The 128,741-nt window shown below is 48.6% G+C and overlaps 1 protein-coding gene across 1 annotated transcript; it reads left to right on the top strand.

Annotated features, from left to right (window-relative positions):
* The first annotated feature begins 25,225 nt into the window (after positions 1-25,225).
* Positions 25,226-126,453, top strand: CLCN1 (chloride voltage-gated channel 1). Its single transcript, XM_044989779.1, has 24 exons — positions 25,226-25,318; positions 44,285-44,404; positions 79,343-79,496; positions 81,032-81,163; positions 82,791-82,919; positions 83,030-83,163; positions 85,274-85,351; positions 90,301-90,379; positions 90,697-90,822; positions 95,033-95,117; positions 100,589-100,690; positions 105,676-105,760; positions 106,258-106,407; positions 108,875-108,944; positions 110,445-110,555; positions 110,651-110,864; positions 111,266-111,399; positions 111,663-111,889; positions 112,293-112,398; positions 115,053-115,138; positions 123,399-123,644; positions 124,149-124,253; positions 125,421-125,507; positions 126,061-126,453. Exons 1-24 carry the CDS (start codon positions 25,226-25,228, stop codon positions 126,451-126,453), a joined length of 3,246 nt encoding a protein of 1,081 aa, XP_044845714.1.
* The last annotated feature ends 2,288 nt before the right edge of the window (positions 126,454-128,741 follow it).

The raw sequence follows: 128,741 nt of genomic DNA, 5'->3' as shown, positions 1-128,741 counted from the left end.
TTATCACCCAGTCTTCAGTCTTCCTTTCCTGAAGACAGCTTTGGTGACAGCTGGAGTCTCCTCATACTTTTTGACCATGGTTGCAGGCTGTGTGCTGGTTTCAGTGGTAAATGATCTCCTAGGAGTGAAGAACAAATGTCCATGGTGAAATGTTTAAATTCAAAGATTTTAAGGTCAGAAGGTCTAGGCTGATCATCTAGTCTGACCTCTTGCATAATACAGGTCATATAATTTCTTCCAGTAGTTCCTGCATCAAGCCCATAATTTCATAGAATCATAGATTATTAGGGTTGGAAGAGACCTCAGGAGGTCATCTAGTCCAACCTGCTGCTCAAAACAGGACCAATCCCCAAATGGCCCCCTCAAGGATTGAGTTTACAACCCTGAGTTTAGCAGGCCAATGCTCAAACACCTGAGCTATCCCTCTGCTTCTGGAAAATGTTGCAGTTTGGCTTCACAGAGATGATCTTGGGAGCCCACCCTCCCTCTTTGTTATCGGTGGCTGAATGGCTGAGCATAATTAGAAAGCGGCCACGAAGAACTAAGGAGGACTTTCTGCATGAGGTTATGATGACACTCCACGGCCGAAAAACAGGAATTGAAGGAGTGGCAGGACAGCAAGAAGAGGGACCAAAAGGAAAATGCTGCGCACCAGAATGAAGCCATAGAGTAGCTCTTAAATATTATGAAGCGCCAAGCAGACATGCTCCAGGCGATACTAACACTGCAAACCGAGCAGCTCCGTGCCCGCCCTCCCCTGCAGCCACTGTTGCAAAACTCTTTCCCATGCGTCCCCCCAGACACCACCAACACACTCTTATCAACCTTCTGGCTCCAGTCTATACCCGCGGCATTCCACTCCTCCCTCCTCACAGTCCAGCACTGTGGACTCCCAGTACCCACTGCACTCAACACCCATCCCTCTGCAGTTTAGCCCTGTTGAAGTACAGTACCCTCTGCACTGTACTCCAAAGGAGAAGGTTAGATATGATCCCTGGATATACACAAATCTTTAACCATCCCAGGACCCCACCTCCCCCTCACTGCTGATGTGTTTTTTTGTTTGTCTCTCTCCTCCAGTTGTTGGTTTGAAAGCAATCTTTATTCTATTAATTGAAAGCAAACAGAGCCCTGCAAAGCAACAGTTATCTTAAACCTTCATATTGCTTCGTCTGCACCAATCACAGTCATCTCCTAGCATTACAAACACTGCACTCCTGAGCATGGCAAGAAATATTATAGAATCATAGAAGATTAGGGTTGGAAGAGACCTCAGGAGGTCATCTAGTCCCACCCCCTGCTCAAAGCAGGACCAACCCCAACTAAATCATCCCAGCCAGGGCTTTGTCAAGTCAGGCCTTAAAAACCTCTAAGGATGGAGATTCCACCACCTCCCTAGGTAACCTATTCCAGTACTTCACCACCCTCCTAGTGAAATAGTGTTTCCTAATATCCAACCTAGACCTCCCCCAAAGTCACAGTCTTTTGGAATAGGATGTGATTAATAGCCCTGCACACTTCCATCAACACGAATCCAACTTTCCCATTCTGAACTGGTTAGTGCCTGATCAGTAGCAGTCTGGAGTAGCCAGCTTCCACAGTGCAATCACCACGTGCTTCTCCAGTGGCAGGGCAGCTCTCATTCTCATGTCCTTGTGCCGTAGGACTGGGACATGCTCATCACACAGTCCCGTGAATGTGGTTTTCCTTATCCGAAAGTTCTGCAGCCACTGCTCTTCATCCCAGACATGGATGACGATGTGATCCCACCACTCAGTCCTTGTTTCCCGAGACCAAAAGCAGCATTCTACTGTGGTCAGCACTTCCGTGAAAGCCACAAGCAATCTCGTGTTGTAGCTATTATGCGTGGAGAGATCTATGTCATACTCCTCTTGTCTTTGTAGTTTAAGGAATAACTCCACTGCCACTCGTGACATGTTAGTCAGAGTGAGCAGCAAACTAGTCAACAGTTCAGGATCCATTCCTGAGGACCGAAGAGGCAGGGCGCACAGTACACAAACCGTTGAAAGATGGCACCATATGCAGACAGAAGCACAGGGGTTGCTGGGATGTGAAGAAATGCATCATGGGGCATTGGGACAGGACCCAGGATGCCCCATGACGTCCTCCGCCTTCCCACAACTCTTAGTGGCAGAAGAGGAAGAGCTGCTCTTTGGGATAGCTGCCCAGAGTGCACCACTCTGAATACCACTGCAAGTGCCGCAAGTGTGAACACACTATTGCGCAGGCAGCTGACAGCGTGAACACACAACAGCGGTTTCCCTTTAGCGCTCTCTGAGCGGCGCTGTAATTACCGGCGCTGTAACTCTGCCAGTGTAGACATACTCTTAGACATTTTTGAAATCGCCATTAGGCACTTATCTGTGCCTAAGGACTTGAAAATCTGGCCCTAAGGCTATGTCTACACAGTGCACCTTACATCGGCCCAGTTATGCCACTACAGCCATGCCATTGTATGGTACGCAGTGTAGCCCCTCTTTGTCGGCAGGAGAGAGCTCTCCCACTGACAAAATAAAACCCAACTAGGGGTGGTAGCTTTGTCGGCGGGAGATTGTCTCCCACCGATGTAGCGCTCTCCACAGCGCTGCTTTTTGTTGGTAAAACTTTTGTCGGTCAGGGTTTTTTTTTTGACACCCCCACCTGACAAAAATTTTACCAATGAAAGTGAAGTGTAGACAAAGTGTTAATCACTTAGCTGTAAGTTCAAGTCTTTTATCCTGAGAGGGAGATGTGATTGCATGTGCTAAGCAGTGTTTCTCCTGCACATTGCAGACACAAATGCAAATAGCTGTTGTAGCCCATGGCCATGATGGATACATGTTGATTCCAAACTTTGCTGCTGAAGTATCCTCTGGTGAAGTCCCAGAGAATGTTAACCATTCAGATTGGGCTTCAGTAGTCAACAAATATTACACCATTTCTTGGGAAGCGAATACTGTACTGAGCAAACCAGTTTCAGTTCTAACTTCATTTTCAGTTGCATTTCACCAGCTGAAAATTTTTCCTTGTTGCTAAAATTTATCATCAGCTGAAAAGCAGATTTAGAAAAAAATTAAGGAAATCTTATTGTTAATGATTTGCATGAGACTGAAAAACAACTCAAACCTGTGTCCGACCCTCCCTCATGCCTTCTCTGCTCCAAAACTTTCCCTTCCCAGCTCTCCCAGTTCTCCTCCCTCACCACATCCTTCTCTCCCCTTTCCTCAGTGGGTCCTACTCTCTCTCTTCCTTTTTCCAAGTGCCGCTGTTACATTCCTCTGCTTCCTCATTCTCTATCTCCAGCATAATGGTAACACAGAGTTTTCCAGTTATGACTTTAACATGGCAGGTTATGTCCAGGCAGGAGCAATCACAGTGGGATTTCCCCCAAAAGACCAATTAGGAAAATGATCTAAAGGAGCATGTGACTCTGAAAGAAGAGGAGGAATTCCCCTTCCTACCTCTTTCTGAGTACTCTCAAAGAGAGTGATTCACCCCCCTGCCTCCAAGAGAAACTTGGTAAGAGCAAATATTTTGCCTTTGGGATGCACCAGGTGGGATGGCTTTTTTAAAACAATGTCACGGGGGAGGGGACAGAAAGAGACACCTAAAGGGGCTTTATCTCTGCAGAGGAAGGGTAGCATGTGTAGCTTCTCACCAGCTGCCTGTGCCAGGGATAAGCTAAGTGGGAAGAGCCCTGATGAGCCAACTGGCCTTTTCCTGTCCTGCAATTCCTTCGGCCCTTAAAGAGACAGTTTCTGATTATGTACGGAATACACAACACAGTCAGTTCAGTTCAACCTCTCTCTCCTCCCCACTTATTCTCTCTCTCCTTTTCAGCTCTTTCTTTCCCCCTGTCCTATCACGTTTTCTTTCCTCAGTCTCTCTCTTTCCCTGACCCTTCACTTTCTTCCCACCACCTCTCTCTCTCTTTCTGCCGCCTCAGTTTCTCACCCCACCTCCTCCTCCTGTCCCTCTCTCAATGGCTCCTGCCCTCAGCGGAGAGGAGGCCAGGCATTAGGTTTCACAGCTGTGGTTCTCTCTGCCCTTCCCTACGTCACTGCCATAGAATTCTGTTCTATAAATATCCCACATGACTTTGCCCCTGAGCTGTCCCAAAGAGGTGCAGGGGGGTCTGTGGGAAGCTACTTGATCTCTGCTCCTGCCATCCCAGGACCTGTAAACCCCAAAGAGTAACATCAGAGGGAAGGCGAGAGACCCAAGGGAAGCAAGATCATGGGTGAGAGCCCTGGCAGGGGATTCCATAGCTAATTCCAGGGCTGGAGAGGACAGAACAGCCGGATGGACCTAGGGCCAACATTTCATAAAGGGAAACAAACAAAGGGTCAGGTGGGCTGTTGGCACTGCTGGGGGAAGGGGAGAGGGAGAGGGACCTGCTAGTGCCTCTTCCTGGTGAGATTTGAAAGGGACTCAGGCTTTCTCATAAAAAATGCAGGAGTTAATCCCTCTTGAATGCCAGAGCATCCCCTGCTGATATGAGGGAGACATTTGCAGTTCCTCACACTCAGTCCTGGGGTCTCCTCTTTGGGGCACTGCCCATACTCTCTCACCTGGGGAGAGCATCCCCTGCAGATGCTAAGGAAAAATATCCCCACCCCTACCCCCCATGCACACACTGTCCAATGGTCCCCTCTCTCTCTGCATTGTCAGCATGTCCCAGGCTACAGTCTCATCATTACTGGGATCCATGAGCTGATAGCAGCCCTCACCCTGGGACAAAGGAAACAAGAAGGGCCAGATCCTCAAAGGAGTGGAATTTGGGTACCTAAATAACTTTGAGGATCTGGCTTTCTTTCCCTGCAGACTCAGCCCTGGGGTTTCTTCTCTGAGGCACTGTGCACTACAAGTGCTCTGTATTGCTGGGGCCAGGGAGACGTTACCCTCACTTTCTAACACAGTCCTGGGATCTCCTCTCCCCTGAGCTGTTAATCCCAGCTCCCTGACCAGTGAGAATGCCTGCCCTGCGCTGAGCGCCTCTGGCTCCTCCCAGCCTGGGGGACTCTGTCACAGGATCACGGAGGGAATAGTATGTTTTGTCACTTTCAAACCCCTTCTGGGAGCAGAATGTGTTTGGTGCTACTGAGTGCTCCCAGAGGAGGGTAGGAAAGTGGAGAAGGGGGTACAGGTGACTGGAGTTAGTAGCAACTGACTCTCCTCTTTCCCTCCACCTCCCAAAATGGATTTCAATTTGATTAATTTTAGGCTAAGACAGGAAGTGCTTGACATTGCCTGGCTCCAAACTGAGGGCAGGTCAGAAGGTGGCCTGGGTATTGAGTTCCTGCTCTGGGCAGCACCAAGCCAGGGAGGGAGACCCGGTGGAGTCACTTTTGGTTGCTAAGAGGGTGGCTGACAGCAACCGGAACAACAGAATTGCAATGCTTAAAATGATCTTGGGTCTATCCCAAACTGCAAGCAGCAACTTTAGTAAAACAGTGCTTAAAGTGTATGCCTTAGCACCCCAGCTCATGTATGTATTTATTGTCAGGTCTGAAACTCTTTGCAACCCTCCTTTTCCCCCCACTCCCCAGTTTAAACACTACCAAGTCACATATGAGCCCCTGGCTGTTCCACAAGAGCCTCCCCTCAATCTTTTAGGGACTGCTGCGGGTCCCAGAGCCACGTCTCACTCCATCTATCTGTGTCTGTACCTCTTGCCTTAAGCCCCATAACAGTTCTCACCTGCCACTAGAGGTCCCTCGATAGTCTCAGTTTACCTTTTCAGGGGATTGTGGTCATCCATGAGTGAGAAATGCCAGAAATGAGGCATTCCTGCTTCACCGGCAGGACTGTATCCATGATAGCAGAACTTCAAGTCCATATTTTCCTTCCCTGAGATAGAGGCTCTGGGAGCTCATAGCTCACCCTTGTCCCTGAGAAGGGCATCAAAGACCCATTTGCACATTTACAGGCCATAAACATTTACAAATGGGTTCTGAGCCCAAAAAAGTTGAGAACCACTTCTCTAAACTGTCCCCAGCTGGGGTCTCTGTACCACATGCTGCAGGTGTAAACATTCACCAGCAGAGGGAGTTATTCCCATGTGGATGGTTTGCCTGCAAGTGTGGATTGCCTTGCTTTATGGAATTGTTCAGGCTTCAAGGTATCATGCCCAGCGCTCCTCCTGGGTCCAAGCCACAGAGAAACATGCCATATTGACCTCTGCCATTACTCCAGAAAGGGGGATACTTACACTGCTCTCCACCTTCCTGTCTCTGAGAAGGCTAAACGGGGACAAGCTAGAGGGGTTGCCATGACCTGAGTTAGCTGCAATCCCTCAGTGATTCCCCCCTCTCTCTAAGAGGTTGTTAAATAGGGGTGACCCCCATCTGAACTGCTCTGAGCCCATATGTGGTTCCCTTGTCTGCATCATTCAGCCCCCTTCCCTCCCTCTTTCTTGGAAGAGCCCCGTCTGAGCTGCCACAAACATCATCATGTCCCCTAAGGATTCCCTGCTCTCTTGTTCTGTCAGTGACCTGAAGGGGGTTATATGGGAAAGTAAAAACCATCAGGCCGGGACCCAGTGCGTGAGCCTCAGATCCACAAAGAGAACTAGACATTGCAATACCTATTAGGTATCTAGGAAATCACAGGAACAAAAATGGGATCCCCAAAGCCTGAATAAGGTGCCTAGGTTCCTTAGCCAGTGAATGGGGAGAGATAGGCCCATAAATATGGGATAAAAAAAAGCCAGCATGTTTGGTGGAGAGGTGTCTAAAATAGCCAGTGGGAAATGCCAATGACGGGTGTGCCTAGACTCACCCCTTCCTGGAATTAGGCACCTAAACCCAGGCTATAGATTGGGTTAGACCAAGGGTCATCTAGTCTAACCTCCTGCGAAGATGCAGGATTTATTGTGTCTAGACCATCCAAGACAGGTGGCTATCCAGTCTCCTTTTGAAAACCTCCAGTGAAGGAGCTTCCACGACCTCCCTAGGCAGCCTGTTCCATTGTCCTACTGTTCCTACAGTTAGGAAGTCTTTCCTGGGATTTAATCCAAATCTGCTATGCTGTAGTTTGAACCTATTGCCTCTTGTCCTGTTCTCTTTGGCAACTTTTCTCCATCTTTTTTGTGGCAGCCTTTCAAGTATTTGAAGACCACTATCATGTCCCCCCATTAATCTCCTCTTTTCGAAACTAAACATACCCAGTTCCTTCAGTCTTTGCTCGTATGGTTTGCATTCCATCCCTTTGATCATCTTTGTCGCTCACCTCTGGATCCTTTCCAGGTTCTCTGCATCCTTTCTATACATTGGTGACCATAACTGGACACAGTCAGGGCTGTCCCTAGCTATTTTGGGGGCCAACACAGCCCCCTCATGGGGGGGCTGTGTGGAGCCCCAGGCCTCTGCAGGGGGGAGCGGGGGAGCTGGCCCCAGGCCTCTGCGGGGGGGCTGGCCACTTCCTGCCGGAAGTGGAGTGATGCGGCCCCAGCTTCTGGAGCGGCCTGACAGCTTCTGGAGTCCTCAGGGGAGTGGGTGCGGGGCTGGGGCGAGAGCGGGAAGAGGCGGGGCTGGGGCAGAGCAGGGGCGCGAGCCCTGGGGAAGAGCTGGAGCAGGGGCTGGTGCCCTATGCAGCTGCATACTTTGCATATGCGGCCCTGGACACAGTACTCCGTCTGAGGCCTAACCAGTGCTGAGTAGAGTGGTACGATCACCTCCCATGACTTGCATACTATGCCCCTGTTAATGCAACGTAAAACTGCATTTGCTTTATTTGCAACAGCATCACATTGCTGACTCATGTTGAGGTTGTGATCCATCACAACTCCCAGATCCTTCTCAGCAGTGCTGCTGCCAAGCCAGTTTTCCCCCATTCTGTATTTGTCCATTGATTTCAGTGGAAATCAGGAGGCTAAATACCTTTTGTGTGTGTGTGTGTGTGTGTGTATGACAGTGACAGTGACAGGCCACAGCATTTCTGTACCTGAGCCAACCTCTTGGGCCTTCTTTGTCAATTAGCAAGTGGCAGTAGTTATGCTGTATGAAAGAGTGTTTGCCCCTAAACCACTCCCTTCTCTGAGGCCCTAGAATTTCATGTCCTTGCTTCCCTATCTCCATCAAATGGGTATAATCCCTGGATTAAAATAAGAGGAAATTTGTCTTCCTTTCCCTTTCCCAGGTGATAGCAGCTGCCAGTCCTCTCTCTTCATACTCTCGAGCCCCTCAATCTCACTCCCTCTGTTGTGAAATTAGATTGGGATTTTCTCTTGTGTCTGGTCATCCACCATTAAGGTTGACAGGTGTCCAGTTTTCAACCAGAACGCCCAGCCGAAAAGGGACCCTGGCAGCTCCGGTCAGCACCACTGCCCCATTAAAAATCTGGTCAGCAGTGCAGCAGGGCTAATGCAGGCTCCCTGCCTGCCATGGCTCCGTGCGGCTCTCAGAAGCAGTGGCATGTCCCTCCTCCGGCTCCTAGGTAGAGGGACAGCCAAGGGACTCCACCTACTGCCGCCACCCCAAGCACTGGTTCTGCAAATCCCATTGGCTGGGAATAGCAGCCAGTGGGAGCTGCAGGGGCAGCACCTGTGGATAGGGCTGTACGGAAAGCCGCCTGGCCGCACCTCCATGTAGGAGCCGGAGTGGGGGACATGCCACTGCTTCTGGGAGCTCCTTGAGGTAAGTGTAAGCCTGCATCCTTGACCCCCTCCCAAGCCCCAACCCCCTGCCCCAGCCCTGATCCCCCCCATGCCCTCCAAACCCCTCGATCCCAGCCTGGAGCACCCTCCTGCACCCCAAACCCCTCATCACCAGCCCCACCCTAGAGCCCACACCCCCAGCCTGATCCCTCACCCCCACCCATACTGTACCCCAATCCCCTGCCATAGCCTGGAACCCCCTCCTGCACCCCTAACCCCTCATCCCTGGCCCCAACCCAGAGCCCACACCCCCAGCTGGAGCCGTCACCCCCTCCCACACCCCAACCCCCTGAGCCAGTCTGGTGAAAATAAGCGAGTGAGTGAAGGTGGGGAGAGCGAGCGATGGGGGTGTGGAGTGAGTGGGGGCAGGGCCTCAGAGGAGGGGTGGGGCAAGGGTTTTCGGTTTTGTGTGAGTAGAAAGTTGGCAACCCTCTCTGCTACGGTTTGCAGTCTCTGCCTGCTACTCTGAGCTTGTCTGCACAGGGAAAAGTGACCAGAATAATTATTCCACCATAATAGTGGCGGTATAATGCCCCATGTGGACTTCAAATTCTGGAATAAAAGTGACTTTATTCTGCAATAATTACTGCACTGGATTTAGATGGGAAGGTTAGTGGTTACAGCAGGGGTATGAGAATCAGGAATCCTGGATTCAAACTGCTGGTTCTTTCATTGACTTGCTATTAAGGCCCTGATTTGTAAACTGATCCACATGAGTATATCTCTGCATGGTGAGTCCCAGAGATTTTAAGGGTGTGTGGGTGAAACCCTTATGTTTGTGCACCGACTCACTGAAATCAGTGGAGCTCTATGTAGGCGCACAATTCTACCCACATGTATTAGCTTGGAGGATTGAGATGTAAACTAATTCCCATGGGCATTGTATGAGGCTTAATTAGCCAATGTTTGCAAAGTGCTTTGAGATTCTCAGGTGAAAGGCTCTAGATACATGAATGTTATCAATCATTTCTCTTGAATCTGCTCACTAGATAAGCCAAAACTGTAACCTTTGGTGGTTATCAGCCGAGAAGATAAGAGGTCTGTGTGACAGCTGACTGATTTGTAGTATTATGCAGTGTTGTAGCCAGGTGGGTCCCAGGATATTAGAGAGACAAGGTGGGTGAAGTAATATATTTTAGTGGCCTCTGCTGGTAAAAGAGACAAGTTTTCAAGCAACATAGAGCTCTCCTTCAGGTCTGGGAAAGGTACTAAGACTATGGTCTTGTCTACACTACTGAGTTTTGTCAACAAAAGTCACATCAACGATAAAAAAGCACTATAATAGCATCTCTATTGCATGTTCACACTACACTCCCTTTGTCGTCAGAGCACGTCCACAGTTGGTGCTCTAGCATCAACAGTAAGAGCAGTGCACTGTGGGTAACTATCCCACAGTGCTACTCGCCACCTTCTTCTGCTAGGACTTGTGGGAAGGTTGAGTGGATCACAGCGCTTCATGGGTGTGAGTTCAGTGTCCCATGATGCATTATTTTCTGTCCCAGCATTCTATGGGCTTCTGACTGCGTTTTGCAGCATTTTTCAACATCCCCTGTTTAATTGTGCACCTGCCATCTCTGTGAGAGGATGGATCCTGCACTGCTCTCTACTGTTGTGGTGACTGTCATTAACACGTCACAGTTGGTAACACAGTTAATCATGAGGTACCTCTGTGAACAGGAATCAGAGTTTCCTGACCAGCTGTGTGCCATGGAAGGAAGCAACACCAGATTGCTTTTGGCATTCATGGAGCAGCTGCACACAGTGGCCCATCGCTTTTAGGCTCGGGAAACAAGCATTGACTGGTGGGATCGCATCATTATGCAGGTCTGGTATGATGAGCAGGGGCTGCAGAACTTTTGAATGTGGAAAGCCACCTGCCTGGAACTGTGTGTGGAGCTTCCTCCAGCCCTGTGGTGCAAGGACACCAAAATGAGAGCTGCCATCTCTGTGGAGAAGCACGTGGCAATTGCAATGTGGAAGCTGGTGACTACAGACTGCTACACATAGGCGACACATAGGGGAGCATGCGGAATCAAATGCCCCCCCCCCCTTCCCCAGATTGCTGCTTGGCCTGCCAGGGGGAGGGGAGGGGAGGGAGGAAGAGCCACTCTGTCCTCCTGTTGTGCCTGCTCCTCCTGGCACACTCAGCCTCAGACCGTGGGAGCTAGGCCTAGGAAGGGAGTGTAAGGTGCCGGACCAGCCACTTCTCACACTGTCCACTTGAAGTCACTACTCTGTGCAGTGCCACAGCTGCCTGAGAAAGCCTAATTGGGGAGGTGGTGGTGGGCTGCCCCCTGCCTGGGCCCGACTGCTGGGGACAGGGGCTGAACAAGCTGGATTCCCCCCCCACACACACACCCCACCTGCATGTTTCCGGCTCACTCGGCCCTTATCTCCGGCAGCCAGGCCTGGGTGGGGGCCCAACACTGTAGAATTTAATTTCAGAAAGTGGAACTATACAAAAATGAGAAGGTTAGTGAAACAGAAATTAAAAGATACAGTACCAAAAGTAAAATCCCTGCAAGCTGCATGGAAACTTTTTAAAGACACCGTAATAGAGGCTTAACTTAAATGTATACCCCAAATTAGAAAACATAGTAAGAAAACCAAAAAAGAGCCACCGTGGTTAAACAACAAAGTAAAAAAAGCAGTGAAAGGCAAAAAGGCATCCTTTAAAAAGTGGAAGATAAATCCTAATGAGGAAAATAGAAAAAAGTATAAACTCTGGCAAATGAAGTGTAAAAATATAATTAGAAAGCCCCAAAAAAGAATGTGAAGAACAGCTATCCAAAGACTCCAAAAATAATAGCAATTTTTTTTTAAATACATCAGAAGCAGAAAGCCTGCTAAACAACCAATGGGGCCACTGCACGTTCGAGATGCTAAAGGAGCACTCAAAGATGATAAGGCCATTGCGGAGAAACTAAATGAATTCTTTGCATTGGTCTTCACTGTTGAGAATGTGAGGGAGATTCACATCTGAGCCATTCTTTTTAGGTGACAGATCTGAAGAACTGTCCCAAATTGAGGTGTCATTAGAGGAGGTTTTAGAACAAATTGATAAACTAAACAGTAATAAGTCTCCAGGACCTGATGATATTCACCCAAGAGTTCTGAAGGAACTCAAATGTGAAATTGCAGGACTACTAACTGTCATCTGTAACCTATCATTTAAATCAGCTTCTGTACCAAATGACTGGAGGATAGCTAATGTGACGCCAGTTTTTAAAGACAGCTCCAGAGGTGACCCTGGCAATTACAGACCCAATAAGCCTCACTTCAGCACCGGGTAAATTGGTTGAAACTATCGTAAAGAACAAAATTGCCAGACACATAGATGAACATAATTTGTTGGGAAATAGTCAACATGGTTTTTGTAAAGGGAAATCATGGCACAGCAATCTACTGGAATTCTTTGAGGGGGTCAACAAGCATGTGGACAAAGGAGATCCGATGGATATAGTGTATTTAGATTTTCAGAAAGCTTTTGATAAGGTCCCTCACCAAAGGCTCTTAAGCAAAGTAAGCTGTCATGGGATAAGAGGGAAGGTTCTCTCATGGATTAGTAACTGGTTAAAAGATAAGAAACAAAGGGTAGGAATAAATGGTCAGTTTTCAGAATGGAAAGAGGTAAATAGTGGTGTCCCCCAGGGATCTGTACTGGGCCCAGTCCTTTTTAACATATTCATAAACCATAAAAAGGGGTAAACTGTGAGGTGGCAAAATTTGCAGATGATACAAAACTACTCAAGATAGTTAGTCCCAGGCAGACTGTGAAGAGCTACAAAAGGATCTCACAAAACTGGGTGACTGGGCAACAAAATGGCAGATGAAAATTAACGTTGATAAATGCAAAGTAATGCACATTGGAAAACATAATCCTAACTATACATATAAAATGATAGGGTCTAAATTAGCTGTTACCACTCAAGAAAGAGATTTTGGAGTCATTGTGGATAGTTCTCTGAAATCATCCACTCAATGTGCAGCGGCAGTCAAAAAAGCAAACAGAATTTTGGGAATCATCAAGAAAGGTATAGATAATAAGATAGAAAATATCATATTGCCTCCGTATAAATCCACGGTATGCCCACACCTTGAATACTGCGTGCAGATGTGGTCCCCCCATCTCAAAAAAAGATATATTGGAATTGTAAAAGGTTCAGAAAAGTGCAACAAAAATTATTAGGGGTATAGAACGGCTTCCATATGAGGAGAGAGTAATAAGACTGGGACTTTTCTGCTTGGAAAAGAGGCGACTAAGGGGGGATATGATAGAGGTCTATAAAATCATGAGTGGTGTAGAGAAAGTAAATAAGGAAGTGTTATTTACTCCTTCTCATAATACAAGAACAAGGAGCCACCTAATGAAATTAATAGGTAGCAGATTTTAAACAAACACAAGAAAGTATTTTTTTCATGCAACGCACTGTCAACCTCTGGAACTCCTTGCTAGGGGGTGTTGTGAAGGCCAATACTATAATGGGGTTCAAAAGGGAGCTAGATGGATTCATGGAAGATAGGTCCATCAATGGCTATTAGCCAGGATGGGCAGGAATGATGTCCCTAGCCTCTGTTTGCCAGAAGCTGGGATTGGGTGACAGGGGTTGGATCACTTGATGACAACCTGTCTGTTCATTCCCTTTGGGGCACCTGCCATTGGCCACTGTCAGAGGACAGGATACTGGGCTTGATGCACCTTTGGTCTGACCCAGTATGGCCATTCTTATGTTCTCTCTCAGGAAGGTGCTGCACTGCACAGAGCAACGACCCAGAGTGGCCTGCTTCAGCCATGTGAGAAGGGCAATCGGTGGCATGCATATTCCAATTTTGGCACCAGACAATCTTGCAACAGAGTACATCAGTAGAAAGAGGTACTTCTCTGGACTGCTCCCTGCCCAGGCCCGGCTGCCAAGGACAGGGGCCAGACATGCCAGGGGGCAGATTCAGTGGGAGTGGGACAGAGTCCTCCCCTCCTGTAGGTAACATGGGGCAGGGAGAGTGTGGTGGCCTTGGCTGGGGGCAGGTAGGGAGGTCACTGGGCAGAAGAGACACGTGGGGTAAACAGCGATGATGATGATGATTCAAGGATAGCAGTATAGGCGACTAGGGACAAAACTGTAAATTCTGATACCATTTTCCACAAGCAGGGTCATTGAAGTAGATGCCTCACTGCTGAGGGTAAGCAAGGATGCAAGGGTGCATTTACTGCATGCATCTGGCTTCAGACCCAGTCCCTATGCTGCTTGCCTGTGTGCTGCTTTGGTCCCTGCACAATTGATTGCCAAGTGGCATGGAAAAGCAGCTCTGCCAAGAAAGCTTCGGCAGAGAATTGCTAAGTGTAACGGGTTGGATCACAGAAACCCCTTTGGGGCTGCCAACTGATGTGCCAAGACTACTTCTGCCCCTGCTTTCCCTGCCAGCTTGGGACTCCAGCACTCTGTCTTGTTGAGCCAGACACGCCCATCTGCTCCAACCCAGGGTCTGAACCACATGCCCCAAAGCTGCAGACTTAAGAAGTGTTCCTGTCTTTAACACTCAGATGCCCAACTCCCAATGGGATCCAAACCCCAAATAAATCCATTTTACCCGGTATAAAGCTTATATAGGGTAAACTCATCAATTGTTCGCTCTCTATAACCCTGATAGAGAGATATGCACATCTGTTTGCCTCTCCTCCCAGGTATTAATACATACTCTGAGTTAATTAATAAGTAAAAAATGATTTTATTAAATACAGAAAGTAGGATTTGAATGGTTCCAAGTAATAGCAGACAGAACAAAGTGAATTACCAAATAAAATAAAACATGCAAGTCTGAGTCTAATACAGTAAGAAAACTGAATACAGAAAAAACCTTACCAGTTTCAGTAAGCTTCTTTTACAGACTAGTCTCCTTCTCCCCTGCGTCCAGCAATCACTCACACCCCCTGTAGTTACTGTCCTTTGTTCCAGTTTCTTTCAGGTATCCTTGCGGGTGGAGAGGCTATCTCTTTAGCCAGCTGAAGACAAAATGGAGGGGTCTCCCAGGGGTTTAAATAGACTTTCTCTTGTGGGTCGAGTCCCCCTCCTCTCTCCTATGCAAAGTCCAGCTCCAAGATGGAGTTTTGGAGTCACCTGGGCAAGTCACATGTCCATGCATGACTCAGTTTTTACAGGCAACAGCCATTGCTCACCTGCTACCTTGAACATCCTTATGTAGACTTCTTATGTGGATTGGAGCCTTCCAAGATCCATTGTCCCTTAATTGCTTCTTGATTGGGCACTTAATTTGCACATTCCTTTCTCAAGAAGCTGACCAAATGCTTTTACTAAGGCTACTTAAAAATCAAGCAAGTACACAGCTAATATTCATAACTTCTAATACAAAAATGATACATGCATACAAATAGGATTAATAGATTCAGTAGATCATAACCATTACAGAGATATGTTACATGGCATGTGTAGCATAAAACATATTCTAGTTATGTCATATATACATTCATAAGCATATTTTCATAAAGCCTTATGGGGAACACAGTCACACTAAGTACCTCCAGGAAAGTTTCCTAGAGATCTCTCTGGAGGATTCTGTGAAATCTTGGTGTGCGTCAACAAACTGTTCCGCCGCACTGCTCAACTGCATGGGGGAATTTGTAGCACAATGAAACATAGCCAGTCAGGTAAACTTCTTGCCCTGCAGCCACTTTCACATTACACAAAACAAAGGAAAGTTAAACGTCATAAAACTGAGCAGCATCAACTCAAAAAGATAACTTACCAGGGTCTCCTCTCTGGCTTCTTGCTCACCGGAGACGTACTGCTGGGACTGGCTAGACACCTCCAAAGTGGAGAAAAGTTCCTGACTAGCCGCCCCACCAGGCAACCCTGTCATGGGCTCCACATCATCCTCCAACTCCACCCCCTCATCCACGACTTCGTCCTCTGGGTTAGGCCAACTTTCTGCCACCTGTAGCCAAAGTATGTACAGGGCGCTTGGTGGGGGTCACTGCCAAGGATAGCGTCCAGCTCCTTATAGAAGTGGCAAATCTTTGGTGCAGCTTCGGAGTGATGGTTTGCCTACCATACCTTCTGGTATGCCTGCCTCAGCTCCTTTATCTTTGCTCTGCCCTTCACCATCTCATTCGTAGCCCTTTTCACACAAGACACATGAAATCTGCCTGAAGGTATCGAAATTCCTATGGCTGGAGCGCAGCTGGGACTGCACAGCCTCCTCTCCCCATATACTCACAGATCCAATAGCTCCGCAGAGGTCCAAGTGGGAGAATGTCTGTTGCATGGTGCCGCCATGGTCAGCTGGGAAGATCCGATGTGAGCTCTCCACGCCGAGCAAACGGGAAGTGGAATTTCAAAAATTCCTGGGCCTTTAAAGGGGGAGGGGCAGATGCTTGTTTACCTGGCTGCAGGGCAGCGGAGTTCGAACAGCTGACCAGAGCAGTCATATGGACAATGTGGGACACCTCCTGGAGACCATTTACAGTGACAAAACCAAGAGTGGTATCTACACTGACACTTTGTCAATAAAGCTTTGCTGAAAAAAAGCCCTATGTCTCTTGTCGAGGTGGTTTTATTTTGTTGCCAAAACAGGAGAGTTTTGTCGCCAAAAGTTGCATTGTAGTTTGTACATCTCCACTGTTTTGTTGGAAAAAACCCTGCCTTTTGCTGGCAAAACTGTGTAGTGTAGACACACGCTATACTAGAAACCTTACAGCAGCACAACTGTACTGATGCAGCGGCTCCACAGTATGCTGATGGGAGAGAGCCCCACGTCCCTGAGCAATGTAGTTATACTGACATGAGTTTGTAATGTAGACCAGGGCTCAGGCTCCAATCTTCTTTCTCCCATTACACTTTAATTATCTATAAACAGTGGAACAGATTCAACAGGAGAGACTGACATCAGAATATCTGATAGTTCAGTGTTAGACCATTCTCCTGAGAAGTAGGAGACCCCTCTACTTTCCTCAGGCAGAGGGGGAGATTGAAGCCAGTGCTCTAATCACTGGGCTCAAAGTTACAGTAACTCCTCACTTAATGGAGTCCCGGTTAACATTGTTTCGTTGTTACATTGCTGATCAATTAGGGAACATGCTCGTTTAAAGTTGTGCAATGCTCCCTTCTAACGTCGTTTGGCAGCTGCCTGCTTTGTCCACTGCTTGCAGGAAGAGCAGCCCGTTGCAGCTAGCTGGTGGGGGCTTGGAACCAGGGTGGACTGGCAGGCCCCCATCAGCTTCCCACTCCTCTAAGTTCCCTGTGCTGCAGCGGCCCAGCAGGCTATCGAGGCAGTTCAGCTGTCCCTCCTCCCACTGCCATGTGCTGCTCCTGCCCTCTGCCTTGGAGCTGCTCCCAGAGACTCCTGCTTGCTGTGCAGGGTGGGTAAGGGGAGGGCTAATGACAGGGTGTCCCCCTTCCTCCTACTCCTGCACCCCTCTTACCCCTTCTCCATATAGAGCAGGGAGGGGACACGGAGGGAGAGTGACAGAGAGAGCTTGGGGCAGCAGCTGCTGTCTCAACTTCCTGATCCACTGAAAAAGACAATGTACTTAAGAGTGGGTCAGCTGACTTAAAGGGGCCGTGTGCATCTCTCTCTTTCCCACACACAAGGTGCGTGTCTGTCTCTGTCTGCTATGCTGTCTCCCCTTTCTTGTGTTCATGCTGCCTTGTGTAAGAGGCTACATTAACAACAATGTATTAACCCTTGAGGGCTCAGCCAAGTGCTAGTTCATCATTTAGCAGCAAGGCATTCCCTGGGAAATTCCTCTTCCATCCTCCAACTTCACCACCTCAACCAAGCTTCACAATCATCATAGCTGTGAACAGTCTTGTTTAAAATGTATACTGTGTGTATATCTATATAATATACACTTTTTTGTCTGGTGAAAAAAATTTCCCTGGAACTTAACCCCCGCCCTCCTTTTACATTAATTCTTATGGGGAAATTGGATTCGCTTAACATCGTTTCACTTAAAGTCGCATTTTTCAGGAACATAACTACAACATTAAGTGAGGAGTTACTGTATAAAGTAGGCACCCCCACCATTTTGTACGGTGCCTCACTCATTCTTACAAGATATGCCTTAGGTACCTAAGCTGCCTGACTTCAGCAGAGGGGTTCCCAGTTATGGATCATAAGCAGGGGGTATAGCTTAGTGGTTTGAGCATTGGCCTGCTAAACCCAGGGTTGTGAGCTCAATCCTTGAGGGGGCCATTTAGGGATCCAGGTCAAAAATCTGTCTGGGGATTGGTCCTGCTTTGAGCAGTGAGTTGGACTAGATGACCTCCTGAGGTCCCTTCTGTCATAACTATAAAGGGAAAGGAACAGCCCTCTTGTGTACAATACTATAAAATCCCTCCTGGCCAGAGACACCAAAATCCTTTTACCTGTAAAGGGTTAAGAAGCTCAGGTAACCTGGCTGACACCTGACCCAAAGGACCAATAAGGGGCCAAGATATTTTCAAATCTTGGTCGGGAGAAGGCTTTTGTTTGTGTGCTCTTTGTTTTGGGGTTGTTCGCTCTTGGGACTAAGAGGGATCAGACATCAATCCAGGCTCTCCAAATCTTTCTGAACTAGTCTCTCATATTTCAAACTTGTAAGTAACAGCCAGGCAAAGCGTGTTAGTTTTATCTTTGTTTTCTCAACTTGTAAATGTTCCTTTTTGCTAAGAGGATTTACCTCTGTTTGCTGTAACTTTGAACCTAAGGCTAGAGGGGGTTCCTCTGGGCTCTATGAATCTGATTACCCTGTAAAGTTATTTTCCATCCTGATTTTATAGAGATGATTTTTACCTTTCTTTCTTTAATTAAAAGCCTTATTTTTAAGACCCTGATTGATTTTTCCTTGTTTTAAGATCCAAGGGGGTTGGATCTGCACTCACCAGGAATTGGTGCGGGGGGTGGGTGGGAAGTAGGGGGAATGGTTAATTTCTCCTTGTTTTAAGATCCAGGGGTTTGGATCTGTGTTCACCAAGAACTTGGTGGAGAAGTCTCTCAAGGCTACTGGGAGGGAGATAGTCTGGGGGGAAGGTAGACAGAGTTTCCCAAACAACTCTTAAAGGATTTGGGTGGTGGCAGTAAAACCCGATCTAAGCTGGTAATTAAGCTTAGAGGTTCTTATGCAGGTCCCTACATCTGTACCCTAGAGTTCAGAGTGGGGAAGGAACCTTGACACTTTCCAACCCTGATATTCTATGATAGGCATCTTCCTACAGCCTGGACTTAGGCACCTATCTCCAAGAAAGGGGTGGTGCTTAGGACACTTTCATTGCCATTTCCTATTGGCTAACCTAGGCAGGAAGTCATCTAGAGTGCTGGCTTTTGCACATTCTAAGCCGCCTTTCGCTCCCCATTCATTGTACAGGGACTCTAACTCAGGCTTTGTGGAACACAGTGGCATTCCAGTGATTTTCTAGGTGCTTAGGACGCTGAGCATTGCAACGCCTAAGTCCCTTTGTGAATCTGGGCCAAAATGATTGGGCTGTGAGCCAAATAAAGGACTTTTCAGTCATACTATAGCATTCCATACATGCAGCCCAGTCAGGGGCGGCTCTAGGCACCCGCAAAGCAAGCACCTGTTTGGGGCGGCATGGGAGCTGAGAACCAACAGGGGGCTCTGGGAGCTGTAGTTTCTTGGTCAGCTCCCTGCCTATAAAGCCAGCCCTGGAACAGGGAAAGAACTACATTTCCCAGCATTCCCTTGGCCACTACCAATTGGAAAGGAAGGAGGGGGACCTCATGCGGCAGCGTGTGCTGTGAGTGGAGAGTGGTAGAGAGACCATATTTTAACATTAAAAAACCAGGACACTCCAGGGGGAGGGAAGCCCCCCTCTGCCACCATCCACTCCCTCCGACTGCCCCCCACAGAAACCCCAACCCATCCAACCCCCCCTGCTCCCTGTCCCCTGATCACCCCCTCCCGGGACCCCTGCCCCTAACTGCCCCTTGGGACTCCACCCCCTATCTAAGCCTCCCTTCTCCTTGTCCCCAACTGCCCCCTCCTGAGACCCCGCCCCCTACCTGTCCCCTAACAAACCCCTGGGACTCCCATGCCTATCCAACTGCTGCCTGTCCCCTGACTGCCTCCCCCGAACCTCTGCCCCATCCAACCCCCCTTCTCCCTGTCCCTTCACTGTCCCTCCGGAACCCCCTACCCCTTATCCAGCCCCCCAGCCCCCTTACCGTGCCACTCAGACCAGCGTGTCTGGCTCCGCGCAGCACCAGACACGCTGCTGCATACATGCTGCTGTGCTCCCCCGCGGAGCCCACAGCCCCCCCCCCCCACACACCCAGCACCTGCCTTCCAGATTTGAATACCTCAAAATTCAGGAGTGCTCAAGCTCAGTTTGGGCAGCTGTTAGTCCATTTCTCCCAAATCAAATATACTGATCCACTGTAACTTGCTGTAGAAAAGGTAGGATAAAATTGAGCAAGAAATGCTTCCCAGTGGTCATTAGGACTGGAATTACTATTTTCAACAGCCATTGCCTTTTTGTTTGTTTGTTTGTTTAAAAGGAAGACAGTGAAATTGCATTGGCAAATTCCCCATAGAAAGAAAGAGTGCAACAATAGAATAATAAAGGCACCTCAACTTTTCCTCATTTATGGAGGACAGCCTTATAATATGCATCCAGATAGCCTCCAATCACACAAGCTGAAAATTGTTCCACTTTACTGCAGCTCTGTAACCTTATGGGAACCAATCCTGTCTGTGTTTTGTGCACATCCAAAATTCCTGCTGAATGACCGGCCCTGGGAGCGAGTTACCGGTGACCCAGGGCTGCGGCGGAAGGAGGGTGCAGGTGGGGGTGGGGGGAGCCCAGGGCTGGGGTGGCAGCGGGGTGCGGGGAGGGCACTGGTGGGGGGGAAAGAGGGAAGCCCAGGGCTGGGGCAGCAGGGAGGGGGGCAGGGGGGAGCCCAGGGCTGGGGCAGCAGGGGGGTTGCGGGGGGGAGCCCAGGGCTGGGACGGGGGCAGCCAACATTTTTTTTGCTTGGGGCAGCAAAAAACCTAGAGCCGGCCCTGATCCCAGTTCTGCCTAGAGTGCAGTGCAGTGCCTAGAGAAGTCAGTGTGAGCTGCAGAAGCTCAGCATCTCAGAAAATGAAGTTACTCATTTAGGTGCTTAAATGTGGATATAAATTTTAAGAACCTATGGCCTAGTCTATACTACAGAATTAGGTCAACATAAGGCAGCTTACTTTAACCGAACTCTGTGTCTACACTAAAATGTTGCTCTCACCGATGTAACTCACCCAGTCCACTGACTTAAAAACTTCACCTCCACGAATGTCCTAAAAGTTAGTGTTGAAGTAGTTAGGTCTGTGCAGGGGTCCCCTTTGCCAAGCCCCAACCTTCTCTGACGTTAGGCTGATCGACTGTCGCTGCCTTTCAGATGCCATCCCTCAATGTCCCCCACTGACAGTTAAATCAGTGCAAGCACTCCTGGTGAGGACATGCATCACTGACACAAGAAGCATAGTGTGGACATGCAAAAATGATTTAATTATTGCAATGGCTGTATGTCGTCGTAACTTAGGTTAACATAATTTTGTAGTGTAGACATACCCTAATTGAACTAACCTCATTATCTGTAGACTGATTCTTGCCTACATATTTATACCTGCCCCAGGAAATTTCCACCACATGCGTCTAACGAAGTGGGTGTTCACCCACAAAAGCTTATGCTCCAATACATCTGTTAGTCTATAAGGTGCCACAGGACTCATTCTCGCTTTTTACATACCCTAAATTGAAAATGGTGGCCTTGTTGTTAAGTGTATTGCATATCTAGTGAAATTCTCAGCCATATCAAGCTGAGGCATATTTAGATTCAACTTCCTTCCTTTCCTTTGATGATTCCCTCTTTTATAAACTTGGCTTTATTTGAGATCCCAGAATTGGGCTGAATGACTGTACCAGGGACAAACACTGGTGGGCGCTGTAGAGAAAAGAACCTGATAATTTTATCTCAAGGAAGCAAAAGTAAGCAGACTAATGATTTGGTAAAAGGCAAGATCACCTTGCTCCCCACCTTGCTTCCCACCCCAGAAAATACTGTGAAGAAGATGATTACAGCACAGGGAAGGCTGTAAGAGCTAAGGAGCTCCAAGCCTGGTTACCATACAGCATTTAGCAGTAAGCCTGTGTTGAGGTGTCTGGGTCTGACTCTGAATGTTCCCAGATTTAAGGGGATGATGTTGATGTTCTAATTTGATGTTCACTTGCTACAATTATTATAACATTCGCGGGTGTGACAAGTCAGATGCAGCATTTCACAAGGCTCATTTGTTGCCCTCATCTCACAGCTGGGAGCGAGAGGGAGAGAAGTGCCTAAGGGCTTGTCTACACTACAGGTTGTATCAGTATAACTTATGTGGCTCAGGGCTGAGAATAAGCCACCCCCCTGAGCAAGGTAAGTTCTTTGAGTGATTGTTAATGTTCTCTCTCTCTCGCTTGTGAGTGATCCCTTAGCCTTTCAGTCTTCTAGTTAGAGTTGTTCTTAGATAGTTATCAGATAGTTAAATACCATTGTATTCAGGTGTCTGGAAGCTAATTCCAGCACCAGCCATGGGCTGCAGGGCATGCCGCAAGCCCAGGGTTTCAAAGCCTGTGCCACGTGCCACAAGTCTATGCCTAACAGTGACCCCCACGACTCCTGTCTCCAGTGTCTGGGAGAGGCTCATCAGGCAGAGCTTTGCAAAATCTGCAAGGCCTTCAAGCCGTGCACTAAGAAAGAAAGAAACTTTTGCCTTAAGCAGTTGCTCATGGACGACGCATTACAACCACCGGCCTCAGACTGACTGGCACCGGCTTCCTCGGTGCAAAGTGCCTCATCATCCGTGTATGATCCGGCACTGCCCAGGCACAGTAAATCGCTGGCACTGAGACTGGACGACCAACCTCGGTACTGGTCGACCTCTCTGGCACCGACTAAGCGGCCCAAGAAATGGGAAAGAGGGTGCTCTCCCCAAAGAGCTGCTAAGCAGCTCAAAGAAGCTCCCAGCATGCAAAGACAGATTGCAGGCCCGAGCCAAGAACTGGCACCATCAACTCCGGAGCCACATGCCCCATTGAGTCCGGTACTCAGCGAATTCAATGCCAACGAATGTCTGGAGGAGGTCCTGGAACACCCCTTCATGACCGACACTTTCGAGGCAGTGAAAGACCTCATTGAGCTGTTGGTGCCAAACCCCCTCCCATGCAGGGAGAAGCCTCCGGCACTGCCCAAGAGGGTGCCATCCAGAGGGAAGCCGGCAATGGTGCGCCGCTCAAGGTGACTGTTCTGGCACTGCTTATGGCACTGTTCTCATTTGAGCTCGGTGTCCCGCTACTCCCTGGCACCCGTGGCCCAGCACGAGGTTATGGCACCAGAGGTGACTACACACCGGTTCACGATGCCATTGGTCATCTGGCACCAGAACATGGCACCGACAACCTCACTGGCACCAAGTGAGAGGCAATGGTCCCGGTCCCGAGACTCCTGGTACAGTTCGCAGACCTGGTCAGCCAGGGACTGCTCCCTGGCCCACACCTCATGGCACCCTATGGACGCTCAATGTTTGGCACCACCCCGGTCCTCTCCGTCGGCATCCTCCGTTTCTGAGGCCGACTCCCGTCGCTCCAGCTATAGCAGGCATTGGACAGTGGCCAGCAGAGAATCCCACTCAGCATGGCAGCCATAGTGGCCTCCTCTGAGTCACTGGCCTTTCTGGACCCCATGGGCCTACCATCAACAGCAGGGCACCAACTCCAGAGTCTCCAGGTCCGGGCACTCCATGCAACACCATTCCAGGTCGCCACACAGACACGCATCAATGACAAGGGAGGCGGCTCTCTCCAGGCCACCCCGGATCCCCTAGAGCAACTGGCAATGCCAGGCCTGAGACGGTGCCAAGCACTGTGACACCACGAGAGGTGTCAGCCCAGTCGGGCCCTGAAGTAACCCAGGCCTATGGGGACACACAGGAGGGTCTAGATGAGGGCAGTCAGCAGCAACTCACTTCCTCCTCTTCCCCAGACGAGGCGGTGGCGGGTACATCAGTCTCAGTACCATCACCAATTGACCAAAGGGCTCACCAGGAGCTGCTCCGCAGGATCACCCTCAACATGGGCCTCCAGGCGGAAGAAAGAGTCGAGAAATGGTGGACATCCTGGCTCCCAAGGATCCCTCCAAAGTTGCGCTTCCTCTCATAAAGACCATACAGACAAATTACAACACTATATGGCAAACCCCAGCCTTCATCATGCCAATGGCCGGTGGGTAGAAAGGAAATACTTCACCCCTTCCAAGGGCTATGAGTTCCTGTTCTGCCATCTGACTGCCTGTTCCCTAGTCGGTTCAGTAGTCAATGAGAAGGAACAAGCCTCGGCCCCAAAGACCAAGGAGGCCAAGCATCTGGACCTCTTCAGTAGGAAGGTCTAATCCTCTGGGGGCCTCCAGCTATGCATAGCCAACCAGCAGGTGATCCTTAATAGACATAATTCAACTCTTGACGGCCATGTCTAAGTTTAAGGATCGCCTGCCCCAGGACACGCACTCTAAGTTTGCTGTGTTAATCAAGGAAGGAAAGGCGGTGGCTAAGACTTCACAACAAGCTTCCCTCAATTCAGCTGACTCTGAGGCCAGAACCACTGCTTCGGGGGTAGTCATATGACAGTCAGCATGGCTCCAGGTATTGGGCTTCCCTCCAGAGGTCCAGAACAGCCTCCAAGACCTCCCCTTCGAGGGCTTGGGCCTTTTCTCGGAGCAAACAGACTCCAGGCTGCATGGCCTTAAGGATTCTAGGGCCACCCTGAAGTTGCTAGGGATGCAACCCAGAGAAAGCCCTTCAGGCCTCAGCCTCCACAGCAGAGGCAGTATCAACCCCACCCCAGACAGAAGCTGTATCGCAGGAGGGGCAGAAATAACAGGCGTAGACAGCAGAATAACGTGCCTAACTAAGGCCAGAATAAAGCCCAGTCCAGAAGCAAGCAAGGGTTTTGAAGGTGCACTTGAGGACAGTGTGCCAACCCAGTACCCAGATCCATCCCCTCAGTTTTTAAACCAGATATCCCACTTCTACCGTGCATGGTCCCATATAACATCGGACTGCTGGGTCCTATGCACAGTACAGGTGGGATACTCCCTCCAGTTTTCCTCCTTCCTTCCTTCCCTCCCACCCACCTTTCCTGTCCTTCTTCAGGGACCCCCTCTCGTGAGCAACTCCTTATGCAGGAGGTTTGTTCATTCCTCGAGATGGGGCGGTGGAGGAGGTTCCACAGGAGCTAAGGAGAAAGGGGTTTTACTCCCGTTATTTCCTAATCCCCAAGGCAAAGGGGGGTTTTCAACCCATTTTAGACCATCAACAAATTTATGGTCAAACTCCAGTTCTGCATGGTCTCCCTAAGCACGGTCATTCCATCGCTGGATCCGGGAGATTGATATGCTGCCCTCGACATGAAAGATGCCTACTTCCATATTGCCATTCATCCGGTGCACCGACACTTCCTCCGGTTTGTCATAAACCAACACCACTACCAGTTCATGGTTCTCCCGTTCGGCTTGTCCATAGCCCCCTGAGTGTTCACGAAATGCATGGTTGTGGTGGTGGCCTTCCTGCGGAAAAGGCAAATTCAAGTGTACCCATACCTCAATGACTGGCTACTGACAGGTCGTTCCAAGGACAAGGTCTGGTCCCACATGACAATGGTCATGAACACCTTTCACAGACTGGGACTCCTCCTCAATGTTCCCAAATCGTCACTCATACCTACCCAAACGATAGAGTTTATAGGAGCAGTCCTAGACTCGGTATAGGCAAAAGTGAGCCTTCCAGAGCCCAGGTTCCAAGCCATAGAGCAGATTGTGATAACAATGCTTCAATATCCCACCACGACAGTTAGGTGTTTCCTGCAGCTAATAGGGCATATGGCAGCATGCACGTATGTGGTCAAGCATGCCCGACTGAGACTCAGGCCCATACAAGCATGACTCGCAGCGTCTGTACCGAGACCCCTGGATCTTGTGGTGATGATCCTGGGACAGGTACTAGAATTCCTGCATTGGTGGCTGGACTGACCAATGGTCTGTGCAGGGGTCCCCTTTGCCAAGCCCCAACCTTCTCTGACGTTAGTAACAGACACATCAGATCTGGGCTGGAGCGTGCACTTAGGGGATCTGAAGATATAAGGCTTGTGGTGGAGGGACGATTTACCTCTCCATATCAACCTGAAGGAGTTCAGGGCAGTTCATTTGGCCTGCCAAACCTTTCACCCACTTTGCAAGGTCACAGCATGACAATCCTGACGGACAACACCACCGCCATGATCTACATAAACAGGGAGGAGCCCGCTCCTCACCCCTCTGCTGCAAGGCTCTTTTCCTCTGGGACTTCTGTATAGCCCGATCCATTCAGCTGGAAGCATCCTACCTTCCAGAGATACGGAATGAACTGGCGGATCGCCTCAGCAGGTCATACCACATGCATGAGTGGTCAGTCTGATCGGACATCATACAGTCAGTCTTCCAAAAGTGGGGTTATCCCCAAGTAGACCTCTTTGCTACCAAGAGCAACAGGCAGTGCCCTCAGTTCTGCTCATTCCAAAACCACAGTCCGGGCTCCATTGCCAACACGTTCCTAATACCATGGGGTAAGGGGCTGAAGTATGCCTTCCCTCCTATCCTGCTGGTCCACCGGGTCTGCCTCAAAATTCACAGGGACAGGGTGATGGTAATCATGATTGCCCCATCTTGGCTGCAGCGGCATTGGTACACGACCCTCCTAGAGCTGTCCGTAGATGCCCCAATAGCCCTGCCCCTCTTCTGGGATCTGATCACGTAGGACCACGGGTGCCTCCTCCACCCAAACATGCAGCCTCTACATTTCATGGCTTGGAAACTCCATGGCAAAGCAGCCATCTGGTCTTCAGTGCACACGTTTACAGCCCACTATGCTGTCAACCAACAGGCCAGAGATGATGCGGTGGTCAGCAGAGCTGTTCTTCAATCAATCATTCCATGACTCCTACCCTCCTGCAATGGTAAGCTTGGAAGTCACCTAATTGGAATGGACATGAACAATCACTCGAAGAAAGGACAGTTACTTACCTCTCGTAACTGTTGTTCTTCGAGATGTGTTGTTCACGTCCATTACAATACCCACCCCCCTTCCCCTCTGTCCGAGTCAACGGCAAGAAGGAACTGAAGGGGGATTGGGCCGGCAGGGTACTATATATACCGCCATAAGGGTACCACTCTAAGGGGCTCCCCTGCCATCCCGGTGGGAGCTGCCAAGGGAAAAAGTTTCCAATGTCCACGCACGCGGTGTGCGCACACCTAATTAGAATGGACGTCAACAACACATCTCAAAGAACAACCGTTACGAGAGGTAAGTAACCATCTTTTACGAGAGGTAAGTAACCATCTTTTACACTGACCCAAGCACTGGTGTGCACAGCACTATGTCTGCGGGAAAGCTTCTCCCACAGACACAGCTACCACTTCTCATGAAGGTGCACTGCTGTAGTGCTTCTTGTGTAGACTAGCATAACTCCTCTCTGCTACAGAAAGAGGGAGGCAGGCCAGCAGTAGCCTCCCAAGTGGTATTTTTGTCTTCCTTGGTGGCAGCATGGCTGATTTCAGTCCCCTGCCATGGGAGTCGCTGCTTGAAGCTTCATGGAGTGGGTGGTGGAGACACTCAACACACACAGTTATTGCAGGGCAATCATGGCACATGTACTTTGGATCCTGAATATCTAAAAATAAAACCTTTTCTAAAAAGGTTGTTTAACAATAATAAATGAAAAAAAAAATTTAAACAGTCTGATAGTTCTCCAACTGTCCACCAGAGAGAGGGCAGGCAAGGCTTAAATTCCTTTTAAAGAAAATAATCGCTTTTAACTCTGCTGGGCTCAGCAAACCTGAACATAGCATTGCCAGGCAGGTGAGAGGAACAGATCAAACCTGCAGTTACAGGTGACCAGCAAAAAAACCCCAACCTATTGGTCTGTGACTTTTTTTACTAGGCATTGATGTTTGGAGGAGAGCTGAGCAAATAATGGATTTTCTGGTTCAAGGACCAAACCAGCACTTAAAAGAGAAATTCGATTCAACCTAAAATGATTTTTTTTTATTTTGTTGAATCAAAATACTCAAAAAATAAAAATTATTTCAAATCAGCTGAAGAGTTTTGGGTTGATTTGAAATGAAAGGGTTTGTTTTTTCAGTTTGTTTTGTTTCAATTTGTGGACCAAAATGTTTCAGTTGTCTTGAAACAATTTTTTCTGAAAAAGCTGCAAAGAGTCCTGTGGCACTTTATAGACAGATATATTGGAGCATGAGCTTTCATGGGTGAATACCCACTTCATCAGATGCATGTAGTGGAATTTTTTTTGAGTTTTTCAATTCACTTGTTTTCAGGTGTTTTCTCTCCTTTTTTTTTTTTTTTTTCCAAAATCTGAATTTCAAACACTGTTTTGGAAAGCAAAGTCAAAGCAAAATGTTTTCTTATTTTTAAAATGAAACATTTTGAAACAAAAAAGTTAAAATGAAATGTTTTGACTTAAAAAAAAACAGTTTTTCAGGTTTTTTCCTGGCTGAAACTATTAATCAAATTCCACCAGAATTCACAAATAGTTTCAGAGCACCAAAACCCACATTTTTTTATTAAAAATATTTATTAAAAAAGAATTGCCCAGCTCTAGTTCAGAGAAGGCCTGAAAGTCTGTCCTACCCTGCCCCCCTCCCCCTCCCAGGTTTTTTTTACATTAGAAGAAATTAAGGTTCTAAAAATCCATTTTTTCCTGAAAGACTCTAACGAGAACTATATCGCATTCTAGAACCAGAGACACCAAGCAGGGTAAAACACAACTGAGTGAGAGAGGAAGGGATTTGCATTCAGATAACATTTAAAACTCCTTGGGCCTAATTCTGCACACATTTATTCAGGCACAACCCTTTTCAATGCATTTTGCACTCCCATAACTGTGAGCAGAATTTGCCCCTTTGTATTTTTTGATGCCTGAATTGTGGTGTCATTCTTACATAAGAAAGGAGCAAAAAAGGGCACAACCTCTTTTTTCCCTTTGCATTAATGGTCTTAATTGATTTTACTTTAAGTCTTCGCAAACATAAACCAGCCTTGCTACCCTCAACCCACAGCTATGGCCTGTTTCATGCACCACATGCTGGGTAATAACACAAGAGGACTCCATGTTTTTAAACCTAAGCTGGCTCTTTATAAAGATAACTACTTACACAGAGGGAATCCCACATATATCAAACATGCAAAAAATATAACATTAAGATTTCAAAGTCAAGCACTTAGCAATAGATTTTCAAAGGTATTTAGGTATCTGGACACCCAAGTCAGATTTTCAGATGCATCTTGGCACCTAACTCAATGGGATCTAGGCACCTAGGATCTTGAAAATCCCTCCAGGCACCTATCTACAGCTTTAGGTGCCTCAATACCTTTGAAAATCCAACACTTAACATTTAGGAAATTCCAGAATTAATACTACCCATGTAACCTTAATTCGGTCCTCTTGTGCATATGCATTATGATATAATATTTAATTACATGATCACATACTGTGTTTTCCCACATGGATCATCACCAGCATTTCTATTGTCAAATCCACAGCACCAACATTTATTACTTGAACTGAAGAAGTGACTGGTAGCAGAAGTAAGCTATTACCTTCTTTGTGGGATAGCTACTAGTAGGTGGTGTGATACACACTTTGCCAGTAGTTAGATAAGTATTTGCTCGGTTGCAGTAGAATGCAGTAGAATCAGAATTCCTGGCTCTGGGAGGCAAATGTAGTCTAGTGGTTAGAGCAGTGGTTACAGGCAGAACAGCCAAGCACACAGGTCTATCATATTCTTTCTGAAATGCAGTATGGCTGAGTGGAAGGGACTTGGATCTGCCATGTGAGGATCCTGGATTCCATTCTAAACTCTGTCTGACATGAGCTTATCTGAAAAATAGGGAGAATGATAGCTGGCAGCTAAGAGAGGGATATGAGGCTTTGCTTAGTAATCAGGTTTGTGAAGTGCGCAGAAATATTAACTGAGACTTGAACTCATAGTCTCTGTCCCAGCTTAGAGCACATTTGCCAGAGGGTATTTTGTTGGGGGAGGGAGAAGATCGCTCTCTCTTTCTCTCAGCAGTCAGGATCTAGGCTGACTTAGGAAGGTGGGATGGCATCCTGAATTTAGGACTGTCCTGCAAAATTCAGGATAGGAGGCAAATCTAGCCCAGCCCTTGCAGATGCTAAACAGGAAATGCACAGATTGCTTCTCTTCTGTTCCTGTGACCATGTCCGCACCAGTGCAGGGATGAAGTTTTCTATGTATGTTCACAAGTCCTGCCACACAGAGTCTCAAATAACTCCGCCATACTTCAGTCCCTCTGCCTAGGGTAGTTGTATGGTTGATCTCCATATAGGGGGCATTTCTCCTTTCCCCCTTCTAATGAGAGTTATTTTCCTTTCTTACTCTCAGATCTTTTTCTGGAGTTCAGTCAGACAAATAACAGATGTTCCATGGGCAGACTTTGCCTGCCCCACTCCCAACCTTGGCCGTAGAGATCATCTATAAAGTTCAATGACCCTATTAAGGGATCATATAAAAGAATGGACCCTTTTAAAATTCGCACATCACCCTGTCCAAACCAAATGAGGCTAGTAACTTGCTAAAAAAATTTGCTGTTCATATTGTCAGACCTACACAATCCCACAAAGACTGTTAAGATGTTGAAATAAGCATATATTTATAGGGGCACAGAACAAAGAGCAGGGGTATTCAGTGATAAATTAGCTTTGGGCACACAACAAACACCCACCGGAAAGTAAAATTTAAGAAATTTTTCCCCAACCCAAATCGTGTGTACCCCTTCTGCCAGGTGGTGTCAGCAGCAACAAGGACTCCTCTTAACAGCACTAAACAGAACTGGCTTTAGGCCCCATCCAGAAATCTGGAAAAACTAACCACCACCCCTGAGCACCTCCAAGGTAATACTTCCCTCTTGCAAGCACTGAGCCTGTGTACAACAAAATAAAACTTCTATTAAACCCAGCATTAATTTGTGAAACCACCACAATCACAATTCAAAAGCATGTAATCCTCAGCAAACACCCACCTCACAGTACATTGGACAGTGTACCTTGCTTCAGTTTCCCACCATGCGGTGTGAAAGTCCAAGGAATGGATATCCCTTTTGTGACGTTGCACCCCATAATGCTTTATAGAAATATGCTTATGAATGTAAATATGACATAACTGGAATATGTTTTATGCTACATATGCCATGTAACATATCTCTGCAAAGGTTATGATCGACTGAATATATTCATCCTATTTGTATGCATGTATCATTTTTGTATTTGAAGTTATGAATATTGGCTGTTTACTTATTGATGTTAAGTAGCCTTAGTAAGGCATTTGGTCAGCTTCTTAAGAAAGGAATTTGCAAGTTAAGTGGCCAATCAAGAAACGCTTAATGGAAAATGGACCTTGGAAGACTCCAATCCACATAAGAAGTCTACTTGGGGGTGTTCAAGGTAGCACGTGAGCAATGGCTGCTGCCTGTAAAGTTCTGAGTCATGCATGGACATGTGACTTGCCCATGTGACTCCAAAACTCCATTCTACACAGGGAAAGGGAGGGGGTCTACCCATGAGAGAGAAACTATATAAAGTTCTGAGTCATGCATGTGACTTGCCCATGTGACTCCAAAACTCCATTCTATACAAGGGGAGGGAGGGGGTCTACCCATGAGAGAGAAACTATATAAAGTCCTAGGAGATCCCTTCATTTTGTCTTCAGCTGGCTCAAGAGATAGCCTATCCATCCCCAAAGGATACCTGAAAGAAACTGGAACAAAGGACAGTAACCACAGGGGTGTGAGTGATTGCTGGACCCAGACTAGAAGGAGGCCAGTCTGTAAAAGAAGCTTTCTGGAACATCTCTGAGGGTGAGATTTCATCTGTAATCACATTCTTACTGTATTAGGCTTAGATTTGCATGTTTTTATTTTATTTTGCTTGGTAATTCACTTTGTTCTGTCTGCTATTACTTGGAACCACTTAAATCCTACTTTTTGTATTTAATAAAATCACTTTTTACTTATTAATTAACCCAGAGCATGTATTAATACCTGGGACGGGGGAGGGGGGCTGTAAACAGCTGTGCATATCTCTCTTTCAGTGTTATAGAGGGTGAACAATTTATGAGTTTAATCTGTATAAGCTTTATCCAGGGTAAAACAGATTTATTTGGGGTTTGAATCCCACTGGGAGCTGGCATCTGAGTGTTGGAGACAGGAACACTTCTCAAGCTGTTTTCAGTTAAGCCTGCAACTTTTGGGGGACGTTGTTCAGACCTGGATCTGTGTTTGTAGCAGGCTAGCGTGTCTGGCTCAAACGAGGCAGGGCACTGAAGTCCCAAGCTGCCAGGGAAAATGGGCTCAGAGGTAGTCTTGGCACCTCAGGTTGCAGTCCCAAAGGGGATTTCTGTGATTCAACCCGTCACACCTTTAACATATTGTGACGGGTTGGATCACAGAACCCCCCTTGGGAGCTGCCACCCAATGTGCCAAGACTACCTCTACCCCTGCTTTCCCTGCCAGCTCGGGACCCCAGCACCCTGTCTTGCTGAGCCAGACACTCCCGTCTGCTCCAACAAAGACCCAGGGTCTTAATTACTTGCCCCAAAGCTGCAGGTTTACCCAAAAACAGCTCACAGAAGTGTTCCTGTCTTTAACACTCAGATGCCCAAGTCTCAATGGGGTCTAAACCCAACTAAACCCGTTTTACCCTGTATAAAGCTTATACAGGGTAAACTCGTAAATTGTTCACTCTCTATAACACTGATAGAAAGATATGCACAGCTGTTTACCCTCCCCAGATATTAATACATACTCTGAGTTAATTAATAAGTAAAAATGATTTTATTAAATACAGACATTGAACCATTGATCACTACCCGTTGACTGAGACAATCTAGCCAACTTTTTATCCACCTTATAGTGCATTCATCCAATCCGTACTTTTTAACTTGCTGACAAGAATACTTTGGGACACCGTATCAAAGTTAGTGGCTTTCAGCTTCAAATTGCTGCCTCAAGGTCCTTATGGCCTCGCTCTGTGCCCTCTAATAGCCCTGATCTGTGGCTGTTCAAATTAAGCCTCCAGGCACTGAGCCTCAGCAGTCCAGCCCTGAGTGAAGCTTTCACCCTTCCCTTCACAAATATTATGCAGCATACAGCATGTGTCTGTAAGAATAGGAATATTGTCATTGGTCAGGTCCAGCTTCCCATATAGGCAGCACCAGTGGGTCTTTAAATGGCCAAAAGCACATTCAACAGTCATTCTGCACTTGCTCAGCCTGTTGTTGAATCGCTCCTTGCAGCTGTCAAAGTGCCCCATGTACGGCTTCATAAGCCATGGCATTAAGGGATAGGCGGGGTCTCGCAGGATCACAATGGGCATTTCTACTTCCCCTATGGTGATCTTCTGGTCTGGGAAAAAAGTCCCTGCTTGCAGCTTCCTGAACAGCCCAGTGTTCCGAAAGATGTGTGCGTCATGCACCTTTCCAGATCGGCCTGTGTTCATATCTGTGAAACTCCCAAGGTGATCCACAAGTACCTGGAGAACAATTGAGAAATACCTCTTGTGATTAATGTACTTGGTGGCTAGGTGGTCTGGTGCCAGAATTGGAATATGGGTGCCATCTATCACCCCTCCACAGTTAGGGAAGCCCATATGTGCAAAGCCATCTACAATGTCATGCACGTTGCTAGAGTCACAGTCTTTCAGAGCAGGATGTGATTAATGGCCCTGCAGACTTCCGTCAACATGAGTCCAAGGGTAGACTTTCCCACTCTGAACTGGTTAGCGACCGATCGGTAGCAGTCTGGAGGGCAGGAGGGGAGGACAAGGCCACACTGCACTTCAAAACTTATTTATTGAATGCCAGCTTTCTGTTGCTTGGGCAGTCCTCTGGGGTGGAGTGGTTGGGTGCCCGGAGGCCCCCCCCACCGTGTTCTTGGGCGTCTGGGTTAGGAGGCTATGGAACTTGGGGAGGAGGGCGGTTGGTTACACAGGAGCTGCAGTGGCATTCTGTGCTCCTGCTGCCTGTCCTGCACCTCAGCAATACGCCGGAGAATATTAGTTTGATCTTCCAGTAGCCTGAGCAAGGCTTCCTGCCTCCTTTCATCACGCTGACGCCACCTATCATCTTGATCCCACCACCTTTCCTCTTGCTCCCACCACCTGTCCTCGGGTTCATTTTGTGCTTTCCTGCACTCTGACAGTGTCAGCCTCCAGGCATTCTGCTCAGCTCTTTCAGTGTGGGAGGACTGCATGAGATCAGAGAACATTTCATCGTGAATGCATTTTTTTTTGCCTTCTAATTTTCATTAGCCTCTGGGACGGAGATGACAGGGGGAGCATTGAAACATTTGCAGCTGCGGGAGGAAAAAAAGGGAGAGTAGTATTTAAAAAGACACATTTTAGAGAACAATGAGTAGACTCTTTCACAGTGAACCAAGCTGTTAATATTACATAGCACATGTGCTTTCGGTACAAGGTTGCATTTTGCCTCTTATATTGAGGGCCTGCCAGTTTGGTGAGAGAGATCACACACGCAGGGCTGGCCGGCAACAGAATTCGGCTTGCAGGCAGACATGGTAAGCCATAATCTTTTGGCTTCTTTAACCTTCATAACATGTGGGAATGGTTTCAAGTGGCAGTGCCCGCATGTCCCATACCAAGCACCCATTGGGTTGGCCATTTAAAAGGAGGGGCTGCAGTTTTTGGGTAACATGCAGCACAAACCCAACTAAACCCCTCCACCCCACCCTATTCTCTGAGATGATCGCGTCACCCCTCCCCGCACCATATGACACACGGAGGAGATTTCTGTTCAGCCACAGGCAAACAGCCCAGCAGGAACAGTCACCTCTGAATGTACCCTTAATAACATTCCCCTATTTCAATCAGGTGACCATGAATGATATCACTCTCCTGAGGATAACACAGAGAGATAAAGAACGGATGTTGCTTGAATGCCAGCAAACAGTGGGACCATATGCTGCCATGCTTTGTTACGCAATGATTCCAGACTACGTGCGACTGGCCTGGTGTGGTAATGGAGGATCGAATAAGGCTGCCCTCCCCAGAAACCTTTTGCAAAGGCTTTGGGAGTACATCCAGGAGAGCTTCATTGAGCTGTCCCTGGAAGATTTACACTCCATATGTTAACAGACTTTTCCAGTAGCTGTACTGGCTGCGAGTGCATCCCAAGTCTTCAGGGCAAATTAATCATTAAACACTCTTGCTTTTAAACCATGTACAATATTTACAAAGGTACACTCATCAGAGGTCCCTTCTCCACCGTCAAGGTCCGGGAGCCCACCTTGGGTGGATTGGGAGGGTACTAGATCCAGGGTGAAAAACAATTCCTGGCTGTCAGGGAAAACAGTTTCTCCGCTTGCTTGCTGTGCGCTATCTTCAACCTCCTTCTCATCTTCCTCATCCCCAAAATCTGCATCCTTGTTGTGTGATAATTCATTGACGGAGTCCATGCACAGGGGTGGGGTAGTTGTAGGGGCACCCCCTAGAATGGCATGCAGCTCATCATAGAAGCGGCATGTCTGGGACTCTGACCTGGAGTAGCCGTTTGCCTCTCTGGTTCTTTGGTAGGCTTGCCTCAGCTCCTTAAGTTTCACGCGGCACTGCTATGGATCCCTTATAGCCTCTTCACGCCCTTGGAGATTTTTTCAAATGTTTTGGCATTTTGTCTTTCGGATAGCACGGATTTGTCTCCCCATACAGTGATCAGATCCAGTACCTCCCGTTCAGTCCATGCTGGAGCTCTTTTGCGATTCTGGGACTCCAGGGTCACCTGTGCTGATGAGCTCTGCATGGTCACCTGTGCTGATCAGCTTGCCACAGTGGCCAAACAGGAAATGAAATTCAAAAGTTCGCGGGGCTTTGCCTGTCTACCTGGCCAGTGCATCTGAGTTGAAAGCGCTGTCCAGAGTTGTCACAATGGAGCACTCTGGGATAGCTCCTGGAGGCCAATACCGTCAAATTGCATCCACACTACCCCAAATTTGACCTAGCAGGGTCGATTTCAGCGCTAAACCCCTCATCGGGGAGGAGTACAGAAATCGATTTTAAGAGCCCTTTAAGTCAACAAAAATGGCTTCTTTGTGTGGACAGGTGCAGGGTTAAATTGATCTAATGCTGCTAAATTCGACCTAAACTCGTAATGTAGACCAGGGCCAAGTCTCTGTTATTGCCACAAACAATCTTGTGTCATAGCTACTACGCATGGCAAGATCAGTGTCGCACTCGTCTGCATTTGTAGTTTAAGGAATGACTCCACTGTCACTCGTGACGTGTTGGTCAGAGCAAGCAGCATACTGATCAACAGTTCGGGATCCATTCCTGCAGCCTGAAAAGACAGGGCACACAGTACACAAACCTTTTGAAGAAGGTGCCAAATGTGGATGGAAGCACAGGGATTGCTGGGATGTGAAGCAATGCATCATGGGGCATTGGGACAGGACCAAGGATGCCCCATGACCCCCTCCGCCTTCTCACAACTCTTAGCAACAGAAAGAGAAAGACGTGCTCTTTGGGATAGCTGCCCAGAGTGCACCTCTCCGAAATACCACTGCAAGTGTCGCAAGTGTGAACATGCTATTGCACAGGCAGCTGACAGTGTGAACACACAACAGCGGTTTCCCTTCAACGTTCTCTGAGCAATGCTGCAATCCCGGCACTGTAACTCTGCCAGTGTAAACATGCCCACATTCTCTGAATCTTGAGAAGTGAGAAAGCAAGGTGCCCATCCCAACCTGTAGGCTTCTATTCATCAGCTGTCCTTGAATATATGGTGTATGAGTCACACTAAAATGGTGATTAAACACCCCCTTACCTCAGCCCCTCATTTGTATCAGATATCAGCTCTTCTGCCAGCTACAGCCCTTGCCCAGAAGTTTTTATCTAGCCTTATCAAGCCCTTTGATAACTGTGGATTAGTTCCAAGGTTACAGCTCACTCCACACTTCCAGAACATTATGGTTTTGCTTCCCCTTCTTTAACAAAAAAAGAAGGATTTATGCTTTTATTTGTCTGTTTTCCCTCACTAGGGGGAAGGTTACACAAAAGAGAGACGTGGGGGGTTGCTCACTATGGTAATGACTCAGAGGGAAAACTTCCTGCTTAGAATATGAATTAAAATCTATTCTTCATGCACAGAAGGGTATGAACCCCTGGACTGAAAGAACATAAAGATCCTTCTAGAGTAAGATTGGGAACCCATTAGAAGATTGGGGAGCAGTGGGTGGAAGAGGTCTAAACTGTCTCTGCTGCCCCATCCTTTTTCTCTTTGTTCTCTCCCACCCACCACACACATACTTGTTTCTTTATTTTCCCTGCATCTTCTCAAAGGATTGGCTCCCTCAGGGATACTATTGGTGGATTTGAGAGAATTTCTTCAGGAGCATGTCTGCTCTAATCCTTTTCTGACTGGTTCTTGTTGAAATGTGCCACAGACTGACGGCGTGGTGACTGCCCCTGGCATATGTCCCTGATGTAGATGGGAAGACGCTGAATTGAAGCCAGGACCACATGGCTGGCTCCCAAACACCAGGTTAAAAGCACCCTGACTGATTTTGCTGACCTCTCAGGCCAAGTTGATGTGTGAGCTATAAGCAATGTCACTTGAGGTAAACACTCAAACAGGATTTCTAAATTCAGTCTGTTCTCATGTCCGAACTGAGTTTAATAAGTCCAAGCTCTCAATTGCCAAGATAAATGAGACTGAGACAGTTTCCAGCACTGTTATTTGCTCTCTGCATTTCCATTTCTGTAGTCCATCCCTGTTCCTCCACCCCTGCCCACACACAGCTCTGCCAATGCCCCTCAATCCTGACGCCGTGTTATTCCAGTGCTAGCCCTCAAAGCTCTACCAATGCAGCTCAATCTAGACCTGACAGAAGGCTGTCCACATTATCCAGCAGGTGGCTCTCCATCTTGAGTCTGAGATATTCTCAACATCCTCCTCCCCTTTGCAGCAGCCGCAGTCTCTCAGCTCATGCTAGTTAATCTTTTGCAGCTTCAGTTTTATGAGCTCTGCAGAGAAAGCTTTTTTTACAGCCTTAGCTGGTAATGTGGTGACAAAGCTTCATCCAATGCTGCAGCCTCAGTTCTGTCTGTCTGCCCACATACTTCCCCTTCCCCTGCCCTGCCCCAACTCCTCTGAGATTCCCACTCCTCCCTGAAAGCCCAAAACCTGAGAGAGGGTCCCACCAACGTCATGCTCGGTCTCACAGTCCTCCCCTTATCTGTGGCCAGTGACAGCTCTTGCAGGAGAAAAGGTTATCACCAGGAGAGAATTGCTTTGGCCTCACCCATAATGGATTTATTACACTGGCTGCTTGGTCTTCTCTCTTACCCTTGTTTCTCATTTCCTGTCACATCACCACTGTGGATCATATTGTGGGAAGCAGGAGAGAGACTCCAGCCCCCTAAGTCTGTGATACATTTGCTGCACTGAGATGTGTATCTGTGTGCATGAGGCCGGGTCAGCACTTGTAAAAAGTTTTACTGACATAAGTGTGGTAAGGGGTGTGATTTTTTTAACCAACGTAACTAGACCAGCAAAGCCCTAGTGTAGATGCAGTTATTCCAGTATAGTTTATTTCATCCTGCTGAACTGGAATAAGCATTTTTATACCAGTATAAATGTGTCCACAGGTGGGAGGGTAATATCTTATATTGGACCAACAGAAGCTTTTGAGTTTACAAGATAGAACAAGAAGCAATGGTCTCAAGTTGCAGTGGGGGAGGTCTAGGTTAGATATTAAGAAACGCTATTTCACTAGGAGGGTGGTGAAGCACTGGAATCGGTTGGTGGTGGAATCTCCTTCCTTAGAGGTTTTTAAGGCCCGTCTTGACAAAGCCCTGGCTGGGATGATTTAATTGGTGTTGGTCTTGCTTTGAGCAGGGGATTGGACTAGATGACCTCCTGAGGTCTCTTCCAATCCTCATATTCTATGATTCTATGATTCTGTGACAGGGCTTACCTTGTCTCTCTAATAGGGGTATGAAAAAACCACATCCCCTGCCCAACATAGCTATGATTGCAAAAACCCTCAGTGTAGATGCAGCTATGTCAACAAAGTGCTTCTGCCAGCATTCCTACCATCATTCAGGGAGGTGGTGTGACTATGTGTTGACATATGCTGTGTCTACGCTCTGCCAATAGCTGTATCTGCAAAGCTTGTGTAGTTTACACTAGCTCTAAATGCATGTAAGAAAGAGTGAGAGATAGAGCAGGGGTGGGCAAACTTTTTGGCCTGAGGGCCACATCAGGGAATAGAAACTGTATGGCGGGCCATGAATGGTCACAAAATTGATATTGGGGTGTGGAAAGGGGTGCGGGCTGTGGGGTGGGGCTGGGGATGAGGAGTTTGGAGTGTAGGAGGGTGCTCTGGGCTGGGACCGAGGGGTTCAGAGGGTGGGAGGAGGATCAAGGCTGTGGCAGGGGTGTGGGTTCTAGCTGGGGGTGCCGGCTCTGGGGTTGGGCTGGGGATGAGTGGTTTGGGGTGCAGAAGGGTGCTCCAGGCTGGGATTGAGGGGTTTGGAGAGGGGGAGAGGGCTCAGGGCTGGGGCAGGAGGTTGGGGCATGGGGAGAGGCTCAGGGAGTGCAGGCTCTGAACAGTGCTTACCTCAAGCAGCTCCCAGAAGCAGTGGCATGTTCCTTTTCCAGCTCCTACGCAGAGGTGTGGCCAGGCGGCTCTGCACGCTGCCCCATCCGCAGGCACCGCCCCTGCAGCTCCCAATGGAGCGTGTAGGAGCTGGAGTGGTGGTACCTTTTTGGATGTTTCCTCTCATCCTTTCATCACTTTTGGTTTCAGTCCTCAGATCCCCTTTTTTTCTCCCTTAACATACTCTCTCCTGCTGACCCCATCTGCTCCCATAGTGCTTATCTAGCTACATAGCTACCATCTCTGCTCCACTACCCTCTCTTTTGCTCTGTTCAGTCTGGTGTCCTCTCCGACCTTTCCTCCTGGACACCTCGCTGCCATCCCAGGCTGTCCATAACAGAATGCCTTATCTTTCCACCTCCTGCCTTGTCTCCCATCTCTGATAACTCCACTGTCTTTTCAGCCTCATCTTTGACTCATCCTTCATCTCTCCACCCCCAGTCTCTCTCACTATGTCCAGTCATCCCTCTTTAATACCATTTCATATGTATGTAATATCTCACAGCCTTTCCTTGCTATGCCCTGCTGAAACCCTTGTCTATACTCTGACCATGCCTTTCTTTCATTACGGTAACTCTCTTCTCACTTCCTCTGCTCGACTCTGTCCAAAGCGGTACTAACATTGTCTGATCCAAAGCTCTGATCTCATCACCCACCTCCTTGAACCCTTCCTTGACTTCCTGTCTCATAATGCATCAAATTCAAGCACCTCATCCTCACCTACAAGACCCTACATAATCTTACATCCACCAGTGTCTATTGCCTACATCTCCCTTGCTTTCTGTGTTTATATCTATCTCTCTTCCTGTAGTACAGTCCACTTTAATTTCTTCATATTCTTCCTCTTGCTTCCTCCACTTCTTCCAGTCCTCTCTCCTTATTTGACTCTGCCTATTCTCAGCTTTGTGCCTTCTGTCATGTTGCTTGTAATTGTGGGATAGTCTCCCCTTTGTTGTCTACCAGTCTTTCTCTCTCCTTCAAATCCCACCTCTTCCTTACCTCTCACTGATAATCTCCTGACAGGGGTGGCTCCAGGCACCAGCACGCCAAGCGCGTGCCTGGGGCGGCAAGCCACGGGGGGCGCTGTGCCGGTCGCTGCGAGGGCGGCAGGCAGGTTGCCTTCGGTGGCATGCCTGCGGAGGGTCTGCTGGTCCGCGGCTTCGGCGGACCTCCCGCAGGCTGCCGCCGAATCCGCGGGACCGGGGACCTCCTGCAGGCAAACCGCCGAAGGCAGCCTGCCTGCCATGCTTGGGGCGGCAAAATACCTAGAGCTGCCCCTGTCTCCTGATAATCTCTTTCTTCACATATCTTGTCTTTATATTGCCTGTTTTAGGATCTGAATGGAGCAAGGAAAGTTCCTTGCTCTCTCTGTGTGTAAAGCTCTGTCTACCTTGCTGGCACTCTGTACAAGTTGTTTTGCATAATAGTAACTCTGCCTCCTCAAAATCTTTCCTCATCTCCCTGAAGTTTTAACTCAATATAGGATTCTTCTTCACCCTTTGCTCTAAGCTGTTGTGTAGCACTGCTGAATGACTCACTAAACAGCTGCCATGTTTCATCTAGGAGGTGGCTGCATTCTGATGGAGGGTCCTGAGATTCTTATACACAGAGATTGTAAAGTGTTCTAGGGTCTTTTAGAATGAAAGTGCTAGAGAAATGTATGAGGTTGTTATTCCTCTAATGCCTGGTTTGAACAGAAGGCTCAGAATCCGTATGGGCAGGGCACAGTGGGTAGTATTAGTCCTGCCCCTGGTGATTGATAGCACTGGGATTTGAGGTAATAAATCTCCTCCAGGACAGGGCTGTGAGAGAAGTGCTAGCACCCAAGGTCGGTCTAGATATTGTCCCCTCCTCTCACTCCCCTTGAGTGAGAACCTGGGAGGGGAAGTCTCACTGTTTTCATCATAAAGGTGGCAGGTGTGGAGGTTTTGGGTGGGTGAGTGGGTGGGAGACTAGGAACTATATTACAGCGGGTCTAAACAGGTGACTTCAGCATCCTGAGAGACAGAAGAAGGGAGTGTTGGACTGGAGTGAGAGACTGGGGATCAGGCAAGAACGTGGGGCTTGAGAGAGAGGTGGTGAGGGAAGGAGAGAGAGAGATGGCTGACAGGAGGAGATTCCCATCTCACGTGAGTGTTCCTTCCATTTCTCTTCCTTTCTGTTTCATGCTGTTTTCAATAAAAGTAGAGTACAAGGCCGTGCTGAGATGGGGGTTTGCAACCCGAGGGGAGTGCCATGAGCACTTTGGAGGAATCCAGAGCTTCCCTCCTACTGCTGCCAGGCATGCAGAGGGGCCATGCCTGTGAGGGGTTGAGGCATATTAGAACAGGGTGACATTTTTTCAGAGAGTAGAAATTTCACCAAAAATGCATTTGGGGGAGGGGAGGCTCTGAAACATTTCATGAATTGGATCAAACTGGACAAACCCCCTGATCTTTTCAAAAAATTCAAAATGTTTCTTTTCAACCATTTTGAGACATTTCATGTTGATTTTTTTTCATTTCAAAATGGCATTTTGTTTTCAGATTTGGCCAATTAAAAAAAAACACAAAAGAGGGTGAAGAACCCAAAATGGCCCAATCACAATGAAAATCTAAAGAAAAAAATAATGTCAAATGAACTGAAATATTTTGGTTGATTCAAAACCAATTTTTTCCTAGTTTTTCAATTCGATGGAAAACATTGAAAAACATTATTTCAGTTCAAATCAAACTGGATTTTTCCCTAGATTTTTTAGTTTGGCCCCTGAACCCTAAGATCCATTATTTGCTCAGTTCTACAGCATAAACCCTCCAGCACAGTCAGCTATCTTGGGTAGATTCTGGAGCAGTAATGAGGAGCCACCCCTGAGTTTGTGCTGATAATGAAGGCTCCTTGCCTGCTTTGCACACTTACCCAAAATGAGAAATATTTACTGGTCCTGAGGTGGGGTCACATGGGCCACTTGCCAAGCAGCACCAGTACAATGCTGCGGTGTCCTGAGGGAAGGGGAGTGATATGCCAAGCAATGACTAAACCAGTTAGCAAGGAGGACTGGGGGGCTGAGGGCAGTAAGAGAGATGGGGGAGGGCGAGAGACAGAGGGAAACCACTTCAGGGGATACATGGAGGATGAACTGGGGTGATTCACAGCAGAGGTGAGAGGTTGATGGCAAGAGACACAGACAGGGGATGCACACAGGAGTCTGGGCAGTTCCGAGCCGGGTGACCATCTATAAGAGTCACATAGGGAGAGAGGGGCTGAGAGATGCAGAGCAGGAATCTCTTCTAGGGGATCTTCACCAGGGGATTTTGGGCAGCTCTGAGTAGAACAGAATGAGAGAGGGAAGGGTTGGAAAGCTGCAGCAGTGGGGGGTCTCAAGATGTGGCTGTGGAATGGAACATTTGGGGATGCGGAACTGTTGTGTTGAGCCATGAAAGGGCTGTCTTCCCCGAAAAGTGGTCCCCAGAGTGAAAAGCTGGGTAATCCCTGTTCTTGGGGAGATTGTGTGGGGACTGGGGCAGCCCCTTTATCATGGAGAGAGCGATAAAACCCCAGGAGATACACACAAGGGACTGGGGCCATTCAGAGAGGTTGACCCTCTTTAGCTTCCACAGGAGGAAGGAGGGGGCTGATAATAGGCATGTGATTTCCTCTTTCCCTGCATGCGATTCCTGCCAAAGAAATATTCCTGGGTTCCTCACCTCATTAATTAATAGCCCATTAAAAGTCATAAAGTCATTGACGGGCCAATAACAGTGTGAAGACCTGCCGCTGGGCCATGTGGAGGAACATGCTCCCTATTCTTATCACTGGCTGGCAGGCTCAGAGGCCCAGTTCCCCAGCCTGACTGCAAGCAGAGCTGTCAAATGGGAGGCAGAGAGAGGGGGTGAAGGTCCTAGCTGCTCCTGTCCATGGGGACCTTAGCACCAGGACAAATACATTTCTGAAGAGAGCCAAGGCTGAGCATCCACAAAACTCAGTTCAGTTACATTCTTACAGAGAGTTAATCCTCGGGGCAGTCAGCAGGGATGTGGTTAAAGACTAGTTATAAGTACCTTCAGGAGGTGCTCCAGGACCCCTCTTCCATGTGCTGCTACTCTCACAGCCACTAGGGCCTTGCACACTTATGGGGCTTTGTGCACATTCCCAGTTTGTCCTAGCTGCATGATTCCACACTGGGACCCATGGTCCCCTTTACCTTTTCATTTTGGTGCCCCAGGCTCTCTTGGGAGCTGGAGAAACGTAGGAGAGAGACAACCTACTAACGGGATACTGTAAATGTGGCACACTCACGACAGGAGAGATGAGCAGGGACAGGGGAGCCATTGGACGGGCACTCCTTCCTTCTCACACTTCCTCCTTCTGTCTCTCTGTACCTCTGGGTCTTTTTCTCACTGTGTAGCTCTCTTTCTCCCTCAGTGCCTTCTTCTCCTCCCCCCCCTCCCCCCGTCCCGCTCCTTCAGGATTCCCCCCTCCCACACACCTGATACTCAATCCTGGCAGAGTTAATGCCTCTCGCTCAGATCAGATGTGGCACTGGGGGGTCATGTGACAGAGGAAGGTTGCTATAAATATAGTTAAACCCTGCAATCACTGCCCCAGACGCCTTTGGGCAGGAAGAGGAGAATGTAAGAGAGACACAAGGAGGAGGGTGAGGGGGAAAGAGAGAGAGAGAGAGAGAGAGAAGGAGTAGGAGTGCAAGACAGGCAGAGACCATACTCTGGGCCAGCCGGCTAGGTGGTTCAGGGTTGGGCCTAGACCAGCACCATCGACACAGCTGAGAGTGTGTGTTTGGGGGAGGGGGGGAGAGCAGTGTCATGGAGAGTTCTGAACATAAGATGGAGGAGCCCAGATTGGACTCAACCCTGTGGGGTGGTGCTCCCCAGTACGTCTATGTCCACTTTGAGAAGTGCACCAGTTACGGGATCCCGTCGGAGGCAGGGCGCGAGGCCAGGGGGACGGGGGATGACCTGCACTACCTGGAGAACTCCCTCAGCCATCCGCAGGTAGGGCTGGGCAATAGGGACATTGGGGCAACATAGATCTCCGTGGGGTGACATGGGTGTATGAGGCTGAAATGGTTCTGGGGAGTCCTGCTGGAGGTGATGCGGAGCATGCAGCCCTATCAGAGTGCCCTTCCAAACCTCTCCCTCCCCTTGCTCCTTGGCCTGCAGAGCCGGAATTGGCCCTTCCACCAGGCTTCTGTGGTGGCACTTACATTCAGGAATGCTGAATAGTGCTGTCCAGTGTCACTCCCACCTTCAGGGGACACTGAATACTTAGTGGAGATGGGGAAAGTGGGGTGGGGAAAAGAAAACTGCCCCCATAACACACATACAGTGTGATAAGAGAAATTTAGTCTACCACAATAGCATGGCACTGAGACACCACCGTGATAATATTTAGAGAGATCTGGAGAGAGAGAAAAAGAGAAAGAGACACACACACCAATGCCAAGATTTATCCGTACACTAGTGCTGATCGCAGCACAGGGACCAACAAGAAACAACTTTCAGCACCTCCCCTCCCTGATCTTGGGGCTTCTGGGGCCTGGTTTGAGTCCTCGTGCAGATTAAGGTTTATTCAACGCCTAACCCTGCTCTGATTTGCACCCTAGCTGCTGTAGCCATGATGCATATAGTGGCAACAGGAGATAGCCAAGGCATAGATGTGTCCTGGCCATGCCAACCTCCCTCCACTGGCCATGCTCATGACTTGCCTCTAGCATGTCCCCTGCACCAGAGACTCCAGTGGGGGCAGATGAGGAGCTGGTTATTCTAGCTCTGTACATGACAGAAAGGCCTTCTCCACTTGTATTCCCTGGGGAGGCCCTTATATCTGCTTTGCAGCCACTTTGCTCAGGTTTCACTGGCGGCAAAGGGGCTTTACAATGACAGTGAATTTAGCCCAGTGATTATAGACAGAAAGAGTGAGAGAGTGGAAGACCGAGTGAGAGAGTGCACAGCTGGAAAGTATTTGCAGAAATTTGTTTGAATAAAATGCTGCTGGTTTGTTTGGATGTTTTTTCTGGCCTCTGTGACGTTGCACTCCATATGTTTTATGGAAATATGCTTATGAGTGTAAATATGATGTAACTGGAATATGCTTTATGCAAAAGGTCTCTTGTAAGGTATCATTGCAAAGCTTATAATCTACTAAGTGTGTTCATCCTATTTGTATGTATGTATCATTCTTGTATCTGAAGCCAGAAATATGAAGTATAACTCTGAGGTCCTATTGTAATTATGCAAAGTGTGGGCCATTGATGGTGGTTTGGAAGTTTGATGGCTCCCATTGACTAGTGTTGCCGGCTCAAAGAGCCCGAGGCGGAGCAACAGCAGGGTTCGTTGCCCGGTGTGCGTCGCACTAATTATCACACCAGGGTGGAGAAGCAAAACCAGGTTTATTTGTGCACAAAGAAAGGTGCCAGGGAGAAAAGCCTTCTCAAATCCTGCACGCCCGCTCACAGGCGGCGTCCCAACATTTATACCCCCCTTGTTTGTGTAAGCCTTTTGTTCGGTTTTCCCCCTCACCCCTCCCTTCCCAGCAGCAGCTACATTAGGCATTACATTTCAGTGTGTTAGAAAAGGTTCTCATCCACAAGCTTATCTGTTGGCCTTCACAGAACAAACGCATACAGATTTTCCTTCCCCCTCTCCCCCTCCTCCCCGCCGCTTCTGCTGTTTCAAACTCCTACATTTGCAAGCGGAGATTGCTGACAGTTACACATTTTGCTTACAGTCTGTTAGCATCTTAGGCTGGTTAAAGTTCACAGCATGTAAGAACTTTGGTTCACTTCAGGCCCAAAGTCACAACTTTGGTTTACTCAGGCCTAGTGGCACCAACAATTCCCCCCTTTGAGAATACTCAACAAACTTTTGGCGAGTTTTCTCAAACTTTAAAAACAAAAAAACAATAAAGCTTTACAGATATATGTACAACTGCTCTTTTGAGCTTAGTTATCCCCAACCCAGGAATGAATGCATGGACAAAAGAGTGGAATGTTCATTTAACAACTAAGGGATTGGGACACTGACTATAAATCAGGTAGGTATACCAAGTGGTTTAATTTCCCAGATGTCTCGGTGAATAATTGAGTCCCATATGCATGCTCCCCATGGACCCAGCAGGATTCGGTATGTGGGAACCACACCCACCCTAACCGGTCCATATGCTTGGAAGGAGCACTGTGAATGTCCCCACTTCCATCCAGAAAGTGTCCAAGTATGTCTTCATGACCACAGATCAGATGGTACTCCTGATGCATCTGTAAGGGCAGTGGGCCAAGTCTGGTCTAGATCCCACTGCAATACCTTTCCAGCCTCAGTGATATGTAATACCATCTTTGTCAGTAACTTCTGGGTCATAGAACTAAGGGCTGAAATGACATGTAACTCACCAACTCCAGCCTGTACTTAAAATAGCTGAGTTTCAAGAATAAGGCTAGTAGCCTTTTCTAGTTGGCCCAATTTCTTATCATGTTCTTGTCTTTTAAGAGATTGGCCCTAGCCCACAGGGATCTGCTCAATTCTCTTTCTTTACAGAGGAAATAACCCAGGCCCTCTGTTGTGCTAATTTAATGGCATCCCTTTGTGAGCAATCTGGGTATGTAGAAGTGATTTGAAAACTGGATAAGGGCAATGTCATTTAAAATCCAATTAGGAGGGCAATACATACTGAAGGATTTATCCAAAACACAGGGCACAGCCTGTAGATTAAACCCCAAAAGTCAATTAATACCACATTCCCAATCATGGGTCCCATACATTTCTTCCTGCCAGTGTACAATTCTTTGTTTCTTCACCAGGGTCAGTTCTCAATGTCCTTTTAGTCAGGAATTCCTGGACTTTGGCAATGTCAGTGGAGTGAGTGTTTCTTCTTCTTTCCCAAAACAATTGTGGTTTAGCATCCTACAGGGGAGAGGTTTCCAGCACATATCACCCTGTAATGGCTTTGCTTTTTCTAGAAAAGTCTAAAGGCACAGTTGGTCTGTCAGTGGACAAGGGAGAGGTTGTCCAGAAGCTGTCCAGAAGCACAGTAGAACTAGAAGAAAGAATAGGCTAATCATCAATAGGAAAATTCTTCTGATGTGGAGGGGTCTTTGTGCAGTGAGAATCCTGGGTCCAAGCAGTCAGTCTTTGGCACTTCACAGCAGTGTTGGTAGACAGGAGGACTTGGAAAGGGCCTTTCCAGCGTGGAGCCAAGGCAGTCTTTTGTTGATGGATCTTTATGTAGACCCAGTCTTCTGGTTCCAAGGAGTGGGCAGGGCTGCTAGGATCTTTGGGTTGTTTCTTCTTTACCTGTGAGAAAAAAACCTAACACATTGCATTAGTGTCTTTGCAGATTTTACAAATTTTATAGTTGCATGGGCAAATTTAAGTCCCCCCTTTTTCTGGTTTTTAGCCAAGTAATGGTTCTTATACTTATTAGTGCCAAAGGGCACTGGCCACTTTAAGTTTGTCTCAGCACAAATCTTGGCCAGTTCATTTTTAGCATGTTAACTATTCTTTTTTTTTTTTCTCAGTTAATTTATTCTTTTTCCTTTTCCCATTTTTTTTCTTTAACCTATAAAGGAAACTTTTACTTATACACGTTTTGTTAACAATAAACACATACACAGTACATTAGTCTTATTTAATGTATGCCACATATACCCTTTTACTAAAATAACCTTATTACAGAGCTTTAGAACAACAGGCCAGGACAAGCACACCCACTTTGATGAGTTCACTCAATACAACCTCTAGTCCAATAGCTTTCCACCATCCCCAGCCCTCTGGCTAGAAGTCTGAGGTAGCCAGAAGGATCCCATGTCCAATATGGGGAGTGGGTTAACTTTCCATGTCCTTGCTTTCAAAGACTGTTAGTATGCAAATTTTAATAACAATTCTCAATTAAAAGATTTGGCTAATAAAGTTTCTTTCTCTTACTTAAGAAAATGTATTAGACTTTAGTATATCACATTTTTCTGATATATCCAAACACTTTGTATTCTAAATTGAACAAAACAAGTATCTGCATTTCAATTTAACATTGCCACTTGATTTTAAATTAGACCATCCCATAAAAATATTAAACACAACAATTCTGGCCACTTGAGACAACCACCACAAGACAGAACATAGAACACAAAACATAATTGTTACTCTGTCAGTAAATGCATGATATGTTGAATGCTGTTCAGCTGGCATTAGTTTTCTTTGATTATCTGAAAGACAAAACAGAAGTCTACCCCTTCTGGGCAGTCAATTATTACTTAAAATATATGAATACTCTTGTTAATTCAGGAGAATTACCCCATATTTTCTTTGCCTGAATTTATTTACAAACATTTCAAAGACACCAAAAACTTTTCTCTTTAGCATTTTTACAAAGTTCAACTGCTGTTCCCTCCAGCAACTAAAGAGTTAACTTTTCACTTTCCCTTAAAAATCACATGCTCTTCCCTTAAATCACTTGCTTTTTCCTTCAGCAGCCACTTACCAATTCAAATCACCATTTCAAATATCCTCCTGAGTATTTGAAATTTCCATGCTTATACTCACTTACTCCTTTTCACTACACCCTCAAAAGTTTCCAACCTGTTTTCCCATCTCTCTGTTGCCTGCCTGCCTGGGCCCGATCCTGCTTTTCTCGCTGAACTGTTCCTATCCTGGACACAAACTTATTCCATTACCAGTTTAGCTAGGAGGGTGGGCTTCACAACTAGCCCCCACCCTTCTGGTCTTTTCCCTAAAACATTTTACTCCCAAAACTACTCAAGTCCTCCCTAGTAAGGCTTGCCACCTGGCAAAAATACACGGCCATTGGGTAAAGGCCATCTACTTAACACACAATCCAAACTCCTAAAGGGGGTCTACCCAGAGACCCACCCATTTGTCTGCTGACACTTAAACAGAAAAGAAAATTACACAGAGAGCAGAGAAAATTACAGTCTAAGCCAGATTTGTCCACTTCTAGTACATTGTCCGTCACAGGGGGGGCGGGACAGAATTATCTCAATACAACCTCAGAGCTTCATCGCACACATGGCTTCCACCCTGAGGAATTACGAACGAGAAGTTCAGTTCCGCCCACACACCCAACGCCCAAATAAACAGAGCAGAAAAACCAACAGTAACTGGTTAAACAGAACAGAGCTAAAACTAGATAGTGCACCAAAACCAGATAGTGTCTCCTTATTCTATTAGGGCTCATTTTTAACCATACAATCCTTATCATATAATACCAAACAATACCAAACAAAGCAAACATAAAATAACAAGGGTAAAACAGATAAATGGTGTAAATTCTACAGGGCTCCCCAATTCTCTATTGCTCACCAAACTGTGACAAATTTCTGTTACCAATTATCCCTTATGTCAGGTGATCAAACTGACATTGCAGGACTGGGGGGGGGGGCGGTAGAGAAATCACACCATATAACTAAATTTTAAAGCTTCATTAAAAATAATAAAACAACAATGGAGAGTATTGGGAACACTCCCACATCACTCAGGAAAAATATGAATGCCCCAAGCCTTAAGCCACTTTAATACTTACACATATCCAGACTGGCATGTCTGTGTATAATGTTCAGAGAAGGGAAATAGGTGGACGGGAGATTATCCTGTATACAGCTTGTCCAGAATTTCCAACATGCTTCCACTCTTGGGATGGCTGTTCCTTTACACCCTGGAATCTCCTGTGGCGTCTCTTTCAGAGATTCCAGTTCAGGTCAGCTGCCTGTGGCTTTTCCAGTGTCACCGAGCCATACCAGCTACAGGGTTGCAGAAGCACACTGTTGGATCTCACTGGAGAATTAAGCTTTGCAAATGCAATCTCAGTTCTGTAATTTGTACTGCCCTTGGTTTGCCTCTGTTTATTTTCCACAACCAGCTGGGGCTGAAAGAAATTTTACTTAGCATAGTCTGTGTGCTGGCTCTTGACCTTGTATGCAGAGCAGCTCTCTCTCTCTTTATCTCTGGGGTTAGCCGAGTTTCAAATTAACCCGTTCCTAGACAAATTGCTCACACTGTGTCAGGGGCTTTTCTTTGTGATTAAAAGCTCCTCTGAGATATATGATCTTATCTAGATTGAAGATACCTTCTAATGGGCACTGTTTAGATGGATTTTCACACATGTGAAGATTCCAATTCTCTGAATACCTGCAGGTTTTAGGACCATAATGTACGTACATGTACTATGCTGGGGTACCCTTAGGGGGTGAGGTAGAATTTTTAGACTGTCTCTTACCCATTTTCCACTTACACACACAGAGAGGGTACCCTGTCTGCGCTAGCGGCTCATAAACTAAGAATCTCTCCCTACAGAACAGTCACACAGGGGAGACTAACAAGGATGACTGACTCTCCTACATCCCCTTTCAGCAAAGAGCGTCGGCTAGTCTCTGGGAGACACAGCGCCGTATACTCTAATTGCATCCAATGAGATGATCAGACTGTCAGTAGCCCACACGGAAAGGAAGGTGGGGGGAGGGAAGATGGGTTCACACATTCCTAGACCCAGGCAGCTTCCTCGCCGGACGATGCCAGGCTGAGTCAGCCCACCGTGGGTCGGATCTCCTAAAGATCCACTAGTTACTGGGCTTGCGTTAGACTACTCCTGATCATTAGCAATCGCTTCACAGGGCAATCTGGGCGTCTTCCAGTAACGAACACTCACACAGGTATACACACACACACACACACACACCAAGGCCATTGTTTCCTATTGCCATGATGCATCTTATCTTGCTGCACAGTCAATAAATTCAAATGGCATGAGCCCAGCAGAGACAGACATTCCCACGGACAGTTCTCCTCCCAGTGCAGCTCTGGGGCATATGATGAGGGATTTTTACAAGAGCTCTACATACAAACAGCTTCAGAAGCTACCCATTCGCTGACAAAACAGAAGTAATTGAAGGATCATGTTGTAATTAAGTGATCCTTCTGGTGGCCACCTTTCCTGGCTCTCTAACTGATACTGAGGCCAGTCTACTGTATAAAATCTTTTCAGTTTACTCTTAGTCATTGGATCCAAACCAAATACCTTCCAATTTGCTAGAATGCATTCTAGGGGCGTACACCTTGCCCTACTAACCTTACCCTGTCCTTGCCCCATACCATGGGCTTGCCCTTGACCCACTATAGGACGCTCTCTCGTCTAGTGGGAATTACAACGACTGGGCGTCCCCAGCCTCAGGCAAAAGTCCACACCACTGGACTGTTCCTACCTTATCCACAGGACCGGTTCCTCACCGTCGCCCGCAGCTGCTTCTCCACTATCTGAGTGCGTTGCACCGTTGTGTCCTCCAAGGTCAGCCTGACGCGTCTCTGCCGAGGCCCCCGGTAAAGACACCGGTGCGCGCTGGGCATCGGCTGTGACCTTCGTCCACTGGCCATTGGAGGAGTCCGGGCAAGGCACAATTTTGCCTCGAGCCCACCCAGGGACGCCAAAACTGTTGCCGGCTCAAAGAGCCCGAGGCGGAGCAACAGCAGGGTTCGTTGCCCGGTGTGCGTCGCACTAATTATCACACCAGGGTGGAGAAGCAAAACCAGGTTTATTTGTGCACAAAGAAAGGTGCCAGGGAGAAAAGCATTCTCAAATCCTGCACGCCCGCTCACAGGCGGCGTCCCAACATTTATACCCCCCTTGTTTGTGTAAGCCTTTTGTTCGGTTTTCCCCCTCACCCCTCCCTTCCCAGCAGCAGCTACATTAGGCATTACATTTCAGCGTGTTAGAAAAGGTTCTCATCCACAAGCTTATCTGTTGGCCTTCACAGAACAAACGCATACAGATTTTCCTTCCCCCTCTCCCCCTCCTCCCCGCCGCTTCTGCTGTTTCAAACTCCTACATTTGCAAGCGGAGATTGCTGACAGTTACACATTTTGCTTACAGTCTGTTGGCATCTTAGGCTGGTTAAAGTTCACAGCATGTAAGAACTTTGGTTCACTTCAGGCCCAAAGTCACAACTTTGGTTTACTCAGGCCTAGTGGCACCAACACTAGGACAATTGGTTATAAATGGCTCTGTTTACTTGAAAACCTCCCTGGGTACATGCAGGCCAGCCCTGGAAGAATGAAGTCTCACAGGACATGTGACCATATCACATGATGCTGAAATCCATCTTAAATCTACTGCTTTTCCATTTAGAAGGAGAGGTGGGGATCCAGAGAGACAAAGGGTTCCTGCCTTGGGCCAAAGCTATAAAAGAGGATGGAACAGAGCAAAGTGGGCTACCAATCATGAGAAATCCCCTAGTTACCACCTGAGCTGGAACTAACAAGGACTGTACCAGGGGAAAGGATTGGGCCCACACTAGGAAGGAGTCTAGTCTGTGAAAGAAGCTTATTGGAACATCTCTGGGGGTGAGATTTACCTGTAAACAATTTCTTAATGTATTAGGCTTAGACTTGCATGTTTATTTTATTTTGCTTGGTAACTTACTTTGTTCTGTCTGTTATTATTTGAAACCACTTAAATCCTACTTCTTATACTTAATAAAATCACTTTTGTTTATTAATTAACCTAGAGCAGGGGTCTCAAACTCAAATGACCCCGAGGGCCGCATGAGGACTAGTGCATTGGCCCGAGGGCCGCATCACTGACACGCCCCCTTGCTGCCCCTGGCCCCACCCCCAATCCACCCCTTCCATGAGGCCCCGCCCCTGCCCTGTCTCTTCTCCACCTCCTCCCCTAAGCGTGCGCAGTTTTAATAAATATATACACTCAGTAATGCACCTCACTCAAAGGACAAAACACGCACTTAGATTTACTGCCTAAGGCTCTGGGAGGGAGTTTGGGTGGGGGAGGGGGTCTGGATGCAGGCTCTGTGCTCGATGCAGGCTCCAGGCTGCGGCAGGGGGTGGGGGTGCAGGCTTTGGGACGGAGTTTGGGGATAGGAGGGAGTGCAGGGGTGAGGGCTGTGGGGCTGAGGGCGAGGGGTACATGATGCAGGAGGGGGCTCAGGGCTAGGGAAGAGGGTTGGGCTGTGGGGTGAGGGATGTGGATGAGGGGTTCATGATGCGAGGGGGCTCAGGGCTAGGGAAGAGGGTTGGGCTGTGGGGTGAGGGCTGTGGATGAGGGGTTCATGATGCGAGGGGGCTCAGGGCTAGGGAAGAGGGTTGGGCTGTGGGGTGAGGGCTGTGGATGAGGGGTTCATGATGCGAGGGGGCTCAGGGCTAGGGAAGAGGTTTGGAGTGTGGGGTGAGGGCTGTGGATGAGGGGTTCATGATGTGGGGGCGCTCAGGGCTGGGGCAGAGGATTAGGGTGCGGGGGGATGAGGGGTTCATGATGTGGGGGCGCTCAGGGCTGGGGCTGAGGATTAGGGTGCGGGGGAATGAGGGCTCTGGCTGGGGCTGAGGGTTTGGGGTTGGAGAGGCTCAGGGTAAGGGAAGCCTGCCTTGCCAGTACTGGCGGAGGGCAGGCACTAGGACCCTGCACCCTAATCCTCAGCCCCAGCCAGAGCCCTCCTCCCCCCACACCCTAATCCTCTGCCCCAGCCCTGAGCGCCCCCACATCATGAACCCCTCATCCCCCCGCACCCTAATCCTTTGCCCCAGCCCTGAGCGCCCCCACATCATGAACCCCTCATCCCCCCGCACCCTAATCCTCTGCCCCAGCCCTGAGCGCTTCCCTTCCCCCCCCCCAGCCCGGCCCCGGCGGGTCCCGCTTTCCCCCCCCCCCTTACCCGAGCGCGTCTCCGGCGGTCCCGCTCAGAGCCGCGTGGTGAGGGGGCGGGGCTGGGAGCTCCACGCCGAGCGCAGCGCTCAGCCCAGAGCTCCCAGCCCCGCCCCCTCCCCACGTGGCTCGGATCGGGGCGGGGCTCAGGCGCTCGGACGGAGACTCGGCGCTCTATGCGCCGAGGCTCCAGGAGAGGGGCGGAGGCGGGAGCCTCCGCTTTTCTCTTGGGGGCCCCTGCGGAGCTCCCCTGGGGAGCTCCGCGGGCCGCAGGGAAGAGCTCCGCGGGCCGCATGTGGCCCGCGGGCCGCATGTTTGAGACCCCTGACCTAGAGTAAGTGATTAATACCTGGGGGAGCATACAGCTATGCATATCTCTCGATCAGTGTTATAGAGGGCGGACAATTTATGAGTTTACCCTATATAAGCTTTATACAGAGTAAAACAGATTTATTTGGGGTTTGGATCCCATTGGGAACTGGGTGTCTGGGTGCTGGAGATAGGTGACCAGCTGAGCAGTTTTTGGTTAAAGTCTGCAGCTTTGGGGGAGTGGACCAGACCTGGGTCTGTGTTGCAGCAGACTAGTGTGTCTGGCTCAACAAGGCAGGGTTCTGGAGTCCCAAGCTGGCAGGGAAAATGGGCCCAGAGTGAGTTCCAGCACGTCAGGGGACAGTCCCAAGAGAGTCTTTGTGACCAAACCTGCCACAGCTTCTTTCTAGTTGTATTTCATAAATATTCGGATGAGTGATTTTTGTTGGTAGCAGAAAGAGACAATCTGGTGAATATTCATGCATAGCTTCCCATCTTGAGAATGCTTTGATTTCCTTCCTGGATAGAAAGATGTCAGCCATCCAATCAGGGAACAAGATGCCAGATCATGTGGCTTAGGTGACCAATCACATGGACAAAAATAACAAACTTTCATCAGCAATAGCAGCCACAGCAAAGAGTTACAAGTGGCCCCTAGCCTGAAATATATTCACAAGAACTATTTGCTGAATAATTTGGAAGAACCAACCAATATGGAAAAATTGGAAGGTGTCTGCAAACAGAAACGTGGTCTAAATTTGTGATATATAAATTGTTCTCTTCTAAAGATTGCCCAGCTATAATAAACACACAGAATGAGAGACAGATGGATAAACACATACACACACATATACCCAGATGCTATATAATATATGCATGCTCCATCATGAAAGCACATCCATACAAACACAGGTGCACTAACACACACAACCTCACGCACAAGCAGAGCTACTTAGACACACACAAAGCCACATGCTACCCCCATGCCCACCCACTCTCACACACAAACAAGCACACAGGGTCACAGACACCACAAACAATGACACCACACACCCTACACGCATGCCCTGGTTCCCAGACACTGCATGGAGTTATAAGCAGACACATAACTCAAGTAGTCAAACACACATGTTTTTCCCTCAATGTCCTCTACCTGAGTGCACATGCATAAACACACTTTCATGCAAAAAACAGTATGAAGTCACATGTGTGCATGCACATACACATACATACCCCCCACATATATATGTGTACATGGTTTCACACATTCTCCTTCAACATCCATACACATGCAGCCGCACAGATGTTTGCACACTCACTGAACACATGCACACACTCAGACACATAGCATTATATACATAGGTCTCAAACATACAAACATATGCACATGCACACACAGCTTCACAAGAAGATACATTCATGCACAAACATGCCTTGCACACACATATATTCCATGTGCACATCCCCCCAGCATAAATACATAGGTATGTATTCATAGGTATAAATACATAGGTATGTACTCACAGCCTCACACACATACCTTGCACAGACACACGTGCATGCACATAACCTCTTGTGCATATATGTGCATGCACACAGCCTCCCACCCTCCCACTCACAGAGTCTCTCTCTCTCTCTTGCTCTCTGCCACATACACACACACCGACCCTCATGCACACACACTGTCTGATACATGCCCACAAAGAATCATCTATACCTGAACACTGCTGCACAGTTGAGTTTTGGATAATTCTCTCTCTACATCTGAAATAAGACGCTTTCCCAAGGAAGTTCCAGGTGCTGCAGGGAGTGCAACGAGCAGGTCATCCACTCTGGGTCCCCCACTCGCAGCAGGGAGTTCTCTGAGCAGTGGTGGGCAAGCATAAGGGGAATTGGGAGGCACAATGATTACCAGGAGATTGCTGTGGGAGATATGGTGGATGAGGCAATGACTTTATGTCCCACCTGTTAAGTCTAGAGACTTATCTTGACATTTAAAATTACACATTAAATGAATATAGTGAGGTCTCAAACATCAAGCCCAAGAGGAACTGTGGCCACATCACACTGCTAGTTGAAGTAGGACTGCAAGAAGGGCAGGACTGAGGGGCATTGGGAGGACTGTGCAAGGAGCCCAGCAGAGGAATAGCAGGAGGCTGCAGGGCAGGACTGAGGGGCAATGGCAGAGCTGTGTGGGGAGCCCAGCACTGGAATAGCAGGGGGCAGAAGGGCAGGACTGAGGGGCATTGGCAGAGCTGTGTGGGGAGCCCAGGGCTGGAATAGCAGGGGGCAGAAGGGCAGGACTGAGGGGCATTGGCAGAGCTGTGTGGGGAGCCCAGGGCTGGAATAGCAGGGGGCAGAAGGGCAGGACTGAGGGGCATTGGCAGAGCTGTGTGGGGAGCCCAGGGCTGGAATAGCAGGGGATGAGGAGGCTGCTGTTAAGCCTGAGGTGAATGGGAATCAGTTCGTGTTTTGGACTGAGTTTTATACTGGCAACTGCGTGCAGTTGACCAGGACAAGAATAGCAAATCAATAAGTCTTGTGAGATCATCACTATGTACATACATTTCCCTGGTGCTCTCTCTAGCCTCCCTTAGAATAACTCAAGCCATGAGGCTTCCTCTATTTCCTTTGGGAATCTCTTCTATGCTCTACTAGATTACAAGATTTCAGCATTAAAAAATGTTTTCCTATATCCAGCTTGAAATTTACCATCGCCCAATTTCATTCCATTTACTCTTAGCTTCTTCTCCCTCCTCGGTGTTTACACCCTTCAGATATTTGCAGACTGTTATCATGTTCCCTCCTAGTCATCATTTAGCCGAGCTAGACAAACTTAGCCCTTTTAATCTTTCCTTTCAGGTCCATCCCTCCTGCTGCTTCTCAGGATCCTCTGCAATTTTCCTGGGGTTTTCTGGTACTGAGGTTGCTCCCTGTGCTGAAAAAGTGCAGTCACTGAACTAGTCCCATCCAGAGAGGGACTGTCTCTCTCTCACACACCCCACCCCCAGTCAATGGCAGGAGACCTGTTGTGCTATTTTTTTACTTATACATCTCTTCTCCCCTGACAGAATGGGGAGTTCCTGGCACATCCCAGTTTTCTAAGTACTAGGAATGCCAGACGCTCTAATTTTCAGGGCTCTGTCCTACTCTTTACCCCTACCCCTTCCTCCTTATGATCTCAGACAATTCCAGAGGTCTGTAGAAGCATCTACAAGCCTGGATATTTGATCTGCAGTCAGGAGTGGACATTCAGGGGTGGCATGTTTGTAGAAATTTTGGTAATGCCCAGAACCCGCCCCTGCCCAAACTCCATCCCCCCAGCCCTGCCCAAGGCTCTGGGAGGGAGTTTGGGTGAGGGAGGTGGTCTGGGATGCAGGTCCTAGGCTGGGGCACAGGATTGGGGTGCAGGGTGCAGGCTCTGGGAGGGAGTTTGGGGATGGGAGGGGTGCAGAGGGATGGGGTGCAGGGGTGAGGGCTGTGGCTGCAGATGAGGGGTTTGGAGTGTGGGAGGGTCTCAGGGTGAGAGTAGGGGTGTAGGGGGTGAGGTCTCTGTCTGGGGCTGGTATTGGGGGGTTGGGGTGTGGGAAGGGCTCAGGGCAAGAGTAGGAGTGTGGTGGGTGAGGGCTCTGACTGGGACTGGGGATAAGGTGTTTGGGGTGCTGGAGGGGCCCAGGGCTAGGGTAGAGGGTTGAGGGTGTGGTGGGGGCTCTGACTTGGGGTGTGGGCTCTGGGGTGGGGCAGGGCTGGGGATGAGTTTGGGGTGCAGGCAGGCTGCTCCGGGACAGGGGCCAGAGAGGACTCCCCCCAGCCCTTTCCCTGCTGGCAGCAGCAAGCTCTGGGGGAGGAGCCCCCCTTTCCTGCCCCCCCAGCAGCACACTCACCCCCACCACTGTCACTGCATGTGCTCCTAGGGCCCCTCTCAGGTCCAGAAATCACCCTTGCCTCCCCCGTGGCAAGTGCCGGGGGCGCTGCATGCGCCTCCGCCCCTGCTGTTGCCCCTGACTGTAGCCTCACTGGGGGTGAGGGATGGGGCTGCCTCCTTGCCCAGCGTGGGGCAGGAGTGGTGACTGTGGGCAGGGGGGCCTGTGCTGCTGGAGGGTCCCACTGGAAAATGAAAGGGTCTGAGGGGGAAGGGCAGGCTCAGAGTCAGTCGGCCCTGGCAATGGAGAGGGGGGCACTAGGACCCTGCAGCAGCAGTTGCTGCAGGGAAGCCGCATGGAGGAGACAAAGACAGAGGCGATCTGCTCCGGGGCCCAGGAAAGGGCAGCAAGTTGGGGCCATGGGACACTCAGGGGGGCCGGGCGCAGGTGGGGCTGGGGGGGGGGGAAGCACCCCGGCCTCAAATTTTGGTGGAGCTGGGCCCCTGGGTCTGAATATTGCTGGTGCCCAAGCACCACGTGGGTATGGAACTCGCTGCCTATGTGGACATTTATTGTGATTTTTGGTATCTCCTGCTTCCAATTGGGCAGGAACTGCTGTATGAATGGCCTTTCACTTGGGCTATTGCAACCTTTCCGGAGCATCCAGTCTAACAAGCCTGAATCAACTAATTTTTCTAGCCACTCCAGATAGGCTTTTTCACCTGGCCTCTTCTAGTTCAGATTCCTCCTTCTTGCAAGACTCTTCCCCAACAAACACACACACACACAAGCTCCAGACAGACTTTAACCCATCCTCACTGGACAGACCTTTCTTCTGAGTCCTTTCCCTGCCCCCTGGGACTAACTCATTTCCCTCCAAGTCCTGACTCTTTTATCCTTCTGTCAAATGAGGCTGCCCGGGCAAGTGCAGCAGGAGGCTGACTGGCTGGCAGCAGCACTCAGCTGGGTGGTCCCCTGGGGCTTCTGCTTTCAGGTCTCTTTAGACCCAAGAATCCTGGCTGGACCCTGGTGGAAAGGTACTTGTAAGTGAACTCTAAGCAGTCTGGTTTGAGCATCATACATGGGTCAGATTCCAGTTCATAGCTTGGATGCTGTTTATTTGACCTGAACCAATGACAGTCCATCCCTGGTCCGTATGTGATAATGGAGCCAACATTAGGTGAGGTGATCCAGATACACTCAAATCCAGTGGCCGGGTGAAAATCCACATCATGAATGAAAGAAGGTGCATGGTCTGGTGGCCAGAGAAGATAACTGGGAGTCAGAACTCCTGGGTTTGTATTTGCGATGCTGATACTTATTTGCCATGTGAGCAAATCCCTTTTCTACAGGATGCCTCCATTTCTCTCTCCCTAACATGGGCTTAATAATATTGAGCTACCTTGCCTCAGGAGGCTATAAGGTATAATATCTTCAGGCTTCTACAGTGCTTTGAGATCCTTGGATGGAAATGTCTGACCAGGGAAGCAGTTAGTAACTAAATGAAACTGACCCTCTCTTTCCCAGAGATGCCTGCAGTGTGCTCTGAGCTCCTCTGCCCAGCACATTTATGTTTCATGGTATGGGCAGTTGTTCTTGTGACAACCAGCTGGGGTCTGAAAGAAGAAAAAGGAGGAAGACATCTTCTGTAACTCAGGGTACATCTACACTATGAAATTAGGTCAATTTTATAGAAGTCGATTTTTTAGAAATCGATTTGATACAGTCGATTGTGTGTGCCCCACTAACCGCATTAAGTTGGCAAAGTGCATCCACAGTACCAAGGCTAGCGTCGACTTTCAGAGTGTTGCACTGTGGGTAGCTATCCCACAGTTCCCGCAGTCTCGGCTGCCCATTAGAATTCTGGGTTGAGTTCCCAATGCCTGATGGGGCAAAAACATTGTTGCGGGTGGTTCTGAGTACATGTCATCAGCCCCCCTCCCCCCCCCGTCCCTCCCTTCCTCTGTGAAAACAATGGCAAACAATCGTTTCTCACCTTTTTTCCTGGGTTACCCGTGCAGACGGCATACCAAGGCAACCATGGAGCCCGCTCAGCTCACTGTCACTGAATGTCGCCTGGGTGCTGTTGACAGACGCAGTACTGTAGTGCTACACAGCAGCATCTCCTTGCCTTGCCTTGCCTTGCATTGGCAGACAGTGCAATACGACTATTAACCGTCGTCTTGTGGGCGCTCCTGGCCGACCTCAGTGAGGTCGGTCGGGGGTGCCTGGACAAAAATGGGAATGACTCCGGATCATTCTCTTTTCTTTAAGTTTTGTCTAATGGAAATTCAGTCCTGCCTGGAATATCATGCCAGCTGGAGGCTTCTGCCTCAGGCTGCTCTCCCAGCCAGCAGCACTGTGCGGTCGCACCTACCCAGCCTACCCCTTGCTCCCATGGCTCATGAAGCCTGGACAGTAGTAAGGAGCAGTTCAACTATAGGCTGAGCAAGTGCAGAATGGTGGTAGAATGTGCCTTTGGATGTTTAAAAGCCCGCTGGTGCTGTTTGCTGATTAGGCTGTTTGCGATTAGATTATTAGAGCACAGCAAGGCGCGCAGCGCATCACATAGGCTTTGAAAACCAGTTTCATGACTGGCCAGGCTTCGGTGTGACAGCTGTGTGTATTTCTCCTTGATGAAAATCCTCCCCCTTTGTTTATTTTAATTCCCTGTAAGCCATGTCATCAGTCACCGCTCCCTCCGTGAGAGCAACGGCAGACAATCGTTTTTTGCCTTTTTTCCTGCGCAGATGCCATACCACGGCAAGCATGGAGCCTGCTCAGATCATTGTGGCAGTTATGGGCATTGTAACCACCATGCACATTATGCTGCAGTATATGCAGCACTGGAAACTTCAACAGCAGGCAAGGAGGCGACCGCAGCACGGTAACAAGAGTGATGAGGACATGGACACAGAATTCTCTCAAAGCACTGGCCCTGGCAATTTGGACATCATGGTGCTAATGGGGCAGATTCATGCTGTGGAACGCCAATTCTGGGCCTGGGAAACAAGCACAGACTGGTGGGATTGCATAGCGTTGCGAGTTTGGGATGATTCCCAGTGGCTGCGAAACTTTCGCATGTGTAAGGACACTTTCATGGAACTTTGTGACTTGCTTTCCCCTGCCCTGAAGCACAAGAAAACCAAGATGAGAGCAGCCCTCACAGTTGAGAAGCGAGTGGCAGCTACCGGTCAGTCGGGAATCAATTTGGAGTGGGCAGATCTACTGTGGGGGCTGCTGTGATCCAAGTAGCCAATGCAATCACTGAGCTGCTGCTATCAAGGGTAGTGACTCTAGGAAATGTGCAGGTCATAGTGGATGGCTTTGCTGCAATGGGATTCCCTAACTGTGGTGGGGCGATAGACGGAACCCATATCCCTTTCTTGGCACTGGAGCACCAAGGCAGCCAGTACATAAACCGCAAGAGGTACTTTTCAATGGTGCTGCAAGCACTGGTGGATCACAAGGGACGTTTCACCAACATCAACATGGGTTGGCCGGGAAAGGTACATGACGCTCGCATCTTCAGGAACTCTGGTCTGTCTGAATAGCTGCAGCAAAGGACTTACTTTCCAGACCAGAAAATAACCGTTGGGGATGTTGAAATGCCTATAGTGATCCTTGGGGACCCAGCCTACCCCTTGATGCCATGGCTCATGAAGCCATACACAGGCACCCTGGACAGTAGTCAGAAGCTGTTCAACTGTGGGCTGAGCAAGTGCAGAATGGTGGTAGAATGTGCATTTGAACATTTAAAAGCGCGCTGGCGCAGTTTACCGACTCGGTTAGACCTCAGCAAAACCAATATTCTAATTGTTATTGCCGCTTGCTGTGTGCTCCACAATATCTGTGAGAGTAAGGGGGAGACGTTTATGGCAGGGTGGGAAGTTGAGGCAAATTGCCTGGCTGCTGATTATGCGCAGCCAGACCCCAGGCGGTTAGAAGAGCACAGCAGGGTGCGCTGCGCATCAGAGAAGCTTTGAAAAACAGTTTTATGACTGGCCAGGCTACGGTGTGAAAGTTCTGTTTGTTTCTCCTTGATGAAAACCTGCCCCCTTGGTTCACGCTACTTCCCTGTAAGCCAAATGCCCTCCCCTCCCCCCTTTGATCTCCGCTTGCAGAGGCAATAAAGTCATTGCTGTTTCAAATTCACGGATTCTTTATTAATTCGTCACACAAATGGGGGGAGCCTGGGGGGTGTGGGGGAGAAGGGGAGCACCGGGTAGGGTGGCGGAAGAGGGCAGGAGGGAAGGACAAGGCCACACTGCACTTCACAACTTATTGAATGCCAGCCTTCTGTTGCTTGGGCAATCCTCTAGAGCAGGGGTCCCCAACCTTTTCAGGACCAGGGACCGGTCATGCCTGCGGAGGGAGCGCTCGTCCCGCGGCTCGGGTAGACCTCCCGCAGGCGTGCCTGCGGGAGGTCCACCGGCTCTGGTTGAGCTGCCGCAGGCATGACTGCGGACGGTTCGCTGGTCGCGCGGCTCAGCTGGACCGCCCGCAGGCATGCCTGCGGCAGCTCAACCGGAGCCGGTGGACCTCCCGCAGGCGTGCCTGCGGGCGGTCCAGCTGAGCCGCGCGACCAGCGAACCGTCTGCAGTCATGCCTGCGGGAGGGCCACCGGAGCCCCGGGAGCAGCGGACCTCCCGCAGGCATGACTGCGGAGGGAGCGCTTGTCCCGCGGCTCGGGTAGACCTCCCGCAGGCACGCCTGCGGGAGGTCCACTGGGTCGGTTCGCGGCCCGGTTTGTAAGAGGCCGCGGACCGGGGGTTGGGGACCCCTGCTCTAGAGTGGAGTGGCTGGGTGGCTGGAGGCACCCCCACTATGTTCTTGGGTGTCTGGGTGAGGAGGCTATGGAACTTGGGGAGGAGGGCAGTTGCTTACACAGGGGTTTCAGTGGCGGTCTGTGCTCCAGCTGCCTTTCCTGCACCTCAACCATACGCCGGAGAATATCAGTTTGATCCTCCAGTAGCCTAAGCATTACTTCCTGCCTCCTCTCATTTCAGTGACGCCACGGATCATCTTGATACCGCCATCTCTCCTCTTGATCCTGCCATCTCTCCTCTTGATCCTGCCTCATGTTCATTTTGTGCTTTCCTGCACTCTGACAGTGTCAGCCTCCAGGCATTCTGCTGGGCTCTTTCAGTGTGGGAGGACTGCATGAACTCAGAGAATATTTCGTCGCGAGTGCATTTTTTTTTGCCTTCTAATCTTTGCTAGCCTCTGGGATGAAGATGATACGGGGAGCATTGAAACATTTGCAGCTGCAGGAGGAAAAAAGGGGAGAGTAGTATTTAAAAAGACACATTTTAGAGAACAATGGCAAGACTCTTTCACGGTGAACCAAGCTGTTAACGTTACATAGCACGTGTGCTTTTTTACAAGGTCGCATTTTACCTCTTATATTGAGGGCCTGCCGGTTTGATGTGAGAGATCACACATGCAGGGCCAGTGGGCAACAGAATTCGGCTTGCAGGCAGACATGGTAAGCCACAGTCTTTTGGCTTCTTTAACCTTCATAACATGTGGGTATGGTTTCAATGAGCAGCGCCCTCATTTCCCATACCAAGCACCCGTTGGGTTGGCCATTTAAAATGGGCTGGCCATTTAAAAGCAGGGGCTGTGGTTTTCGGGTTAATGTGCAGCACAAATCCAACTAACCCCCCACCCAATTCTCTGGGATGATCGCTTCACCTCTCTCCCCACCGCGTGGCTAACAGTGGGGATGATTTCAGTTCAGCCACAGGCAAACAGCCCAGCAGGAACGGCCACCTCGGAATGTCCCCTTAATAAAATTCTCCTATTTCAACCAGGTGACCCTGGGAGTACATCCAGGAGAGCGTCACTGAGATGTCCCTGGAGGATTTCCGCTCCATCCTCATACATGTTAACAGACTTTTCCAGTAGCTGTACTGGCCGCCAATGCATCCCAAGTCTTCAGGGCAAATTAATCATTAAATATGCTTGCTTTTAAACCATGTATTATATTTACAAAGGTAGACTCACCAGAGGTCCCTTTTCCGCTTTCAAGGTCCAGGAGCCCAACTTGGGTGGGTTGGGAGGGTAGTAGATCCAGAGTGAAAAACAGTTCCTGGCTGTCAGGGAAAACGGTTTCTCCGGTTGCTTGCTGTGCGCTATCTTCAACCTCCTCCTTCTCCTCCTCATCCCCAAAATCTGCATCCCTGTTGCATGACAATCCATTGACAGAGTTCACGCACAGGAGTGGGTTAGTTGTAGGTGCACCCCCTAGAATGGCATGCAGCTCATCATAGAAGCGGCATGTCTGGGGCTCTGACTTGGCTTGCCTGAGCTCCTTAAGTTTCACATGGCACTGCTGCGGGTCCCTGTTATAGCCTCTGTCCTTCATGCCCTTGGAGATTTTTTCAAATATTCCGGCATTTCATCTTTTGGAACGGAGTTCAGATAGCACGGATTCGTCTTCCCATACAGCGATCAGATCCAGTACCTCCCGTTCGGTCCATGCTGGAGCTCTTTTGCGATTCTGGGACTCCAGGGTCATCTGTGCTGATGAGCTCTGCGTGGTCACCTGTGCTGATCAGCTTACCATGCTGGCCAAACAGGAAATGAAATTCAAAAGTTCGCGGGGCTTTTCCTGTCTACCTGGCCAGTGCATCTGAGTTGAGAGTGCTGTCCAGAGCGGTCACAATGGAGCACTCTGGGATAGCTCCTGGAGGCCAATACCATCGAATTGCATCCACACTACCCCAAATTTGACCCAGTAGGGTTGATTTCAGCACTAATCCCCTCATTGGGGTCCTGGGGAGGAATACAGAAATCAATTTTAGGAGCCTTTTAAGTCAACAAAAATGGCTTCGTCGTGCAGACAGGTGCAGGGTTAAATCAATCTAACGCTGCTAAATTTGACCTAAACTCATAGTGTAGACCAAGGCTTAGTGTGGGTAATTCCTGCTCGCGTTAAGGGCTGGGGAGATGGATTTATCCTAAAAGACTGGCAGTAAGAAAGAAATTTCTTGTTCTAACTCCTTGTCCCTTTCTTCCCTTGTCCAGAGACTTGGCTCTATCTCAGCATACAGACTGCCTCTGCCTCCCAAAAGTGCCCAACCTGGCCCCACTGCAGGTTTCCTTCCCTCAGTTCCCAATCCCCTTCCCACAATGCTGAATCCTCCAGTTACACAACATCCCCACTACAGAACTGATCTAACACCCTCCAAGTACTCAAGATACATACTAACCCCTCCTCCCCACTCCTTAGCCCTTCCAGCTTCTACTCCTCACCCACTAGTTCCCTCCTTGTCCCTGAATGGCCTGCTGTGGCGTTGCAGCAGGCAAGGTGCATTTCTGGGGTGGAGGAGGGATGAGGAGCATTTCCAACAGCAGGGTAGTTAGCTGAGGAGCATGCCCAGCAGGTGGTATGGGACCATACAATGTGCAGGGGGAACTGGGCAGTCTCTGACAGCCAGGAAAACACCTTGGAAAAGCAGTGACTGAGTGAGGGGAGCGTAATAACTGCTTACAAGTGTCTCCAGAGTGTAAACACCAAAGACTCTAGAGAGGGATTGTTCAGGCTGGTATAAGTGGAGATGGCTGAACTTCAGCAAATGGGGGACATTTCGGGCTGGTGAGCAGGGACGGTGCAAGGATGTTGCGTGCCCTAGGCGAAACGTCCACCTTGCATCCTCTCCCACCCCGCGCCCCTGCCTTGAGGTGACCCCCCCCCCCCCCGCGGCAGCTCTGCCCTGAGGCGCCGCCCCTTGCAGCAGCTCCCCACCCCCCACCCTCAGGCACCCCCCCCGCCCCAGCACACCCCTGGCCCGCCTCCTCCCTGAGCACGCCGTGGCCGCTTCATTTCTCCCACCTCCCAGGCTTGCGGTGCCTAAGCTGATTGGCGCCGCAAGCCTGGGAGGCGGGAGAAGTGAAGCAGCCACGGCGTGCTCGGGGAGGAGGCGGGGCAGGGGTGAGCTGGGGTGGGGAGTTCCCCTGCGTGCCGCCCCCGCCCTTTACTTGGTACAGGCGGCCCTCCCCACGCTCCCCTGCCCAGCTCCCTCTGCCTAAATGCCGGCGGCGACCAGGGCAGCCGAAGATCCGGCTGCCGCGGTCGCTGCCGAAGAAAATGGTGCCCCCCAAATGTCAGCGCCCTAGGCGACTGCCTAGGTCGCTAAATGGTTGCACTGGCCCTGCTGGTGAGAGTCCCCAAGGGACGTGATGGAAGCCCCATCTCCTGGGGCACTTACAAATGAGGCTGGACAAACTGTCATGTATGGGGCTCAGGGTAACTCATGATGCTTTATGTCTCTCTCTTTTATATCCTGTGATTCTCCTGCTGAAGTGTCTGGTTCTGGTGTTCCAAGCAGGGCCCCATTCCCTTCCTGGCACTCAGAAAATCTTAAAGGACTCTTGTGTGTGTGTGGGCTGGAGAGGGGGAGGAGGGCTACATTCTGGGAGGTGTGAAGTGCCAAGACCTCAGAACATGCCACCAGCTGGGGAACATGAGCTCCAATGAGCCCTCAGGCCAAAATCAGGTCATTGAAGGTCATGTGATGAGGAGCTTCCTATTCTCAGCTTCTCAAACAAATCGCTCCCCACGCTACTTGCTGAGCCCAGAAGGAGGGAGGGCAGCTACTCCCTCTGGAGCCCGATACCCTACAAGAGAGCACAGCCAGGATCTCTGGAGTTTCCATGTAACCCCTGACCTTCTAAGAGTACCTGGTCTCTGAGGACATTAAAGGGTGGGGAAGTCATGCTGTTCTGAGCTGGTCCATCTCCCTCAGCTCAGGTGTGTCCCTGCCTAGAGCTCTCTCCATCTCCCTCCTGCTCTTGCTCTTTCTCTCTGTGAGGTGGCATGGCTGCCAAGTTTGGTGCAGCTCCATGTGGGACATTTTATATAAATAATTTAATTTGCATATTTGTAATTAATTTTCACATAGCCTTATAGTTTCAAGCAGTGATGGGGCTAGGGTGCGGAGCCACACAGAAGTAGGCATCTCTGGTGGAGGAGGTGTGGAGGTGTGTGGGTGCTGCGTAGTGGTCTGGGTGCTGGAGAGTGGTAGGTTGGGTGGGTGCTCAGTTTCTGAGGCCTGGGGTAGCTATGTGCTCAGATAGGGCTGTTTGAGGGAGTGGCTGAGGCCAGCACTAGGTCTGCCTCACATGTCTCTGCTGATTCTGCCCGTTGTACCCCTCCCCACTGGAATCTAGCAGGGGTAGCAGTGAGAGGGGAGGCAGAGTGGCTGCCATGCTGCCTGCAGGGCAGTCCCACAGCCACCCACCCTGGCAGGAAGAGCAGTTGGAGGCAATACTTGCAGCCATCTGGATGTGTGAGATCTCAACTGGCTGCAGGAGGTGTGACGGGGCTGCCTAATGCATGAGGCAGCCCTCAGGGCACCACCTTGCTGTGAGCTGCACCAGCCCCCTGTATGTATTCCCTAGAGATTCCCCAAATGGTATCTCTCAGCACATCTTTTTCTTCAGCTGAAGAGAACTGGAGACACTTGTGGTTGCATCTGGTACCCAAATGGGGTCTCAGAGGAGACTGAGGGCTGGCTGGCAGGCAGTGGAAAAAAGACTGAAATACTGAGCAAACTCCTATCCCCTGCCACCTTCAGACAAATTTTAAAAAACGCCATTTAAAAAATGCGCATTCAGGCAGGCAGAGTTGGCTTTAGGCACCTGCAATGTCTACACCGAAGGGTGGAGCTTTCATCTATCCCCAAATTCCCAGGACACCCACAGGGTTTATGAGTCCCCTGTGGGATAACTAAAGTCGTAAGATAATTTCAAGAATCCCATGCACACCCACAGCTGCTGCAGCCTCCACTCCCTGGGGAGGATGCTGTGTCCTCATGGCATCACAATGCAACAGCGAGTGAAATCCTCAGTGCAACTCATGGGATTTCATGTCAATACCTGAGGGCATCTGTGTAAGCGGGGGAATAGTCCTGCTATTGTGGGGAACTTTCCTGACTTATCCACTACCCTGGTGAAGTGTGTTAGCTAAAGGATCTGAGTTCTCGCTCCCACTTCCTTTACCCAGAGGCCTGCCTGACCTCAAGGGCTCCCCTTCCACTCTCCTGTGTGGCAGAGTCCTTGTAACCCCAACAAGGCTGGGCCCAGGATTCCTGGGGGGCTCGACCTCTAACCTTGTTGTGGTCACTTAGAGCAGGGGCTGGGGTGTCCCCACTCCAGAGTGCTCTCTCTGCACTGGGTGCTTCCCTGACCCACTGATCATTTCTTACGGTTCAAAGCAAATACAATTTATTAAACCACAATCAATTAAAAAAAATAAGGAAAAAATGGGAAAGGTTAAAGGAAAACATTACCCTGCTCTGTGGCATGGGAACATCACAACCAGAGTCTCTGGAATGTAAGGGAAGTTCACAGTTTGTTCCTTACAAGTCCCAGGCCTCCTTCTCAGGCCCTGGCTGTGCTGCAGGGATGCTGCAGGTCAGACACTTGCTCTGATGGCAGCCACACACTCTCAGGCTCTAGGTGGCAGGACCCTTCTTCCCGCATCGCCCCCGCTCTGTCAGGGTTACGACCCCCTCCAAGACTGGCCTGCAGAGCCTCTTGGCTGAGGTGCCTCCCCGTGCTGGGCCCACTGCCCAGGGTCCCCCTCGCTCTCCCCAGTTGCTCACCGCACCTGACTCCAGACTGCTTCAGCCCCAGCTCCAGCTCCACCACTCTGCCCCAGCCCCAGCCCCAGCTCCATCACTCTGTCTCAGCATGGCTGCTGCTGCTCTGCCTCCAGCTCCCTGGGCTGCTTCTCTGGCCACTCTGGCTCTGGTTGCTACAGCTCTGCTCCCAGGACAGGTCTGCTCTGTGGGCTGCTTCTGTCACTCTGCTCCCAGCACTGACCTGCTTCCTGGGCTGCTTTTCTGGCTCCTCTGGATCTGACACAGCTCTGCTCCCCAGCTCAGCTTGGGCCCCTGCTTTCTCCTTAGCTCGGTCCCACTGTCTGACCCAGGCAATTCCAGCTCACACAGAGGATGGTGCCCCTCTGGCCTCCTGACTCCCTGATTAGCCTGCCTGCCCTGTCAATCAGGCTGACCTGGAGCACTGGCCTCTCCCCATTGTTCCTGGGGACTGTCAGTCTCAGGGTCCTGATTTCGCATCAATCCTTCTCCTTTCTTTTGGTACTGGGAGCTAGCCAACCAAACCCCCCCCCCCCCCCACTGTGCTTTAGTAAGGGGAAAACAGTCCCCTTACATCTGCACCAGTTCCAGGGAGTGTTTGTAATCAGAAGAAATTTCACATTTGATTATACCATACTGTACATCTCTATATATCCTCTGGCTTATTTGAGTTACTCACACCACTCTATGCAGCACCTGGCCTTTTCAGAAGGTCCCTCCTCCAACTATTACCACGCATAGCCCAGTTTAGCTTATAGGATTTGCAGAAGTAATAGCACCTGAAAGGGGTATTAAAATACAGAGGGCTAAATTCAGTCCTGGTGTAAGTGTGTGCTCCTTCATTGAAACCAACTGCTTTGCACGAGATCTGAATTTGGCCCACCTCTTCTAATAGAGGAAGCAGGGTCACACTAGTCAGCCCATGAGGTGAAATGGATCCACAGCTGGGACATAGTGTTGCCGGCACAGAGGCCCGAAGACAGCAACAGTGGTTCGTTGCCCGGTGTGCTTCGCTCCAATAAACACACCAAGGTGGAGAAGCAGACAAAGTTTATTTGAGCCCAAATAAGGTGCAAGGGAGACATAGCAATCTCAAATCCTGCACACAGATACGAGCTGTTTTTCCCTTCTTATACATGATTTCAGCTAAGCATTCCCATTACCCCCACACTCCTCCCCCTTACCCCCCCTTCTTCCCCCTCCCGTCTATTTTTCTATAGCAAATACATCATGCAAGTAGCAATTACATTAAGCAGTTAAGTCATACTTGGCAACAACCACTTTAGCTCGTTAGTAACTCTTCTGTGAACAGTTATCTTGTTTTATTTCTTTGATCTGTTATTTTGCCCCTTAACCAGGAGCAAGCAGGCCTCATTATAGCAGGCCTCATTATTACCTTCTGGTACAGGTGTTGTAACTGATAACCATTCTTTGTTGCCGGCCTGTTAGGTCGATTAAAGTTCAAACATAAACATGGAAGCGCTTTGGTCAGACATGGAGTGACTTTAGTTCATTTAGGCCTACTACAGGAAGGCTTTATTGACACTTATGGTTTTCCACCCTCCTGAGTTACCTAGAGTCATGCTTAGTGACACCAACAATAGGGACAAGGAGCGTGATGTGAGCAGGGGTGAGAACACTAAAGACTTTTGATGTGGGAGTCAGGCCGCCCTGGGGAGGGATCTGAGGATGTATACACCTTTACACTGTATTATTACTATTCTTAAGCTCACAACAATACCCCCATGGGCTTTACAGAATGAGACAATGCTCTCCCGGTACCTGGTGCCCCGTCTTGCTGAGACAACACATAGGTGGGGGGACATGCAGGGTCACATACCCACCGCCACCCCTCAAGATTTCTGCCAGGGTTCACACCACAATGTGGCCAGCAGCAACCTTTTGGCATTGTACAGGAGGGAAGGGACAGCAGCTGCTTCCAGCTGCAGTGGGGGAGGAGGGGAGGAAGGGATGACCTGGCCATGTCTTTGCAGAGCTCATCTCTTCTTCTTCTCCCCGCCAGCCCCCAGCTAGAAGCAGCTTGTCCCTTCCTGCCTGTACGGTGCTGAAAGGCAGCTAATTCCTCCAGGCTGCTGCTGGGCACCGACATAACCCAGCTGCCTCCTGTTCCCCAGCTCCAGCACGGGCAGGAAGGGGTTAAGCCCTAAGGACATATTGTGCACCAGGGCTAGGGTGACCAGATGTAATTGGGACTGTCCCGATATTTAGGCATTTGTCCCATGTCCTGACCCAAATTTTGTCCCGATATTTCTCACTCCGCTTTTTAAATTTTTTTTTTGCTCCGCCGGCGTCCTGATATTCTCTTCCTCTCATCTGGTCACCGTACCAGGGCCCAGGGAACCTGACTGCAGGGTCTTCAAGGAACCAGCCAGACAGGTGGCTCAGCAGGGGAGGGTACCTAGGGGTCAGAGCAGCCCTGTACTCCAGGGGGCCAGGACCCAGAGTGGGGGGAGGCAGGTGAAGAGGTTGCTAAGCCCCTGCCCCAGGAGGTGCTGTGGAGTCTGCAGGTTCAGGGCAGGAACAGGCTGGATATCGCTTCCCCCAACACTGCAACTCCAGAGCTTAGCTGAAGGGCAGAGAGGCTTCCCCATGCTAGTGCTATGGCAGTGGAGCCAGTGGCACAGAGCAGGCTGGGGCCGGGTCGCTCCACTTACCGCTGCTGGTGAGTGCAGGCCCAACCCCTGCTGCAGTCCTCAGGGGAGTGGGAGTGGGAGTGGGGCAGAGCAGGGGTGGGAGGAGGCGGGGCTGGGGCAGAGCAGGGGCAGGGGCCATGGGGAAGAGGTGGAGCAGGGGTTGAAGCAGCATGCAGCTGCGCAGGGCACCAGAAAATATGGTGCCCCAAATTTCTCGGTCCCCTATGCAGCTGCGTACTTTGCGATATGGGTAGGGATGGCCCTGGGCAGTGGGAGAAGGAAGGAGCCTGACGGCCAGGCTGTGGTGAGCTGAGCGCTCTGACCAGGGGCTGGTTCTCCACACAGCGCTGGGAACAGACATGCCTCGCCGGGAGCTTAGGGGGCAAAGGGGCAAAGCAGGGAGAGGACAGTGAGAGTGGGAGCACATAATAAGAACATAAGAAAGGCCGTACCGGGTCAGACCAAAGGTCCATCTAGCCCAGTATCTGTCTACCGACAGTGGCCAATGCCAGGTGCCCCAGAGGGAGTGAACCTAACAGGCAATGATCAAGTGATCTCTCTCCTGCCATCCATCTCCATCCTCTGACGAACAGAGGCTAGGGACACCATTCTTACCCATCCTGGCTAATAGCCATTTATGGACTTAGCCACCATGAATTTATCCAGTCCCCTTTTAAACATTGTTATAGTCCTAGCCTTCACAACCTCCTCAGGTAAGGAGTTCCACAAGTTGACTGTGTGAAGAAGAGCTTCCTTTTATTTGTTTTAAACCTGCTGCCTATTAATTTCATTTGGTGACCCCTAGTTCTTGTATTATGGGAATAAGTAAATAGCTTTTCCTTATCCACTTTCTCAACATCACTCATGATTTTATAGAATCATAGATTATTAGGGTTGGAAGAGACCTCAGGAGATCATCTAGTCCAACCCCCTGCTCAAAGCAGGACCAATCCCCAGATGGCCCTCTCAAGGATTGAACTCACAACCCTGGGTTTAGCAGGCCAATGCTCAAACCACTGAGCTATCCCTCCCTCCTATATACCTCTATCATATCCCCCCTTAGTCTTCTCTTTTCCAAGCTGAAGAGTCCTAGCCTCTTTAATCTTTCCTCGTATGGGACCCTCTCCAACCCCTAATCATTTTAGTTGCCCTTTTCTGAACCTTTTCTAGTGCTAGAATATCATAATAGGCCAATGGGTGGGCAACAGAGGCGACACGTAACCAGCCGCCGCCTGGTGCTTGCGAGCACTCACCAACCACCGCAGCTCACAAATGCGCAGCCAGTGCTGGCCAGAAATGGGATGCAGGGTGGGCCCTGCTGGCTGAAAGCTGGCACGCAGCAGGGGCTGCGCTGATGGATCAGCAGGGGGAGCAACTGGCCCCGCATGCTGCATCTTTGCTCTGTCACCAGCCTTGAACACCTATCCACATTGTCAGCCAGTGGACCCACTCACTGCTGGTGGGCTGGTGGCTGGTGAGCAGGGATCCGGCCAGCAGCAGGACCCGCCAGTACTGTTGGGGGCGGAGGGAGACAGAAAATATGGGACAATTTGCCCATTTTAAAGAAAAAGTCAGGACACCTGCAGTATGGCTTACATATGGGACATCTGGTCACCCTAGTGATTCCCAGCTTGAGTAGACATTCCTGCAATAGCTCTGATTGAGCTAGTGCGCTGAGAATAGAAGTATCCAGGGTGGTGCAAACGGCAAGCTGCCACAAGTATGATCCCATCCAAAATGCAAGGCACATACTCTGGGCAGCTAGCCCCTCCCACCACTGCATCTGCACTTCTATTTTTAGCACCCTAGCTCAGTCAGAGCTAGTGCAGGTATGTCTACTTAAGCTGCTAATTACACCTTCCAGCTCAAAGTGTAAACATATCCTTAATATTTACCATCTCAATGATTCCAGATCAACTGTACTCCGTTTACAAGTAAAACAGTTTTCTTTTTAAAAGCAGCATCACAAAATCCCTCTGAGATGTGAGGGTCAAGCTGGGGGTCTTTCCATGCTGCATAAGAACATAAGAATGACCATACTGGGTCAGACCAAAGGTCCATCCAGCCCTGTATCCTGTCTACCAACAGTGGCCAATGCCAGGTGCCCCAGAGGGAGTGAAACTAACAGGTAAAGATCAAGTGATCTCTCTCCTGTCATCCATCTCCACCCTCTGACAAACGGAGGCTAGGGACACCATTCCTTACCCATTCTGGCTAATAGCCATTAATGGACTTAATCTCCATGAATTTATCTAGTTCTCTTTTAAACCCTGTTATAGTCCTAGCCTTCACAACCTCCTCAGGCAAGGAGTTCCACAGGTTAACTGTGTGCTGTGTGAAGAAGAACTTCCTATTATTTGTTTTAAACCTGCTGCCCATTAATTTCATTTGGTGGCCCCTAGTTCTTACGTTATGGGAACAAGTAAATAACTTTTCCTTATTCACTTTCTCACCACCACTCATGATTTTATATACCTCTATCATATTCCCCCTTAGTCTCCTCTTTTCCAAGCTGAAAAGTCCTAGCCTCTTTAATCTCTCCTCATATGGGACCCGTTCCAAATGCCTAATCATTTTATTTGCCCTTTTCTGAACTTTTTCTAATGCCAGTATATTTTTTTTGAGATGAGGAGACCACATCTGTATGCAGTATTCAAGATATGGGCGTACCATGGATTTATATAAAGGCAATAAGATAGTCTCTGTCTTATTCTCTATCCCTTTTTTAATGATTCGTAACATCCTGTTTGCTTTTTTGACTGCCGCTGCACATAGCGTGGACGTCTTCAGAGAACTATCCACCATGACTCCAAGATCTCTTTCCTGATTAGTTGTAGCTAAATTAGCCCCCATCATGTTGTATGTATAGTTGGGGTTATTTTTTCCAATGTGCATTACTTTACATTTATCCACATTAAATTTCATTTGCCATTTTGTTGCCCAATCACTTAGTTTTGTGAGATCTTTTTTAAGTTCTTCACAGTCTGCTTTGGTCTTAACTATCTTGAGCAGTTTAGTATCATCTGCATACTTTGCCACCTCACTGTTTACCCCTTTCTCCCGATCATTTATGAATAAGTTGAATAGGATTGGTCCTAGGACTGACCCCTGGGGAAAGGAGTCGAGGAAAGCTGGCTGTATTTTAAAGAATCCTTATTGAGGTTGCAGGAACAAACCATCCCGATGTGTAGGAAGAAAAGTAAATATGGCAGGCGACCAGCTTGGCTTAACAGTGAAATCCTTGCTCGTCTTAAACACAAAAAAAACAGCTTACAAGAAGTGGAAGATTGGACGAATAACCAGGGAGGAGTATAAAAGTATTGCTCAGGCATGCAGGAGTGAAATTAGGAAGGCCAAATCACACTTGGAGTTGCAGCTAGCCAGAGATGTTAGGAGTAACAAGAAGGGTTTCTTCAGGTATGTTAGCAACAAGAAGAAAGTCAAGGAAAGTGTGGGCCCCTTGCTGAATGAGGGAGGGAACCTAGTGACAGAGGATGTGGAGAAAGCTAGTGTACTCAATGCTTTTTTTGCCTCTGTCTTCACAGACAAGGTCAGCTCCCAAACAGCTGCACTCTGCAGCACGGTCTGGGGAGGAGGTGACCAGCTCTCTGTGGAGAAAGAAATAGTTCGGGACTATTTAGAAAAGCTGGACGAGCACAAGTCCATGGGGCCGGATGCGCTGCATCCGAGGGTGCTAAAGAAGTTGGCCGATGAGATTGCAGAGCCATTGGCCATTATCTTTGAAAAATCATGGCGATCGGGGGAGGTCCCGGATGACTGGAAAAAAGCTAATGTAGTGCCCATCTTTAAAAAAGGGAAGAAGGAAGATCCAGGGAACTACAGGCCAGTCAGTCTCACCTCAGTCCCTGGAAAAATCATGGAACAGGTCCTCAAGGAATCAATTCTGAACCACTTAAAGGAGGGGAAAGTGATCAGGAACAGTCAGCATGGATTCACCAAGGGCAAGTCATGCCTGACTAACCTAATTGCCTTCTATGATGAGGTAACCGGCTCTGTGGATGAGGGGAAAGCAGTGGATGTGCTATTTCTGGACTTTAGCAAAGCTTTTGATACAGTCTCCCACAGTATTCTTGCCAGCAAGTTAAAGAAGTCTGGGCTGGATGAATGGACGGTAAGGTGGATAGAAAACTGGCTAGATGGTCGGGCTCAACGGGTAGCGATCAATGGTTCCATGTCTAGTTGGCAGCTGGTATCAAGTGGAGTGCCCCAAGGGTCGGTGCTGGGGCCGGTTTTGTTCAATATCTTCATTAACGATCTGGAGGATGGTGTGGACTGCACCCTTAGCAAGTTTGCAGATGACACTAAACTGGGAGGAGTGGTTGATACGCTGGAGGGTAGGGATAGGATACAGAGGGACCTAGACAAATTAGAGGATTGGGCCAAAAGAAATATGATGAGGTTCAACAAGGACAAGTGCAGAGTCCTGCACTTAGGACGGAAGAATCCCATGCACTGCTACAGACTAGGGACCGAATGGCTGGGCAGCAGTTCTGCAGAAAGGGACCTAGGGGTTACAGTGGACGAAAAGCTGGATATGAGTCAACAGTGTGCCCTTGTTGCCAAGAAGGCTAATGGCATTTTGGGTTGTATAAGTAGGGGCATTTCCAGCAGATCGAGGGATGTGATCATTCCCCTCTATTCAGCACTGGTGAGGCCTCATTTGGAGTACTGTGTCCAGTTTTGGGCCCCACACTACAAGAAGGATGTGGATAAATTGGAGAGAGTCCAGCGGAGGGCAACAAAAATGATTAGGGGGCTGGAGCACATGACTTACGAGGAGAGGCTGAGGGAACTGAGATTGTTTAGCCTGCAGAAGAGAAGAATGAGGGGGGATTTGATAGCTGCTTTCAACTACCTGAAAGGGGATTCCAAAGAGGATGGATCTAGACTGTTCTCAGTGGTAGAAGATGACAGAACAAGGAGTAATGGTCTCAAGTTGCAGAGGGGGAGGTTTAGGTTGGACATTAGGAAAAACTTTTTCACTAGTAGGGTGGTGAAGCACTGGAATGGGTTACCTAGGGAGGTGGTGGAATCTCCTTCCTTAGAGGTTTTTAAGGTCAGGCTTGACAAAGCCCTGGCTGGGATGATTTAGTTGGGTTTGGTCCTGCTTTGAGCAGGGGGTTGGACTAGATGACCTCCTGAGGTCCCTTCCAACCCTGAGATTCTATGATTCTATGATAACACCACTAGTTACCTTACCCCTCTCCATTCTGAAAATTTACCATTTATTCCCACCCTTGTTCCCTGTCTTTTAACCAGTTCTATGAAAGGATCTTTCCTCTTATCCCATGACAACTTAATTTACACACGAGGCTTTGGTGAGAGACCTTGTCAAAGGCTTTCTGGAAATCTAAGTACACTATGTCCACTGGATCCCCCTTGTCCACATGTTTGTTTGACCCCTTCAAAGAACTCTAATAGATTAGTAAGACACGATTTCCCTTTACAGAAACCATGTTGACTTTTGCCCAACAAGTTATGTTCTTCTATGTGTCTGACAATTTTAGTCTTTACTATTGTTTCAACTAATTTGCCCGGTACTGACGTTAGACTTACCGTTCTGTAATTGCCGGGATCACCTCTAGAGCCCTTTTTAAATATTGGCATTACATTAGCTATCTTCCACTCACTGAGTACAGAAGCCGATTTAAAGGACAGGTTACAAACCCTAGTTAATAATTCTGCAATTACACATTTGAGTTCTTTCAGAACTCTTGGGTGAATGCCATCTGGTCCCGGTGACTTGTTAATGTTAAGTTTATCAATTAATTCCAAAACCTCCTCTAGTGACACTTCCAATCTGTGACAATTCCTCAGATTTGTCACCTACAAAGGACAGCTCAGGGTTGGGAATCTCCCTAACATCCTCAGCCATGAAGACTCCAGCAAAGAATTCATTTAGTTTCTCCGCAATGACTTTATTGTGTTTAAATGCTCCTTTTGTATCTCGATCACCCCACTGGTTGTTTAGCAGGCTTCCTGCTTCTGATGTACTTAAAAACCATTTTGTTATTACCTTTGAGTTTTTGGCTAGCTGTTCTTCAAACTCCTTTTTGGCATTTCTTGTTACATTTTTACACTTAATTTGGCAGTTTATGCTCCTTTCTATTTACCTCACTAGGATTAGACTTCCACTTTTTAAAAGATGCCTTTTTATCTCTCACTGCTTCTTTTACATGGTTGTTAAGTCATGGTGGCTCTTTTTTAGTTCTTTTACTGTGTTTTTTAATTTGGGGTATACATTTAAGTTGGGCCTCTATTATGGTGTCTTTGAAAAGTGTCCATGCAGCTTGCAGGGATTTCACTCTAGTCACCATACCTTTTAATTCTTGTTTAACTAACCTCCTCATTTTTGCACAGTTCCCCTTTCTGAAATTAAATGCCACAGTGTTGGGCTGTTGAGGTGTTCTTCCCACCACAGGAATGTTATATGTTATTATACTATGGTCACTATTTCCAAGCGGTCCTGTTATAGTTACCTCTTGGACCAGCTCCTGCGCTCCACTCAGGACGAAATTGAGAATTGCCTCTTTCCTTGTGGGTTCCTGTACCAGCTGCTCCAAGAAGCAGTCATTTCAAATATCAAGAAATGTTGTCTCTGCATTTCGTCCTGAGGTGACATGTACCCAGTCAATATGGGGATAATTGAAATCCCCCACTATTATTGAGTTCTTTATTTTGATAGCCTCTCTAATCTCCCTTAGCATTTCATCGTCACTATCACTGTCCTGGTCAGGTGGTTGATAATAGATCCCTACTGTTATATTCTTATTAGAGCATAGAATTGCTATCCATAGAGATTCTATGCACAACATCAACATAATAACAGTCAAATTTGGGGAGGCAGTTTACAGGCACAAATAAGACTACACTTTGAAGACAATGCGGTTGCACAGGTGTCAGTGAGGACATAATTTGTGTAGCAGAACTTTTATTATGGTTTATGAAGAGGGAAGGAGCCCAGCTTGACTCTCAAATACCAGGCTGAATGTGCAAAGTTGGCAGCAGGTGAAAATGGTTTTTTACTAGTAAACTGCATACGTTTGATCTGAGAAATGATAAACACGTAGCCCTCTCATGGCATTTATATGGAGATGCTTTTTAAAGCAAGGCCACATTTTAAACCACAGTAGGGAAAATGCAGCTTTAATACTACAGTTAAGTCCAGGCAATGGAGAAAGATGGTTTTGTCACCATTGAGAGATTCAAGCTGAGCTTGAACTATCACTGGTGGTTTAACTATCACAAAATCAATTCTGGCACAATTTGGAGGGAGGATGGGACAGTCAGCAAAAGCCCCATTCTGCTCTAAATGAGCCTGTTGGTCCTTGCTAGGAACGGAAGTTGTTGGGAGTCTGTAGCCCCGGAGTAGGCTCTGGATGGTGGCCTGGCCCCAGCAATATGGTGACAGGAGACAGACATGTTTGAGGGAAGATCAGTCACATGGAGTATGTGGTATTCATGCCACCCGCAATCCCAGACCACGCTTGGTGTGGAGGGGAGCTGCTCCCAGAGATCACGCCCAGTTGTCAGTGGCTGGAGATGATGGGGAGAGGTTGTAGGCAGGGAACAATGGGATCAGTTACTGTGGGTGTGAACTCGTTTCCCCCCAGTAGGTAGGGACCAGCAGAGAAGGACAGTGAGACAAAGTCTGTCTGTCTGGGTCTTCCTGTGTTTCTGTCTTCTCCGTTTGGGTTTGCTTGGGTCTGTGCATCTGACTGTCTGTGGAACTCTCTGTGGAGCTGTCTCTTTGTCTCTGTCCGTGAATTGGGAGATTAACCCTGCTTTTCCCCTCTCATCTTTCCCTCTGCCGGCTCCTCTAGCTCTATGGGCAGTACACAGACCAGCTCTCTGACTTCGCACAGAAGGAAGCGGCAAAACTACTGAGTGAGAAAGAGACCCAAGGGAACAGCCAGAGCCCCCAGAAACGGGACAGCCAGCCAGAGGTCAAAGAGGAGCGGTACTCCAAACGCCAAGGTAGGACCACTCAGCCTCACTGGACAGACAGGCTCACTTTATTACCAAAAGATGGACAGACTGCCACTGTTCAAGCTGGAGGTGCATAGGGATGGAATTCAAGTGGGGCAAAAGGGGGACAAGTGAGCCTTGTTCCAGAAGAAGGAGGAAGAAGTTCCATTGGGTGGAAGAGGAGAAGCTAGCAGAGGCTAAATTTCCTTTCCCACCTGGCCCCCAGGAATATGTGTGACAACAAGGGATAGTTTTTCTCAGAGCAGTCTCTCATTCCATCACACAGTAGGTTACATATCTCCTGTCCAGGATGGAGAGGCCTTTCTGACACTTGTGGGATCATTTGAGGAGATCTCTCCTTCCAGTGCACAAGAGGTTAAACTCCCCATCCTTCCCATACTGCAGAGGACTTTGCAGTACTGTATAGCACAGAGATAGGTGCCAAGTCCTCCAGCACTCAAACATGATGTTTCCACAGGAGCTGCTTTTGATGGGATCCCCGGGGTGCAGCCTGGGACTGTGGGACCGCTGTGCCCCCTGAACTCTCTCCAGCCTGGGCTGTCTCTCACAATGCCTTGCTAGCAACCAACAGCAAGTCCCTCCAGGCGCTGTGATCACTCAACACAACAGCATGTGGAGCCCCACACCCAGCTATATTGCAAGAATGCTCCCAGAGCCACTCATGAATCACACAGACAGAGGCACCAGAGCCAAATCCCCCCAGCTCCCAGCACTGTACCCCAGGAATATACTGTCTTGCACTGCTCAAGACGAGCAATACCGAATTATTAATTGGTTCACCACTTCATCAGTGGAAAGTGGATATACACCAGCCTTTGCCAAACCTGAGCAGATTTGCCACACACGTCATTCAAACTCACTGGTAAAGATAAACAGTTAAACAAATGTATTGACTACAAAAGATAGATTTTAAGTGCTATTAAGTGATAGGCAGAAAGTCCGAGTTAGTTACTAAAAGAAATAAAATATAACCATGCAGGCTAAGCTCTCAACCCTATTAGACTGGGCAACATCTAGATTAAGCAGTTTTCTCACCCCACTGGATATTGCAGTCCCTAAAATGCAGGTGTGTCATTGCATTGTAGCTCCCTTGCTGGTCAATGGCTGTTGATGGGTTGTTTGACACCCCGCCAGGGCGTTGGTTACTTTCCTTGCTGTTGCCTCTGGGGAGCTAATATCTGGCTGATTCCCCCAACTTACAGCATGTTTTAGTGACAACACATACAACACAATCTCACAACTTCATAGGCATTAATGATATACATATATGGATAGAAAAAAGGACTTTCAGCAGATTATAACCTTTCCCCTGATACCTCACATGGCTTGCTTTATATGCAAGATTACAATTATATATAAATGAGGAATATGGGGTTACAGGGTGCTCCCCCAAGGTATAGAATGTCACACTGCTAACTTGCCATTCTCAATAAGGGAAAGAAGAGACAGACAGGGGGCTTCCTCCATATTTCTTGACCCTCCCTGGCTTAACATCTTGCCTCAAGACTCTTTCTCGTCCACAGACTGTGCTAGACACATTCAGAAATATGTTACCAAGAAGCTTGGAGAAGACTGGATATTCCTGGTTCTGTTGGGTCTGGTCATGGCGCTGGTGAGCTGGGGAATGGATTATGCCAGCGCCAAGAGCCTGCAGGGTGGGTCCCATCCAGGTGCTATGAAACTGCCTCATAAATCACATGAACAATTCACTTCTATGCCTAATATCCCATGTTCCTCATCCTTCAGCACTAACTCCCTGCAGCACATTGCCCCATAGTGCCATGCTGGGACATTGGGGTCAGTACTAACTCCCAGGGCAGAATATCCCCTATTTTGTCACCCACACCACTCCCTGAGCACAGCTCTTCTTGCTGGGGCACTGGGATCAGTACTGACCCAGAGGGGAGAGTATCCTCTAGAGCAATGGTCCCCAACGCGGTGCCCGCGGGCGCCATGGCGCCCGCCTGGGCATTTATGTGCACCCGACTAGTGCCCAGCAGGGGAGAGAAGCCGCAGCCCCGCACCTGCCGGGGACAGAGAACTCCGGGGCCTACAGGCTGCGGGCACCGGTGTTCTCTGTCCCTGGCAGGCGTGGGGCTGCGGCTTCTCTCCGGCTTCTCCGAGGCTGCAGGCTGCGGGCACCAGTGTTCTCTGTCCCCAGCCAGGGCGGGGCAGCAGCTTCTCTCCGGGAGAGAAGCCGGGGCCCCGCGCCTGCCGGGGATAGAGAATTCCGGGGCTGCAGGCTGCGGGCGCCGGCGTTCTCTGTCCCTGGCAGGTGTGGGGCCCTGGCTTCTCTCCGGCTTTTCCAGGGCTGCAGGCTGCGGGCACCCGTGTTCTCTGTCCGCGGCAGGTGCGGGGCTGCGGCTTAAGCTGGAGAGAAACCGTGGCCCTGCGCGTGCCGGGGACAGAGAACTCCGGGGCTGTAGGCTTCATTCTATATTAAAGTAAGAATAAATAAATATATTTAGACCAGCAGTTCAACATTTTACTTTTTTTAAATAAATAAGATGAAAACTGTTTATGATATTTATTTTGTAAAAACGCCTTAATTTTTCTTACTGGTAGATAAAAAAGAGCAAATTCACACAGTAAGGTGAAAGAGTCATTGCTGAATAATTTAATTAATACCTTTTACATGTAAAATTACCCTTTTTATCTTAAGGATTCATATATTATGTAATATTAAATATGATGTTTTTCATATTATTTAATGTACAAATACAAAATAAGCCTTGAAAAATTGTTGGCGCCCGCCACACTCTTCTGAAACCATGAATGTGCTACTGGCCACAAAAAGGTTGGGGACCACTGCTCTAGAGTCACACAGTAGTTGCAGAACATTTATTTTATTTGGAAGTTTCGCCTCAAAACATAGGCCAGACATCCCCTGCTTAGCTTAGGATATTTAACAGTTATAGGCCAAGGTAGAACAGTAAGGCTTGACCATAAAGTCCTGTTAATTTAATATTATATTTCTCCCCTCAAGATACATACATACACACAGCCCCCACAGCCTATTTTGGGAGACCCTCTTTCTACTGGGGTGAATTCAGTTTTCAGGTTCATTCAGCCTTGTGTTTCACATCCCCCTAATACACACTGCTCCCTGTGACACCTGCCCTCTGCTGGCAGGACCCCTTTCTGCTGAGGGGTTCAGTCCTGGACGTGGTTCGATTGTTCTCGGTTGGGCCAACTTGTACTTTTGAGTTGGGTTTGTTTGATGCCCATGAACCCCTTTGGGGAGGTGCTGCTCTCGCTGACTCCTGTTCTGTCTGTCCACAGCTTACAAGTGGATGTACAAGGAGCTGCACCCGAGTGTCCCTATGCAGTACCTGGCCTGGGTCACCTACCCCCTCATCCTCATCCTCTTTGCCGCTGTCTTTTGCCACCTCGTCTCCCCACAGGCTGTTGGTGAGAGCAGAGGGCAAGGGAAGATCTGCTTTTGTCTGTCTCTTTTTCTGTATGGCATGTTCCTTGTTTCTATGGCTTATTTATTCATTGTCTGTTCTGGTTTTTTTCAGGGTCTGGGATTCCTGAGCTGAAGACAATCATGCGGGGAGTGGTCCTCAAGGAATACCTCACACTCAAAGCTTTTGTGGCCAAAGTTGTAGGCCTGACAGCTGGGCTGGGGAGTGGCATGCCTATAGGGAAAGAGGTGAGTGTTGCTATTTTGTGTGTGTGTGTGCAGTGATGGCCAGGGAGGGGGAGGCAGGTATAGGTGTCTCTTTGGGCACTGTGAAGCCCTGGGGAGGAAGGGGCTATAACTATCTTATCTTTTTGGACAAGGGGCCATTTCACCCCACCACCACTGCTCTGCTTTTGTTTCTGAATTTCCCTACAGCATTGACCTCCCATTGGTCAGTTTCCTGACTCTGTAAAAGGTTCTATAGAGAAAGGATTAAAGGAAGTGTGAAGCTGCACTTCATAATGTTTAATGGAAATATGTTTATGAGTGTAAATATGATGTAACTGGAATATGCTTTATGCAAAAGGTCTCTTGTAAGGTATCATTACAAATCTACTGAGTGTGTTCATCCTATTTGTATGTATGTATCATTCTTGTAACTGAAGCTAGAAATATAAAGTATAACTCTGAGGTCCTATTGTAATTATGCAAAGTGTGGACTATTGATGATGGTTTAGAATCTTGATGGCTCCCATTGGCTAGGACAATTGGTTGTAAATGGCTCTGTTTACTTGCAAGCCTTCCTGTGTTCATGTAAGCCAGCCCAGGAAGAACGGTGGAATCCATCTTAAACCTGGTGCTTTTCCATTTAGAAGGAGGGGTAGGGATCCAGAGAGACAAAAGAGTCCTGCCTTGTGCCAAAGCTATAAAAGGGGGTGGAAGAGAACAAAGAAGGCTGCAGTCATGAGAAAACCATGGAGGGGATGGTATGATGGGATAGCCTGATTTTGTCAATTAATTAATCTTTGACTATTAGCGGTAAATATGCCCAATGGCCTGTGATGGGACACTAGATAACTTTCCTGGGTGTCTGTCTGGTGAGTCTTGCCCACATGCTCAGGGTTTAGCTGATTGCCGTATTTGGGGTCAGGAAGGAATTTTCCTCCAGGGCAGATTGGCAGAGGCCCTGGGTTTTTTTTTTTTTTTCCCCTTCCTCTGCAGCATGGGGCATGGGTCACTTGCTGGAGGATTCTCTGCACCTTGAAGTTTTTAAACCACAAGTTGAGGACTTCAATAGCTCAGACATAGGTCAGGGATTTGTTACAGGAATGGGTGGGTGAGATTCTGTGGCCTGCATTGTGCAGGAGGTCAGACTAGAAGATCATAATAGTCCCTTCTGACCTTAAAGTCTATGAGTAAACCCTCGTTACCACCTGAGCTGGAACTAACAAGGACTGTACCGGGGAAAGGATTGGGCCCAGACTAGGAAGGAGTCTAGTCTTTGAAAGAAGCTCATTGGAACATCTCTGAGGGTGAGATACTATCTGTAATCAGTTTCTTAATGTATTAGGCTTAGACTTGTGTGTTTTTGCTTTAGTTTACTTGGTAACTTACTTTGTTCTGTCTGTTATTATTTGAATCCACTTAAATCCTACTTTTTATACTTAATAAAATCACGTTTGTTTATTAATTAACCTAGAGTAAGTGATTAAAACCAGGGGGAGCAAACAGCTGCATATCTCTCTATAGGTGTTATGGGGGCGGACAATTTATGAGTTTACCCTGTATAAGCTTTATGCAGAGTAAAACAGATTTATTTGGGGTTTGGATCCCATTGGGAACTGGGCATCTGGGTGCTGGAGACAGGAGTACTTGCCGAGCAGTTTTTGGTTAAAATCTGCACCTTTGGGGGCGAGGACCAGACCTAGGTCTGTGTTGCAGTAGGCTAGCATGTCTGGCTCAACAAGGCAGGGTTCTGGAGTCCCACGTTGGCAGGGAAAATGGGCTCAGAGGTAATCTCAGCACATCAGGTGACAGTCCCAAAAGAGTCTCTGTGACTGAACCTGTCACAGCCTCTTTCTAGTTGTTTTTCATAAATATTTGGATGAGTGATTCACAAGGGGGTCTCTGTGACTGAACGTGTCACAGGAAGATGCTAAGTTACCTTCAAATCACTGATTTCCTACCTGAGAGAAAGAGGGGAGAGATGGGGGGAGAGAGGCAGAGATGACGAGAGAGAGAGAGAGAGAGAGAGAGAGAGAGAGCGTGCACCAACATCTGTGTTTATTAAATCCATGTCAGTGGCACAATGTCACTGACCCTCTTTCCTCATCATCTTTCCTCTTCTCTTCTCTGACAGGGTCCCTTCGTGCACATTGCCAGCATCTGCGCTGCTGTGCTCAGCAAGTTCATGTCAATCTTCTGTGGTGTGTATGAGGTAAGGCACAGGTTCCCACGTGCACTTATCCTGAAGCTCTCCATCTCCTGGGAGAGGCAACATGATTTCTTCTCCAGAGGAGGGCATAGCAGGGGAGGGGGCAGGATATTGGTACAGGGAATGCAATGAGTTCACCAAGGTGTTACAGACCAGTACATTACATGTACTGACCAGGATTATGGAGAGTGGCCAGATATACAGTCCAGTAAGCTATAAGGACTGGCCAGGTATGTGGCCTACTAAGTTACAGAACAGACTGGCTAGGAATATGGTCTGGCAAGTCTAGTTTCTGATAGTGCAGAAGCCATAAGCTGCCTCATTGTAGCCACCCTCCAGGCATAAAGACTTGCCAAGTAGCTTTGCATAAAGACCAGTTTGTCTTAGAATGTGCATGCACAGAGCACTGCTAATCATAGGAGCAGACTATATGTCTGCTGTAGAAACAGCCTTTGCAGTAAAAAGATCATTGTAGTGATGAGCTGTTTATTAAGACTGGCAGTGTCCCTAGAGGCTATATGCTGTATAAAGAGACTGACTCACTGTAATAGAAACAGCTTGTGCAGACTGGCTCCCTGCAGAGACTGGCTGTGTAATATAAGATAACTACAGCAGTTGTCTATATATACCAGATCTGTATAGAGACTGGCACACAGGAGTAGATTGGTGGCATGCGGGCACCACATCACTGTAGTACAGTTGACCTTGGCTGTACTTACTGACCAGATCTCCATATTAGAGACAAGCTTACTGTACTAAAGACTGGCCGTGTGTAGAGCCCGGCTCACCATAGCAGAGACGGCTGCATTTGCTGCTGGCTGTTGCTTCACTTCAGAGGATGTGGGGACTAACTCTGTGGCTGTGCTGCCTCTAACCCTGGCATGCCCTTCTCTGGCTGGGCTCTCTGTTCCAGAATGTGTACAGGCAGCTCGAACTCATGGTGGCGGCTTGCGCGGTTGGAGTTGGATGTTGCTTCGGGGCTCCTCTTGGAGGCAAGTGTATTCTTATATATGACATTTTGTATACATCACCTTAACTCTCTCACTGTGAATCTCCTGCATGAAAACAAGTTCTGCACAGACTTACCTTCTTTCCAGCTCTGTAGTGAAACGTTATTTCTTTTTTCATGTAATCATGGAGGATGAAAGGCAAGGGAGGGGGGAATGGTGAGGTGGATTATGGGAAAAATGCCACAGAGGAAGTGACATTTGGGCAGGAAGTGTCATCACTAATGGCTGAGCCTATTTAATCCCCATGTATCAAGCCGAACATCCAAAGGTGGGTCTGCTTACACAATCAGTAAAGACCACCTTCTACAATAGAGAGGAAGGACCAAAAAACATAGTGGTGTGGAGTGACATCACTCATGGACAGCAAGTGATATTACTTATGAACAGGAAGTTATATTTTTAGTGCGCAAAATAAACTCTTTATCAGTAAGCTAGAGAATAATATGGCGGTGGAGAAAAATGTGAATGTTAATCACTCACATCTTTGCTTCTGAATCAGAGCCACTGTCTTAAATAACACACATGACAGAACTGTATTTATCCTTTGGCTAGATGGGCAAGTCCCAAGGCAAAAGTACACAAGGTGCAACAGCCTCCAGTCAAGAGGGAGAAAACTAGGGTGACCAGATGAGAGGGAGAAAATATTGGGACACATGGGAGGGGGAGGGGCGTCCGCCGGCAGAGGGGAGAAAAAAAGTGCTGGCGGCAGAGCAGCTAGAAGGAGGGGAAAAAAAAAAAAAGCGAGTGCTGCTGGCAGAGCGAAATATCGGGACAAATTGCGTCCCGACCAAAGATCGTTCGGGACGTGGGACAAACACCTAAATATCAGGATGGTCCCGATTTTATCGGGACGTCTGGCGACCCTAGAGAAAACTGATACATAGATCATTTGTCACAGAATGTTTCCCTTTTGATTAGTCCTGAGGGTGTGTCTGAGTGTGCCCACCCCGCCTCAAGGCCCTACTCCGATCACTTGGACACTGTGCCCAGGGTAATTTTGAGGGTATTCAAAGTTTGATGGTTGTTCAAATACTGTGTTATTTTCTTGAAGCAAATACTTCACTTCCTGTCTTTAGATGGAGTGAGTAAGGGGAGTAATAAACTGTAGCCCAGTCTTGGCTCAGGCCAGCCAAAAGAGATCATTTCATTACTGTTTGCCATAAACAAAAACCAGCCAGTTTAGTATTTAGCCAATAGAGGGCTCCTGGATGTTAGCAGACTGGTAACAGACTAGACATCCAGAGGGCAGGGGATCCTTCTCAGGGAGAGAGACAGAGGTAGGTGTGTGAGACTGGAGCAGCAGGCCGGAGGCAGCTTGAAGTTGGCTTCAGAGGGAAGGCTAGATAGCAGGCAGCCTGAGAGCTGCAACCAGGAGACTGGATGAGAGCTAGGTGTCTAGCGGAGAAGCAGGCTGTGACTGGCTGAGGGCCAGCAGCACCACACAGGAGGAGCCCTGTACAAACAGGAGGCGTGAGACTCTCACTATCTGGACGACAAGAGGACAGTGCAAAGGGGCTCCCACCAGACGATGGGCCAGTGGGATCTGCAGGACAACACTTAATCACCTCCAAAAGAGGGATGGACTAGAGGAGCAACTAGGGGTTAAAGGAAATTAAAACAGCGGAGGGCTCTCTTACAGCACCAACCAAGGAGCAGGGTGAGCTATGGAGGGGCACTGCTTACCCAAGCCAGGGGGAAGAGGGGGAGCTCCCTCTGCATTTAGCAGAGGAAGGGGAGAAATGCCCCCACCCCACTATATTTTAACCCCTGCGGGCAGCCCATTACCTCTCTACTGGACTATGACATCAGTTAATATACATGTTTAAGCCTTGCACCTAGTGTACATGCACCCTTTCTTGTCTCCAAACCCTAGTAAAGAATCCTCCATTGCTCATGCACAATGTGAGCAAGGTGTGTGGAGCACCTCTAGTGCTGGCCACTGAGCATGCTGTCCAATATCTAGAAGGGGCTGGGGTACCACAACCCCCCAGTGACAATACCTGTGCGAGGATCCAGTGCTTCCCATAGGAATATTTTTGTGGGGAAGTGGTAAAAGAAAGCAAAACAGAAACAAATGGAAGTGGCCTCTCCATGGGACAGTCCAATGTGTGTCTGTCCTTTGCAACAGGCTGCAGAAACTCCGCCTTACAAAAATGGCAGCCACCCTAGCAAATAGCAGATTCCTGGACATGCAGAAGTGCAAGCACAGAGGAAACAGGAGTTGCACGTAGCAATTACAAAGATAGATACACCACAGGAGAATCCCTTCCCATGGTCTCCTTGCCCTCCAAACTACATATGTGGAGCTGATAGACTCACAGAAGGAGCAAAAGGCATTTCATTTGGCTTTTGCCAACCTCATTGAGTCTTCTCTGATTGTGGGACTCTCACTGCTTATCAGAGATGTGCATGCACAATGCAAACACTGCTGGAATGAGCTGGGGGTGCTAACAGCAGTGAAAGAAACCTCCTTCCAGACTCACAAACTGATTGGGCCCACCAGCCTTGAAGGTGGGGCAAATAAATGCAGAGATATCCAGATGCCATGTTTTCATAATGGCTTTTTTGTCCATAACCATGATTTAGCTTCCTGTTTCTGCCACGGTAGCAAGTAGAGGTCATTTCTTGTCCTAGCTAGCTCCTTTTGACGTAATTTCCTGTTTAGATATATGTTTAATGTTATTTCCTGTTTGGATGGATTTGTTCTGAGGTAATTTTCTTTTTGATATATATTTTCACAAGGAATGGTGTGTTCCTCTCTCCTCATTTTTAAGCAGTGGATTTCAGGGGTTCACACCGGGCAAGATTAAATCAAGATGGGTCCCTAGGCACTTCCCCACTTGGGTGTACCCTGGGCCTTGCTCCTGCACTATAGCTATGTCCTCTACCCTCCTTGACCCACCAGCGCTCCTCTTTGGGCAAACTGGGGCCTCCCCTGTCTCTAGTACGTCCCTCGGCCTGCGCCGCTTCCTGCAGCCCCCATTGGCCCGGAGCAGCCATCTGTGGCCAATGGGAGCCGCGATCGGACGGACCTGCAGATGGGGCAGATAAACAAACCGGCCCAGCCCGCCAGGGGCTTTCCCTACACAAGCAGCGACCCCTGTTTGAGAAACCCTGCTCTAGACCATCACCCCCTCTCTTCAGGCAGGCAATAGACAACTGGTGCCTCCCCATACTGGAGAGGCACAAGGTTAATGTGAGGACATGTGACCGCCCCACATGTCTCCCCTGCCCAGTGACCCCTTCCACCCTGAGCCCAGCCTAGGGCCACAGCACTCTCCCCACTCCACATTACCTGTGAGGGGGTGAGCTCTCTGCACCTCCCCCCTGCATGTTCTGCTGCTCTCCCTGGTAGCTGCAGCTCCGTCCCACTCCCCGCGTGGCTGCTAGGGAGAGAGGCCGAACATGCCAGGTGGGGTGGGGGGTAAGGCACAGGGAGAGGAGGATAGAGCCCCTCTCCCTCCCTGCCCTGCGTTTGACCCCCCCCCATGCTCCCCCACGCGTTGCCTCTGCACTGGAGGAGGAAGGACTTAGCTCTCACTAGTCTGCATATGGGGCCTCTGCTGACACCATACCAGCAGTCATGATGAAGTGGTTGCCGTGAGAGTCCCCACAACACAGAATTCCTGGCTGGGGCATTTTTTCACAACCACAAGGGCTAGAAATACATGTACTTCAATGAAAGCTCAGACTGTGCCTTCATCACTTGACTAGTGCCTATGCCTTATTCCAGACCCAATTTTACTTCAGTCCCTTTGGATATTTTGGAGGTGTCCAGGAGGGAGGAATGAGAGAGCGATTATGGACATACACCCCACAAGCATTAGTGATAGCGGGTTGGTGACAAGCTGTGACACTTGGTCTAATGTTGTGACTCACTCTCCCTTTTCTTTCCTATTGTCTTCTGTCTGTCTGTCTCTCCTCTGTCTCTTCCACCAGTAGCAGCCGTATTATTACACTGATGTCCTGACTGTGGGCTGTGCTGTGGGGGTTGGCTGCTGCTTCGGGACACCACTTGGAGGCAAGTGGCTGCTCCCCTTCCTCTGCCTTTCCTCAGGATACCTTCATCCCCAACCCCCAATTCAATGACCATTCCCTATAGTTTCAGCCTCACCCTCACTCATTCCCTGGTATGTCCTACCCACTGAGAGACAACCTCCAGCAGCAAGAGACTCTGCCCTCTCACTTTTGCCATCTCTTTAACTCTTCCTCCTTTGCAAAACCTTTTTGACCCAAACTTGATGGGAGCAGTGGGCAATGATGGCTGGACGGGATACTAGAAGTTTGGGGGAGATTTCCAGGTATATGTCCAGGTGATAACATCTCTGTTTTCTCTAGGGGTGCTCTTCAGCATTGAGGTCACTTCCACCTACTTTGCCGTGCGCAATTACTGGCGTGGTTTCTTTGCAGCCACGTTCAGTGCTTTCATCTTCCGAGTGCTCGCCGTGTGGAACAAGGATGCAGGTAAGGCTAGAACCATGACCACTGTGTCTGGTGCCCAGGCCTCTATTATCTACTTCATCTCCAATTTCTCCCCAAATCCAGAAATACAGTGGGGATGTGACATTTCCTCCACCGTCTTCCTTGCATACATGACAGGCAGGGAGAGGGAAAGAAGGGGGAGAGTGGCAAACTTATGTAAAAAATTAGCTAAGTCCCCGATTCCTCCCAGTTCTAGGTGTGTCTGGAGTTGCCCAAAAAATTCACCATGGGGATACATGAATCCCCAAGAACTGGGAGGATTCTTGAGGTGAGAATTCACAGTTGGTCAATGTAATGTAGGGCTGCATACACAGAGACATGCCATCCCAGAGCAGGGAGGTGGCAGTATTTACAGCCTCACACTGGGCTGTCAAGCAGAAAGGTAACAAATTGGAGGGAATTCAGACAAGTGCAATAACCAACTGATTAGGAAGCTGGAAGGACTGATTTATGAGGAAAAATTGAAAGAGCAAAATATACTGGCTAATGATGATGAAAAAAGGACAAAATAACTCTACAGGTAGCAGAAGAGGGTAAGTGCATTTTCATGCAGACATTAACACCACAGAGGGTGAGGCTTGTTCAGGATGGTGCAGGGAGGTAAAGGGGAATGTTTCAGATACTGCAGTAATGGAGACAGAGAGATTAAGTGGCTGGATATGAGGAAAATATCTCCTAATGTTGAGGGGCTGTTAAACTGTGCATGGTCCATCTAGTCCAGTGTCCCATCTCTGACAGTAGCCAGGACCAGCTGCTTCAGCGGAAGGTATAAGAGCACTGCACTATGAAGATATGCCCCCCACATTAGGCCTCATCCTAGTCTCTAGTAGTTAGAGACTAAATTATGGCCTGAAACATGGAGTTTAATATCCCTTCCAATACTTACTGACATTAATTATGAAACCCCTGGATATTCTTGTTAATCTTGTCCAGTCTCTTTCTGAATCTTGCTAAGTGCTTGGCCACAACTACTTCCTGGGGCAGCGATTTCCACAGTATAATCCCAAGTTGGGCGGGAAAGCATTTCCTCTTGTAGTTCTGAATTTCCCACCTTTCAGTGTCATTGAATGTCGCCTTGTTGTTGTGTTAAGTGGCAAGGAGCATAGAAGTTCTTGCTCTACCGTCTCTAGACTAGTCATTATTGCATAGACTTTTATCCTCTCCCCTGTTATTTTTCTCCTTTCTAAGATAACAGTCCCAATCTTTTCAATCTCTCTTCATACAAGAATTTTTCCAGGTCCTTGATCATTCTCATTGCTCTTCTCTGAGCTCTCTCTAGCTCTTCAATATCCTTTGGAGATGAGGTGACCAGTGCTGCACACACAATCCAGATGAAGTTGTACCATGTTTTATATCAAGGTATTATAATGTTCTCCATATCATTCTCCATCCCATTCCTTATGCATTTTAGCATCTTGTTTGCTTTTTTGATTGCAGCTGCACATTGAGAAAAGCTCGCCACTGCTGTTTGAAACCTGGGTCCCCTTCCTGAGTTGATACAGTTAATTTAGAACCCTACACGGTGTATAAGTTTAATTTTTTCCCCTCCATTGTGTGTTACTTTGCATTAATCAACACTGAATTTCATTTGCCACCATGTTGTTCATTCCCCTAGTGTGTTTAAGTCTCTCTGAAGTTCCTCCCAATCCTCTTTGCTCCTGACTAACTCAAATAATTCTGCCATCTTCAGATTCTGCTACTTCATTACTCACCCTCTTTTCCAGATCATTAATATATTAAACTGCACAGAACCTATTACAGAACCTTGTGGCCCCCACTGTTAACCTTTAGCCATGATGAAAATTGACCATTTACTCCCACTCTTTGCTATCAGTCCTGTAGACAGTTTTTGCTCCATGAGAACACTTCGCCTCTTACCATCTTGTGCGGGACCTTGTCAAGGGCCTTCTGAAAATCTACATAAATGTCAACCGGCCCCTACTTTACTGACATGTTCAAAGAAGTCTAAGAGATCAATGAGACATGACTTGCCTTTGTAGAATCCATGCAGGTTACAACCTGTCAGATCAGAAACTTTGTTATTGTTTTTAATTATTATTTCAACCAGTTTATCAGGCATGGAGCTAAGGCTAATTCCCCAGAGCACCCCTAGGGCTTTTTTAAATTATAGGTACATTTGCTACCCTCCAGTCTTTGGAAGCAGTGGCTGTTGTTAATGAGAGAGAGTGTGTTATTTATTTACAACTCATCCACTTCATCTTTAAACTATTTCAGAACTCTTGCATGTAATCATCTAAGCCTGGTGACTTATTGCCTTTGAAGTTGTCATTTTGTTCCGGCACCTCTTCTCTGACACCTCAATCTCTGAGACCTCATCTCTAATACTAGGAAAGAGCAGGTCAGGGTCAAAATCTCCCCAACATTCTCAGTAGCAAAGACAGATGCATCTTATCTTCTCAGCCAAGTCTTCCTTAATTTCTCCCTTTAACTCCTGGGGGTTAGCCAAGGGACCCACCAATTCTTTCTCCAGTTTCCCATATACTGGTTTTCAGTTATTCGCTCTTCAAACTCCACTTTGGCCCTTCTAATTTCTCTCCCACTTAATGCCTGCTATAGTTTGTTTTCCTGTTTACTGGCTTCACTAGGGTCAGAGTTTCACATTTTGAAGGATTTTTGTTTGGCTTGAATAGGCTCTCAAGCCTTGCCTGAAGCTATATTTGTTTACTCCTTGCCTTCCTGGTTGTCTTTTTGTTCAGTGGTGCACATGTCTTCTGAGAGTACTATTGTTTCTTTAAATTGCATCCATTCCACCTGGAGGGCTTTTACCTCCTTTACTTTCAACTTTAGGGCCTTTTGACTAACCATCTCATTTATTGAAGTCTCCCTTTTTAAAGTTTAGTGTCACTTTTTGGTACCTTACTTGCCCCTGGGATGTTGAGCCTTATTATACTGTGGTCACTGTTACTTAGTGACTCAGCTACTGTCACTTCTTGAATTAGCAACTCTGTTTCATAAGAGTAAGCTGAGAATAACCTCTCTTCACTTGTGGTCTAGAACTAACTGTTCCAAGAAGCAATCACCCCAGAGTCAAGAAATTGTTTCTCTAAATTTGGTCATGTTGTGCTGTTTGACCAGTTTATATGTAGGTAGCTAAAGTCCCCCCATTATCACCGTTTATTAGGTTCTCCTGCCTCTGATCTCTCTCCACATTGTGCACTCAATTTCCTTTCCTCGATCCGGAGGCCAGTAGTACATTCTTACATTTTGGGATTTGTATCCTTAGAGATTTAGCTGTGTGGTTTTGTCCACTCTACATTTGTATCTCACCAGATTCTATGGAAACCTTTAGACACAAAGCCACTCCCCCACCTCTTCAGCCTAGTTTGCCTTTCCTGTATAGTTTATAATCAGATATTGCAGTATCACATGAATGTTTGTCATTCCAACATGTTTCCATAAAGCCTATTGTATCAAAATCTTCATCTGCTGCAAGACCTTCTTAGTTCACTGATTCTAGCTTTTGAACGTCTTGCGTTAGTACCGGCATATAGATATCTATAGTTTTAACTCTTGGGTAGGTGGCTTAAGGGAAGAGGTGGAAACCCATCACCTGAGTCATTTAAAACTAAGGTGGAACACAGTGAGGGTGGGGGAGCAGAAGGGTAGGAAGGGGCTGGTGGATACGATGAGACCTAATTGGTCTCTTCCCTCTCTGATTTCTATGACTCTGATAATTCCTTCTGTACCTCTTATGAGAACTTGGTAAATGCAGTTCCCAGAGAGGAGCCCAGCTTTGTCCCCATGAGGTGATCTTGTCAGTTTGTGATAGGGATGATCTTATCAGGGGCTGACTGAGATACAGTGAATAGAAAGAAAAATTCCCATTTATCTTCTGAGGATAAGAAACTATTCCCAAGCAGAAAACTTTGACAAACTGAAGTTAGATTGAAAATACATCACTTCCATCAACCCTCTACCCTCCCTCTCCACACAAATTAAAAGAACATTAAGGGTACAAACTGAAGCACTCAAAATGCAGGAAATGCCCAAGTTAAAGCTGTCTGCACACACTTAATTTGGCACGTGCATTGCCATGAAGACTTTAGTTACCCAAGCCCATGCTGCTATTTCCCCACAGATCCTATCTCATATTCTCATTCAGTAATGCAGACTGGACTTTCTCACTCTTTTTTCCCCCTTCCCATCTCTTGCTCTCTCTTCTCTCACACAGTCACCATCACGGCCCTGTTCAGAACTAACTTTCGACTGGATTTCCCCTTTGATCTGCAGGAGCTGCCAGCCTTTGCTGTGATAGGGTAAGTCCAAAGGGACTCAACAAATTGCAGTGCTAAACTGATATCAAGCGGACTCCATTGGGAAATCTTCACATAAAATGGAGTGACAGTCTGTTTAGACCATAGAACTCTTTCTGGAGGCTTGCCCTTAGAGATATTGCAACACAACCACTTTTGAGCGAGCATGGAAACCCAGTCCCAGTTCTTTGACTGCTCACAGGGTCTGAACCCAGAGCCCATTTGAAGAGCGCAGAAATCCAGTTCAGGTTCTTCACCTTCTTTTGGGAGGCTGCACCCAAATCCATTCTAGGGGGATACAGAACTGCAGTGGGATTTTCAAAAGCACCTAATGTCTGCACTTCAAGCTGAAGGTGTACCTTCCAGTGTGAGGAGATAGATCCATGCTGGTGTAAGGGACTGTTTTATTAACATTCAGTGGGGGTGTTTTTGTTGGTTAGCTCCCAGTACCAAAAGGGGAAGGTCAATGGGAAATCAGGACCCTGAGACTGACAGTCCCCAGGGGCAATGGGGAGAGGCTAGTGCTCCAGGTCAGCCTGATTGACAGGGCAGGCAGGCTAATCAGGGAGTCAGGAGGCCAGGGGGGTCCTGTCCTCTGTGTGAGCTGGAATTGCCTGGGTCAGACAGAGTGGGGCCGAGCTAAGGAAAGAGCAGACCCTATGCTGGTAGCAGGGCTGCAGCCACAGAGCCAAAGGGGCCAGAGAAGCAGCCCAGGGGGTGGAAGGCAGAGAAGCAGCATCAGTGCTGAGGCAGAGTGGAGCCAGAGCTAGAACAGTGTAACTGGGGCTGGAGCTGGAGCAGTCTGAAGCCCGGTGCGGTGAGCAACTGGGGCCAGCCAAGGGGGGACCCTGGGCAAAGGCCCCAGTGCAGAAAGACACCCCCAACCAAGGGTCCTTGCAGGCCAGACTGGTAGGGGGATCTTAACCCGACGGGAGGCTGACACTGGGAAGAAGGGTCCCACCACCCAAAGCCCGAAGGTGTTTGGCCACCACCAAAGCAAGTGTCCAACCCACAGCATCCCTGCAGCACAGCCAGGGCCTGAGAAGGACGCCTGGGACCTGCAAGAAACAGACTGTGAACTGACAGTCCAGAGACACTGTTTGTAATGTTCCCTGCCACAGAGAGGGGTAATGTGTTTTCCTTTAACCTTTCCCATTTTTCCTTATTCTTTTTTTAATTAATTGCTGATTAAATTAATTGTATTTGCTTTAAATTGTATGTAATGATCAGTGGGTCAGGGAAATGTCCAGTGCAAAAAAGAGTACCCAGAATGGGGACACCTTCGCCCCTGTCCTAGGTGTCCACAGAAAGGTTGGGGGCTGAGCCCCCCAGGAATCCTGGGCCCAGCCTTGTTGAGGTTACAAGGACTCTGCCAGACAGGAGAGTGGAAGGGGAGCCCTCAAGGGCAGGGAGGCCTCTAGGTAAAGGAAGTGGGAGCAAGGACTCAGATCCTTCCGCTAGCCCATTTCGCCGGGGTAGTGGATAAGCCAGGAAAGTTCCCCACAATAGGGGAACCATTCCCCCACTTACACAAGCTCTGACTGAGCTAGCGCACTAAAAATAGAGTGTAGCTGCAGGCACAAGCTATGGAAGGGGCTAGCTGCTTGAGTACGTATGTACCCATCTGAGATACTAGGCACATACTGGGGGCAGCTAGCCTCTCCTACTGCTCATGCCCATCCATGCTGGAACTAGGGGTGCTGAAGTGGTTTCCATCATATACAGGGTTTACAGTTGGGTTCAATGGCTCTCAGCACCTCCACTATACAAATTGTTCCAGCACCTCTGGCTGTGCCACACTCTATTTGTAGTGCACTAGCTCTGATATGTCTACCCAAGCTCGAATTTACACCTCCAGCTCACAGTGCGGACATACCCATAGTGAGCTAGGAACACAAGTCCCACTGAAAGTCACTTTTGAAAATCCCACTCATCCAGTTTGTTCTCCTGCTTCTAAGGCTGCTTTCAAAGGTTCACTCACTCACTGACTGTAGGTGAGACCATTTGTTTGGGTGGGCAAGGGGAAATTGGCTCTTTAACTTTGAAACTATAGGACTGTGACAGCTCCTGCAGCTGCCTTTTGAACTGCTTCAGACTGTAGTTCTGTTCTTCTCCAACACCACCCCGCTACTGGGAAAGGGGTGTACTGATGGGACATGAAAAAAAAACCTTCTGAGGCTGAAAAGGAGTGTCAGAAATCACAGCGATGGGTGTGATATAAAGGGAGACAACAATCTCCTCTGGGGGAAGCCAGGTGCCACCTTGGAACTCACAAGCACTCACAAAGCTCATTGCATCTTAGCTTTAATCCCCCACCCCTTTAGAAATGCATTCTCCCCACACTAGCAAATTCCCGCCTCCCCCCCTCTCTTCCTTTCCAGCCAGCATCTTTCCTCACTTTCAGGCAGCACAAAAAAGACACAATTCCAGGCAACATGGGTGAACAGATTTTGTTTTCCTGGGCTTGTAAATGTACAAGACTGTTCTAAGAGGAGCAACACTTCCCCTCAGTGCCAGGGTGGTGGGGAGGAGAGCACAGAAATCCACTTCAGATTAGAGAGAGCACCACCTGAGTCCACCACAGGGAATTTTTTTTCTGTTAAAACCAGAAACTAAACAAACTACATACATAGTGTAGACAACACATGTGATTTTATTTTGTCTCATGCTGTTTGGCACATTTGTTAAAACACCAGGTCCTGGAGTTACATAATTTCACAATAATTTCTGCTTTTATTAAAATAAAGTAAGTTTCTAGCCATTGTGATTTCAAAGAAAAGCTTGAAAAGGCACCTGAGTGAACTTCAAAGGCTCCAAAACTGAAAGCCCAAGAAATACAGCTCCCCTGTTTATTGCTTTAAAATCTCATGATTTTTAAGCCAATCTCAAGATTTTTGGGGCCTGACTCATGAGTTTTGAGTGCTTGGGACTGGCAGTAAGATTACATTTTCCTTGTGGCTATACCCAGAAAATATTTTAGAGCTTGGTTAAAGGTCTGGTTGTAAAAATATTTCTCTCTTGAGTAAAGGCAGCTGGTCAACATTTTCAGAACAAAACACTTTTTAATTGAAAAATGGTCTTATTTTAAAAATGAACATTTTAGTGAAAGTTTCCTGATTAGGGTTTTTCTTCTTTTGAAAAATATGGAGAGACGCTGTATGTGAAACACTCAGTTGCTGGTGTTTTTGTCTTTATTTTGTGTAGGGCTGTTGGTGTTTGTGGGTGGCAGGTGTGGCCCGTGCAGCTTGGTCAGAGGTTCTTTGTGGGTGTGCAGCCAGTGAGGCCCAGTGGTTGGTTGTGGGTGGTTTTTGTTCCCATTGCCAGTTTTGATTGGTGGGGCCAGTCACATAGCTGGAATTTTTCAAAATGACATGTCTCTTTTTGTCAGTTTTCAGTTTTGAAATAAAAAATAATATTTGGAATGACTGAGTTGGAAATTAAAAAGGCAAAAAATTCTATAGAAAATTTCATAAAATGAAAAATTCATCAATTTTGAAAATGCATGCAATGAAAAGTGAGTCCTTGACAATATCTTGTGGCAATGAATTCCCCAGCTTAATTATGTGCTGTGAAAACAGAATTTCCTTTTACCAGTTTCCAGTGTGTTGCCTTTTAACTTCATTGGGTGAATGAGATGCAACCCTGTCTATCAGGTTACATTCCCTGGTCCTGATTACAGCAGGAAGTACAGAGGCCAATGCTAGCACAGAGAGTCCGTCACACTTTTTGGTTAAATAATGAATAATTAGGAACATAGGCTTCAGTTCAGCAAAGCACTTAAGCACAGGGGTGAGCTGCAGCGGGTTCGCACGGGTTCGCGGGAACCCGTTGTTAAATTTAGCAGCCATTTTAGAACCGCTTGTTAAAGGCTGCTAAATTTAACAAAAGTTCCCGCCCACTCCTCTCCTGCTCCGCCCCCTTCTCCTCCCCCTCCCCTGCTTCTCACGAATCAGATGTTCGCGGGAAGCCTGAACAAGCAGCATGGAGGCAGCCAGCAGGTAAGCTGGGGCGCGGAGGGGGAGGGGAGGTGCGGCTGGCTCAGCAGCTCCCGGTCCCAGACCGCGGCTCCCTCCAGCCCAGCGCCGGCCCGGGGAGTCGGGCCCCGCGGCTGCCGCCGAGCGGCCGGGCCCCGGTGCCGGCCCGGGGAGTCGGGCCGAGCGGCGCCGGTCGTGGTTCTGGCAGAGTGGACCCGGTCCCCAGGCAGTGTGGTAAGGGGGCAGGGAGGGGGTGGGTTGTGGGGGGGTGGATAGGGGTCAGGGCAGTCAGAGGGCAGGGAACAGGGGGATTGAATGGGGGCAAGGGTCCCGGGGAGCAGTCAGGAAAGAGCAGGGTTGGATGAGGTGGTGGGGGCACTCAGGGACAGAGAGAAGGGGTAGTTGTATGGGGTAGGGGTTCTGGGGGGCCATTGAGAATGAGAGGAGGGGTTGGGTGGGGCGGCAAGGGGCAGTCAGGGGACAGGGAAGGGGGGGATGGGTCAGGGGTCTCGGAGTGTGTGTGTTAAGGAACATGAGGGGTTGGATGGGGCACGACCCCCCCCCACGGAGGGGGGGGAAGGAGGGAACCCGTTGTTAAAATTTTGGAGGGAGGAGGGAACCCGTTGTTAAAAAATTGGCAGCTCATCACTGCTTAAGCATGAGTAGTACCATTACTTTGCTGAGTCAGGGCCAGAGTCCCTGTATACGCCATATGATTGTATTTCCTGGTCCAATCTGACTTCTCAATTCTTCTGACCAGATTGGTCCTCCACCTTGGCCCGGATCCCCTCTTTCATCCTCCAGTTAGATCTGTCAAACTCTCATAGTTTCTTACACCTCTCCCATCACCCTGGTCTCTGAGCAACTAGTTGGTTGCTTGTACACATAGATACAGTGATGTGCAGTGTGGTTGGTCTCCATCTTGGTAAATGCCAAGTGGAACCTCTGACAAGTCTTATATCCCACTGTTGAGCAAAAGCGGTATCCTCTCCATTGCATTGGATCCCTGCAACCAATGTAACACAGACTGTGGGGTTTTTCCATGGGGCAGTGGGGTGTGTGTGTCTCCAGAAACATCTTTGGAGACCTCTGTAACAGATGGCACCCTCCAAAAAAATAAATAAAAAGCTGGAAAGCAGCAGACAAAAGACTGGAACACCCTTGGGAGTTTCCTGTGCCACACAGGGCTGGACGTCCCCTTCTAACACATGTTCTGGATCCCCTTTTGGACATGGGAATGTTTAAGATATAAAGTGGGGGAGAAGGGGGTTCAAATACATTTTTCTCCCTTTACCAGAAACCCCAGTGACATCAGTAAATGGCTGCTCTGACTGAGATACACTGCCTTAGGTGCAAACTTTGATTCTGCCCATTTGTTGCCATTTAAAAGGCCAGGTGAATATCCATATGTGACAAATACTTAGGCATTATTCCCTGGTGGATAAATGGCATTTTGTTTATTGTGCTTCATGTCTTTTTATTTCATTTCCTCCACTTTAGGATCTGTTGTGGGTTCCTTGGAGCCTTTTTCGTTTACCTCAATCGCCAGGTGGTTCTGTGTGTCCGACGGCATACGGCTCTGAGCCAATTTCTCACCAAATAGTGAGTGTGCTTGAACAGCAGTACTCTGCCTTAGAGGCCATCATCCTTCCTGACACTGGATAATAACTGTGGAGTTAGGTGCAAATCAATATTAGTAAGAGTATCAGAATCCGGCCCAAAGAGTGTAATTCAGGGGTGGGCAAACTTTTTGGCCCGAGGGCCACATCGGGGTTCCGCAACTGTATGGAGGGCCAGGTAGGGAAGGCCGTGCCTCCCCAAACAGCTTGGCCTCCGCCCTCTATCCGCCCCTCCCACTTCCTGCCCCCTGACTGCCCCCCTCAGAACTCTCAACCCATCCAACCCCCCTTGCTCCTTGTCCCCTGACTGCCCCCTCCCGGGACACCCACCTCCTATCCAACCCCCCTGCTCCCTGTCTCCTGACTGCCCTGACCCCTCTCCACACCCCCACCCCCTGAAAGCCCCCCCCCCCGGGACTCCCACCCCCTATCCAACCACCCTCTGCTCCTTGTCCCCTGACCACCCCCTCCTCGGACCCCCCGTCCCAGCTGCCCCCTGGGATCCCACCCCCTTGTCCAGCGCCCCTGCTCCCTGTCCGCTGACTGCCCTCCTGACCCCTATCCACATCCCTGCCCCTTGACAGCCCCCCCCGGGACTCCCACTCCCAACCCTCCCTGTTCCCTATCCCCCGACTACCCCCCCAGAACCTCCACCCCATCCAACCTCCCCCTGCTCCCTGACTACCCCCCAGGATCCCCTGCTCCCTTCCCCAACCTCCCCACTCCCTGCCCCTTTACCAGCAGCAGGAGCTCGCAGCCGCGACACCTGGCCAGAGCCAGCTGCGCTCCCCACACTGCCCAGCGAGAGCTGTGGGCCAGAGCACGGCCCATGCAGCGGCGTGGCTGCGGGGGAGGGGAGATAGCGGGGGAGGGACCAGGGACTAGGCTCCCCGGCTGGGAGCTCAGGGGCTGGGCAGGATGGTCCCGCGGACTGGATGTGGCCTGCGGGCCATAGTTTTCCCACATCTGGTCTAATTCATGTTAAGATATTTTTATCTGCAGGGAAGAAATTCTCTTCTGGGCTGAACTTTTGTCTTTACAAGCCATAAACAGCTTCTTCGTCCAGGAGAGATAGTCTAACATCTCCCTGCAATTTTTATTAGGAGGAGAAAATATAACTGGTTAGACAGGAAATGTTCTTAAAGTAGAAAATCAATAATTTCTTCATAAGAGCCACAGTTTATTTTTAGACTATATCAAGTAGAAAATGCCAGTTGAAATCTGACCCAGTATTTCAGTTTTGTAAAACAAACATTTATAAAATTAAGGCTGACAGAAATGTTTCCACATTAAAAAAAATCCCAGTGAAAAAGTGTTTTTTTTTAAAAAACAATTAAACACTGCTATATATCTATCTATCTATCTATCTCGGAGAAGGCAGGCATCTGCATATATAAAACATCATTAAATATCAGTAAAGTTGCTCATTAACATAACCTCCAAAAATGAGAAATGAACACATAAAGGATCCAAACAGTTTCCCATTACCATGCAGTCCTTCATCATTTACTGCAATTTATGCGGCTGACACAACCTTACCTTTGGAACATCCTTCTGTTCTCTAATTGATAGAAGCTCTGGGCTATATATAGTATTGATTTTAAAAAGTTTTCTACATAGATGATAAAGATTTCAAACACACATGCAATTCTACATGCAAAGTAAATACATAACTATAGGTTCCAAAGCAGGGGCGGATCTAGCCATTTCGCCGCCCCAAGCACGGCGGCACGCAGCAGGGGGCGCTCTGCCGGTCGCCGGTCCCGCGGCTCCGGTGGACCTCCCGGAGATGTGCCTGCGGATGCTCCACCGAAGCCGCGGGACCAGCGGACCCTCCGCAGGCACGCCTGCGGGAGGTCCACCGGAGCCACCTGCCGCCCTCCTGGCAACCGGCAGCGCGCCCCCCGTGGCATGCCGCCCCAAGCACGCGCTTGGCGTGCTGGGGCCTGGAGCCGCCCCTGTTCCGAAGTTTAGCCTCCCCTCTTGAAGGACATACAGAAAATCCTTTAATTTTCCTCTCCCTTTCTCTCCAGGAGCACTCTACTTCCCCTTGCAGCTTCAGGGTGCAGGTAGAAACTGTTGGGGCGGAGTGAAAAAGGAAGCAAATCTTTCCTTCCCTTTAATTGTTCAGCTCTTTAGCGTTGTTACAATATGGTCAAGGCTGAAGAGACATTACTGTACCTTTGGTGAAGTCTCACTAATGTGGGGCAGCCCGAGAAGAGAGTCTCTGCGAAATTTATTGTGGAGATGCACTAGATAGATGGGGTTGTGAAGAGAGACAACTAAAAGGGATTGGTCACCAAAATAGAGTATGGCTGAGAAAGCAACCGGGGAGAGTTCTGTGAGCGCCTGAGGCCAATATTACATGTGTGGCAGTGAATATTTCAATGAGTTGCTATAGTGTTTTTTATAGCTTGCACTGTTCCTTCGGACAGAATTACAATGGATCACCTCTTTTGTAAAGTCTTTCTCATGTTCTGGACCCCGCGGACCCGCCAAGGGAGCCGCTCCCCAGGCTGGTAATTTTGTGGCATTTTCTAGTCCATTTTTCATAGCGCTCTTGAAAAAAAAAATACTTCGGAGCTTTTCCAAAAGCCTCAATGAAGGGGCCTTGAAGAGGAAACCGCACCCTCTGCTGGTTCCTAGGAAAAACTCTCTCTGTCATGCTATAAGACTTTCTAGAGGACCATGGACTCTAATTGTACTTCATACAGTTCCAAAGTGCAGTGGAGTCTGAGTTTGAGCTGTAACATCCGTCCATGTATCTTTATACACAGCTATAGAACCATTTTAATAGAGTTATGGGTAAGCTGCTGCTTGCAGTATTAGCCTCTCTATCCAGGCACAGAGAGCTTTTGAAATCATTACTCTCTGGAATGAAGTTTCATGGGCTCATTCTCGTCCCTGAATTTAATTCATTTATGGAAAATTCTTCTGCCTTTTTGAGTTCCCCCTTCCTAGTACAAAAAAAAGGGTTATTACATTTTTTCAGGTAGCTGCTATACTTGAATTCTGTAAAAACAGCCTATTCTGCTAATGTAAACTCTCGAGGGACTTAATCTCAGTCGGGACAGGAGTCTTTGAAACACTTGAGCAAATTTGGTGTAGAAATAAAGTGCTAAAAGTGCTAGTCTGCCCTACATCAACCCAAATATTGCATCCCTGAGAACAAACAGTGAAACTGATTCTGTTGATGTTCTTGGTCCCAGCTGAAAGGCATATTAAAAGGAAAGATAACAAAGAGCTTTAAAATAATCAGAGGGGTAGCCGTGTTAGTCTGGATCTGTAAAAAGCGACAAAGTGTCCTTTGACACCTTATAGACTAACAGAAGTATTTAATCCTGAGCTGATTGTGTCAGATTTGTAAATGAACTGAAGTTCAGCAGTTTCTTCTTTGGAGTCTGGTCCTGAAGTTTTTTTGCTGAAGGATGGCTACCTTTAAATCTGCTATTGTGTGTCCAGGGAGGCTGAAGTGTTCTCCTACAGATTTTTGTATATTGCCATTCCTAATATCTGACTTGTGTCCATTTATCCTTTCATAGGACACTTTGTCGCTTTTTACATATTCCCTACGTAAAAGGATAAATGGACACCAGTCAGATATTAGGAATGGGAAATTGACACCATCAGCTCAGGATTAAACAAAAACTGCGAATGGCTAGCCAACTACAAAAGCAGTTTCTCCTCCCTTGGTGTTCACACCTCAACTGCTAGAAGAGGGCCTCATCCTCCTTGATCGAACCAACCTCGTTATCTCTAGACTGATTCTTGCCTGCATATTTATATCTGCCTCTGGAAATTTCCACCACATGCGTCTGACGAAGTGGGTATTCACCCATGAAAGCTTATGCTCCAATACTTCTGTTAATCTATAAGGTGCCATGGGACACTTTGTCGCCTTACAGTAATGACATTTGTGCAGGACATTTTGAAATATCTTTCACTGCTAATAAATCCTAAATTATTATTACCAACACAGAGAAAGAAACATGTCTGTTTGCAACATGTGGGTTTTAAGTGAGCATTGTTCCTTTAAAGAATAAATAAAATATTGTATTGCTTCCTAAATTTTTTAAGGGCCTTATCCTGTGAGTTGCTGAGTGGTCTCAACAGCTAGCAATTTGCAGGTCTGAGTAGTGAGGAGCTCCTAGTTAAAGGAAAATGATGACATTTCCCTTTAAGTGTCAAAAGAACTGGCTTCATAGAATATCAGGGTTGGAAGGTACCTCAGAATGTCACCTAGTCCAACCCCCTGCTCAAAGCAGCATTAATCCTAAGACTTTGAAATGGCCCCCTCAAGGATTGAACTCAAAACCCTGGGTTTAGTAGGCAAATGTTCAAGCCACTGAGCTATCCCTCTCCCCAGGCTAGTAATAACCTGTGTTTAATACTAAAAGCTGCATGGGAGGAATTCAGACATGTGTGATGAATAACAATATCTTGCACTGAAATCATATTTTTGCCCCAAAGGATTCCATTGCCGCAACTTTACATCATCTAAGCAACATACTTCCCTTTAGTACCATGCTAGGGCATTGGGATTAGTACCAATTCAGCAGGGAGAGCACCCTCCCCACTACTGAGCCACCCACCCCACTTCCTGCAGCACAGCACCCCCTGGCACCTTGGGGCCAATGCTGACTCAGAGAGGAGAGCATCCCCTAGTGAGTTATCCTCTGTAGTCTGTCTAGCACCTTAATTGTTGACTCTTCTGCAAGCATTATGAACATAAGAACAGCCATACTGGGGCAGAACAATGGTCCATCTAGCTCAGTATCCTGTCTTCTGACAATGGCCTATGCCAGATGCTTCAGCGGGAGTGAACAGAACAGTGCAAATTATTGAGTGATTTCCCAGGCCCACTCCTGCTTGTATGATCTGACACAGTCACAGCCAAGGAAATAGGACTGCAGGAAAATAACAAACTGTAATATTATGTTCAACTTCTTTCTTTCTTTCTTGTTTCAGCCGCCTTGTATACCCAGGAGTTATAACCTTCCTTATAGCAACGGTGACCTTCCCGCCGGGGTTCGGGCAGTTCATGGCTGGAGAGGTGAGAGTAGTTATAAAGGAGTAAATGTGTAATTCTGAAAGAAACACATGTAACCGTCTCCCCAATCCCCAGATCAACAAACGCACACCATGGTGAGTGAGAAGGACTCTGAGGTGTCCCCTTTCTAAATCTCTCCCTGCCTCCTGCTCGGGAAGAGTTTGACCTCTCCTGGGCTGGAAGGAGAGATTTCTCTGAGAGTAATAATCTCCATGCTCCCCTTCAGGCAGATCTGGGGAAGGTCCCTCCACTCCCACCTAGGGGGTTTAGGTGGGGAAATTTAACCCCTTGAACATTGGAGGAGATTAACTAGATTCTCCTCCAGCCAAAGCCCTCTCTCTTTTCTGACAGGTTAAGGTTTAACTCTTCATATTCTAGAAGGAAATATCCAAAGAGAATCAAATGTGGGGATCCTCTCTGGTGGGGAACCTGGGTATAACACTGACCCCATTTAATCTTTTGAGAATCACTGACAGTTTTTGTCCCTTCTTTCTTTGTAGTTGATGCCCAGGGAAGCCATCAGCTCCCTGTTTGATAATTACACCTGGGCAAAGCACATGGGGGACCCACAAATCCTAGGGAAATCTGCCATCTGGATCCACCCCAAAGTCAGTGTCTTCGTCATCATCCTGCTCTTTTTTGTCATGAAGGTAGGAAGCCCACCCATCCTGGACTGTCTCCCCTCTTGTGGGGGTCAGAGCTCTTGACACCACCCTGCTGTTTGTAAAGTGCTTTAGATCTGCTGACGACAAAGTTCAACCCGAGAGAAGAGATTGAGACTGAAAGAGAAAAAGACTCCAAAATAGGAACTAGCAAGAATGAGATTTTCTTACAGAAAAATAGTGATGAGGACAAACTGTGTGTTATCCTGGGGGAAGGAAGAGAGACAGCATCCCCCAGATTAGGACTGGACAGTAATGGCCAGTGGGCACAGGGGTCCCAATACACTATCCTGGGCAGACTGTATGTACTTCCAATGGATGCTAACAGGTTCGGCTTCTTTGGTAATGCTGGGATGGCTTGTCATGCAGATAAAAGGTTTTTTATTTGAACTGAGAGACGGTGGGCCATGGGGAGTAGCGGTGCAGTGTACATCTGATCTGTAATGCAAGAAATGTATCCTTCTAAAGTCATGTGAATGTTCCCATATAGTGTGATAGGTCATTCCTGCCTCTAGATTCTTTGCTGCTGTGACAAACTGCTAGAGTAGCTGTTTCAGGCTGCTTATTTTGCTGTTGGTTTGTGTTAAAGAGGAGCAGGCTATGCAAAGAAGCCCTACCTCTGTGGCTCTGGCCAAAGGTTGGGCCTGATCATGGGTGGCGCGTGAACCGCCGGGTGGGGGAGGCTAGCCCCAGCCCCACCCCTTCCGCCCGAGGCAGGGGCGGCTCTAGGAATCCCGCCGCCCCAAGCAGGGCGGCGCGCCACGGGGCGCGCTCTGGCGGTCGCCGGTCCTGCGGCTCTGGGGGACCTCTGGCAGACAGGCCTGCGGAGGTTCCGCTGGTCCCGCGGCTCCGGTGGAGCATCCGCTGGCATGCCTGCGGGAGGTCCACCCGAGCCACGGGACCAGCGAACCCTCCGCAGTCATGCCTGCAGGAGGTCCACCGAAGCCGCGCCTCCGGTGGACCTCCCACAGGCATGACTGCGGAAGGTCCGCCGGAGCCGGCTGCTGCCCTGCCGGCAAAATGCCGCCCCAAGTGCGCGCTTGGCGCGCTGGGGTCTGGAGCTGGCCCTGGCCTGAGGCCCTGCCCCTTCCACCCCCCTCCACCACAGCCACCCGCCCCAGGCCCAATGGAGTGCCGGGAGGGCAGGCGGCGTGGCCCCAGCCTCCCCAGCGGAGCACTGGCGGCTGAAGGACTGGAGCCGCACACAGGGAGCAGTGGTAAGCAGGGGGTGGGGTCACACCTGGCTGTTTGGGGAGGCAAAGCCTCTCCCAGTCTATGCGACCCGCCAACCATGAGCCTGATTTTCCACTGCATTGCATCTTAGCTCCAATACTCAGCTGCATATGGGCTGAGTTTGGCACTACTCAGTGGAAAGGGAGCAGAGCTGGTTGTACTCCTCTGTTGCAGCTCCCCAGATTCTGGGACCAGCCAAGACTCTGTGTTAGAGTAGCCACAGGGTTGCTGCCCCAAGGGCCCATTGCAGCAGCCAAGAATAGCCAGAGTGTGGAGGTGCTCAGGCCATGGCTGCTCTCCCCTAGCATGTCGCTACACTAGAAGCTGTAGAGCTGTTCTGCAAGCTCCATACCACTTGGAGGTTCTCCATCTGCTGGGGGTGTGGCTGGATCTACTGGCTTTATGGCCCTTTTTACATCAACTACCCTGCACAAAGCTGCCCTTGAAAGGCACTCAGCAACTACATGATGCAGAATGTGTCACACCCACTCTCTGAAGCACTTACTGACTTTCAGCTCTCCTAGAGGAAATTCAGGGTGTTGCTTTCTGGATACCATCGAGATCGCCTCTCTCCCTAGGAACAGTACCGCTTCAGCAGCTGAGATCTGCTGGGCCACACCTGCTGAGAATCCCTTGATGTGAGCTCTCTGGGGACGGGTAGCAGTGTTCTCCGTGGAGCCCTCAGTGGTAGAATCCACTCACCCTTTTAATCTGACGAAGGCCAAATGTGTTGGCCGTCAGGGCATGGGACAAGGCTGGTCTGTTTCCTGAGGAAGGTGACTGTGAGATCAGCTAGAAAGAGGTTTAGGGGTTCCCAGTTCCAGCATGATAGTTTGTTGCGGCTCTGCCAGAGGTTGTGGCCTGCACCATTTTATAAATAAGTAAAACTTTCTGCAGCAAGGGGGGACCCCATCTCTGTGGATCAAAGGGAAGGTAATTCTCCATGTTCATCCCATCCCTTATGGATTAGCTTCCCCACCAGCACAACAGTTCCTGGGAAGCTCTGTGCAGTAGACAGTCTCTGGGAGTGTTGATGGTTTGCATGAATTTCTCCCACTCTCCTCTGCTCCCCACATTCCCAGCTGCCCTTGGCTTTCTTGCTGAGTCTGTCAAATTCCCCCAAAGGCATTTCCTCATAAGAAGGCAGGCTGGAGGCTGTGGTGCAGCTGCAGGAGATGCTGTTACCACACACTAACTATCACCCCATATCCCTCTGTCCTAGTTCTGGATGTCTGTTGTCGCCACTACCATGCCGATACCCTGTGGAGGCTTCATGCCTGTTTTTGTACTGGGTGAGTTTTAACCTCCTTCTTGGGCTTCTTAGAGAGAGAGAGAGAAATTATCATTGACAGGGAAACAGAGAGAGCAAGCTCACAAGGGTGTTTCTAAGAGGGAATTCAGATCATGGCTCCCACAAGCTGTCTATGAGGAGCTTCATTAACAGTCCAGTTACCCAGCCTCTGACCTTCTGCTCCTCTCTCTTTCTTCCCAAACTCACAAATGCTGATCTGGAAATTCCTGCAGTTTCTCCACGTAATAGACTGCGCACTGCAAACAACATACATAGTTACTAGATAAACCAGACCCAGGGTCAGGACTTGAACCCTGACACTTCAGTTCCAAAAACTCAGGTCCCTGCCTCTTGAGCTGAAGAAAAGCTCCCCTAGCTGGTACTAATAGTAGGCCCCCAGTCGTCTCTGTGGCCCCAGCTATAAGACAGCAACATCAAGCCTTCACTCAGAACCAGTACGTTACAGCCTCAGCCATGGTTTATTAAGTGACTCATGACAAGTGGTTGATGACTGATTAATGATTGTTAATCCTAAAACAGAAAAAAAATGTTAAAATGTCATTAGTATTGAGAGTACATATTAGTCCAGTAGAACCTCAGAGTTATGAACACCAGAGTTACAAACTGATCAATCAACCATACACCTCATTTAGAACTGGAAGTACACAATAAGGCAGCAGCAGAAACAAAACAAATAAAGCAAATACAATACAGTGTAATTGTGTTAAATGTAAACTATTAAAAGTGTTTAAAAAGGGAAAGCATCATTTTTTCTTCTGCTTAGTAAAGTTTCAAAGCTGTATCAAGTCAATTCAGTTGTAAAATTTTAGAAGAACAACAATCATGTTTTATTCAGAGTTACGAACATTTCAGAGTTATGAATAACTTCTATTCCTGAGGTGTTCATAATGCTGAGGTTCTATTTTAATTTAGAGTAAAATGTTGTAATTATCCCAAAACCAAGCATTGCAATGCCAGGAAATTCAGCTATGGTTGTACTTAAAAGATATCCAAACATGTCTGGACACGCACAGTTTGGACACCCTTAACTTTGCACTATATAGATACCATTTAAAATACGATCCAAAAATCAGTTTTGTCCAGTCTGGGACCACAGACTCACAGTAATCATTATTGTATGGTCATTGCATGGTGTCACTACAGGGCAGAGTTAAGGTTATTGGGGTGGCTTAACTGTGCATTTTCAGACTTGAACATATTTGGATTTATTTTAAGTGTAAACTTAGTTCTGAATTTCCTGGATTGTATTTCTGTGTTTTGGGATAAATACACCCTCCCTGGAGTGGTTTTTGCCCTTTTATTGCTGATACAAAATCTCTATCTTAACTCCATCATAATGTAGTTTTTGTTTTAACATATAAGCACTAGTATATTACCAATGGCTTTTATCAGCAGAGATCACACATATTCCCTTCCCTGAAGAGCACAGCCATTTTGGGTGGATGGGTCTTAACCAGTGACTTCATGTGATGCTTTCCAGGGGCTGCATTTGGCCGTCTCGTTGGTGAAATTATGGCATCACTCTTCCCTGATGGGATCCTCTTTGATGGCATTGTTTACAAAATCTTACCTGGAGGATACGCCGTCATTGGTGAGTCTCCACGTTTTTCTTTTTTCTATCCCTGCCTGCACAAATCCCCTGGTCCACATGACACCGTCTTTCCTCTTCCCCCACAACTGGGAAAGGTGCAGCAGCCCTGACAGGAGCAGTGAGCCACACCGTCTCCACAGCAGTGATCTGCTTTGAGTTGACGGGTCAGATCTCGCACATCCTGCCCATGATGGTTGCTGTCATCCTCGCCAACATGGTGGCTCAGAGTTTGCAGCCCAGTCTCTATGACAGCATCATCCAGATGAAGAAGCTGCCTTACCTGCCCGACCTGGGCTGGAATTACATAAGGTATGGTACCACCAGTGGGGATTGGGGAGAGGAGGGGAAACACAGCAGAAGAAATGGCAATGAGAAACAAAGGGGTATAGGCTTGGCCACAAAGAAATGGAGCAGGGATGTGGGGTGGCAGACACATAAATAGAGTGGGAGGAGGCTGTGAAACAGCAGGAGGGCAGTGGAGAAGGAGGGGCTCATCCATGATGGGAGGGAGCAGAACCTTGCCTGAGTGGAAACCCAGTTGGTTTGTGGAAGGTCTCACTTCCCCTGTAGTTACTCCCACTTGCGAGTATGTATCTGGCTGCATACATCTGAAAGGAGCTCTTGTTTTGTTTTCTTCTTTGGGAAGTTTTTCTTTTAGACATATTTGAATGATATGTTAACCCCTCTCTTTATTTTCTTTGTTCCTCTAGCAAATACAATATCTTTGTTGAGGATATTATGGTCTGTGATGTGAAATTCATCTCCTCTACTTGTACATACCAGGACCTGCAGACCCTGCTTCAGAGCACAACTGTCAAGACCTTGCCTCTAGTGGATTCACCAGGTAAGCAGTATGGGGAATCTGACCTTTTCTGAAGCTTGCCTTAGTTGAAAGAGTCTGTTTCTGGAGGTATGTAGTTTGGAAGATAGGGAACCAGCTTGGGAAACCAGAGTTGTGACCCTAGCTCTGCTGCTGATTTGTTGTATGGCCTTGTCCAAAAAAACACCACCCTCTCCATTCCTCAGGGCTAACGTGGCCAGTTTGGGCAGGGAGCGTTGGCTCAGACCCGTCTTTCGACTGGCTCCCCATGTTATCTCCTCCTGCAGAGTCCATGATCCTGCTGGGCTCAGTGGAGCGGTCAGAGCTGCAGGCCCTTCTCCAGAGGCATATTGGCCAGGAGCGGCGCCTGCGCATCATCAAGGAGATGGAGCAGAAGCTGGCTGAGGCACCCTATGATGGGCACAGCAAAGGCCAGTGGGCAGCCATGTCCAGTTGGAAGCGCGAATCTTTTGCTTTCGTGGATGAGGATGAAGATGAAGAGGAGAAGGCTGAGGTAAGCAGGAGGTGTGGGTGGGGAAGAGACTGAGGTGGGGAGATGCGGAGGAGAGAGAGAGTCCTGGTCTACACTAGAAACTTATGTCTGTATAACTCCATTGCTCAGGGGTATGGAAAATCCACACCCCGAGTGACGCAGTTATACTGACTGAACTCCCAGTGTAGACAGTACTATGTCCCTGTGAGGGATTCTCCCATCACTGGCATAGCTACTGCTCTCAGGGAGGTGGAGTACCTACACTGAGGGGAGAGCTTCTCCCGATAGCATATGCAGCATCTTCACTATGTGCTACAGCAGCACTGTATGCGTACACGAGCCCTGAGAAACAGAGAGGCACTGGGAAAGGGAGGGAAAGGAGCTATTCAGGGTGATTCTTGTTTTATTTCCTTTCCTTTGGTAGCCACCTCAGCAACCTTCTCCTGCTCCGAGTCACCCTGAGGAACCCAATGGCCCAGTGGCTCCTCATAAACCAATGCCAGAAACACCGGGATCCCAGGAAACCCCAGGTATGGTGACCTCCAGAGTGCCCCAGCTTGCCACATCCCAGTCAACACTGGGAAAGCCACACTGCCTATTGCTTGTGTGAGTGTGAGGGGTTGAGGCTAGAGCTGGCTGGAAAATTTTCACAGGAAAAACTATTTTAACAAAACTTTTTTTTTTGCCAAATTGTCAATTTTGACAATTTACTACAGAAATTTTTTTCAAAACAATTTTTTTTTGTTTCATTTTGAAATTTTATTTCAAATGTTATTATTTTTTATTTTTATATTATTTTTACTGTTTTTATAGTGTGTTCTAACTTGTACATATGACTAGTACATATAATGCACTACTGTTATTGACATGTCATAATATGACAATATAATAGAGGAACTATTTTATTTTTTAAAATAGCAGCTGCTCTTAATGATTTTAACAATATTAGGCACAACTACTACTGACATGTCAGGAAGTAAGGTAAAAATTGCATACAAATGAAAAATAAAATTAAATTCAAAATGAAAGTTTGACATTTGAAATAAAGATTCACAGTTCCAAAACAAAAATCCCAAACTTTCTGAAATGCAGATTTTCCAAAATGGACATTGTATAGACATTTGTTTCAAGGGAAAAGCACACAAATTTTGAATATTTGTTTTGTTCCAATTCAGAATGAAAACAAATTTCAAAATGTGGAAATTTCTTGCAAAATGGAAATTGTGAGGTTTGACCAGCTGTATCTGAGACCCTGTATCTGGGTATATGAGTGATGTGGGGAAGGTGCTGGCTGCTGTGAGCCTATCTGCTCTCCTCATGTTAAGGGGATTGTGTTGAAATTACTCTTTGCAATGTGCCTTGTTACCATATACAAAAAGCACGTGGCTTCCTCTGTAGCCTTTCGTAGACTTGTGATAGCTTGGGCAGGTCTGGCTCCCTCACATTGCAGGACTCATCACACCGTCTTTCTCACTAATATCTCTTCTAGCCAGCTCTAGAGAACCTGTGGTGAAATTGCCACCACCACCACTTGCCCCCCTGCACCACATTGTTCTGCATGTGGAGACTCTTGTCCTGATATCTTACCCTACATTTTCATCCTTAATAGCTTAGACTATCTCCTTAGTGCCATATCCTGAGGCTGAATAGCCTCCCTACCCCACATATACACACATCTTTACCGATCCAGCTCCATCCGTGGGGTGTATGTACAGTGACATATTGTCTTTCCCTGTTTGGAACCATATAAGCAGAGCTCTCCTGACTCTAGTCATGTCTCTCTTCTGATCCCTGAATCACTTTTGTTCCTCCATGTTGTAGTTTCTCTCTGTGCCTCCTGAACTGCACAGAGAGAGCCAAATGGTGGACAGCCCCTGAGGGTGAGCAAGGAAGACAGGGCCGCCCAAAAGGGAAGAGGGGAGGTGGGACCATAGTCTCACTCTCCAGCCCACTCTGGCCAGTAAAGCTGGCTGGCCAGGGATGAGAGCACTTCCTCACTGCACCCCTTTGGGGGTGAAGCATTGGGCGCACTCCCCTTTCTGCAGCACTACCAATGTGGGCCAGTGCCTTTAAGGCACAATAGGGTCCCTTATATGCTCAGTGTGGTTGCAGAGCAGTATACCAGCTAATCCCGCTACTTACCAGATGGCAAAAGTCTATTTGTCTGGGGAATAGTCACCCCAAGAGAAATGGGGGTGGGGCATTGCTTGAGCCATTTTAAACAAGGCTAGACAAAGCCCTGCAGAATAGGCTGCAGGGAGCCATCCTGAGGTGGCAGGAGGAAGAGGGGACGGAGCAAATGTGCCCTAACAGGGCTTTCCCCTCTCTCATTTTTATTCCTGGGTCTTCCCCCATCAGCTTAAACTCTGCATAGCAATATCATGTCTCCTTTCTTCTCCTTCCCATCAGGATGAATAATCCATGGGCCTTTCCATTCCCAGCCTCAGGCCCATGGTGTCATCCTTGACCCTCTCTCCTGCACCCCTCACATTCAGACTGTTGACAAATTCAGCTGCTGCTTTGTCTATTACAGCATCTCTAGATCCCATCCTGCCCTTTCTGTCCCTGCTGCCCAAACCACATTCCTGCCCCTGCCGCATCCATTTTGGTCCCCTGTAATTTAACCAAAGTGCTGCCAGACTCATGTTCCTCACCCTCACCCTCTAACATCATCAGGGCTTTGGAGCGGAGCCTGGAGCTGGAGTGTGGAGCAGCTCTGGAGCAGTGGAGCTGCAGGTTTTTGCCTGGAGCTGGAGCGGAGCCGGAGCACAGCTCCAAAGCCCTGGACATCATCGCCCCTCTTTACAAGTCCTCTCAGGGTTTCCACAACCCTTTCTGTGTGAACAGCATGGCACTGGGACTTTGCATGTGAGTGGCCCTCTGCTTCTGGCTCCTTCTTGGAAACTTTGCTCTCTGGATAGCCACCCTCCAAGGCTCTCTGTGTGCAGGTTTAGTTCCCCTCCGTAGGTAGGGGATATTGCATGGATTAGTGTGACTGATTCCTGCCTGTCCCAGATCTTGCCCTGTCACCTGTGGAATGGTGTGTTCTGACTGGCTGGGCCCTTTCCTACTAACTCTGAATTCTCCCCAGCCTGCCTTGGGCGAGGGGATAGGCCTGCTGCCTTGTGTTTAGTCTCTCACTTGTCCTCATTTTTTCTCCTCTTTGTTCCTTCTCTTCCTGCAGCCAGGAGTTTCTGGAGCTTGAGGCATCTGATCCAGCAGCTTTTGTGCCATTACAACCGGCCACCAGAGATGGAGAGCGTTGCCCAGGTTAGGGGCCCAGAGAGCTCAGCTGCGCAGTAATGAGAGACACAGGCGCCAACTCCGTGGGTGTTCCGCGGCTGGAGCACCCATGGGGAAAAATTAGTGGGTGCTCTGCAGTCACCGGCAGCCGAGCTCCCCGCCCCGCCCCACTTCAGCTCCTCCTCCGCCTCCTCCCCAGAGCATACCGCATCCCGCTCCTCCATCTACCTCCCAGCACTTGCTGCCGGCACACAGCTGTACCAAGCTCCGGGAGGGAGGTGGGAGGAGCGGGAATGTGGCGCATTCAGGGGAGGAGGGGGGAAGAGGCGGGGCTGAGGCCGGGATTTGGGGAAGGAGTCGGAATAGGGGCAGGGAGGGGGTGGAGTTGGGGCGGGGACTTTGGGGAAGGGGGTGGGGCAGGGGTGGAGCCAGGGCATGGCCAGGGGCAGAGGGGGGGTCGAGCACCCACCGGCGCCAGTAGAAGTCGGCGCCTATGATGAGGGAGGGAAGGTGAAGGAATGAAGGCTCCCTCTGAGAGATCTTGGCCATAGGGTGGGGGCAGTGGTGTCAGACAGGGAGATGCATGAATGATGCTGAGTGTCAGAGTCACTGGGACAGTGCTCGGGAACTACTCCATATGAAGACAGTCAGGACTCTGGAGTAGCATCCATGCCTCCTCTCTCTGAGCATCCTGTCGCCAGGGCGAGAAGCCTACACAGCTTCGACCTTCCTGGATTTGACCTCAGAGCATTCAGCATCCCCTTCCACAGCGTGCGCTTCCCGTAGTGAGTCCACCGGAGGGCTCTGCCCCCCAACTCCGCAGTCAGAAGTGACTCTCAACCAGCATAATACGGAAGGTTTATTAGTCGACAGGAACACAGCGTAGAACAGAACTTGTTAGCACAGAAATCAGTGACTTTCAGCCAAGTCCACCTTGGGGGAATCCCAGGCCAGATGCCCTGGACTCCCCCCTCCAGTCCCCACAAGCAGACTGCAATGCTACCAGTGACCCAACCTCAGACACTCCTGTCGCTCCTCCTCCTGGTCTTTGTCTCACTTCCCAGGCAATATGTCACCTGGTTGCTTTCCCCTCCTGGGTCTCAGGTTACCAAGGGCACTGGCCATAGCCTACATGCAGGCAGCTGGAGTCTCACCTGCCACTGAGGGTCTCAGCCAAAGTCACACACCCTTATTCCCACCACCTAGGCATTGGTGCAGCACAGAGGGAAACTGAGGCACACACAGTATTAATGCAAAACAGTAAGACTCACATAGGCTCAACAGTAAGACTCACATATGCTAACATACAACATAACAAGAGAAAATCCCCACTTAGTCACATCTCTCCCCTCTTTGAGACCGAACTGAGTGGGGTCACTTTAGCCGGTGAACTGGGGAAGTTCAGGCCTCCCTCTATGGAACAAAGCATCGGCTATAACATTTGAACTCTTTTTAACATGGACCACCTCCATGTCATAATCCTGGAGAGATAGACTCCACTGCAGGAGCTTGGCATTGGCTCCTTTCATCTGGTGCAGCCATGGCAAGGGTAAGTCGTCAGTGTACACAATGAAGTGATGCCCAAGTAGATCCAGCTGCAGCCCTTTGAGTCCACACCATGGCGAGGCATTCCTTTTCTATGGCCACACAGCTCTGCTCCCGGGGCAGCAGCTTCCTGCTCACGATGGGGTGTTTGCATCAGTGTGCATTGGCACCACACCCAGCCCTTTGTCTGAGGCATCTGTGAACACCATATAGAGCTTATCAAAGGCTGGGTTTACCAGCACCAGGCCCTTGACCAGATCCTCCTTCAGTGTGCAGAGAGCCCTCTGGCACTGCTCAGTCCAGACCACCTTGTCTCGGTTACCCTTCTTGCATAACTCCATTATGGGAGCTGACCCAGAGCTAAAGCGGGGCACAAACCTCTGGTAGTACTCCGTCATCCCTATAAAGGGCCTGGGCTTGTTTTTGGGGTGCAGGGCAATCTCTGATCGCCTCCACCTTGGTTGGCTCTGGCTTTAGGGAGCCGCTCCCTGCCTTGTGGTCCAGGTACGACACCTCTGCCATCCCCACCTTGCACTTCCCAGCTTTTACAATCAGCCCTGCATCCTGGAGGCGTTCCAGGCCCCTCTTCACCTGGGACACATGGTCCTCCCTGGTCTGGCTAACGACACAAATATCAATGTATGCTAGGGTAAAATTCTCCATCCCCCTCAATAACTGATCCATCTGGCGTGGGCAGGTGACCAGTGCCTCCTTGAGGCCGAAAGGTAGGACCAGGGATTTGTAAAGCCCCAAAGGGGTGACAAAAACAGGTTTCAACCTGTCATCTGGCTCCAAAGGCACCTGCCAGTAGCTTTTGGTGAGATCCCAGGTAGTGGGGTACTGAGTCCCCTCCCCAAGGTGTCTAGGATCTCATCAGGCATAGTTATGGGGCAGGCACCAGACATGGTGATGGCATTGAGCTTCCGATAGGCCACACAGAATGGGATCAACCCATTTTTCCTGGGGACCAGCACCATGGAAGAGGCCCCAGGGCTGGTGGATGGCTGGATCACCCCTAAAGCCATCATGTCTTTGACATCACTCTCCATGGCTTGGGCTGTGTTCCCAGTGACTCTAATTGGGGAACACCTGATGGGAGGGCTGGCTCCAATCTCCACCCAATGGACAGCGCGGTTAGTGAGCCCAGGTCGGTTGGAAAACAGCTGCGAGTAGGAACGCAGCACCTCTCTGATCTCTGCCTGCTGGGCAGGAGTTACCTGGTCAGAGAAGGGAATTGATTCTAGCAAGGGGCTGGCTCCTGTCTCAGAGAACATACCCACCAGGGGATCTTCCCCCTTCTCCCACTGACCACACATGGCCAGTACCAGCCTCTTCCTGTCACAGTACGGCTCCATAAGAACATAAGAACGGCCATACTGGGTCAGACCAAAGGTCCATCAAGCCCAGTATCCTGTCCTCTGACAGTGGCCAATGGCAGGTGCCCCATAGGGAATGAACAGACAGGTTACCATCAAGGGATCCATGCCCTGTCACCCAATCCCAGCTTCTGGCAAACAGAGGCTAGGGACACCATTCCTGCCCATCCTGGCTAATAGCCATTGATGGACCTATCTTCCATGAATCCATCTAGCTCCCTTTTGAACCCCGTTATAGTATTGGCCTTCATAACACCCTCTGGCAAGGAGTTCCAGAGGTTGACAGTGTGTTGCGTGAAAAAATACTTTCTTGTGTTTGTTTTAAATCTGCTACCTATTAATTTCATTTGGTGGCCCCTTGTTCTTGTATTATGAGAAGGAGTATTACTTATTTACTTTGTCTACACCACTCATGATTTTATAGACCTCTGTCATATCCCCCCTTAGTCGCCTCTTTTCCAAGCAGAAAAGTCCCAGTCTTATTACTCTCTCCTCATATGGAAGCCGTTCTATACCCCTAATAATTTTTGTTGCCCTTTTCTGAACCTTTTACAATTCCAATATATCTTTTTTTGAGATGGGGGGACCACATCTGCACGCAGTATTCAAGGTGTGGGCATACCGTGGATTTATACGGAGGCAATATGATATTTTCTGTCTTATTATCTATCACTTTCTTGATGATTCCCAAAATTCTGTTTGCTTTTTTGACTGCCGCTGCACATCGAGTGGATGATTTCAGAGAACTATCCACAATGACTCCAAAATCTCTTTCTTGAGTGGTAACAGTTAATTTAGACCCTATCATTTTATATGTATAGTTAGGATTATGTTTTCCAATGTGCATTACTTTGCATTTATCAACGTTAATTTTCATCTGCCATTTTGTTGCCCAGTCACCCAGTTTTGTGAGATCCTTTTGTAGCTCTTCACAGTCTGCCTGGGACTTAACTATCTTGAGTAGTTTTGTATCATCTGCAAATTTTGCCACCTCTCTATTTACCCCTTTTTCCAGATCGTTTATGAATATGTTAAAAAGGACTGGGCCCAATACAGATCCCTGGGGGACACCACTACTTACCTCTCTCCATTCTGAAAACTGACCATTTATTCTTACCCTTTGTTTCCTATCTTTTAACCAGTTACCAATCCATGAGAGAACCTTCCCTCTTATCCCTGACAGCTTACTTTGCTTAAGAGCCTTTGGTGAGGGACCTTGTCAAAGGCTTTCTGAAAATCTGAATATACTATATCCATCGGATCTCCTTTGTCTGCATGCTTGTTGACCCCCTCAAAGAATTCTAGTAGATTGCTGAGCCATGATTTCCCTTTACAAAAACCATGTTGATTATTTCCCAACAAATTATGTTCATCTATGTGTCTGGCAATTTTGTTCTTTACGACAGTTTCAACCAATTTGCCCGGTACTGAAGTGAGGCTTATTGGGTCTGTAGTTGCCAGGGTCACCTCTGGAGCCCTTTTTAAAAATTGGCGTCACATGAGCTATCCTCCAGTCATTTGGTACAGAAGCTGATTTAAATGATAGGTTACAGATGACAGTAATCCTGCAAATTCACATCTGAGTTCCTTCAGAATTCTTGGGTGAATACCATCAGGTCCTGGAGACTTATTACTGTTTAGTTTATCAATTTGTTCTAAAACCTCCTCTAATGACACCTCAATTTGGGACAGCAGGCTTTCTGCTTCTGATGTATTTAAAAAAATTTTTTGCTATTACTTTTGGAGTCTTTGGCTATCTGTTCTTTAAATTCTTTTTTGGTCTTTCTAATTATATTTTTACACTTCATTTGCCAGAGTTTATGCTCTTTTCTACTTTCCTCATTAGGATTTATCTTCCACTTTTTAAAGGATGCCTTTTTGCCTCTCCCTGCTTCTTTTACTTTGTTGTTTAACCACAGTGGCTCTTTTTTGGTTCTCTTACTATGTTTTTTAAATTGGGGTATACATTTAAGTTAAGCCTCTATTATGGTGTCTTTAAAAAGTTTCCATGCAGCTTGCAGGGATTTTACTTTTGGTACTGTACCTTTTAATTTCTGTTTCACTAACCTCCTCATTTTTGTGTAGTTCCCTTTTCTGAAATTAAATGCTACAGTGTTGGGTCACTGTGTAGTTTTTCCCGCCACAGGGATGTTAAATTTAATTATATTATGGTCACTATTACCAAGCAGTCCAGCTTATACACCTCTTGGACCTGATCCTGTGCTCCACTTAGGACTAAATCAAGAATTGCCTCTCCATTTGTGGGTTCCAGGACTAGCTGCTCCAAGAAGCAGTCATTTAAGGTGCCAAGAAACTTTATCTCAGCATCCCTTCCTGAGGTGACATGTACCCAGTCAATATGTGGATAGTTGAAATCCCTCATTATTATTTTGAGTTTTTTATTTTAATAGCCTCTCTAATCTCTCTGAGCATTTCAGAGTCATTAACACTATCCCGGTCAGGTGGTCTGTAATGTAGACCTACTGCTATATTCTTATTTTTCAAGCATGCAATTACTATCCATAGAGATTCTGTAGTACAATTTGGTTCATTTAAGATTTTTATTTCATTTGATTCTATACTTTCTTTCACATACAGTGCCAATTCCCCACCAGCACGATCTGTTCTGTCCTTCCGATATATTTTGTACCCTGGTATTACTGTGTCCCATTGATTATCCTCATTCTACCAGGTTTTGGTGATGCCTATTATATCAATATCCTCGTTTAATACTAGGTACTCATGTTGACATGGTACACTCAGTGGCTGTGAGCCCAGTTGGGCAGTTCCACCACATCATTCATTTCATTCAGCTGGATGATGACCTTAAAGGGGCCATCCCAGGCAGCATGCAGCTTATTCTTCTTCACTGGGATGAGACCCCTCACCTGGTCCCCAGTGCCATAGGAGCAGGTGCGGAGTCATACCAGACCTTTTGCCTCCCTTGGGCCCTGGCTAGGTTCTCCTGGGCCAGACCCATGAGCTCGGCAAGCTTTCCATGGAAAATCAGTTTCCCCCTGGGCTCAGCTTCACCCCTGCTGTCCCAGAGAGGGCAGGCAGCGAGCCTGCTGCTTTGTTCACAGTATCAGAGCCAGCATGAGCCATCTCTCCCCCCTCGCCCCCACACAAAGGGGCAGGGAGCATCTCTCTGTCCCACTCAGCTCCAGGGGTCTGGTTACAGACCGGCAGGGCACCTGAGCTTAGCAACTCCTCCTCTCTGCCATTTGCATTTACACTGACCGCTTCAGTCTCAGCCGATTGGTTCCCTGGATTCAAATTAAATCCTCGACTGTTACAGGAGCAGGGCCTGGATCCCCTGGACAGGTCCCACTACCTCTCAGCTCAGCAATCGCCAGTTCCTGCTGCCTCTGTCTCTCCTACTGTCCTGCCTCATGCCTTCCCTGTCTCTCACAGTCCTCTGACTCCTTCGATATCAGCTCCAATTCCATCCCTCTCAGATCCACCAGCATGGAATCCGGTGGAGACCCCTTGCTGGTCGGGGACGCAGGTCTCGGGCACCCAGCTGCTCCCAACCTCGCTTGTGGCCACAGCTGGATCAGGAACCAATGTGGGTCCTGGCGCTGCCTGACTGCTCCCAGCCTCTCTTGTGGCCCCAGTTGGGTCAAGAACCGGTTCCTTAGAGTGATCATCCTTTTCCAACTGAGCAATTAACTGGACCTTGGTGAACTTTCCAATGCGCAGCCCTCTCTTTCTCTGCACAACTCTACAATGCTCTTCTTAAGGAGATGGTTATAGGCCATCTCTTCGCTGTTCCCAAGTTGTCAGGGACTCACAGACCTGTGCTCTCTCAGCTCCTCACAGTCTCTGGGAGGAATCCCTTCAGTGTGACAGCACTTCTTAGGGGTCACAGTCTCTCTCGGGGGTTAAGCTGTAGGCTCCTCTGCCTCCTGGAACCGCTCCTCACTGAGCCTTTTGCACGCCTATCTCCCACGAATCCCACCTTAATTTTACTGCTCCCCAGTCACATACTGCAGGATGCACTGTCCACTGGGTGCAGTTTATCCCAGTGCTCCCACCAGTTGTTAAAAAGTCACTGGCCAATGCTCTGGAACTACTCCATATGAAGCCAGTCAGGACTTTGGGGTAGCATGCCTCCTCTCTCTGAGCATACTGTCACCAGGGCAAGAAGTTTACACAGCTTCAACCTTCCTGGGTCTGACCTTACAGCATTCAGCATCCCCTTCCACACCGTGCGCTTCCTGTAGTGAGTCCACCTGTGTGCGGCTCCTGGGGAAGTGAGAGGGCCCTGTACCCCAAATCTGCAGTCAGCAGTGACTCTCAGCCAGCATAAAACAGAAGGTTTATTAGTCGACAGGAACACAGTGTAGAACAGAACTTGTTAGCACAGAAATCAGTGACTTTCAGCCAAGTCCATCTTGGGGGAATCCCAGGCCAGATGCCCTGGACTCCCACCTCCAGCCCCCCAAGCAGACTGCCCAGCTACCAGCGACCCGACCTCAGACACCCCCATTGCTCCTCCTGGTCTTTGTCTTGCTTCCCAGGCAATGTGTCACCTGGTTGCATTCCCCTCCTGGGTCTCAGGTTACCAAAGGCACTGGCCATAGCCTACGTGCAGGCAGCAGAAGCAGCCTCACCTGCCTCTGAGGGTCTCAGCCAAAGTCACACACCCCTATTCCCACCACCTAGGCACTGGTGCAGCACAGGGAAACAGAGGCACACACAGTAAAACTCACATAGGCTCAACAGTAAGACTCACATATGCTAACATACAACATAACAAGGAAAAATCCTCACTTTGTTACACTGAGCTCCTGGTAAAGGATTAGAGATTTCCGCAGAAGAGGATGGCCATGGCATGCATGGGTAAGTGAGGATCCTGCTGTCTGTGCTGCCAGTACGGAGAGAGACAAGGTGGGTGAGGTCATATCTTTTACTGGACCAACTTCTGTTGGTGGAAGGTACAAGCTTTCAAGCTACACAGAGCTCTTCACCAGCTCTGGGGAAGGAAGCAGACTGAAAACTGCAGGTTCTGAGGCAGGCTTCATGATGATCTATTCAGATCCAAGGGGGCTGTCCAAAAGGCATCAAGAGCAGACAAAGCAAAACCCCACACCAAACCAGGCCCTGGACCAGTGTGCAGATCGGAAGCATCCCAGTGCACAGATTCCACCCTCCATGATAATGACACCCAGGGAAAGATGAGGGCCCCTGAGTATCTGGGGGGTGCACAGTGGGGATTAGGAGTGAGCGGGAAGTAGGGTGATCAGATGTCCCGATTTTATAGAGACAGTCATGATTTTTGGGTCTTTTTCTTATATAGGCTCCTATTATCCTCCCCCCCCCCCCGATCCCGATTTTTCAAATTTGCTGTCTGGTCACCCTAGCAGGAAGAGAGGGACACTGAGTATAATGGCGACTTTCTGGGCTTAGGGATGAGTGGGCGGAGGGAGGGGGCAGGGAGGTTAGTTGCTGGAAAGTGGGCGATACAGCTGAGATTAGGAATAAGGGGTTCTTGCACTCCAGGATTTTGCTGTGGAGTTAGGGCTGTGTCCTCCTTCGCTGACCGTGGCTCTGTTTTCTGTTCTCTCCAGGAGTCTGTAGAGGTTATAGATACAATGAAGCCAGAGGAGGTAAGTCTGGATGAGAACTGGGGGGCTGGCTCTCCTCTCACCCCTGGAAGCTGTCTCCTTCCTGGGAAGGTCCAGTGGCCAGGATATGCTCATATGCTACAAGGAGAGGCCATCCTGAGATAAACTATTCCCTCAACCCATGGAAATGGGGCAGACTATCCTGGAGTGACTGGGGCAGGGAGAGCTCAGGAAGGAGAGACAGGGAGCTCTCATCCCCTCTAAGCTGGACTGGGGAAGCCCTCACCTTCCTGGCTACTTTTCTCACTGTGTCACCCTTGCTGGGGGCATGTCAATCAATGGCACCTCTAGTGCTGCAGCATCACCACGTTCCCAAGGGGAGGCCCCAGCTCATGCTGGAGGGATGGGAAACTTCAGAGGAATAATATACTGAGAACAGCAGATGGGGAGGATGGGCAAACAGCAGCAGGAGACCGGGGCGGCTTGGAGTATGGGCTGGGAGCAGTGTTGGTCACTGTGAGTGTGATCCCCTCTTCCCTGTGTCAGATAGATGCATGGGAGCAGGACGAGCTGAATAAGGAAGTGTGCTTTGACAGCTGCCGCATAGACCCCTCCCCTTTTCAGCTAGTGGAGAGGACTTCCCTGCACAAGGTGGGTCTGACCTCCCTCCCAGCTACTGTTCATCCTTCTCCAACTTGTCTGTCTCTGTACTAGCCCACCCCAGGGCTCATCCCCTCCCCTCTCCCCATCCCCCTCCCCTTGCTTTGCATTTTTCTCTCTCTTGCTCTCTCTCTCTGTCACTGTCTCTATCTGAGAAGCTCACTGAACTCCCATCAGCACAGTGTCTGACTGCAGTCTCCTGGAACATGAGCAGATTAGTTTAATAAAAGAGCTTCAGAGAACCACACTAGGATCCATCAGCTATTGCATTAGTGTTGGAATTCCCTCTCCCAGCCTCTGGGGGCTGTCTAGATACACACACATTAGCACTGGGATTCCCACTCCTAGGCACTGAGTGCAGCAGCAGCCACTCCTCAGGTGTTTGTAAAAGCAATGATACAATAATGATGGGTTTCATACATTAGCCCATCTGAGTGTTGCAAGATCCACATGCAGCATTGGGAGTGGATTCACACTCCTGGCCCCTCTGGGACCAGGGACCTCCATCCCAGCACATGAATACTGGGACTGACACTCCCTGCCTCGGCGTGCAATGGGATCTGCATGCCTTTATCACTGTATTTATTAGGGGTCTGTCACTGATTATATCATTGCTGGGATCCACACTTTCAGCCCCAAAGCACATCAGGATCTACCCCACTGTGCACTGGTCCCTGAGTGGACTGGGATCTGCACCCTCGTAGCCATATGCCAGGTGTGGGGATATGAGTTAGTGTGAGAATGTTCTGGGTGTCCCTAAAGCACCCCCAGCAGGCACCAGTGTGACCTGAGGGGAGTCCTGGCTGATTAGAAGTCTCAGGAATAAAAGGAATATTTAAGATGTATGGGACTGCTGCTCTGGGTTAACTACAGGTATATACCAGGAGTTCCAGGTCCCCCGGAGTCCCACGAACCACCCTGCAAGTGCAATGAGGCTACTCACTGAGAATTAGCATTAGATTTCCCACTCCTAGGGCAGCTTCTTACCAGGGTGGTGCCAAATCCGAAGGAATTTTAGTTGGGATTCCCACTCCTAGCTTTGGAGCCCGGAGGGGATCTCAGGCCTAGGCTTAGCGCCAAGACTCTCATTCCCAGCCTTTGAGGACATCAAGCCCTATGTGACTGGTAATGGAGATTGTCTTGTGTTTTCTCCCACAGACACACACCTTGTTCTCCTTGCTGGGCCTCAGCCATGCCTATGTGACCAGTAAGGGGAAGCTGAAGGGAGTGCTGGCTTTGGAAGAGGTAAATACAGTCAAGTTTTCATGCAGACACTCCCACTTCCTGCTCAGCCCCAGACATTCTGTGTGTTATCGCAATATCCCACAGCAGGCGAGAACCAGCTTTGGGATGGAAGTTTCAGCTCTGCAGTCAGTACATTTCCTAGCATTCCAGTTTCAAGTCCTGGCAGCATTGACTTAGCCCTTTTCCCTTCTGAGGGGAGAAATTGTGTTCCTGGATGTGAGTTTTTCAGAAGGAGCCTTAACAAACCAGGGGCCTGTCTGCTTTACATGGGTAGTAAAGATCCGCTAGTCCTTTTTGTGAGAGACGGGCTCTTACCTGTGTGGCCCGTGCTGGATCCATTTAGCCAGTGTCCCTCCCAGAAGTGGCTACACTGAGGCTTGGAGTTTGCCAAGTGCTGTGGAATGAAAGGCACTATAGCAATGCAAAATCTGATCTCTCCAGGGGCTAGTCTCCTGCCTTGTTATTTTGGAGAGTAGCTGAACTGTTGAGCTGTGGTTTTTGAGCTGCCCTTTAATTCCCTCTCTGTTCTTCTGACCTTCTGCCCCTCCAATAGCTCCAGAAGGCAATTGAGGGCTCCACACGCTCTGGTGTCCACCTCCGTCCACCCCTCGCCAGCTTCCGAGACATCAATCGGACCTCGGTCAGCAATGAGCAGAGTAGCCAGGTTCCACAGGTGTGGAGGCGGCAGGACAGCTGTGTGGTGCCTGTGAGAAGAGGTGCAAACTCAGGGATGGGGAGCCCACTGCCCTCCAGTTCCCCTTCTCCACAGCCCCCGCCCTTCCCTGAGGAGGGGAAGGGGCTGCACTCTGTCTCAGCTGCTGATGCTGAGCTGGAGGAAATGGAGCTGTCTGGCCCCGCTCCTGAGAACATCTCAGACATCCTCAAGGACCTGAGCCTGCGCTCCACGGACCTGGAGGAGGACGATGAAGAGGATGTGCCCCTATAACCAGTGGGAGGAGGGGATGTCAGTGAGCCAGCCCTGCTACACATGCTCCTCAGGGAGAGGCCTGAGGACTCTCTCGCCAATGCTCCAGCATCCGCAGTAGCTTAGTTGGGGGAGGGGTCACAGGACTGCCCTTCCGTCTGCTGCCCTCACTGCCTGGAGTGTTGTGCTACCTGGGACAGATGGGGGTGCACGTGTGAGGGAGGAGATGGACTCCCCCAGGTGGCAAGGGGGCTGCTGGGGTTAAGGGCCCTACTCTTTCTCTCCCAGAACTCATGGGAGCAGGAACCATAATGAGGCATAGACACCACTGGCTGCAGGGACATATGCTCTGGACTGATTGTGCCATTGTGAGAGAGTGGTGGGGAGCGGATGGGGGCCACAGCCCTTCCTCTTCTCCATTTCAGAACACCCTGCAGAACAGCACGACTTTCTCTGCTTCCCCTGCCCCCCAGCAGTTCCTGCAGGAACCTTCCCCCAACCCAGGATTTCTGACTAGTGAAAATTCTCAGGGGCAGGGGGATTGTGCAGGCAATGAGAGAGGAGAGGGCAAGCCCTCCGAACATCCTCCTGTACAATCCACCCAGCCACAGCTGTATCCACGGAGATTGTGGGTTGAGCCAGCCTGGCACCTAGAGACACCCAGCATCCCTGGGGTAATAATAGCTTTATATACAGTGGCTCATTCATTAGCACGACACCCGTCCCTGCAGTTCCTAAGGGTGGTCGCCATCTTCCCAGACACCTCACAAACACACACGCTTCCCACACTTGTATCCTAGAAGCAACTTTCCATCTCAGAAGCCCACCACTCCATGCCTCTGTAGCCCCTTCAAGCCCCTTTCCCATCCTGCGCACTATGAACATTCTTGTCCAGAAACACTGGGTCTTGTTCTGGATTCTCCCTCTGGTATTTTCATTGGTGTGAGGAATGCTGGGGGCTTCTCCTGGGCCTGCCAGTGCTGCCACGAAGAGGGAGGTTTCTTACTGCTGACACAAGCATGGTTGGGAGGGAGGAAAGGCTGCCTGATCTTTGTCATGGTTCTTTAATATACTCAGGACTTTAAAAAAGAATTGGATGGGAGGAAAGACTCCTTGTTTTCTGGTTGGCTCACTGAAGTCTTTAAGCAGAATGGCCAAGATTGGAGTGGGTTGGTCAGAGGTCACAAAGGCATGGATGAATGAGCAGTAAGCCTGTATATATGTTTCTATCTTTCAGATATTCATGTGTTTGTCTCTGAACCACTATCGGCAATTTCTATGAAGTTATAGTCTTAACATATAAGAATGCTCACATAAGAATGGCCATACTGGGTCAGACCAAAGGTCCATACAGCCCAGTTTACTGACAGTGGCCAATGCCAGGTGCCCCAGAGGGAGTGAACCTAACAGGTAAAGATCACGTGATCTCTCTCTCCTGCCAGCCATCTCCACCCTCTGACAAACAGAGGCTAGGGACACCATTCCTTACCCACCTGGCTAATAGCCATTAATCGACTTAACCTCCATGAATTTATCTAGTTCTCTTTTAAACCCTGTTATAGTCCTAGCCTTCACAACCTCCTCAGGCAAGGAGTTCCACAGGTTGACTGTGTGCTGTGTGAAGAAGAACTTCCTTTTATTTGTTTTAATCCTGCTGCCCATTAATTTCATTTGGTGGCCCCTAGTTCTTGTATTATGGGAACAAGTAAATAACTTTTCTTTATTCACTTTCTCCACACCGCTCATGATTTTATATACCTCTGTCATATCCCCCCTTAGTCTCCTCTTTTCCAAGCTGAAAAGTCCTAGCCTCTTTAATCTCTCCTCATATGAGACCCGTTCCAAACCCCTAATCATTTTAGTTGCCCTTCTCTGAACCTTTTCTAGTGCCAGTATATCTTTTTTGAGATGAAGAGACGACATCTGTACGCAGTATTCAAGATGTGGACGTACCATCAATTTATATAAGGGCAATAAGATATTCTCCATCTTATTCTCTATCCCCTTTTTAATGATTCGTAACATCCTGTTTGCTTTTTTGACTGCATGGATGTCTTCAGAGAACTATCCACCACGACTCCAAGATCTCTTTCCTGATTAGTTGTAGCTAAATTAGCCCCCATCATATTATATGTATAGTTGGGGTTATTTTTTCCAATGTGCATTACTTATTAGCCCCCATCATATTGTATGTATAATTGGGGTTATTTTTTCCAGTGTGCATTACTTTACAATCCCCCATGGAGGGAGATTGTGGGCTGGGAGCAGGCTGATGAGAGAGAAATGAGAAACGGCAGAGAGAAGCCGCT

The sequence above is a fragment of the Mauremys mutica genome, chromosome 1 (assembly GCF_020497125.1).
Source record: "Mauremys mutica isolate MM-2020 ecotype Southern chromosome 1, ASM2049712v1, whole genome shotgun sequence".
NCBI classification, from domain to species: Eukaryota; Metazoa; Chordata; order Testudines; family Geoemydidae; genus Mauremys; species Mauremys mutica.
Note: the sequence above shows the minus strand (reverse complement) of the source record. Positions and strands in the feature narration are given on the sequence as shown.

What these genes read in the sequence shown, in the direction of transcription:
- CLCN1 (XM_044989779.1), top strand. Translation starts at nt 25,226, where the DNA reads ATGGTTGTGGTGGTGGCCTTCCTGCGGAAAAGGCAAATTCAAGTGTAC. An exon ending in ACTCCCTCAGCCATCCGCAG is followed by an intron (nt 44,405 to 79,342) that starts GTAGGGCTGGGC and finishes CGGCTCCTCTAG; the next exon opens with CTCTATGGGCAGTACACAGA. An exon ending in CCAGCCTTTGCTGTGATAGG is followed by an intron (nt 95,118 to 100,588) that starts GTAAGTCCAAAG and finishes CCTCCACTTTAG; the next exon opens with GATCTGTTGTGGGTTCCTTG.